The sequence below is a fragment of the Myotis yumanensis genome, unplaced genomic scaffold, assembly GCF_028538775.1.
Source record: "Myotis yumanensis isolate MYYU_CA2020_CCGP unplaced genomic scaffold, mMyoYum1.0.hap1 SCAF_6, whole genome shotgun sequence".
NCBI classification, from domain to species: domain Eukaryota; kingdom Metazoa; phylum Chordata; class Mammalia; order Chiroptera; family Vespertilionidae; genus Myotis; species Myotis yumanensis.
The window spans coordinates 40,697,273-40,841,451 of NW_027223757.1; the positions used below are offsets into that span (position 1 = coordinate 40,697,273).

The 144,179-nt window shown below is 39.0% G+C and overlaps 1 protein-coding gene across 4 annotated transcripts; it reads left to right on the forward strand.

Annotated features, from left to right (window-relative positions):
* Window positions 1-7,692: 7,692 nt before the first annotated feature.
* HACE1 (HECT domain and ankyrin repeat containing E3 ubiquitin protein ligase 1) lies at window positions 7,693-99,649 on the forward strand. Of its 4 annotated transcripts, none has more exons than XM_070418011.1 (24): window positions 7,693-7,918; window positions 10,421-10,475; window positions 11,858-11,947; window positions 12,600-12,704; window positions 19,608-19,683; window positions 27,543-27,674; window positions 44,337-44,419; window positions 48,550-48,646; window positions 49,469-49,570; window positions 50,276-50,382; window positions 55,114-55,360; window positions 60,663-60,997; window positions 62,088-62,156; window positions 62,395-62,482; window positions 67,866-67,977; window positions 68,072-68,169; window positions 68,351-68,438; window positions 72,872-73,021; window positions 73,516-73,712; window positions 84,003-84,134; window positions 90,909-91,007; window positions 91,285-91,355; window positions 98,018-98,131; window positions 98,915-99,649. In XM_070418011.1, exons 1-24 carry the CDS (start codon window positions 7,843-7,845, stop codon window positions 99,015-99,017), a joined length of 2,826 nt encoding a protein of 941 aa, XP_070274112.1. In that variant the 5' UTR covers window positions 7,693-7,842; the 3' UTR covers window positions 99,018-99,649. The 4 variants fall into 4 exon arrangements, with proteins under 4 accessions (XP_070274112.1, XP_070274113.1, XP_070274114.1 ...); XM_070418012.1 differs by having other exon boundaries at window positions 55,114-55,264; XM_070418013.1 differs by lacking the exon at window positions 27,543-27,674.
* Window positions 99,650-144,179: the final 44,530 nt, after the last annotated feature.

A 144,179-nucleotide genomic window follows, 5' to 3' on the forward strand; every position in this document is an offset into this window, starting at 1 on the left:
CTGTGCAGCTGCCCTCAGCCCAAGTGCCAGTCTAGTGGCACTTTTCTGAGCATCGTTGGCCATGTGGGTCTCTCAGAGAGAATCAAACTTCTTCCCACCCTCAATGCTCCTGGAAACAATTTCTTTCAGAAATGAGGTGATCCGGGCAATATAATCCTCTAACAGGAAGCTCTTTTAGGCATCAGTGGGTCTAAGCACAGGAGTGTAGATGGTCCCCTCCCACCCCCACTATTCCTCAGCAATCCAGTTTAGAATACCCACTTTCCCTTTTATCTGCTGTCTGCCCCCATTCCCACCAAACTCCTCTCAACAATGACCCAGGACGTGTAACTGGATCTACTATGTTGAAATTTAGAAAGAGAGAACAAAAAGCCTAAATTCTGTATAGATTATTTAGGAAGATGAAAAGAAATCACTCCTCTCCAACTGAGTTAGTGCTCAGCTAAGAAAGTACCATTAAGCATCAAAGGTTTTCTACATTCTACTTCTAAATCTGTATATAGTACTTGCATTCTCAGGTATCCATATTTTAGGTAATTGTAAATTTCTAAAAAATAGATCCAACCATCTTTATTGTTTTGTGTTTGTGGGTTTATTTGTTTGTTTGCCCAGATTGCCATACCAAGTCAAACCCTGCCTTTGTGAATGCTATAGGCATACTCAGTCACAGATTTAATTTGAAGAACCAGTGCCCAAAATGTTGAAATGTAGGGGTTAAACTGGAACTGTGGGATTAAGTAGGAAGCAGCTTGCAAGGGCACAGAAGTCAATGGTTAATTCAGTAGAACTGAAATTGAATAAGGACTTTGGAGCTGATATGTGTGCAGGTACAATAAAGCGATGAGGAAACTGCTCCTCCCTTGATAACATGAAAGCTACCACCTCCAAGGCTCAGAGTAGGGAGGCTGACCAAGTATTCTTGACCCTTCCCCAAATGGCCAATTTGGGTTAAGAGAGAGTGAGGAGGCACAGTCTTCCATGGTGGCTATTGTGGAGGGTAGAGAGAAAAGCATCTTCTGTTAGTTCAGGTTACCTTTTCCCTAAAAGCAACAAGTGCTAAGATATTCTATTAATAGAGAATTCCTGGGAGTATGGTAGTGCTAAAATGAGGAAGGATTCAAACAAAAGAAGCCAAAAATTTAACAGAACATTTTGGAAGGATAGACATAAAGGATGTGCCAAATAAGGATGTTATTTCCTAGGCAGACTTTAGGAGTTGAATAAGTCCACATTCTCTATATTGGCCAAATTACTTTGCATCTCTTGGCTCCTACATTTTGGGGAACTGTACCATAACCCATGCACATGGCTCCTAAGAGAGCAGCCTATTTAAATAGTTTGACCCTGCACCCTGGACTAAGAATGGGCCATCAAGATAAGCTGTAAAATATGAGACCATGTTTCCCACCATGAAATACAGAATGGAATAAGTGAAATAATACTTACTTGTTGATACTGTAATTATCCCCACTTTGAAAATGATGAAAAGGGAGGTTTCTAGGGGTTAAGGAAATTTTTTCTTTTCTTTTTAAATCTGCCTGCTTTTAAAAAAATATTTGTTTTTATTGATTTCAGAGAGGAAAAGAGAGAGAGAGAGAGAGAGAGAGAGACCTAAATGATGAGAGAGAATCATTAATTGGCTGCCTCCTGCACACCCCACACCTGGGATTGACTGGGATGTGCCCTGATTGGGAATCGAACCGACCCATGACCCTCTGGTTTATAGGTCGACCCTTAACCACTGAGCCACACCAGCTGGGCAAGGGAGTTTTTTCAAGGCACAAGGTTAGTAGGAATGGACCCAGGAATTCTAATGCTGGTTTGTTTCCCTCTAAGACAAATCCTGGGTGCAGTAAGGGCTTAATAAATATAGGCAATTATTAAAATAAGACTGAAAAGGTTGTTTGAGGACAGACTGTGTCAAGCTTTAAATAACATCCTTAGGAGTTTAGACTTTAAAGTATGAAGAATGCAGACAGCTGCATAGATTGTGAGGTGGGAAGCGAAATGTCTCAAGTTGTTTAGAACTTCAACAGAAACCATAGAGAGTTCTAATGGTGTCTGCCCCTCTTGGGGTCCATGAACCGTCCTGTTGTATTGATAAATTCTTTGTGTAACAGAAGCTAGCTGAAGTCAAATTTCCATTGGTTGCAACTGAAAAAGTCTTGATTAATAAACCTCAGTTTGCTGACAAAGAAACTTGAAATCAGACAGTTTGAATGAATCCCAGTTTTTTGGTGTCAGCATCAGAACTAGAATGCCCATGTCTTCAATCCCTAGTCCTAAACCACTCTATCCTGGGAAATTTGACCTTGTACTTTTTCACTACACTCATTGTCTTGAACAAAAGGTGAACAAATCAATTCACGGGTGGTTGAAGGTGATTTTATGTAAATCAAACCCACACTGTTTTGATGTGGGAAACCAGGACTCAGAGGACAGATGCATTTATTAAATGTATTTAGCATAAGATCATCCCATACTCCAGACTCAGCCTTTTTTTTTAAATTAAATCTTTATTGTTCAGATTACATTTGTTCCTCTTTTTTTCTCCCCCATAACTCCCCTCCTCCCAGTTCCCGCCCCACCCTCCGCCCTCACTCCCCACCCACTGTCCTCATCCATAGGTGCACGATTTTTGTCCAGTCTCTTCCCGAATCTCCCATTCCCCTTTCCCCCGCAAGAATAGTCTGTCCATTCCCTTTCTATGTCCCTGATTCATTATAATCACCAGTTCATTCTGTACATCAGATTATTTATTCACTTGATTCTTAGATTCACTTGTTGATAGATGCATGTTTGTTGTTCACAATTTGTATCTTTACCTTTTTCTTCTTCCTCTTCTTAAAGGATACCTTTCAGCATTTCGTATAATACTGGTTTAGTGGTGATGAACTCCTTTAGCTTTTCCTTATCTGTGAAGCTCTTTATCTGACCGTCAATTCTGAATGATAGCTTTGCTGGATAAAGTAATCTTGGTTGTAGGTTCTTGGTATTCATCACTTTGAATATTTCTTGCCATTCCCTTCTGGCCTGCAAAGTTTCTGTTGAGAAATCAGCTGACAGTCATATGGGTATTCCCTTGTAGGTAATTGAGTCTCTTTCTCTTGCTGCTTTTAAGATTCTCTCTTTGTCTTTTGCTCTTGGCATTTTAATTATGATGTGTCTTGGTGTGGTCCTCTTTGGATTCCTTTTGTTTGGGGTTCTCTGCGCTTCTTGGACCTGTAAGTCCATTTCTTTCACCAGGTGGGAGAAGTTTTCTGCCATTATTTCTTCAAATAGGTTTTCAATATCTTGCTGTCTCTCATCTTCTGGCACCCCAATAATTCTGATATTAGTGTGCTTGAAGCTGTCCCAGAGGCTCCTTACACTATCTTCGTATTTTCGGATTCTTTTTTCATTTTGCTTTTCCAGTTGGGTGTTTTTTGCTTCTTCGAATTTCAAATCTTTGGCTTGATTCTTGCGCTCCTCTGGTCTGCTATTGGGTATAATATTCTTTATTTCAGTCCGTGTATGCTTAATTTCTAGTTTCTTTATCATAGCATCGAGGGTCTCATTAGTTTTTGTGAGGCTCTCCTCAAGTTTCTTGCAAGCCCTCAAAATTGCGTTTTTTAGCTCTATATCCTCCATTTCTGTCATGTTTTTTTGTCTCCGCATTTTTTATGCTTTCTTGGTGCACCCCCTTGTGGTCTTTGTGCGCAGTCTTATTCTAGTTAAGCCTTGATTGTTGTAGTTAATACTAGAGGGATTTGACCACCAGGCTGACTGGCTGTGAGAATCAGCTGTGTGGAAAACTTCTGTCCTCTGGGGAGGTGCTAATCTAGCCTTTGCCTGAGGCAATCCGGCAAATGGCTCTGCTCAGGGCTTGGGCGGGGCGGGCTCAACAGGGCGGGCGGAGGGAGCAGTTATGGCTGCTCTCAGTCACGTTCCCAGAGGCTCTGCTTCTCAGAACCCCGGCAGCCGCTGCAAACCTCGGAGAGAAAGCTGCCCTCAGATTCCAACTGATGCCGGACAATCCTGCTTCTCCCGTCTGAGTCTGAGTCCCTAGAGACTCGCCCGGATCTGGAGCCCAGAGTCTGAGACTCCCTCCCGACTGAAAACGACAACCGCGCCCTCAGCCACCAGCCCGCTTTGCGCGCGCACCTCGGTACCTTTATATTTTCCACACTGCGCCTCCTCTGAGCCTCGGTTTGCTGTTCTCTTTCCTTCTAGTTGAAGAGTCTCTCCTCAGCCAGCTTTCCTGTGGTTCTGGGTGATATCTGTTCCGTCTTTTAGTTGTATTTTTGAAGTGGTTGTTTGCGGCAGCAGTCTCCGGTGTTTACCTATGCCGCCATCTTGGTTCTCTCCAGACTCAGCCTTGATAAGACTCTCCGGACTCTGTAATCTAATGATTGGGGCTAGAGACACAGCATGTGCACATATGTAGAGAAAAACAAAATAATATGTGTTCATCAGTAAGCCCACTGCACCAAAGTGGAGGAAAGACAGACTCAAATGTACACTGTGCTAAATTTGAGTGTCTCAAACCTAGCTTTATGAGCAATAGATGACTTAATTTAAAATTATTGTCTTCCTCCATGAAAATTTATTGAAAAGTTTTAACAATTTTTGAACAAGCTTTTCTCCTTTAAAAGAACTTACTCCTGACTACCATTACTTTTGGAGTCATTTTTAACTCTTACCCATCTAGAATCTAGATTCTGCATCCTGTCAATCCATAGTACTCACATCTATCATTTTTCTTCACTCCCACCACAATACTGTGTTTTGTTTCCACTTACATGGATAGTGACCTCGTCACTCATTTAGTTGTTGCCACTCTCTTGTTCTACCATTTCATTATGCTCCTCACTGCTTGTGGAACTGGCTTCAAGCTCCTAAGCAGGGATTCAAGGCTAACTGAAATCTGTCTAACACATGTTAGTTAGCCTTAATTATACAATCTATACTAATAATAGAGGAATATTATTATTATTGTCTGGGACTCCATCACAGTAATGACCGAACAGCAGGATGCATGGGGCAACAGGCTGGCAGGATGGTTAGTGAGGGATGACCAAACAACTGAACAGCAGGCTGCATTGGGCAACCAGGCCGGCAGGAGGAGGGGGCAGTTAAGGGCAACCAGGCCAGCAGGGGGGCAGTTGAGGGTGACCAGGCAGGCAGGGGGGGCAGTTGGGGGCAACCAGGCCAGTGGGGGGGCAGTTGGGGGCAACCAGGCCAGCAGGGAGGCAGTTGGGGGTGACCAGGCTGGCGGGGGGGGGGCAGTGAGAGGTAACCAGGCTAGCAGGAGAGGTTGTTGGGGGTGACCAGGCCAGCAGAGGGGGGTAGTTGGGGGCAACCAGGCCAGCAGGGGAGGCAGTTAGGGGCGACCAGGTTGGCAGGGGGACAGTAAGGGGAGACTAGGGTGGTGGTGGTGGGGCAGTTAGGGGCAACCAGGCCAGCAGGGGTGGGGGGCAGCTGGGGGCGACCAGGTCGGTGCGGGGGGGCAGTTGGGGGCGACCAGGCCAGCAGGCAGGTGAGCAGTTAGGAGCCAGTGGTCCTGGATTGTGAGAGGGATGTCCAAATGCCGGTTTAGGCCCGATCCTGGCAGTCGGACATCCCCTGAGGGGTCCCGGATTAGAGAGGGTGCAGGCTGGGCTGAGGGGGCCTCCTTGGCCCCCCCCCCCCCCATGCACGAATTTCATGTACTGGGCCTCTAGTTATTCATAAGCCTCAGCTAAATCAGCTATGAATGCGCAAGTATCTGTTATTATTTGCTTTTAATCAGTTGTCCTGCTTGTTTCTATTCACCATATATTAACTTGACCTCCTTTCATGCATGAAATTTTCCTTGATTCTATTCCCTCCCTACAATATAGTGATGATACTCTCCCTCGTATCCCCAGGGTTTTTGGCACAACTTGAAGGACTTTCCACACCTTTCTATGTATTGCTATCATATTGGTACATGTCTTCACTTTCTTTCCTAAAGTTGAACTGCTTTAGAGTAAAAAAAGTCTTCTTTATTGTCCTTCTACCCTGCACCTTTTACATAAATATTTGTTTGCATTGAATTTGGGACTAAGTCAATGATGATAGAATGAACTCACCATTATCTTTTATCTAACCCAAGTTGAATGTTTAAAAAAGGCAGAATTTTACTGAAATGGGGAAAAAACCCCTCCATTAATCCATGTGGGTGAATATGAACCTGGCTAACACCGCTTACAATTAAATGATAAGGGGGTATTTTCTTTTCTTGGATATAACCAGTGCCAAAATGTAAGAGAGAAACAAAGAGCTTGGACTTTCACAGCTTCTTCCTCAGAGAGGCAAAGTTTTTCCTGCAATGAATGGGCACAGGTATGTTGATAATGTATGTTGGCTGGTCCAGAGGAAGAAAGTTAGTCTTACTTGCCCATCCAGGCTATGTGGGGGCAGATGGTGGCTGGCACAGGTACACCTTGCTGTGCCATCCTAAATCAGTTCCAATCTGCAGCCACCAGTCACTCGTGCCAGTGGTGCAACAGGCTCAGTGTAGACTTCCTAACCAGTTGGTTCAGATGAGATCTAACCAACCAGTCTGGCAACAAGGTGGAGAGGTCACAACTTCCAAGGAATGCCAGATGGTATGGGACAGTCTGGGCCATGCCCAACCCATTACAATCTGGTTTCAACTAGAAATGCTCCAACCTTTCTTGGCCTTCCAGTACCACTCATAAAGTCAAGTTGCCCACTGCTGGACAGAAGCTAGCACCTCAGTCCCTGTTATCACCACCACTACCTAGGCCAGTGGTTCTCAACCTTCCTAATGCCGCGATCCTTTAATACAGTTCCTCATGTTGTGGTGACCCTCAATTTCATTGTTACAAATTGGACATAATTAAAGCATAGTGATTAATCACAAAACAATATGTAATTATATATGTTTTCCGATGGTCTTAGGCGACCCCTGTGAAAAGGTCGTTCGACCCCCAGGTTGAGAACCGCTGACCTAGGCTGTTGCTCTACATAAATCGTGCACACCAAGCCTAAAGTTTGTGTGCAGGGGCAGGAGTCCCCAATAGCCTCCAAGGTGGGCTTCACTCCCATCCTGGTCATTGTTCGCCGCAGGAGCAGAGGATGCTGGAAGAATGTTACAGAATGCTACTGCAGATAGTCATTTATAAATTCTGCCACATGATGCCTCTGAAATTGCTCTGCTCCAAGGTATATGAAGCTGCAGTACTACTATATTCTGCGTTTGCATTTCTTTGACATTATTATTCTTTAGACTCGACATAGGAAAATTGTATATTTCAACAGTTTATGTATTTGAAAAACAAATGTACCCAAACCGAGATGATGGTTTTTATTTTAAACAGGAAAGTGATAGAATTGAAGGTCAAGGCAGCGGCTCGCGTACAACTTTGGAGAAACAGAGCTGCGGGCGCGGTGACACCCCGAAAGTCTCTCCAGGAAGTTGGGGCACGCCCAGGCACGGCATTGCTTTCCGCACACACCGCCCGGGTTTCTGCGGGGCCAGAGTGAGGAGTCACTGGTGCACCCAGCGGGGCTCCGCCCGGGTCGAGTCGCCCGGCTCGGAACTACGGTTCCCAGAAGGCTGTGCGAGCCGAGGAGGGAAGGGCCGAGGCGGCCGGAAGAGCACCAGAGGCGACGGTGCTGGGTGTTCCCTCGGTGGTCTGTCCGGCTGCCCCCGCGGTCCGGACGGAGAACGCGGCCCCGCGCAGTCCTCTCAGTCCCGGGCGCTGGCCGGGGCAAGCCGGCGCCTCCGCCCGCAGGACGGGGCGGGGCGGGATGTAGGGCGCGGGGCACGGAGGCCGCCGGAGCGGCTGGAGGAGCGCGGAGGGTCCCCCGAGGATGGAGAGAGCGATGGAGCAACTCAACCGCCTGACTCGCTCGCTGCGCCGCGCTCGCACCGTGGAGCTGCCCGACGGTGAGCGGGGCCGCTCGGCTGGGAGCTGGGGGCGCCGGGGCGGGGGCGGGGGCGGGTGCGGAGCGCGGGCTGGAGGGGTCGGTGGGAAACTCACCGAAAGCTGACAAACGCCCACGTTTGCTTTCTGAGCTGGGAGGGGCCGGACTGGGACCCCCGAGCGCCCGGCGCCCGCCGCTCCCGCCGGGGCAGGTGGGGTTTGCGGGAAGCGCTGGGCTGTGCGGGTCCTACGGGTGGAGGAAGCAGAAGAGACCGGATCTCCAGGCGGGTGGCGGGGACCGGGTCCCAGAAACATCCCGCTGTGGTCATCTCACGGCCGCTGCTGGCTGGGGAGGCAGGGATGCTCCCCGGACAGTGCTGTTTACTTGAGGCTGCCGGGGGCGGTTCGGCAGCCTTTACTGTTTGAAAGCGTGGAGCACTGTTGTATTTTGACAAAAGATAAATAAGGTGGCACATGCCAAACTTCTACTCTTAAAATACTCTATGTACTAATAGACATATTTACACTTTTCTTTAATATGCCTTTCCGTTTTCATTCTTCTTTTTTCTTTTTAATTTTTGTTTTTAATATATTTTATTGATTTTTTACAGAGGGGAAAGGAGAGGGGTAGAGAGTTAGAAGCATCTATGAGAGAGAAACATCGATGAGAGAGAAACATCGATGAGAGAGAAACATCAATCAGCTGCCTCCTGCACACCTCCTACTGGGGATGTGCCCGCAACCAAGGTACATGCCCTTGACCGGAATCGAACCCGGGACTTTTCAGTCTGCAGGCCGATGCTCTATCCACTGAGCCAAACTGGTTAGGGCCGTTTTCATTCTTTATTTGTCACACATAGGTGGGGGCTGGGGAGCTTTTACAAAGAAATAAGGCGTGATCCCTGCAGTTTAGGAATTTTAGAGAGTAGAAGGGAGAGGGAGAACGGGGAGGAGGAGAGGAGGGAGAGGGATGGAGTGAGGAAGAGAGAGAGAGAGAGAGAGAGAGAGAGAGAGAGAGAGAGAGAGAGAGAGAAAGAAAGAAAAACAAACATGGATGTGAAAGAGACACATCCATTGGTTGCCTCCCGCATGCGGCCCGACCTGGGCCAGGGATTGAACCTGTAAACCAGATACGTGCCCTTGACCAGAATGGAACCCTGGACCCTTCATTCTGTGGACTGATGCTCTATTCACGAGCAAAACTGGCCAGGGTGATATTAACGTTTTAAGGGCTAAATGGAAGTTGTCAGAGTTACTTCTTTGTAAATAACTCGCTGAAACTTACATAAGTATAATATGGCATCATTGATGTTTTCTTTTGGATCATGTTTGTGAATTTTTTTCTATAAAAGATATAAATGAAGATGCGAATAATTAAAAGTAATAAGTAAAAATAAGATTTTAATACTGTTTCATAAAAGCTTCTAAAATATTTCCTTTTGTTATAATATTGGCAAGAAGCTAGCATGTATGTTTAATGTATTTAAACTTATTTAGCATATATAGCTTTAAAATCCATATATACTTACTAGAGGCCCGGTGCACGAAAATTCATGCACTAGCGGGGTGGGGGGCCTCAGCCTGGCCTGCGCCCTCTCACAGTCCTGGACATCTGAGGGGATGTCTGCTTGATTAGCCCTGCTCTCCAGGCCTAAGTCAGCAGTCAGACATCCCTCTCGCAGTCCAGGAGCCCTGGCTCCCTGCTTGCTGCTCCTTACCCTAGGCCCGTGGTCGGCAAACTGCGGCTCGCGAGCCACATGCGGCTCTTTGGCCCCTTGAGTGTGGCTCTTCCACAAAACACCACGTGCGGGCCCGTGTACAGTGCGATTGAAACTCCGTGGCCCATGCGCAGAAGTTGTTTTCCGCCTGGGCGAGTCTATTTTGAAGAAGTACTGTTGATATTTGGCTCTGTTGACTAATGAATTTGCTGACTACTGCCCTAGGCTGGCTGCTCCTTAGCACTGCCTGGGAGGGTGGAGAGGCTCCTGTCACCACACTGCGTTCACCCTGCTTCTGGCACTCTGCTTCTGGTTGAGCAGAGCTCCCCCTGACCACCAGGGGGCAGCTCCTGCATTGAGCATCCGCCCCCTGGTGGTCAGTGCATGCCATAGCGACCACTGTTCTGCAGTCCTGTCGATTTGCATATTACCCTTTTATTATAAGGATAAGTTTCCCCAAAGTACATGTAAGTATGATAAAACATGAAGTCAATAAACACCTCTTTGGAACTAAAAGAAATTTTAGTTGTTAAAGCTACAGAAATTGTTAGGGCTCTAATTTTTCCCTCAGATCTAGAAGCTAAGAAGTTTTGTGGTGATGTAGAGGGAATGAGCATTAGAGAGGATAAGAAAATATGCATTGCAAATTTTGCAATACCTGTGGTATTCTTCACTAACCTTAACTTTTTACCTCTTCTCACTTTTTATGTGGAGTTAAGAAAATTTTAAGATAATTTTAGGTATTACCCTTTGGATAAAGTCTGAGATAAATGAATTCTTTTCTGTTTTTTTTTTTGTTTTACTCAGATAATGAAACTGCTGTTTATACATTAATGCCAATGGTTATGGCTGATCAACACAGGTGAGTTCCTATTTTACAAATTTATACTTTTTGAGAGGTATAAATTTATCTAAATGTCGTGTACTAGTATACACACATGTACGCATGCACACGTGCATGCACACACAGTTTGTTCATAGATGTTGTCCTGGGGCAAGTTATTTAACCTGTTATAATTTTCTGTCTGTGAATTAAGAAAAAAGATTTTCTGAGATCTTATGGTAAGAGATTTTCTAAATGAATAGTCAGACATTAAGTCAGGTATTTGGTTGGTCATATAAGGTACAGTTATCTGACTGTGGGATGAGGTGTTTACACTTGCAGCAGACAGCTCTGCTATGGTTAGCCATTAGATAATTTGGTGTAGTGAGAAGAAAGTGAAGGAAAACTATATTTTGAAACAAGTTTTTTGCTTTAAACCTCCTATCTGATATTATTAAAATGTGTTTTTTTTGTCTTTGATTTTCTTATTTGGACAAAATTAATATAGATGGGCTCAGGTTTCTGCAAGGGAAGCAACCAGCCCTACTCTCCTTATTTCTCAGTATTCTAGGGGAGCCCGGCCGGTGTCATTCAGTGGTTCAGTGTTGACCTATAAACCAGGAGGTCACGGTTAGATTTAGTCATGCCCTGTCCAGATTGTGGACTCCATCCTCAGTAGGGGGAATGCAGGGGGCAGCTGTTAGATGATTCTCCATCATTGATGTTTCTATCTCTCTCCCTCTCCTTTCCTCTCTGAAATCAATAAAAACATTATATATATATTAGAAGCCCGCTGCACTAAGATTCGTGCAATAGGCCTTCCTTCCCCTGGCTTCCGGCACCCGTTTTCCTCCGGCAGCCGGGACCCAGACCTTTGGTCCGGCTGCAGCGGAAAAGCCAAGCTTCAAGGCTTGGCTTCTCCCCTGCGGCCGCTTCAGTCTTCAGTCTTCGCTCAGTGCCTGCGTATGCAAATTAACCACCATCTTTGCTGGGTTAATTTGCATACTCCTCTGATTGGCTGGTGGGCTTAGCGGAATGACACCAATTTGCATGTTTCTCTTCTATTAGTGTAGATAGAATATATATATATATATATATATATATATATATATATATCTCCTAAAAAGGAAGTTATGTTTCTTAAAAAACATTCTAAGGGGAGCGGAGGACTACTTGGATAGCCTCAGAGCAGATTACACAGAATGCAGACAAGGAAACATTCAGCAATAGTTCATATGTCAGAGCAGTTGGTTTTTGGATGCCATGCTACACTTAGAAAACAGTGCCCATTTTTTTGGTTTATGAGGAATAGAATTTTTAAAATATATTGATAAGAGTAACTAAAGAGCTATTAACTCTAGATCTTTGTTTTTTAAAACTTTAAAAAAATGTATCAACTCTTTTAATATTCTTTTGTGTAGATCTGTTTCCGAACTACTATCAAATTCAAAGTTTGATGTTAATTATGCATTTGGACGTGTGAAAAGAAGCTTGCTTCACATTGCAGCAAAGTAAGATTAAAGCTATTTTGAATTGAACTCTCGTCTAGAGTAATGATCAGTAGTAGTAGGATTTGAATCAGTGTTGGCCCAGGGTAGTTATGGAGAGAAATGAGAACAGACATCTGAATGGTTCTTTATATGTTAAGGGCATAGTGTGCTATGCTTACATTCTTTACCTAAATATATTGTTAACCTCGGGATTGGACTCTAGTCTCATATCCACTGTCTTAGCTTGTTCTAGATCAAAGCAGAATATGTTAGGCACTGGGTTGTCTTTTTTAGAAATACTTAGACTCTCATTCATCGAAATTTTTCTTTTATCCAACCAATATGAGATTTTATATGCTAACTAAACATGGTCATTGGCCCTATACAGGGGTGGGCAAAAATAGGTATTCAGTTATGAGTACATGAAACAGAGTTTATTCTTGTGTTATTATTTATTAGTTATTGTATTATTTTCCATAGGAACAACTGTAAACCTACTTTTGCCCCATCCTATATTTTAAAGTAGAGGATATTTATTATTTGTGACAGAAGTCATCTTTTAGGTTAATATGGACCTCAAAAATAATGTGTTTAATAAGCTTTTGTTTTTTAATTAAGCTATATCAATTTGGCTGTGTTGAATGTATCTGATCTATTTTTAATATTGTTTTAGTTGTGGATCTGTGGAATGCTTGGTTCTGCTGTTAAAGAAAGGAGCAAATCCTAACTATCAAGATATTTCAGGCTGTACACCACTTCATTTGGCAGCTAGAAATGGGTAAATATTTCGTTTTCTTAGGTAGATTAAGTTGTATTATTATTATTCAAGGCACTCTACATTGATTTGATTTTTTCCCCCCATATTGGTCTTGGTAAGAGGGTCTTGGGTCATTATATTCAATTGTTAAATAACTATCATATTTAATAATTTATGAAATTGTTTACCGATATTTTTCTTCTTGAAAATATATTTGTTGAAGTTAATTTTTACTTGGTTTATAGCAGTGGTTCTCAACCTTCCTAATGCTGCGACCCTTTAATACAGTTCCCCATGTTGTGGTGACCCCCAATTTCATGGTTACAAATTGAACATAATTAAAGCATAGTGATTAATCACAAAAACAATATGTAATTATATATGTGTTTTCTGATGGTCTTAGGTGACCCCTGTGAAAGGGTTGTTCGACCCCCAAAGGGGTCGCGACCTACAGGTTGAGAATCACTGGTTTATAGTGACATTTTATTTTCTGAAAGGAAAGGTTTTTGCCTTAAAAGGTATCCTTTTTCCTGCTAATCTCTTGTCACAGTTTATTCCATGTTGTATTTTCCAAATTGCTTATTTAGTTAATTTTATTTATGGAATTAAATGCAGATTAAATGTTGTGTTTTTGTTCCCATTGATTTTAGAGCGAGAGAGGAAGGGAGCGAGAGACAGAGACACAGAGGGAGAAACAACGATTTTTTGTTCCACTTATTTATGCATCTGTTGGTTGTTTCTTGTATGTACCCTGCCTGTAGATCAAACCTGCATCTTTGGCGTATCCAGTTGATGTTCTAACCAACTGAGCTAACTGGCCAGGGCCAGACTAAATATTATTATATCCAGTTTATTCATAGTAACTATTTGAGAATGAGCTATACTAGATAGAGTAAGCTTTGTTTTTTATTTTATTTTTAAGGATGAAAGTTTTTTTGTTTCTTCAAAATATTTTTATTGATTTTTAGAGAGAGAGGAAGGAAGAGGAAGAGAGAGAAAAACGTTAATGTAAGAGCCGCACATCGAACGTTTCCTCCTGCACGAGCCCAGTGCATGAGACAATACCCAACCAACTGAGCACACTGGTCAGGGCATGGAGTAAGCTTTCTTGATTACTCCTGTCAGTGCCAAAACTGCTTTTCATTTTAGTTACAACAAAATGTTTCCTTAATAAATAATGTGCTTGCTAGCCCTCTTTTAAATTTTTAATTAAATCAGCATTTTTCCATTATGAAAGTATTATTTCCAAAATGTGAATATAATTTTTTTTTTTTAAAATATATTTTATTGATTTTTCACAGAGAGGAAGGGAGAGAGATAGAGAGTTAGAAACATCGATGAGAGAGAAACATCGATCAGCTGCCTCCTGCACATCTCCCACTGGGGATATGCCCGCAACCAAGGTACATGCCCTTGACCGGAATCGAACCCGGGACCTTTCAGTCCGCAGGCCGACGCTCTATCCACTGAGCCAAACCGGTTTTGGCAAAATGTGAATATAATTTTTGCCTTTTCCTGGTAACTCTGTTCATAATGATGTTATTGTGTACTGTTTTTATTTATTTATTTATTTTTTAATATATTTTATTGATTTTTTACAGAGAGGAAGGGAGAGAGATAGAGAGTTAGAAACATTGATGAGAGAGAAACATTGACCAGCTGCCTCCTGCACATCTCCTACTGGGGATGTGCCAGCAACCCAGGTACATGCCCCCGACCGGAATCGAACCTGGGACCCTTGAGTCCGCAGGCCGACGCTCTATCCACTGAGCCAAACCGGTTTTGGCATGTGTACTGTTTTTAAATCCTACTATACTTTTTATGGGTTTCTCTCCTTTTTTGTAAAAAATTTTAGATGTCACATCTCTGTCTGCATCTACCACTATTTATTACTTCTTAAAATTCTGTTTGACTGAGAAACCAGGCAAAAATGATAGGAATTATGTTCAAAATGAAAATAAGTAGTTTTTGATTGTGAGTTTGAGGACCTTATAAACATTTTTCTAATGCTATAAAACTTCTTTATGAAAGTATATTTCCATGTGTCTCTTCTTTTGTTTACTCTTGAAAATATTTTTGTTTCCTGTTCTGAACTGGGATTCTAGATAGGGATATGGGGCTAAAATTGTCTACTGCATCAATCTGAGACAAATTTTCGCATACAAGGATTAAGGTGAAACCCAAAGAACAAGAACTTCAGGGATGTCTAGGTTGGAGTGGAAAAGGCATATAGTCCTTTGACCCTATCTGGTCTTCCCCATTTTCTGATTTGGCATATGAACTAGTTTAGGTAACAGCTTATTGTTTTTTTAATACTTGGCCACATTAGGTATGTTGTAGGAGGTCACCCCCTAAATCATAGAGTAGATTATTTATTTACTTGCTGAATTAATCTCAGGTCTAGATACCTTATCCCTAGTTCTAGTAGGATAATAATAAAGGTCTGTGAAAAAGTTACATATAGAAAATATCTCAGTACTCTGTTTCAACAATCCTATCTAATAATAGACAAAGATGGTAATTGACCGTACCTTCGCTATGCCTCCCATGGGCTAATCAGCGTGATATGCAAATTAGCCGCCAACAAAGATGGGAGCTAATTTGCATATTGCAGGCAGGGCGGGACAGTGCGAGCGGCCATCCGGGCCTTGTGTGCAGCCCCGCCCCCAGCTGGGACCCCCGTGTGCCACCTAATACCTGCGCTGCCTAAGCCCCGCCCCCAGCCGGGACCCCCGTGTGCCGCCTAAGCCCCGCCCCTAGCCCAGACACCATGGCAATTAGCAGGAAAGTGCCGCCCACAGGGAGCACCCAGCAGGGCCTGACCCCGGGTGCCCTGGCGATCCAGCGATCGGTGAGCAGGAAAGTGCGGCCTGTAGGTAGCACCCAGCAAGGCCTGCTCCTGGATCGCCGGCGGCCATCCCTGAGCAGGAAAGGGCGGCCTGCAGGCAGCCCCCGTGTGTGCCTGCTCCTGGGTCGCCATGGCGATCCGTGAGAAGGAAAGCGCGGCCTGCAGGCAGCACCCCACCCTGGCCACAGCTCAAGGGAGAGTACAACACGCAGTGGAGGCCGGGAGCCTGAGAGATCAACAGAGAGGGGCACCTGCTCCAAGCCTCCAGGGTGTGGCTGGGGGCAGGCCCCCAGCAGACACACACACATACACACACACACACACACACAGCCTACTCTGAGCCTCCATTGTGGCTGTGGGCAGACCCCCAGCGGGGACACACACACAAGGCAACTGCTCCGAGCCTATGTGGCGCAGCTGGGGGCAGGACACACACACACACACACACACACACACACACACACACACAAGGGACGCCTGCTCCGAGCCTCTGCTGCCAGACTGTGGCCGTTAGTAGGACATCCACTGAGGGCTTCCGGACTGAGGGGCAGGCTGGGCTGAGGGAACCCCACCCCCCAGTGCATGAATTTTGTGCACTGGGCCTCTAGTTGTAAATGAAAGGACATATTGGTGCACAGCAGGGCCAAAGTTGTAGTAGGAAGACTTAGTCATTTAGGAGACTATTACTCCCCCCCCCTCATCTTTGTTGAGGTATAATTGACAAAATAACAAGATATTTAAAGTATACATTGTAATGATTTGATATATCTGTACATTGTGAAATGATTCCTTCCATCTAGTTAACACATTCATTCACCATCATCTCACAACTCATATATTTATCTTTCTTTTTTGCGGAGGGGTGAGAACATTTAAGTTGGAGACCATTACATTTAAAAAAAAATGTTTTTTTTAATTTCAGAGAGGAAGGGAGATTGAGAGAGAGTGAGAGAGAGAGAGAGAAACATCAGTGATGAGAGAGAATCATCCATCGGCTTTCTCCTGCAAGCCCCCTACTAGGTGTCAAGCCCACAATCTGGGCATGTACCCTGACCGGGAATTGAACGGGTGACCTCTTGTTTAATGGCTGGCGAGACCATTGCATTTAAAAAAATATATATTTTTATTGATTTTAGAAAGGGAAGAGGGAGAGAGAGAAACATCAGTGATGAGAGAGAATCATTGATCGGCTGCCTCCTGCACGCCCCCTACTGGAGGTCAAGCCTGCAACCCGGGCATGTGTCCTTGACCAGAATCAAACCCTGGACCCTTCAATTCGCAGGCTGATACTCTATCCACTGAGCCAAACCAGCTAGGGAAAGACCATTACATTTTAAAGATGAAGAAATATGAGAGATACTGCATTACTCACATGGCAGGTCAGTGAAGAGAAAAGGAATAAGAAGAGTTCATAACCCTGACATAACATCAATTTGGATGCCTTTCGTACTTAACTTTTTTTTATTATTTATTAAAAATTCCCCTATGACCTATGCTTCAATCTATACAAATTTGAACTCATAAAGAAATTATAGCAAAAAGCTATGTCTGAAAACATAAGCAGCTGCAGGAATTAACAAGTACTCAAGTTGCTTAGCAAACATTCATTGAGCTCCTCTTAAGTTGTACAATCGAACTGTGTCTTCCTGGTTCATAGGTCGACACTCAGCTACTGAGTCAGGGCAGCTGGGTTGTTCTTTTCTTATAAAAGATTTGTTCAGCCAATAAAATTTGTAGCTGTTGATTTGTAAGATTAATAATAATCTATAAAGTTTTATTGAGAATGACTAGCTATGTTTAGTATTGAGTTGATTAAAGAAATATGATATAATACATGGCATGAAGAAATTTATGATCTAATTGAGTAGTGATATATACACATGTATATTGTATGTACTAAATACTCTGTATGCCATATACTATCTATGTGAAGACTGTACTCATTTATTAATACTATATATACATAGTATAGTATATATAATATAGTACACATACACTGTTATGTATTTTTATGCACATAATTATTCAACTAGATAATAAACTTTTATGCTATGGACTATATCATATTTCCTTAATCAAAGCATATATGTATATGTATATATATGTGTATACATACACACACACACACACATGAAATGGATATTATATACACACATATGTGTGTATCACTTTATTTCCAAAGCATGAATTTTCATTTTATTATTTAATGAAGGGGACATTGAGATGAATACTGAATAGTAACTAGTAATGGATCAGGCTAAGATGAATCATTGTGAGCAAAACAAAATGGGTAGGCAGTTCAAAAGGGGAAAAGGACTTGAATAGGCATTTCTCCAAAGATATACAGATGGCTACTCAGCACATGAAAAGGTACTCACTGTCACTAATCATTAGGGAAATGCAAAACAAAACTATAATGAGTTATCATCACACTTATTAGTATGACTATCCAAGAAAAACAACAAAACAAAGCAGAAAGTAACAAGTTTTGATGAGGATGTGGAGAAATTGGAACTCTGTCCACTGTTGGTGGAAATGTAAAATGGTACAGGTGCTCTAAAAAACATTTTGGTGGTTCCTCAAAAAATTAAAACTAGAAATACCATATAATCCAACAATCCCACTTCTGGATATATACCCAATAACATTGAAAGCAGGGTCTTGAAGAAATATTTCTGTACCCATGTTCATAGCTGTTCACAATAGCTAAATTGTAAACAACCTAAATATGTATCCATTGACAGGTGAACGGGTAAGCAAAATGTGGTATGTACATATTTTGGAATATTATTCAGTCTTAAAAAGGAAGGAAATTCTGACATATGCTAAAACGTGGATAAATCACATGGACATTATGCTAAGTGTCTTTGTGACTAACATTAGGCCAGTCACAAAGAGACAAACACCTGTCTGATTCTACTTTTATGAGGGACTTATATAAGCCCAAATTTTAGAGACAGAAAGTACCATGGTGGTTGTGAGGAGCTAAGGGTAGAAAAGATGGGGAGTTATTGTTTAATGGATTTCAGTTTTCAAGATGAAAAGAGTTCTCGAGATGGATGGTGATGGTTACACAATATGAATGTACTTAATACCACTGAACTATATACTTAAAAATGGTTAATATGCTATATTTTATGTTATGTGTATTTTACTACAATAAACATGAAAAACAATGAAGTAAGTAGGGGGATGCATATACATGTATTTTATTTTGTGCTTATGTTTTTATAATTCATCTTAGTATTAACTTTTAAATATTTTATAATCATGAATGTAGGATACAACATTGAGCCATGCTTTTGCTATATATATTCATTCCTCTTTCATTAGGCTTATGTTATACTAGAGGCCCAGTGCACGAAATTTGTGCATGGGGGGCGCTGTCCCTCAGCCCAACCTGCACCTTCTCCAATCTGGGACATCCCTCTCACAATCTGGGACTGCTGGCTCCCAACCGCTCGCCTGCCTGCCTGCCTGATTTCCTCTAACCTCTTCTGCTTGCCAGCCTGATCTCCCCTTAACCACTCCCCTGCCAGCCTGATTGATGCCTAACCACTCCCTTGCCGGCCCAGTTGCCCCCAACTGCCCTTCCCTGCCAGCCCGGTCACCCCCAAGGCCCTCCCCTGCCGGCCTGGTTGCCCCCAATGGCCCTCCTCTGCTGGCCATCTTGTGGCTGTGGGCGCCACCATATTTGAGGGTGGGGCAGTCAAATTAGCATATCCCCTCCTTATTGGCTGTGGGTGCCGCCATCTTTGTGATGGTGTGATGGTCAATTAGCATATTCCCTCTTTATTAGATAGGCTTGCTAATGAAAATTACTATTTCAGATATTCAGTCAACACTAGAAATTTCTCAGCATTTTGAATGATGACTGTCCCAATGACATGAAAATCTTATTGTGCCTTTTCTTTATCCTATTATCTTTGAGTCATAGAAACAATTTTGTATATTATTTCAAATGTTATAGTGTTTATTTAAATACTGAAGATATGGATTGATACTTTATATAGCATAGTAATTGTTATTTGTTTATATTTCTAGTATCAGTTATTGGTGACTTTCTTTCTTTTTAGGCAGAAGAAATGCATGAGTAAATTATTAGAATACAGTGCTGATGTCAACATTTGTAATAATGAAGGCCTTACAGCAGTAAGTGCTAAGAATTTCTTGAGATTTTTAAAATGCTTTTTAGAAATAACATTGAAGGTGATAGTAATGCAAAGTGCAGTACAAGTGTTTTTGCAAGTTACTTCTTTGTGATAATTAAGAAGATGCAGAATGATTTGAGATATAGTTCTCAGCTATATTTATTAAGAGAAGATATGGTCCACCATATTTCTTCTTTTTTCTCCAGTTTGAATGTATGCCTTTTCATTTGTTTTGAAGTCTTATTCCCCTAGCTTTTGTTATCGATTTTCAATGACTTTCAGTGGTCCCCTACTGGGGATTGAGCCTGAAACTTGGGCATGTGCCCTGACTAGGAATTGAACTATGACCTCCTGGTTCATAGGTTGATGCTCAACCATTGAGCCACATAGGCCAGGCAGTTGTTATACTTTGATCCACATAGATATTTTAGAGGGATGGTATAGGATATTTGAAGATATTGTTGAAATAAAAAATTTTAATCAAATTGTCATTATTTATTTTATAAGTAGAGCTAAAATAGAATTTTGTGATTATTGAGAAATTGTTTTGAAGTCATGACAGAAGATGTTAAGTTTTACTTATTAAATTTTACCTCCCTATTTGTGAGGTGATAGAGATATTAATTAACTGGAAGGTGGGAATCCTTTGACAATGTATATGAAATCATCACACTGTATACTTCAAATATTTTATAATTTTATTTGTTAATTATATTTCAATAAAGCTTAATGATGTGCTAGGTATCACAGAGGATTATAAAACTATGGAACTGTCAGCAGTCCGTCCTTAGAGCACTGTCTAATATAGGTGAGATAAAGTGTCCAATATTCGCATAATGTTTATCACATTAGTTTTTTTCTGCTAATTTCTTCCACTCCTAAACTTTAAAGGAAGTAGAATAGGACATTTTTAAACATCAAATTTTAACCTAAAAGCTACTCGTGTGCATATTTAAAGGGTCATTTGATTATACCAGGCTGTTATAGAAAAAGTCTCTATTCTTTTTCTGCCTGGGATCAACCTCAGTGTTCTCTCCTGTGGGCCTGATTGGTGTGGTGTGCCTCCTTTTCTTGGATACTATTCTGGCTGCCAAGCATGTTCCTGCCTTGTCCCAGACCACCATGGTGGAGTTAATTCAGCAGTTGGGTTCATTGACCTCATTGGCTGAAGGAAGCTGGGATGGTGGAGATGTGTTGCTACAGAATTGAGTACTAGTCACCAAACATGCAGGGGAGTAAAGCCAAGCACTGCTGAGATGACGTAACCTTCAGTAGGGAGCCAAGAGCCCCAGGATTGTTTTTACAAAAGGAGAGAATCGTTGACTACATGCTTTCTAGGTTGGTCAACCTCACAAAAGACTCCTCATGTTTCTTCATTTGTTCTTTCAAAGGACAGTACTTAACTATATGCTAGGTAGGCACTTTGCTGGTGTGGGGATAGAGTAGTGAATATTTCTGACCCAGACCTTGTCATCTCCAAACATGAAAGTCAGCAGGTGTTGGTGACACATTGAAATGTCAACATAGGAGATGGAGAGCTATGGAAGAAATGGAGGGGGATCCATCCTTACCTAGGAGCATGTGAACTGAGGCCAAGGGACAATTAAACATTGGAGTGTTAAAAGTGGTGGCTAAAAGAGTGTTAAAAGAGTTCTAGCTCTGTGGAATAGATTGTTGAAGGCTTAGAAATGAAAGAGAGTATGATACATTAGAACAATGAGCTTAATGTGGTATTCAGATACCCCTGGAGCTTCATGAGTACTTCCAAAGGCTGGTGGCATGTATATTTAAGGATATCACTTTACAGATCTTCAGTTTCTATGTTTCTATGTGCTCCTAAGATGATCTGCTCAAGAGCATCCCCTGGTAGAGAGCCAGCCCTTTCCACTTTTACCTTTAAAATCACTCTTCCACCACTTGTTTTGAGCAGAATACATTTTATACTCACCCATCCTGAATATTGCCAAGACACATTGTCAAGGATGGGGTGGGGCTAGGAGTAAACAAACAAACAAAAAAAACCCAACTCAAAATATTGGTGTCTGCAAAGGCTCTATCATTCATCACCCTTAGGCTTTTTCCTGTCTTACATGCATTGCTGTTACTGGTGAAGTATTTAGACTTGAGTTGCTTTATTCTGAATTCAGCACAATTACAAAAATGATGCAATAGGTGTGTTGGAATATTTGATTGGTTTGTTACCAATACCATCTCATAACTACTATCAAAGAATTCATTGCCTCTGAGGTAAAGTTCAGTGAGAAGCAAAAGAACATCAGTAGGAAATGCTGAAGTCAGTGGTGACTCTTTTCACCCAGCTGGCAGTCAGGGTGACTTTTAATCTATCTATTTTATTCATACTTATATCTACCTATATTTACCTATATTAGGAAATGGAGGAAATGGGCAGTGACTGCTAATGGGTACAGGTTTTCTTTTTGGGGAAATGAAAGTATTCTAAAATTGATGGTGGTGATCACACAACTCTGAATATACTAAAAGTCTATAGGTTGTATACTTAAATAGGTGAATTGTATGGCATTATGCTTCAAGTAAATACACATATACCTTATGACACCCTCATCCCCCCCAAAATAAAACATTCTCTTGATCTTCCTCCCAACCTACAAAATTCTCATTCCATAGTGAGCTCCTCTCAATTATTTTTAATGGATTTAAACATTTTGTTTTCCCTGTATCTGAATGACATGCTAATATTGCTACCTTTTGAATTTTTCAGTTTTAGGCTTCACCTATTGATTTTCTGAACAATAAGATTATTGCTGTCTTTTTCAGCCTCTCATCCCATATCCCTTCATGTACAAGCACATTCCCTCAGACCCTTACAATAGAGTCACAATTTTAGTTATTTCATTTTTCAATGTTTTAGTTTTTGATTGTGTAAAAACTATTCATAGTTAGGTTAAGTTGTTTTCTATTATTACTTTTCTGTTTTATAAAGCATTTTATTTTTCATGTAGTTAAAAATTGCATTTAAAAAATTGAGGTAGTTGTAGATTCATATGCAGTTGTAAGATACAGAAAAACCCCCTGTATATTTTGCCCAGTTTCTCATTGATCACATTTTACAGGACCATAGTATAATATAATATCCTGACCAGGGTATTGACATGGATACAGTCTTACTCATTTCCTGTTTTACTTGCTTACTTGTACCCAGTTTTACCTGTGTGTATGTATGTACATATATTAAGTTTTATACAGTTTTTTTTTTAATATATATTTCTTTATTGATTTCACAGAGGAAGAGAGAGGGAGAGAGAGAGAGAAACATCAACGATGAGAGAGAATCATTGATTGGCTGCCTCCTGCACACCCCCCACTGAGGATGGAGCCCGCAACCCAGGCATGTGCCCTTGGCCGGAATCGAACCTGGGACCCCTCAGTCCGCAGGCTGACGCTCTATCCACTGAGCCAAGCCAGCCAGGGCAAGTTTTATACAGTTTTATTACCTGTGTAGATCCATGGGTCCACTACCGTAGTCAACATCCTGAACATTTCCAATTCCACAAAGATGCCTTGTGTTGCTCTTCTTTTCTAATCACACCTTTCTCCCCCTTAACTCCAAGGCCTAACCCCTGGCAACCACTAATCTATTTTTCTTTTCTGAAATGTTGTTTCAAGAATATAGACATGGAATCATAATGTGTGGAATTTTTTGAGATTGGCTTTTGTATACTCATCATATTCCTTGGAGATTGATTTAGATTTTTGTGTGTATCAATAGTTTGTTCTTTTATATTACTGACTAGTATTCCTTGGTGTAGATATAGCACTGTTTGTTTAATCATTCACCTCTTGAAGGACAGCTGGGTTGTTTCCTGTTTGGAGCTATTGCAAGTAACGCTGCCATAAGCATAAACATTAATGTACAGGCTTTAGGGGTGAACATACATTTTCATTTCTCTGGAATAAATGCCCAGGAATGCAGTTGCTGGGTTGTATGGCATTTTCATGTTTAGTTTTCAAATGCACTGCCTAACTTTTCCAGAGTGACTGTATCACCCCACCAGGAATCTAGTTTTTCAGCATCCTCACTAGCATTTGATATTGTTAATGTTTTTTTTATTTTAGCAATTATGATAGGTACTAGAGGCCCAGTGCATGAATTCGTGCACCAGTGGGGTCCCTTGGCCTGGCCTGCGGGATCGGGCCGAAACCGGCTCTCCAATATCCCCCAAGGGGTCCCAGATGGTGAGGGGGCACAGGTCAGGTGGAGGGACCCCACCAGTGCACGATTGAGGTTGGGGAGGGATGCGGGAGGTTGGCCAGCAGGGAGGGACCCCAGGAGGGCTCCAGGGCATGTCCGGCCTGCCTCGCTCAGTCCTGATTGGCTGGACCCCAGCAGCAAGCTAACCTACTAGTGGGAGCATCTGCCCCCTGGTGGTCAGTGCACGTCATAGCAAGCAGTTGAGTTGCCTTAGCATATAATTAGCATATTACGCTTTGATTGGTTGAACGGCTGACCGAACGACCGGACACTTAACATATTAGGCTTTTATTATTTAGGACTAGAGGCCCCATGCACAAAAATTTGTGCACTCGGGGGTCCCTCAGCCCAGCCTGTGCCCTCTCGCAGTCTGGGACCCCTCCAGGGATGTCCACCTGCTGGCTTAGGCCTGCTCCCTGGGGGATTGTGCCTAAGCTGGCAGTGATACATCCCTTGGGGGATGTCCACTTGCCAGCGGGCCGAAGCTGCAGTTGAACATCCACAGAGCTGCTGAGGAGGCAGGAGAGGCTCCCACCATCGCCAATGTGATGCCTTCAGCCTGGCTTGTGGCTGAGCAGAGCTCCCCCTGTGGGAGTGCACTGACTACCAGGGGGCAGCTCCTGCATTGAGCATCTGCCCCCTGGTGGTCAGTGTGTGTCATAGTGACCAGTCATTCCCAGTCGTTCTGCTGTTAGGGTCAATTTGCACATTACCGCCCTAACGGGTTTGGCTCAGTGGATAGAGCATCGGCCTGCGGACTGAAGGGTCCCAGGTTCGATTCTCGTCAAGGGCATGTACTCTGGTTGCGTGCACATCCCCAGTAGGGGGTGTGCAGGAGGCAGCTGATCGAAGTTTCACTCTCATCGATGTTTCTAACTCTCTATCCCTCTCCCTTCCTCTCTGTAAAAAATCAATAAAATATATTTGGGGAAAAAAATTGCATGTGCACATTACCCTTTTATTATATAGGATAGAAGCCTGGTGCACGGGTGGGAGCCAGCTGGTTTGCCCTGAAGGGTGTCCCAGATCAGAGTGGGCAGGGGACCCCCAGCTCCCTACGATCGCCCACGCCGCCCCTGCTCGTGATCGCTGGCTCTGCCCATGCTCACGCCTAACACCTCTGGCCAAGGCATTAGGCCTGGGCAAGAGACCCCCAGCTCCCCACCATCGTCAACTTGGCCCCTGCTCCCTGCAATTGACCGCTCCGCCCTAATGCCTCTCGCCCAGGCATTAGGCCTGGGCAGGGGACCCACAGCTCTCCAAGGGACCTCCTGCTCCACCCCTTCCCAGGCCTAACGCCTGTGGCCAAGGCATTAGGCCTGGGCAGGGGACCCCAAGCTCCCACCATCAGCGACTGTGCCCCTGCTCCCCATGATCGCTGGCACTGCTCCTGCCCAGGCCTAATGCCTCTGGCCAAGGCATTAGGCCCGGGCAGGGGACCCCCGCAGCTGCAGCCTCCCAAGATCATGGGCTCCACCCCTGCCTGGGCCTTACACCTCTGGCGGAGGCGTTGGGCCCAGGCAGCGGGGACCCCCAGCTGCAGCTGCCCCTGCCCCGGCCTAACACCTCCTCTGGCCGAGGCGTTAGGCCTGGGCAGGGGACCCCCCCAGTTGCAGCCGCCTGCATTCGTGGGCTCCACCCCTGCCTGGGCCTTACTCCTCTGGCTGAGGCATGAGGCCCGGGCAGTGGGGACCCCCAGCTGCAGCTGCCCCTGCCCAGCCTAACGCCTCTGGCCGAGGCATTAGACGCAGGCAGGGGACCCCCCCAGCTGCAGCCGCCCCCGATCGTGAGCTCCGCCCCTTCCCGGGCCTAACGCCTTTGGCCGAGGCGTTAGGCCCTGGCAGCAGGGAGCCCAAGCTGCAGCTGCCCCCCTATCGTGGGCTCCGCCCCTGCCTGGGCCTTACGCCTCTGGCCAAGGCGTTAGGCTGGGCAGGGGACCCCCCCAGGTGCAGCCGCCCGCGATCGTGGGCTCTACGCCTGCCTGGGCCTAACGCCTCTGGCTGAGGCGTGAGGCCTGGGCAGTGGGGACCCCCAGCTGCAGCCACCCCTGCCCAGCCTAATGCCTCTGGCTGAGGCATTAGGTCCAGGCAGGGGACCCCCCCAGCTACAGCCGCCCCCCGATCGTGAACTCCGCCCCTTCCCGGGCCTAACGCCTTTGGCCAAGGCGTTAGGCCCGGGCAGGGGACCCCTCCAGCTGCAGCCGCCCCCCTATCATGGGCTCCGCCCCTGCCCGGGCCTTACACCTCTGGCCGAGGCGTTAGGCCGGGGCAGCGGGGACCCCAGCTGCAGCTGCCCCTCCTGGGCCTTTTGCCTCTGGTGGAGGCGTTAGGCCCGGGCAGAGGATCCCCCAAGCTGCAGCCGCCCCCCGATGGGCTCCACCCCTGCCCGTGCCTAATGCCTCTGGCCTAGGCGTTAGGGCAGCAGGGACCCCCAGCTGCAGCCGCCCCCCCACCTAGCTGCAACTGCTCCCTGATCGTGGGCTCCGGGCAGTGGCTGCAGCCACCCCGAGATCCCGGGCTCCACCCCTGCCCAGCTCCCATTGCTGGCTCCACCCCTACTTCCTGCTATCACTGGCCAGTGCGGCAAAGGCCAGGATTCTCTGATCATGGCCGGGGGGCAGGGCAAAGGCGGCCCTGGGGGCCGCCTTTGCCCTGCCCCCCGGCTCTTAGCTCCCCCCTGGGAGTGCCAGGGGGCTTCTTCTGTGCTTTCCATTTTGCCTCCCTGCATTGTGCCTACATATGCAAATTAACCGCCATCTTTGTTGACAGTTAACCGCCATCTTGGCTGGTGATTAATTTGCATATCTCGCTAATTAGCCAATGGGAAGGGTAGCGGTCGTACGCTAATTACCATGTTTCTCTTTTATTAGTGTAGATAATCATATCTCTTGTAGTTTTACTTTGCTTTTGCCAAATTGCTGATATTGTCGAACATCTTTTTATATGCGTTTTTTACCATTTGTGCATTTTTTACCATTTGTTCATCCTCTTATATGAAATGATAGTTCATGTCATTTGTCCATTTTCTAATTGGATTTTTAAAAAATTTTATTTATTGCTTTTTAGAGAAAGAGAGAGGGGAAAGAGAGAGAGAGAGGGAGAGAGAGAGAGAGAGAGGAAGAAGCAATGCTTTGTTGTTCTACTTATTTATGCATTCAGTGGTTGATTCTTGTATGTGCCCTCACCAGGGATAGGATACAAAACCTTGGAGTATGGAGTAGATGCTCTAACCAACTGAAGTAAAGAATATGGCACCCACTTTGTTAATTACTTTTTAATTTATGTTTGCTTCTGGGGAAGGAAAATTATTCAGTACCTTTTCTATAGAGGAAACCTATTTATAGAGTCCAGGATCATCTAAGAAGCAGACTATTTGGTGATCCTTAGTCTAAACTTAACTACTTTGAACCATGAAGTGCTTGATTTTGAAATACATGGTGGTGTAACCTACATCTTGATGCATATTTTTCCCCCTGTAAAAATATAGGAAAAAAATATATATATAGGCTTAAATTTTAATTTTAGTCTTTAGTGTGTATTATGCTCACAGTTGGGAAGTAATAGCATCTATCTGCTGTTTTTATGTGAAACACTCCTGCATAAATGCTAAGTAACTAACTGACTGCACAGATACACTGGCTGGCTGTGAATGGGCGGACAGAGCTACTCCATGACCTTGTACAGCACGTCAGTGACGTCGATGTTGAGGACGCAATGGGGCAGACAGCGCTGCATGTAGCCTGCCAGAATGGTCACAAGACGGTAAATTCAGCTGTGAAAACTTTAAGTTGCATGTGTTTATTTTTGAAAACTTTGAATCATGTAATGTTTCTCACTGTGCATACATAATTGGAAACATGAAGCATCATAGCAAAATCTTGTTATAACATTTTCTGCATCATACAGACTTCTGGTTAATATATTTTATGTGGAAAAAGGAATAGAAAATAGTGCTTTTAAATCTGTTTAAAATATTTGTAATTTGGATTTCAACTTCATTTTTGATTCATAGATTTTTAAATAGCTGAATATATTAAAAATTTAAGTGTAGTATGTTCAGATTTAGTTTTAACAATTATGTTTTGTTCTCAGTTTTACCAACTAAGTTTTTCATATTTTCTTTTATTTTTTATTACTAAGCCTCAATGATTGGGATTAGATATAAAGAAAGTGAATACTGACATTTCTTAAATCATTTAACTTGGGTTATCATATTTGTCTACTATCGCAGAATATGATGCAACCACTAGAAAGACAGTTGTTTTCTTTCAGATTTTAGGGTTCTAAAATCATGCATTTGTTTTATAGCAATAGTTTTCTGTTAATTCTATGTACAAACATTTGGCTTTTAAAATTCCTAATAGTTTTCTCTCATTAGGAGACTTTGCTGCCTTATATAAAGGTTGTTAGCTTATGATTATAAATGAATTTCTGCTTTGCTATAATTTCCTGGTCCGGTTGTTTCCTCCCCCACCCCCGCCCCGCCACACACACACACACACACACACACACACACGCATTTGCTGTTATTGATAATAGAATGTTGCTTATTTACTTGCTAACCGTAAAAATAACAACAAAGACCAACCCTATACAACAACTTTAAAGATACAAAATTTGCTTGTTTATATTTATTTTTTTGTATACTCTTTGGGTCTTACCTTTTTGTGGGAGAATTCTTAGTGGAGTCATTGGTTTCCTTCCCTGCAAACACTTTTTTCCTAACCTGGTTCAGGATATACGACCCTACGTGTTTAGATGCTTTATGTATTACTTCAGTTCACAGAATATTTCACTTCTTTAAGATTGTGAGGCCAAGGTTGACATTGTCTTATTTAAGAGTTAGATAAAAGGAGGGATGTAGGATTCTTTTGATTACATGGAATTTTTCTGATCATCATTGTTCTTTTTAAATTTTTTTGCCTTTTATTATCTGAAAAGTAATCCAGTATTTTCAAGGAATATTTCTTCTCATTGTCTCAGAGTCCACACTATTAAATTTAAAAAATATTTTGTATGATAAAAAATGATCTGAAATATTCTACTCTTGAGTGGCCCAGTGTTCGTTCGTTCTCTCTCTCTCTCTCTCTCTCTCTCTCTCTCTCTCTCTGTGTATTTTCTATACTGGACTGTACTTTATTTATTTTTTTGAAATTTATCTTTATAACAGGTAAGTGGAGTGTCATGTACTGAGATTGCAAACCCAACCTGTTGTTCAGGAACTTGTGTAGGAAAAAACTGGAATTCAGATTAGGAATGATCTACAAAATTGCATTTTAGCTGCCTTGAATCAGTGAAGAAGCAAGAATTACATAGAAAATCTTATTTCAAAACATGTGCATTACAGGCTGAATTAGAAATTTAGAATTGCCTTCTGAAGTTATTGAAAGGTAGGTAGTATAAGTATAATATATTCCATATGGTTTGCAACTTAAAGCAGGTGTGGTAAAGTAAGGGAGAATTCCTCATAGCCAAATGCCTTTGAAGAATTATATTCTCAGAAGATTTATAGGGAGCCTGACTTTACTGTGGTGATGAGTTTTACAGGGTGAGATTTTGCAGATATAGTAGAGGAGGAAGTGTACAAAAAACCATGTTGACTGGTGGTTGATTGTTATTAGTGAGTGAGATTCCATTCTGTCATAGTGGATCAGTTGAAGTTATCTGCAAGGATCATATACAGGTAATATTTAAAACTGTTTTTGGAGTCGTTGTATTCATCTTTAATCCTTCTTCAATTAGGGCAAGAAAGGATCTTGAAAAATTAGCGTACCTTCTAGCCTCCAGGCTGAATTGTATTTCTAAAAATGTGTGTTGACAGTTGTACTAATATTACCTGTGTCTCATAATTACTCATGTATTTCTGGTCTGTGTTCACAGTTCCATGGATAAGCATATCCTTTTATCTAGAGCTGAATATGATTTATTGGGTTATAAGATATAAGTTATTACTGGATAGGGATTATTGATTTTTTAAACTCTGTGTATCTTTCCATAAGTTGACTACTGAGTCTAAAATGCTTTGTCAGGTATCACAATTGGGACTTATTTTAGTGGCAATTGAAAATGGCCTTTTTATTGTCTCAAAGTGGCCAGTTCTTACATCAAATCATTAACAGGTATTCAACACTGGTGTCCATGTAGATACAGGTTCAAGATTTCAGTTTATGTTTAAGCTGAAAAGCTTGCATATTGATTATGTATTTTTTATAAAATGAAATAGGAAACTTTAGAGGGGGAAAGAAACTCTATTTTAAAACATTTTTAAAAGCATATAATTTCTTTCAAATTATAGAAACAGCTATGACAAAGAAGCCCTCTGAAGTTTCAATCTAATCTCATTTTAGAGTAAATCTCAAAGGGGCATGATAAGATTTAACTGGCTGAGAGCTCTAAAGCTTTGTAGAATTTGTAATTGAAGACTATATTTTTGCTCTCAGGCTAAGAATTACAGATTTACATTACTTTTTTAAAGTTAAAAGATTTGGTATATTCATTTTTGTCATAACTAAGAAATCGAGTAATCTTTGCTATGATTTCAAATAGATGCATAAATTTCATTAGCAGTAAAGGTCTCATCATCCTCTTGTTGGAAAGAAGTGGTTTCGGCAGTTGAAGAGTACCTTCCGATCTTTTATTTGTCCTCGCAACCTAACAGCACTATGATTTTAAACTACTTCTATTCCTATTTATAAGTGATCAGGTCAAAGAAATGATCATAACAATTTCTGAATAATGCAATTATCTATAACTTTCCGTAGGTCAATTGTTAATTAGCTATATGATACTAAAATTATGGTTTGTTTTTCGATACTGATTTTGACATATCATTTCAGAGTTTGATTATTCAGCTGGCTTATTATATATAGTCTTTGGCAACTCTTTGTTCCCACGCCTTATGTAGCTCCTAGGTATATTCTGTTTACTGATCACATAATTAAGAAAAGCATTGTGAACACGTTGGAAAACACTTAAGAGCACTAATAGTTTTGGTACTATTACTGTCATTATTAATATGGATGATGGGATTCTTTAAGCAAAGTATAGAGAGCACTATCTGGATCCTTAATTGACTTATCTTGTGCAAAAAGCTATTGTGTTTTTTGAGTTTTAATCTCATTTTTAGAAAGAGTAGTGAAGCCTCACATTATTCTACATGGTGTATAATTGACTCCAATTTATTTGGCCATAAGTTGAATGAATATTTTGGTAATTTTTTCTTTGTTATTAATTAAATTTATTAATGTGTTGAGTTGCCACAAATAGTTGCTTACTGATTTCTGGAATACTTTGGATTTAGAAACCCTAGAAGACTTTAAGATGGTTCATTCTCAATTTATATAAGTTAGAGTACACAGCAGGATTAGTTTAGAAACGAATTTCAATTTATTTGTACAATAAATTTTACTTTTATCAGAATAAATTTTATATTTCTAAATTTATATAGCTGAATATGAAGCTTCACAAACATAAAGCGGTAGCTGAATCCTGCTTAGATTTAAGCTCTTTTGACGCAACTTCCTTAGGTCAGTTGTTAATTAGCTGTATGATACTAATTATGATATTATAGACTATCTTTGATAGAACTGACTGCATTTTTTGCTGAAATTGTAGGCTTGTTAAGGAACAGTGCTCACCTATGTTCAGTCAGCTCTCTTGCTATCTTAAAACACATTGTATGCGGGCCGTTTTTGCTTAATTTTTTGCGCAAATGGCAACATTCAGTAAAATTACGATAACTTTAGTTTTACATATTTTTTTTTTCAATGGAACTTTTTGTGATTTACTATAAAATGTATACTGAATTATTTTTCTTAAATTTTAAACAGACAAATACTGGAAAACTCACTGGAAAATTGTGTTTACCAGTTGACGTAAAACGTATAAATACGTTTCCCGCATCCAATGTATTAAGCCAGCTCCCAAGCTTTTCATCCAGAGATTATAGACCACGCTTAATTGAAAGCTTTGCAAAAACATTAATTGGATCTGCCTTGAGGCACAAAGGTAGATACTCCAACATTTCTTTCTTCCTCTCTTCCCTTCCCTTCCCTTCCCTTCCCTCCCCTCCCCTCCCCTCCCCTCCCCTTCCCCTTCCTTCCTTCCTTCCTTCCTTCCTTCCTTCCTTCCTTCCTTCCTTCCTTCCTTCCTTCCTTCCTTCCTTCCTTTCTTTCTTTCTTTCTTTCTTTAGGTTTAGAGTAATTTTTTTTATTTTAATGTTAGAATTCTACTTTATCACTTCTAGGCAATGTGAGTAAATAATAAAAAGTTCTCTTTACTCTGGTTTTTCTCACAGAACTGGATAATATTGATTTTTTTCTAGATGTTACATAAGAGTTCAAAGTTTCTATAGTTTTATGTGGACAGATTTCTACAGAAGATTTATATAAACCAGCCACTGATTAGTGAGTTGGCCGTTTTTCTTAGTGCTTAACTTATTTGTGCATTGCTATTAAGTCATTTCATCAGAATTTTTTTCTAATGTTCAGAATTTTTAAAATGTAATTAAATTTATTGGAGTGACATTAGTTAATAATCACAATTCTTTTTAATAGAAGATAAAACAAAGATGCTTGCTTTTTTGTTGTTTGGTCTTTTAGCAAATGATAGTACCATAATGGATTTTACTTGTAGTTTTAATATTGAGTATCTATTCCTTTTTACTTTGATTAGTGTTGTTTAGAGTATTGACGTTGATAAATTAGAGCTGCCTTGGATTTCTTTGTAATTTATCAGTGTATTGGGCACAGGTGGTCTTTGTTAGTCACTGCCTTCAATTAAATGACTTTTGTGATTGACCCAAACATTAGCTTTGCACATTAGTTTTCTGCTCAGGATATTGTTTTATCACTTGAAAGGTCATGAATTCTGTTGAAAATGTGTTGTTTCTGCTTAAGAATTTCTTGAGGGCCATATGAAAATCCCCTTTCAATGCTTTCCCTCAGGTTTCCTTCCCAGCACTTTCTTATTCTGTGAGGAAAAAGACCCCTCCTAGGAATCAGAGAATAATTGTTTTTGTTTTTTAAGGGGAGGAGGGAATTTCAAGTTCTGAATTACTTTAAAAGCATATTTTGGTGATCTGAATTAGTCACATAAAATGATTTCATTTCACTGTAGAGCTTAAAGTGTGTTGTGATAGCCGAAACCGGTTTGGCTCAGTGGATAGAGCGTCGGCCTACGGACTGAAAGGTCCCAGGTTCGATTCCGGTCAAGGGCATGTACCTGGGTTGCGGGCACATCCCCAGTGGGAGATGTGCAGGAGGCAGCTGATCGATGTTTCTCTCTCATCGATGTTTCTGACTCTCTATCTCTCTCCCTTCCTCTCTGTAAAAAATCAATAAAATATATTAAAAAAATGTGTTGTGATAACTTGATAAATATAGGTATTCAGCTACAGTCACAAATATTTATGTTGGTATACTTTTACATGTTTATAGTTATTAAATTGTAAGCTGCTGAGCTTAATTTTTGCAAGTAAATGAGAAGCCATAAAATTTTGAAAACAGAACTTACGAACATTGTAAATCACAATTATTATTTTTTTAATTAATGGCTTATATTCTGTTAAGCAGACACAGTACAGTTTTTTACAGAAATATTTGTGTATAAGGGTTTAGGAGTGAGAAATTTGCTAAAACAAATTCAAATCTGTCATTCGAATTCTATTCATTTCTCTGGATAGGTTTTTATCACCATCTAGCACAGTACATATTTTGTTTATTTCATTTGTCTCTTGGTCTTCCTTTTCCACTAGAATGTAAGCTTTATAAGGCAGAGATTTTTGTCCCTTTTATTCATTGCTGTAACTCCAGCATCTAGAGTAGCCCCTAGTACATAATAGACATTGAAATTTTTGTTGAAAGATGGAATGGACTAGTCAAATGCAGTACCATTTTGACCATTTTTCCCTGCCTTTTCTTTCCATTTCCGAGTGTCACTTTTTTCTTTTGTACCTTTAAGTGCAATGAATATTTATAGCGCTGATTCTTATAAAAGATCATGTTTGATTTGTTTGTATTGCTGGTAATCTTTGCTTTTGAGAATCCCTAGGGGTTTTAGTAGTTGAATCTATAATTTATTCTCTTTGATTATGTTTTTGCCTTATACTTCTATATAGTTTAAAATTTTTAAGTACTATTGTTTCTTCAAATGCTTTTATGTATTTATTTAATAAATAGTTTCATCCACCTGAGTCTTACTAGTTACAAAGTTATTTTATCCTTTGTGTATATAGATTGGAAAATTTTTTTAAAACTGTGATTTAGGTCCTGGCCATGGGCATGGCTCAGTGGTTAGAACATTCGCCCATGCATCGAAGGGTCTGAGGTTCAATTCCTGGTGTCAAGAGCACGTACCCAGATTGCAGCTTTGCCAATTAATGTGTCTCTCTCACATCAATGTCTCTCTCTCTCTCTCTTCCCCCCATCTCCCTTTCACTCTCTTTAAAAAAACCAATAGAAAAAATATCCTCCTATGAGGATTAACAAAAAAACAGTGATTTAGGGTCTTTGTGACTTTCTTGCTCCTTGTCCCATTATGCCATTTAATCGATAATTGAATTCTGCATTAGACTTTCTTCTATTTCAGAGCTTTTACAAAAAGAAATCTGTAACTTTTTAATAACAAATATTGATGACTTTTCACTCATTTCAGTGCTGCAAGGTGATTTTTTTTATTCATTAAAGTTTCTTTTCTTTTTTTTTCTTTATTAAGGTATTACATATGTGTCCTTATGCCCCCATTGCTCTCGCCTTGCCCCCCCCCCCACCCCCCCCCCTCATGTCCTCACCCCCTGGTGTCTGTGTCCATTGGTTAGACTTATATGCATGCATACAGGTCCTTTGGTTGATCTCTTCCCATTACTCCTACCTTTCCTCTGAGGTTTGATGGTCTGATCAATGCTTCTCTGACTCTGGATCTGTTTTTGTTCATCAGATTATGTTGTTCATTATATTCCACAAATGAGTGAGATCATGTGATATTTATCTTTCTCTGACTGGCTTATTTCACTTAGCATAATGCTCTCCAGTTCCGTCCATGCTGTTGCAAATGGTAAGAATTCCTTTTTTTTTACTGCAGTGTAGTATTCCATTGTGTAGACGTACCACAGTTTTTAATCCACCCATCTGCTGATGGGCACTTAGGGTATTTCCAAATCTTAGCTATGGTAAGTTGTGCTGCTATGAACATAGGGGTGTATATATCCTTTCTGATTGGTGTTTTTAGTTTCTTGGGATATTCCTAGAAGTGGGATCACTGAGTCAAATGGGAGTTCCATTTTTAGTTTTTTGAGGAAACTCCATACTGTTCTCCACAGTGGCTGAACCAGTCTGCATTCCCACCAGCAGTGCATGAGGGTTCCTTTTTCTCCACATCCTCGCCAGCACTTGTCGTTTGTTGTTTTGTTGATGATAGCCATTCTGACAGGTGTGACATGGTACCACATTGTCGATTTGACTTGCATCTCTCTGATGATTAGTGACTTTGAGCATGTTTTCATATGTCTCTTGGCCTTCCATATGTCCTCTTTCGAAAAGTGTCTATTTAGGTCCGTTGCCCATTTTTTGATTGGGTTGTTTATCTTCCTTTTGTTAAGTTGTATGAATTCCCTGTAAATGTTGGGAGATTAAACCCTTACCGGTGATAACATTGCAAATATGTACTCCCATGCAGTGGGCTTTCTTGTTGTTTTGTTGATGGTTTCTTTTGCTGTACAGAAGCTTTTTATTTTTATGTAGTCCCATTTGTTTATTTTCTCTTTAGTTTCCCTTGCCCTAGGAGTTGTATCGGTGAAGAAATTGCTTCGGTATATGGTAATATCTGAGATTTTGCTGCCTGTGGATTTCTCTAATATTTTTATGGTTTCCCGTCGTATGTTTAAGTCCTTTATCCATTTTGAGTTTATTTTTGTGTATGGTTCAACATAGTACTGGAAGTGCTAGCCATAGCAATTAGACAAGAAGAAGAAATAAAAGGTATCCAAATTGGAAAGAAAGACGTAAAACTGTCATTATTCGCAGATGACATGATACTGTACATAGAAAACCCTAAGGACTCCATCAAAAATTACTAGACTTAATAAATGAATTCGGCAATGTTGCATGATACAAAATTAATGCCAAGAAATCTATGGCATTTTTACACACCAATAGTAAACTTACAGAAAGAGAGATTAAAAAAACAATCCCATTTACCACACACCAAAAGAATTAAGATACCTAAGAATAAACTTAACTAAGGAGGTAAAGACCTATACTTGGAAAACTACAGGACACTGACAAAAGAGATAGAGGAAGACATAAACAGATGGAAAAACATACCATGTTCATGGATTGGTAGAATCAACATCATTAAAATGTCCATACTACCCAAAGCAATCTATAGATTCAATGCACTCCCCATTAAAATACTTACGGCATGTTTCACAGACCTAGAACGTACTCTCTAAAAATTCATCTGGAATAAAAAAAGACCCGGAATAGCTGTACCAATCCTGAGAAAGAAGAACAAAGTAGGAGGGATCTCAATACCAGATATCAAGCTGTATTACAAAGCCACTGTTCTCAAAACTACCTGGTACTGGCACAAGAGCAGACATATAGATCAATGGAATAGAATAGAGAACCCAGAAATCGACCCAAACCACTATGCTCAATTAATATTTGACAAAGGAGGCAAGAACATACAATGGAGTGAAGACAGTCTCTTCAATAAATAGTGTTGGGAAAATTGGACAGATACAGGCAAAAAAAAAGAAACTAGACTACCAACTTACACCATGCAAGGTGATTTTTATTCTTCACATTCAAGTCTCCTTATGTATTTTTTAGCTTTACCCTGAGGGAAATGGTTTTTTCTTCCTGCTTGTCTTCAGGTAACATTTTATCTACAATCTACAAGTGAAGCTATTAAAAATGTTTTAAAATATATATATTTTTTAGTAGTTGAATATTTTGAGGATCTTAACACTACGGTGTCGGGTGAATTTCCCGCCAAAATATAAGATGGCGCGGGCAATTATTTAGGTTTCCCGCGCAAAATCAGAGTTAGTTTAAAATGCCTATATCTTTTGAAGTATGGGTTCGATTGAAATGAAATTTTCGGTTTCTTGTGTAAAAAATGAAAATTTATTCAATCACAGACATTTTTTTATCTATTCAGTACATAAATAATTCGATATATATAAACTAAATACGAAAAACCCAAAAAATACTTATTACCTAAAAATATACACATATTTTTAAAGTTTAAAATAAAATTTTCATAATAAATCAAAACAAATAGAAATTAATAGTTTTTTAGCGTATGATATTTTTCAAAACACGCCCCTTTATGTAGAGGTATATTGCAAAATTTGCACATGTAGCGTGTCTCACTGCGCAATTTATGAACGGAACATACGCGACACCTTCTCAAAATGTTTTTCTTTTTTCCACTTCCGACAATTGCCTGTAACGTATGCTTTCTCATGTCCATCAATAGCCTGCATGGTGGATCAGATGTAGGTGGTTTAGCCCGCATTCCAGAAGTAGACGGTACTGGTTGAAGGTCTGGAACAATGTCCATGTCCTCTGGAATATCATCCGTCAACCAGTGGATAGCTGTTTGTTTCAAAAACATTTTAAAACCCATTTTTCTTTGCCTCACTGATTTGTAAACTGCATAAGAATTAAATAATGCGGAATTTATCATATACATTGCCAACCTTTTTGTCCATTTGACCGTCCTCCGCAATATCGAATAATATGAAAGGTATTGGTCGGCCCGGTCAACACCTTTCATATGTTTATTGTAGTCAATGAGTGCATTCGGTTTGACAATTTTCTTTTTTGATGTTCTGTCAATATTCTGACTTTCTTCCATCTCCGCAGAATGAATCGAAGAAATCAGGTATACAGGCTTTTTTGATTGCCACACTTGTAACAATATATCATTTTTCCTTATAAATTTTGTTTCACCTTTTTTCAAAGAAATTGTTTGAAAATCTTTAGGTATACCTCGATTTTTCCGGATTGTTCCACATATTCTGAATTTGTTTTTCATAAGTGCTTCACAATTTGTGACGCTATTATAATAATTGTCCATATATATATGGTACCACGAATCAGTGTATGGAGACACTACTGTTTGTATCGTTTCCAATAATCGCTTTCCTTCGCCGCAATAAATTTCCATGTTACAGATATATCCTGTATCACTTTCGCACAACAAACGAACCAATATTCCATATTTAACGATCTTGCCAGCATTATATACCCTAAAGAATAATCTTCCCCTCCAAGGTACGATCCCTTCATCTAGTGATAATTGCTGATGAGGTTTGTAAATATTTATAAATTTAGGCACAAAATAATCTAGTACTGGTCTCACTTTGCAAAGTCTATCTGATTCATTTACGATATCCGCATTATTATTGAAGTGCCAAGCTTTCCATATCTGTCGGAACCTGTCTCTCGTCATCGTTTTACCAAAATATGGCGTCTCCGTCCATGGCTCCGTGGTCCAATAGTCATCTCTTCTATCTTTGCGCACCTGTCCCATGAGAACAATTAACCCTAAAAACTTCTTCATCTCTTGAGGGGTTATATCTTTCCACTTTAGGCTTTTTTTGGAAAGTTTGAAATTATTCCTATTTTGATTATAATACCTGTTTGACTCCTCTACAAGAAATTCAAAAAAATCATCTCCGATAAATAATTTCACGGCATCTTCTATATTATTTATAACAGCATCTGTGTTTAATCCTTGATGCCCTAAAAAATCTTCTAAGACCGGTGGATTATCAACATGCGACCATTCTTCTCTCCCGCCTTCTATATCTGACTCTGAGTCAGAGCTGGAGCTCGAAATTCTTCGTCACCTCAATGTCCTGGGACGCACCATTACTTCATCATCACTAGAATCTTCATCACTTGTACTCGCATTTTCAAGATCGCTATCACAAGAATAATTGGACAACTTGTCTGCACAAAACTCATCATCACTATAGTCTGAATGCTGCGACATTCTAGGTTAAAGCAAATAAAAATAATACTAACTGAAAATAGCGGTACTCCGATAGATATCTGATATAAAAAAATAATTATTATGCGAACACTTTGCAGAACGATTTTATTTTATTTGGTTAAAAAATTCTATATGAATGTCTTTATCACAATATATTTAAATATTTAAACACGTAATAATATTCACAAAACTCAAAACTAAAGACGTCCGGACACAAGAAGTATTTCTCAATAACTATTCTCTTTGCATGGTGAGATATCCAGGGATATCGGTTATAAAATGAGAAAACAATACATTGGTACCCTAACGGTATTGTACTCGACCAGCGCCATAAAGTGTTCTCTACTTACAAGGGATTTTTATGATACCTATTACCCCAATGGGTATGAAACGGTTCGCATACGCAGGTAGGTATCTTTGTGAACGGCAAACAAACAAATATTTGGTAATACGCAGTTACAATCGGCCCGAGTTTACACGTTTCCCGCACTCCACCGCAAATCTATATGAACCGAGTTAAGACGGCTCCCGCGGAGTACGCGCAATTCACACGAGCCGACTTAACTCGTTTCCCGCAATCCAAGTGTTAATTGGGATACTTTTGTTAAAATAGAAAAGCAGAAAGGAAAAGATAATGATGGAATGATCTTTTCCATTTTATTAAGTGTCTTTCTCTCATAAGAACAAAGAATTTCTACTGTCTTTGTAGAATCTTTCCTATATACAAGACTGTGATAGGAACATGTGACAGTTCATATTGTAAATCATGCTTTCTTACTATGGCTTGCCCCAAGTTTGTCTCACTACTTTGTTGAAGAGAACAGTAGAGGAATGCAGTGGAACCTCAGTTCTCAAACTTAAAATTCGTCTGACAGGTTGTCTGAGAAGCGATTTGTTTGAAAACTGAATTATTTTTTCCCATTAGAAATAATGTAAATGGAATTAATTCATTCCAGACCCCCAAATGATCCCCTGTTTTAACCTTAAATACAGTAGATATCCAATGTACTGTTGAATCTATAAAAAATACTTCCTTTCTTAAATTTGTCGAACCACCCCCTACTAACCTTAAATGAATCACTTTCAGCACTCCTTCCAGGGGTGTCTTTCAGGAGGTCAGTCCGTTGCAACTTCTCTTGCTGTTACTGGCTAACTCCTTTTCATTGATCTAAGTCAGCAACAGTTTTTTGTTTTTTAAATTCTTTATTGCTTAAAGTATTACATGAATCTCCTTTTCCCCCCCATTGACCTTTCCCCCATTACCCCCTCCTCCAAGCACAAGCCCTCTCCCCCTCTACTGTCTGTGTCCATTGGTGTTTGCTTATATGCATGCATTCAAGTCCTTTGGTTGATCTCTTATTCCCGCCCCCCTCCCCCCCCCCCCCCCCCCCCCGCGCCCTGCTTTCCCTCATAGGTTGTACAGTCTGTTTGATGCTTCTGTGTCTCTGGTTCTATTTTTGTTCATCAGTTTATGTTGTTCATTATATTCCACAAATGAGTGAGATCCTGTGATACTTATCTTTCTCTGACTGGCTTATTTTGCTTAGCATAATGTTCTCCAGTTCCATCCATGCTGTTGCAAATGGTAAGAATTCCTTCTTTTTTACAACAGCGTAGTATTCCATTGTGTAGATGTACGTACCACAGTTTTCTAATCCACTCATTTGCTGATGGGCACTTAGGCTGTTTCCAAATCTTAGCTATTGTAAATTGTGCTGCTATGAACATAATGGTACATATATCCTTTCTGATTGGTGTTTCTGTTTTCTTGGAATACAGTCCTAGAAGTGGGATTACTGGTTTTTCTACTTCTTCAATTGCCAGTGATCATTTCTTTCACACCATTAGCAATATTAGCACTCTTGATAGCCTCTTTATATTTTAAAATTGTGCTAATCACCCATTTCACTAGCAACAGAAGCAAATAAAACAACACAAAAAAACAAAACCCCAAAAACCAAAACCCACAAAAATATTCACAGCATTATTTCCTGAGATGTTAGTGCTAAACTGACTCATACTAGTGCATTCTTTCCTTTGTAGCCTGAGAGAAGCTTTTCAATAACCAAGACACCCCCATCTCTCTCCCCTTGACAACTTGGTTGAGAACCAAATTGTTTGAGATGGGAGCCACTCGAAAACCCAGGTTTGACTAATGTTAGTCTAATGGCTAAATTGTTAAGCTCTACAATATAAATAAAAATAGAGAACTGTTATAAAAAGAATATGGTTTTAGCATCATTTAAAAAGTAAACACCAATAGTTGGCTAGGCAGTTATCCAATAGAGAATTATTAGATCATCTATGATTAATGTAGCTTATGAAGATATGCCAAATTATTCATAATATATTTAGTAATCTGAATTCAGAAAAATTAGAACTTCTGTTTTTTGGTAAATAGCATAATGGTTATGAACCTGGGCTTAGGTTTTAATTCCTGCTTCCCTATTTATTTATGTGTTGGGTACACATTATTTGACCCCTTTGAGACTCAGTTTCCTGCTTGCAAAACTGGAGAGAATATTGACTTCCTCACAGGATGTATTAAATGAAATAACTTTAATCAATGAAGAAATTTAAAAAAACAAATAAATGAAATTATAAATGCTTATTAGTAGTGTCCAGGCACATGTTAAGGTGATTAATATTATTATATCAATTAGTTTTAACAACATAATTTTTATGGATGCATAATTTGTTTTAATAATTACTTTATTTCAGCTTCTCTTTGGATTGCTAGGTTTTAATTGCATATTATATATATGCAATTATATATATTTGATATATTTGCTTTCATCTCTTCTGAGCTTTTTGAGAGATAGTTTATTGTCTGTAACTTCTATCACAGTAAAATAGTATTACGGCTATCCATCACCCATTTTTGGGACTATACAGAGAACTTCTAGGTCAAAAATAAAAAAGGGATAAACCATGATCAAAAGGCTTAAATAGGCCTTATCTTATAAAATGACCCAAATGCTTATTTTTCTTCTCTTTGAGAGCGGTACTAAACCACTGTGCCCAGTTTAAAGGAATTCTATAGCTGATAATAAAGTTTTATGTAATATTTCTATTATATTACATAGATTATGTGGATTTTAGAATTTCTCTTGGGATAGAAGTAAATTCAAAGGGCAAGATGTGAATAGTATATTTTAAAATGTTTTTATCAAAACCTTTGTAATAATAATAGTCCATTAAATCATCAATCTTCTTTGTCAAGTTATGATCACCAGGCAACAATATTCAACTCTTCCACCTTATGATATTTATTTCCAAAGAACATGCTTCCTCTGCTCTTTCTCAATTCATGACTTTTAGATATCTCTGGATCAGTTCTTGTTATGGTGCATGAGGGTTTAGCTCATTTAAATCCTCTTCCCATGCCCTCTTTTCCCCAATTTCTAAAATTAATTATATCACAGATTTTGCTTAGACAATATTAGTTGTATATATAGTTGGGTAAATATTGTTTATTGCTGAGTCAAGTAGTGAACTGTAACAACATTTTCTACCTAGGGGACTATTTTTCTTAAAATTGACTTTGCTCAATTTTCTTTTTATTAATCAATGATTCTTCCTATATACTTCTACAAAAATATGAGCTGAGAGGTATCTCAGGACTGTTTTCTACAAAGACAGATTCATTAGATAATATCAGTTTTATTCTTCTTCTCTAAACCTGGAAATTGCTTATTCTCTCCTGTGTTTGATCTCCAGTACTCTGGATTCCACATCTTACTATATTTTAGCGTAGTCCCTTGTTTTGGAGAAGGATATGCTCCAGTAGCTTCTTGAGAAAGGTACATTGGAGGTAAATTTTTTTGAAATCTTACTAAGTATATAGGTGAACATATTTTGTGTGTGTGTGTTTTAATTTAAAATTGTGTATTTGAATGATAGTGTGGCTAGCTAAAGAATTCTATGTGGGAAGTCATTTAACTTGCAATTTTCAAGGCATTTAATCTTTTAGATTCCAGTGTTGCTGTTAATGCCAGTCTGATTTCTCATTATCTCTCGAATCAAATTTCCTCAGTATTATGAAATTTCACTTTGATGTAACTTGTTGAAAGCCTTTTAATTGATTAGACTGGGCACTTGGTGAGCCTTCTTTGTGTGTTTCTTTTCATTGATTTTAGAGAGAGAGGAAGGGAGAGGGAGAGAGAAACATTGATGTGAGATAGACACATTGATTTATTGCCTCCTGCATGCACCCCAACCGGGCAGGGATGGAACCTACAACTCAGGTACGTGTCCTTGTCCGGGAATTGAAGCCGAGACCCTTTGGTGTGCAGGCTCTAATGACTGAACACACCGGCCAGAGCTATAGTCTTATTATTTTACTACCACTGCACTAGGTTTTAGAGCAGCATGAAAGATGAACATGTGTGTTCAACCCAGAAGTAATATTATACAGTCTAATTCCAAAAACTTTCAAGTTTTTTGTGCATTTTTTTTTTTTTGCAGGAGAAATTCAAATGAGGATCATAGGAGTATAACCAGACTCTGTTTTTTAAGGTTTTCAGGCGAGCCTTGCCCAATTCCTAATCAAAAGATATGTATTCTTAAGATTTTATATTAGCTTACTTTTTGTTAATATTAGTCAGATGATTGCACAAGAAAAGCTTAGAGGACAGAGTACATTTGAATGGTGATCAGAAAAACTGAGTCAGTATTGGCTGCTGTTAACAACAAAAAACTTAGCTTTTTAACATTTTGTACTTTAACAGTTATGCTCTTTGACTTTGAGAGATTTATAGCTCTGGTACCTATTTTTTTAAATATGTTTTTATTGATTTTTAGAGAGAGAGGAAGAAAGAGGGAGAGGGAGATAGAAACATCAATGAGAGCGAAACATCTGTTGGCTGCCTCCTGCATGCCCCGACTGGGGATCAAGCCCGCAACCCAGGCATGTGCCCTGACCAGGAATCGAACTGGTGACCTCTTGGTGCGGGGGTCGATGCTCAACCACTGAGCCAAACCGGCTGGGCTGGTACCTATGTTTTTCTTTTTAGAGGCAAAAAAATATGTTTTTTAAATTCAAATATTTAGAGCAGCACTGTTCAATTCACTAGCCATATATGGCTGTTTAAAATAAAATTTAGTACCTCAGTTTTATTAGCCAAATTTAAAGTCCTTGGTAGCTACATGTGTCAGTTGTTTAGAGCTTTCCCAGGTTAGCACAGTTTATATTACAGTGACAATTCCACATATATTGTATAGTGCCTGAGAGACCCAGAGAGCTTAGCAAAAATTGAATTTGTTCAGCCATCGTAATTGTCATGTTCCTACTCATTCTTTAAAGCTTCAAGTTGTGGCAAGAACTTTTCTTATATGGATTGAAATTGTGGTAATTGTGTCTTTGTTCGACTTTTCTGGTCTACTTTTAATTGTTTGTTTTCTTTTTTCCCTCCCTAGACAGTGCAATGCTTGCTAGACAGTGGTGCTGATATTAACAGGCCAAACGTATCAGGAGCCACTCCATTGTACTTTGCTTGCAGGTATGAGATTTTATATTTCCAGATACTGTCATTAAAGAATGTCATGTATTTACTATATTTCCAAACACAAACATTTCTGTATATTTTCTAAGGCTCTCTTGTTTTTTCATTAATACTATGCTGTCTTTTAAGATGAAGTATATGGCATTATGGTTGTTACTTAACCGCATGAGGAAAAATATTTTCTATTATATTGCCAGTGTTTTTATATGGTGTAAGTGGAGCTTTTGATATCTTTGATTATTCAATTTTATATTAATTACTTATTAACTAATGAGAAAAGACATAATCCACTAATTTTCCTAGTTGTCTTTATTAAGTTCCAGGTCAATTCCAATGGGATAAGCTATTAAAGTATGTATTGGTCCACAGTTCTGTATCTGCTTTCTCTGGAATTGTAAATTAAAAAAAACTTTTTTGAATCATTATTGTTAGATATTAAATTCTGCACTAAATTATTTTTGTACTATGTCTTGGTTCATTTTCTTAAAGCACTTATTTTGTTCATTGATTCATTTATATAATTAGCAAACATTTAGTTAGCACTCGCTGTTTGCCATCCATTACTATAGCATTAGTGATACAGTAATAAATATCCCTCAGTCCTATGGAGGTAGCAATATAATAATTATACACATACACCTTTTCCCCCCATGCACACACACACACACAAACACATGCACACACACAATGTTATATAAATGTAGTTAGCAGTTAGGAACAGTTCACAATACACTAGTGATTCTTCCCTTTGGTTTAGATTATATGAATTATAATATTTATTTAAGCTCTTAAATTCAAATATAGAGCTCTCCAAAAAGCTCTTCTTTTCTTTATCCTTTTTTTTGTTTTATAACATTTTATTGGAGATTTATTTTAGACTGAAAGACCTGCTTTTCTTCTTGTTTAGCTTCTCTTTAAGATTTCTGATGTTACTTTGATCAGACTGATTCAAATCATCATCGAACAACTTTGAATTATAATACAAGGACTTTGGATCTCTAGACTAGATCTTATCTGAATTTAGTTATTTTCTAAAATTATACTAAAGAAAACCAATTACTTCCATAGTATCTTGAGTTTATAAATAATATCATTGTTTGATTCCCTGAAATCATATTCTATCTTGAGGGGTTGTTTCTAGATAAGACCTTTCTTTGAAGGTTCAGATTTGAAATGTCCACCTGCCTGATTTACACCACCATTTGAAAGTTTCAGCCGAGACCGGTTTGGCTCAGTGGATAGAGCGTCGGCCTGTGGACTGAAGGGTCCCAGGTTCGATTCCGGTCAAGGGCATGTACTTGGGTTGCGGGCACATCCCCAGTGGGAGATGTGCGGGAGGCAGCTGATCGATGTTTCTCTCTCATCGATGTTTCTGACTCTCTATCCCTCTCCCTTCCTCTCTGTGAAAAATCAATGAAATATATTAAAAAAAAAAAAAAAGAAAGTTTCATAGAATCTCAAATGTCTCCATGTCCAAAATACAGGTTTCTGATTTTCCTTTTCAAACCTCCTCCAGTTTTTCTAATCTCAGTCATCGGAACCCATATCCTTTCAGTTTAAACCAGAAACTAGGTCATTGTTTTTTATGTCTTTCTTTCTCTGACCCTCCACTTGGAATTAATTAGTCAGTTCTATAAATTCCACCTTCAGAATATATTCTAAATCTCTTTATTCCAACTCATTGAAACCACTTTGGTTAGAGTTGTTACCTCTTATCTAGAGTACTGCACTGGTCTCGTAAGTGGTTTTTCTGATTCCTCTTTCTCTTCCACTGTTCTTTCCTCAGTTGCCAAAGTGATCTTTAAAAAATGAATCAGTCTTGTCACTTTGTGTTTAAACCCTGTATTTAAAACTTTTCAGTGCCTCTTTGTTATATTTCAAATTAAATCCAATCTGCATTCACCTGTGAGACCTGTGTGGTCTGACCCCTACTTGGCTCACTGTGCTTCAGTTGCATTGGTTCTCTTTGAGTTCCCCAAACACAGCTGACTCTTTCCAGCAGGCTATTCTACATGCTATTTGTTTTGCCTGAAAAGGTCTTCTCTAGGCTTCTTTTTTTCTTTTTTAAATATATATTTATTGATTTCAGAGAGGAAGGAAGAGGGAGAGAGAGATAGAAACATCAATGATGAGTGAGACTCATTGATCGGCTGCCTCCTGCACGCCCCCCACTGGGGATCGAGCCCGCAACTGGGCATGTACCCTTGACCGGAATCGAATCTGGGACCCTTGAGTCCACAGGCTGACACTCTATCCACCGAGCCAAACCAGCTAGGGCTCCTAGGCTTCTTATATGGCTGACTCCTTCATGTCACTGCTTAACTGTTACTTTGTAGAAAGGCAATTCCTCACCAATCCAAGTAAGCCTCTCCCCAAATTTTCTATCATATATATGGTGTATTTGCTTGTTTACAGTGTGTCTCCCTTACTAGACCGAAAGCTCAGCGAAAGCAAGAATTTTGCTTATTTTATTCACAACTTTATAGTCAATGTGTAGTACAGTGCTTTCTGTTGAAATGCTTAGTAAATGTCTGGAATGAATCACTATAATTACATGTTTGAAAAATATTTTATATAGAACAATGCCATGTATAATAGTAAAATATAAGTATACTAGAGACCCGGTACATGGATTTGTGCAACGGTGGGTCCCTTCACCTGGCCTGTGGGGATTGGGCTGAAACCTACTCTCCAACATCCCCCGAGGGGGTTTCAGATTGCTAGAGGGCGGTTCTCGAGTGATGCACCCTGCAGCGCCCCATAATTGGGCTCCCTCCTTTTTGGTTCCAGGGTGTGTCACTGGAGAACCGCTGCTGCCAAGTCACTGCAGCTCAGCAGCTCCCATATTGAGTGTCTGCCCCCTGGGGATCAGTATGCATCATTGCTACCAGTCAGAGCGTCTGCCCCCTGGTGTTCATTGCGCATCATAGCTACCGGTCACACAGTTGGATGGTCACTTAGCCTTTTATATATATAGATAGATTAGTATTGTACAGAACTGGGATATTCATATAGTTAGTCTAAGCATAGGGATATGGTTAAAGAATTTTTTAGAAGTACTTTCTGCTAGTATTATATTCTCATCAAGTTTTATTTATTTATTTTTATTCATTGATTTGAGAGAGAGAGAGATTTGTTGTTCCACTTATTTATACATTGGTTGCTGACCAGAGAATGAACCTGCAACATTGGTGTATCAGGATGATGTTCTACCCAACTGAGCTACCCTGTCAGGGCCCCATCATTAAGTTGTTTTTGTTTTTTTAATCCTTACCCAAGGATGTATTTTTATTGATATTTTAGAGAGAGAGGAAGGTGGGGAGAGGAGAGAGAGAGAGAGAGAGAGAAACATCAATGTGAGAGAGAAATATCAATTGGTTGCCTCCCGTATGTGTCCCTACCAGAGATTGTGCCTTAGGTATGTGCCCTTACCAGGAATCGAACCCATGACCTTTTGGTGTATGGGGTGATGCTCCAACCACCTGGCGAAGGCATCACTAAGTTTTTTGTTGTTGTTGTTAATCCTTACCCGAGGATATTTTTTCCATTGATTTTTAGAGAGGGGTAGAGACAGAAAAACATCGATGTGAGAGAAACACATAGATTGGTTGTCTCCTGCATGTGCCCTGGTGCAGGGGATCAAGCCTGCAAACAAGCCTTGACCAGAATAGAACTTGAGACTCTTCAGTCTGCAGGCCAATGTTCTAACTACTGAGCAAACCAGCTAGGGTGGCATCACTAAGTTTTAACCTAGCAAACATTGGATCTCTTTGAACAAAGATTGTTAAGCAAAACTGGTTAGAGTTGAGAAGGAAGTGACTGGAAGAAAGAAACCAAAGCATAGTCTTCAGTAGCAGTTATTTATCCCAAAATATTATGATTTATTGTAGGTAATATGTCTCAAGTTCAATACTCATATTTAATAGGTTATTTTCTTACCTACATAGTGAAAGTATGACTTAACATTGAGAAATGTTTTCCTGATTGTTGACGATGTAGTTCAGATCTTCCTCTCAATTCTTAAAAATTCTTAATCCTCGTTGATTCATATTAACTGTCCATAATTCATAGAGAAAGACTTTAAATTAAAATAATTACATTTTTAACTTGTTTCTCTTTCTGTACAGTCATGGTCAGAGAGACACAGCACAGATTCTTCTATTACGAGGAGCCAAATACCTGCCAGATAAAAATGGAGTAACCCCTCTGGATTTATGTGTACAAGTATGTTGTTAATATATATTCTTAGCCCCTTATTTTATAATAGAAGGAGACTGATAAAATAACGTTTTTCCTCAAATGAGAGGGTGGGTACAACGATTTTTATTCTGTAAAGAATATGCTCTTTAAAAGGAATAGTGATATAAGAAATATATATTGGTCTTTATGACACATGAGCTTCTAAGACCCTTGGGTTCTCCAGAATGTAAGAATGTCTTTTTGTATATTAATGAGATGACTGGTGGCTGAAAGCTCTTAGATAGCTTCAGGATGTGAGCTGGTTGCCAGAGGGGCCAACCATGGGATTAGAGGGCAGCTTCTTCTCCTGTTCCTGGGGAACGGAGAGGAGCTGGAGCTTGAAATCGGTCACTGATGATCAATAATTTAATCAATCATGCCTATATAATGGAACTTTCCTAAACACCCTAAACAGTGGGGTTCTCAGAGAGTTTCTGGGTTGGTGAATATATTAAAGTGCTGGGAGGATGACATGCCCAGAGAGGGCATGGAAGCTCTGTGCTCCTTCCCACATACCTTGCCCTATGAATCTCTTCTATTCGGCTACTCCTGAGTTGTACCCTATACAATGAACAGGTGATAGTAAAGTGTTTCCCTGGATTCTGTGAGCTCTTCTAGCAAATTATCAAACTCAAAGAGGAGTTGAGGAACTTCTGACTTACAGCTGTTTAGTCAGAGTGTAGATGGTCTAGACTTGTGATTGACTGCCTTCTGAAGTGTGAACCAAGCTCCTTATCTGGGCTGTCTATACATTTTCCTTTAGGAACTTTGTTTTTAAAGCTAGATAATTTTAAATATATTTTTTAGGGTGGATATGGAGAGACCTGTGAAGTATTAATTCAATATCACCCTAGGCTTTTCCAGACAATTATTCAAATGACACAGAATGAAGATCTCCGAGAAAACATGGTAATGTAATTGTGCTAGTAGCCTGTAAATGAACAAGCTTTATGCATGCTTAACATATATGGCAGTTTACAAATGTGTTTCTTAATCATATTATTATAAATATTTATAATAATGTTATTTATACATAATGTATATTACAAATATATGAATAATGTAAATATATATTATAATATGAATATTTTAATATTTGTAATAAATTTGTTTATCTTCATTATAGGATAAGTATGAATTATATAATAATTAATAAACTTTGTGCTAATATTTGGCCCTATGAATCTTCTTTCCTCTGGGTCTTTGGTTTCTCCTAAAGATAACTAGACTATTCCCCACAGCTAGAGGAAAAAGATCTAAGGAATATCATGTTATGATTGGTAATCACTACTTTACTGAGCTCTGTATTTAGAATAGCTCTACTCTTTGAAAATTGCAGCATTTATATTGCTTTTAAATTTTAGAATTAAATTTCTATAAATAAACTTGGTGATTTCTGTTCTGTTTCTATTTTTTTATTGCTTTCTTGGTGATTTTGAGCAAAGATTTTAGGTCATCTTATCTCTATATTAGCTTTTGAATTTATGCAACACAAAATAACTGTAAAGGACTTGATTTCAGCTAATTAGCTTGGGGATACTTATTAAACTAATAGGTACTTAATTTCTTGATAAAGTTTATATAATCACATTTTTTTATTTGTAAAAAATTTAGTTACGGCAAGTTCTAGAACATTTGTCTCAGCAAAGTGAAAGCCAGTACCTAAGGATTTTAACAAGCCTTGCTGAGGTTGCCACAACAAATGGTCATAAACTGCTTAGGTAAGTGTTTCAAAATATAAACAGATCAATAGTAACAATATCTGTCAGCTTCATCTCCTTTTAGGCATTTCTGGGAATAGTTTATTTTGTTGGATGCCTTTTGTCAGTGGTAAGATGTTCTAAAAATTTGCTGACACATCCTTGTGTATTTTGTTTTAAAGGACCAGGGCAATCAACTTTTACTAAGGAGACTTTAGTTTCCATTTGGAGGTAAAACTAGGGACTTAAGTGGATTTGGACATATGTGTCTAGAATTTTACAACATAATTGCTTAGAACAGTCATGTAAGTAAAATGTGCAGTAAGAAGAATCAAGAAAGCAATCGAGGAATCTTGATAACTAATATGTAAAACTGGGTATACGCTAGTGTTCAACCTCTCAGTGCTCCCTAATGATTCCTTATAAAATTTTCTCCTTGAACTCTCCCCCTTTCCAGTTCTTTATTCCTTCCAAAAATTATGTGGTTCTCAGTCCATGGAGTTAATGCCTTTATAATATTTGCATTTATATATATTACATTTTCCTGCAACTACACTTCTTTGTATGTGGTTAGCTACTCCAATTAGGAATAAACAGCCATTTAGAAATGGTTAATGTGTTATTTTGTAGCTTACAAATTTAGTCCACTTCTAATTTGGATGATTTCCACTTTGTAATAATCTTTTCACTTCTATTCTTAATACATTAATAGTCTTAATAGGTCATGGTCTTCTCTGACCTTGGTTAGTTGCAACCAGACTTCTTCCTCCCAGCTACATTTTGCTTCTATAAGTGAGCTACATTTTGAAATCCATTATGTTACCCCTTTCTTCTGTCTTTCCTCACACTTTCCATATACTTCAGACCAGAATCACATTCTCTACTATTTACTCAAAAGGATCTTTGCTAGGTCACCTTCTTGTGTTCTTTCAGCCATTAAGTGTTTCTTCAGTACTTTCATTCAATATGCCAGTTGATAATTTTTAAAATCTATTTTTACCTCTGAGACTACTTTAGACTCTGTAAGGGTCATTGAATTCCAGCTTGACATAATGCTCTCTTTTTATTTAGTCATTTCCATTAATCCATTTATTGGATAAGGACTTCCTAAGATTCAGACATACTAAATAAAAGCATTTACACCAGACTCAGGTGTAAATCCAGACATCACCATCTACTGTGATCTCAGCAAGTAACTTTTCATAGTTTCCCTGTCATCTACCCATTCGTCTAATACTTAATTTTTTTCAAAATATGTTTTTATTGATTTTAGAGAGAGAGGAAGGGAGAGGGAGAGAGAGAAACATCAATGAAAGAAACATCAATCATGCCCTAACTGGTTTGGCTCAATGGATAGAGCGTCAGCCTGCGGACTGAAGGGTCCCGGGTTCGATTCCAGTCAAGGGCATGTACCTTGGTTGCGGGCACATCCCAAGTAGGGGCTGTGCAGGAGGCAGCTGATCGATGTTTCTCTCTCATTGATATTTCTAACTCTTTGTCCCTCTCCCTTCCTGTCTGTAAAACATCAATAAAATATATCTAAAAAAAAAGAAACATCAATCAGCTGCCTCCTGCACACCCCCGCACTGGGGATGGAGCCCAAAACCCAGGCATGTGCTCTGACCAGGAATTGAACCAGTGACCTCTAGTGCATGGATGATGCCCAATCAACTGAGCCACACTGGCCAGGGCCATCTAATACTTATTTTTCAGTGCCTACTATCCACCAGACCATCTGCTAGGTGCTCGTGAAAAATACAGACAAGATCTCTCCCTCTGTTTAATTTACAGTCCAATCAGGATTTTATTTCCTTTTTGGAAAATGGTAGTAAATGTCTTAATGAATTTTTGTAAGAATGAAATAATAAGGTGCTTTGAAGTGCCAGGCACATATAGAGGAGATGACGGTGATAATAGTCTTGATGATATAAATGGAAAATGCTAGAGATAATGATGATTGTTTTAAATACCCCCATAATACCTTTAACCTGTTTTCCTACATTAAAAAATTTACTTGTTTTTTCTATCTAAATCTTTGTCCCATTTTCAGCTCTTCTTCAGTAATCAGAAAACATTTATGTTTTTATGTATATATGTATGTTTTTATTTTAAGTTTATCTTTAAAACTTATTAAGTAGGTACTAAACTAAGGAACATTCACATGCATTGTTTTACTTAAACCTCATAGTAACCTTGTAATTTAGATACTGTTATCTCTGTGTTACCTATAAGAAAATTGTGAAGTTCAGTGATATGCCAAGCTAATACATAGAAGATCCAGGATTCATACCCTTGCTTATAAAAAGCAGATTCTAGATTTCAATCTAGCTCTTAAAGCAACAAGGTTAGTGGAACAGGAGAAGCAGGGTAGGAAAAAGCGATCTAATGCCGGTACAAGTTTTAAAGCTACTTTGCTAAACTGTACTGTCTGTACTTACAATACTACTCTTCAAATGCTTTATAGAATATGTTATGGCTTTTGTTGGGATTACTAGTGAATTGCTACTGTTTTGAGTACACTAGTCTTCCTTCAGTGTTTCTCCTTTACTCTCCTATCACTACTACACTCACAACACTTATTATCTACACCAAGCAGTTCTGCAATACCAGCTGGGTGTTCTACAATGGATTTATTATTATTTTTAAATATGTGTTTATTGATTTTTAGAGAAGAAGGGAGAGGGATGGAGAGATAGGAACATCGATGAGAGAGAAACATCATGTATTGGCTGCCTCCTGCATGCCCTCTACTGGGATTAAGCCTGCATGTGCCCTGACTGGGAATCAAACTGGTGACCTCTTGGTTCCTGGGTTGACACCCAACCACTAAGCCGCACTAACGGGGCTGGATGTCCTACAATTTAAATCAATTTTGACACTATCTACCTGGAGATAGCATCAGTTCCCACAGGTTAAGGGCTCAGTCCCACAAGGCTCCTCTCCCCCACTTAAGATGTTAATCCCAAGTAGTAGTTCCCCATAACTTCTGTTTGACTTGACTGCAAAGCTGAGTTCTGATGACCTTTACCCCCTTGGATTGGATTATTTCCTAGAACAGCTCACAAATTCAAGGAAACACATTTGCTAATTTATTAAAGGCTATGAGAAAGGATAGAGATGAATAGCTAGATAAAGAGATACTTAGGGCAAGGTCTGGGAGAGTCCTGAGCACAGGAGCTTCTGTCCCCATGGGGTTGGCTTACATCATCCTTCTGGTACATGGATGTGTTCACCAACCCGGATGCTTCTTAAACCCCGTATGTTTTGGCTTTTTATGGAGGCTTTGTCACATAGGCATGTGAAACATTAACACCACATCCAGCCCCTCTCTTCTTTCTGGAGAATGGGTTTAGGGTGAGGGGGGCTGAAAATTCCAAGCTTCTAATCATGGCTTGGCCTTTCTCGTGACCAGCTTCCATTCTATCCCACAGCCCACCAAGAGTCACCTCAGTAGAACAACAGACAGTGCTCTCACCCAGGAAATTCCAAGAGATTTAGGGTTTCTGTGTTAGGAATTGACATCAAAGACCAACTATTAGAACAAAAGATGCTCCTAGTGCCCCAACCACTTAGGGTTTTAGGAGTTCCCCAGGAACTGGGGGCAGAGACCAATAGATATATTTACTATTATCTCACAGCTACCAAGGTAGATTCTTAAGAGAATCTTAAATACAAATTATTTCCCCCTTCCAATTTATGTTTAATAATATTTAAAATTTAAAACATTTAAATTACAATTGATATTTAATATTATATTATGTTTAATGGTATTTTTGCAGTTTGCCTTTCATTTATTCATTTGTTTGTGAATCATTTTGTGTTTCTTAACCCCAAAGTGATGTAATTTTGGCCATTTACTTTAATAGAAATTTTAATTAAGAAAATAAATATATATTAATTAGTGATAATTGAGATGTCATTTAGCGCACTTTTGAAAAATGAATAGCCTTTTGTCTAACTGATTCTAGGAGTATTTGATAAAGATAATAAATATTTCCTGAGGGCCTTTTCACACATATTTTGTTTCATTAAATGAGTTATCTTCCTATATATTTGTGATTGAGGTAACGATAGTTAACAATGTGTAAATGAACAGAGAAATCACAACCTTTGCTAAGTAAGACACTGACTGGAGGTGTACTCTCATAAAAACCAAAGGTGGTAGGTAGTGCTTTAAATTAGGAAACTAATTTTGAAACTTTTATATTGAGACCTGGTGGCTTGAAAAGAAATTATTTTATGATGAACTGAGAAGGGTATGGTGAAGTTTGGGTTTTATAATTTTTTTGTATCATACAAAAGAGATATTTCACTGTTTGGAAAGTGAAAAATAACATTTTTTTAGACCAACCAATTAGTCTGGAAGAAGTTTAAACTAGGTAAAGTAATATAAAATTATTAGGCTATATTAATAGTTGATAATTTTAAGATTCCATTGTAAGAAAATACTTCTTACCTTAAGATAACTCCAGATTAGGTACTTAAAACAAATATTTATATATTTTATGCTTTGACCATTGGTTATATTCTGGTGACTTAAAAATTAATAATTTGTTCATATGCAATTGAAGTAATATATATTTGGTAACTTCCTGTTAAAACATTCTGTTCTCTGTTAAGACAGGAAAGGAATTTTACTGGTTAAATTATGAAACAGATGGCCAATTCATGAAAATGTTTTAAAATAGATATTTTAAAATGTAATTTGTTTTATTCTATCTAATCTGTTCATATTTTAATTTTTTTTTTTAGCCTGTCTAGTAATTATGATGCTCAAATGAAGAGCCTTTTAAGGATTGTGAGGATATTTTGTCATGTCTTTCGAATTGGTCCTTCCTCTCCCAGTAATGGAATCGATATGGGCTACAACGGGAATAAAACACCAAGAAGCCAGGTGTTCAAGGTCAGAAAAGTATATGACGTTGTTATGAAGATAGACGTAAAAGAGATGAATTTGACAAAGCATGCTTTCATTAATCAGAAACCTCATACACAGGACGTAAGTCTGGTTCATACCTGTATCACTTTTTAAGTTAGGATACACCTTCCTCCTTTCATCTCTGTTTAATCAACAGCAAGTCTTAATTGGTGAGCTTTTATATTTTTCTTACAAGTAAACTTTTAATTCCTTTAATGTTTTATTCTAAGGGTAAAGATATTTAATGTTAAACATGACCAAATCTAATTTTTAATCTTTTAAGGTAGCATATGCAGCCATTATGTTTTCTAAAAAATATTATTTATTCAGAAGGAAAGAAACTGTTGAGTTTTTATTTAGATTTTATTATTATGTGTGTATATGTTTTCAAAGTAAGTTTACTTTCAGTTACTGGGTACCAACAGTTAATTCCTGGGATCACTTCAAGGAAGAATCATTGAGATATGTATTTTGTTAAACATTTTGTGTTGCTTCAGTTGCTCCTGTTATATAAGCACATTTATGGATGGAATCCTTGGAAGAATGATTCCATATAAAACCCAAGGCAGTGTTGCTACTCGTGTTAAATGATAATTTTATGAAGTAAACAAAAGGAACATGGTTGCAATTGCTATTATTAATGCTTTTTTATGGTATTATATTTTCAGGTAACTCAGATTTTGGATAAATGTGTAATTTAATAACTTTCCATGTTATTTTTTTTTTTTTTAATATATTTTATTGATTTTTTACAGAGAGGAAGGGAGAGAGATAGAGAGTTAGAAACATCGATGAGAGAGAAACATCGATCAGCTGCCTCCTGCACATCTCCCACTGGGGATGTGCCCGCAACCCAGGTACATGCCCTTGACCGGAATCGAACCTGGGACCCTTCAGTCCGCAGGCTGACGCTCTATCCATTGAGCCAAACCGGTTTCGGCTCCATGTTATTTTTTTTTTAAAGGTATTTTATCTTGGGAAATTTTCATAGTATAAAATTTGCTTTTGAGTTCATAAAGACATATTTTTTTAGACAGTTTGTTGAGTGTAAATATAGGTTCTCTATCCAAAAACTGATATAACCGCTTTTATGTGCCATTTTCTCCAAAACGAGTTATGCTTGACAGCTTTACTGTCTGTAAAAATCTGAAGTTAAATTAATGAGTTATGCTAAATGATCCGTACATGGAAGATTTTGGCAGACACAAATAAATGGTTTGTAAGCATTTTGACACTAGTAGTTTCCTTAATACTTAGAATAGGTCTGACAGCCTTTAGGAAGGTATGTATAAGTATCTCTGCATCTATTTGTCTGCTTCAGGGGCTAGAGAGATCTATCTCTCTCTCTCTTCCTTGCCTCTCTTTTTTTAAATTAGTATTGGAAAGAGATCTCACTTTTTTTTCTCTTCTTTTTTCTTTCCCTATTGTGCCACCTCCTGGAAGAAGGAAGTTATGCATCTTATTGTAATTCAAATTTTGGCTTTTCACATACCACCCCTTCCTTGAATATTAGGAGTGATTATTTATTGTCTGTGTAAAAATCTAATCTAAATTATTGATTCATTGTTTTTCCAATGCTCCTTTAAGTGAGTTTTACTGCTGAAGCATTCACTTTAAATGGAGTTGTTCTTAATGTGCTCATGCTGTTAGTTACTGAATCTACCTACCCCTGATTTTATTTTCTACTCATTCTTGCTACACATTTACAATTATGAATAGAAAAATCAAATCATGTATAGATATGGTCACCATTATATTCACTATTGTCTGATTTTTTTGGTTAAAATTTGAATTTGCCATCTATTTGCTATCAGAAAATAAGTATGTGCTGAATATCCTCTCTGTAGGCATTAAATGCTTGTTAGTTTTTTACCTACCCAGTCAGTACATATATAACTGAGTAGAAAAAGATATCACTGTTTTTCTTTTAGTTTTTTTTTTCCCATGGAATCCAGACTCTGTATTTTTATTGTATATGTAATTAAATATATATTTATATTTATCTATTTTATTTTATTTGTTAGTATTTTTATTTCTTTTTTAAGTCATTATTTTCTGCATTATTGACAACTACTTTTGCCTCTGATCACTTATTTTCTCTTAAATTTTGATCTGCCACTTTGTTAAAACACTTTTATTGTAAAACTTAGCTCTCCACTTTAAGAATAAAAATAGAAGTTACATTGTCATTTATGTATATAAGCTCTCTTCATTGTGGGATGATTCAAGTTGTAAAAATCTTTAAACATTTGCTGAGTTGCTGTAATGTTAAGTTGGAAATATCATTTTAATTTTTACTACATTTTTCTAAGGTAGCAATTGACCCCCACTTTCTATTTCATTAACTAGGTAGCATGTCCCTCTATTAAAATTAACTAACAGGTTTTCCATTTAAATGAGTAGGTTTATAGGCCGCGTGTTTTTAGTAGGTGAAATTATTTAACATCCTGTTATTAGTTTTCTCATTTATCTTAGAAGTCCTTTAAATTTGTCTGAACACTTACCTAGTTTTTTAGTTTTAAGAGATTTTTGCCTAGCGCCATGGAACTCTCGGAGCATCTGTAGGAGGAGGCAGTTCTGGTTTAGAAGAAGGGTGAGCATGGGCCAGAGAGTTTAGGGTTCCTCAGTCTTGATATGCTATTGTGAATAGTAAGCTGCGACTATTAACAGTATCATAGAAGTATAATTGGGAAAAATTGGAAGCCAAGAAAGATTGAGAAACTTTTAACTATAAAAGCTTATTTTTTGAGTTGTGGCATTTGACATTATCAAGATGAGACTAGTCAGACTAACAAGAATCCAAGATACTATTAATGGACTTAGTAAAGTTAGCAATGCTTTCCTGTCAGATTTGTATCTCACTTTGGCATGTGGATCTTGAAAAATTTCTAATTTTTCTGCAAGTGGGGATTACATATACAAATGTTTTAAAAATTATATATGATTGTCATTATTACTATAGGGAGAATGTAATTCTGTGGTGAAGATCACTCAATAATTTGAAATGAAGCAATATTTCCACAGTGCCAAGAAGCCGGCTCATATTTTCCATAGTCATTGATCTGTACAGTGCTTTGTATTTTGTCTAATGTTTTTATCATTATTTATGAGTAGAGAAAGCATCACAGATATGGTTTACTTTTAATTTTTAAAATGTATTATAATCTTTTTGTCTGTGGCTGATACCACAGTTAGAAATTAAAATTATTTTCACTGTATTCTTTTGTGGTTGAGGAAGGAATTTTCTGCACAAATCTTTAAAGGGATAACTCCCTAAGTAAAACTACCTCAAGGTTGGGATGTTGTTTTGTTGCATGTGTGAATGAAAAATGAAAAGCTGGTAAAGAGAGAAAAGAAAGGCCTAAGATGATTTAACTACTTCTCTTTTTCCCCTCATTTTCTTTTAATTCTACGCTGTGTTCCTTTATTGAAAACTTTCTAGTTTTTTTAGTATTCTGGATTATTCAACTTTTGCCTTTCATTTTTGCACATTGTCAGTATTTGAAAATAAGATTGTGATAGGTTCAGGCTCAGTGCTCTCGTCTGCTTGAGCAGCAGGAATCATTTCCTGCCTTAGGCTCATCTCCATCCAATGGTTGATTTTCTAGGTTTTAGCCATTCTCATTTAGAGGCTTATTATTCCTTTTTCCTTTTGTTTCAAACAGTTTTACATCATTACCACCTGTTCTTTCTGTTTTAGAAGTTCATTTTCTTAGCCCTAACCGGTTTGGCTCAGTGGATAGAGCGTCGGCCTGCGGACTGAAGAAGTTCATTTTCTGATATAAAGCTAAATAGTTTTGTTGACATAAGTTCTTTTCATCTTTTATAGCAGGTTAAATGTTTTGCTCATGAACTGAAACTATTGACTCAAACTTGAATCATGATTAGAATTAAAGACATTTTCAGTGAAGCCCTGGCCGGGTGACTCAATTGGTTGGAGAATCATCCTGTACAACAAAAGGTTGTGAGTTTGATTCCTGATCAGGGCAAATGCCCAGATTGCAGGTTTGACCCCAGGTCAGGGCGAGTGTAGGAAACAACCCATCGATGTTTCTCTCTATTCCTCTCTTCTTCTCTCCCTCTCAAATCAAGAAACATATCTTCCGGTGAGGATTAAAAGAAAAAAAAAGACATTTCAGTGAGGGTATTATGTCAGTATTTGTGGCAGCCAGTTCTTTTGCCTCTTGTTTAAGCAGCTCAGGGACACTGAGTCTTCCAGCTGCAGTCTGTGCCTAATCATGGAAAAGTTCTTTGTGGGGAAGAGGGTGCTCATTTCAGCCCCAGAAAGGGTATAATTAGTTTCGCCTTTTGCTTACCTGTTTACCAAGTGCCTACTAATTAAATGCTTGCTGAATGAGTGAATTAGGTTTTTGTTGATGGTAGTGGGTGTTTTATTTTATTTTGTTTTCTGCTTTTTGGTTTAACATTTAAAGTGGAGACTTAGGGTGATTTAATTGTTTGTAAATTCAGTAAGTGAAATATTTTCAAAAAGAGAATGTTATGGAAACCTGGAGGAAGGCTAAAGATGTAGCAGAGGGATTTGTTAGATAATAACTGGAAATAATTTTCTGGCAGAACAGGTTATTTAAACATTTTCTAAGGTTCCAAATATGGTTGCATAATCTCTTCCCATAGTGGTCTTTAAAAGTAATATTATTTATTTTAGTTGAAGTATTGTAAGGGTGTGTCTTTCCAAAATACATGATTTGGTTTATAGCATTCTGTGGTCATATAAGAATTATAAAATAAAATTATGGTATACATTTTGCAATGTATACATGTATCAAATCATCACATTTTATACCTTAAAGTTATACAATATTTATGCCAATTATATCTCTATAAACTTTATAGTGGTTCTCAACCTTCCTAATGCCGTGACCCTTTAATACAGTTCCTCATGTTGTGGTGACCCCCAACCATAAAATTATTTTTGTTGCTACTTCATAACTGTAATTTTGCTACTGTTATGAATCGTAATGTAAATATCTGATATGCTATATGTGTTTTCCGATGGTCGCGACCCACAGGTTGAGAACCGCTGTGTAAAGGAATGAAAATAAGAACCCATTGGAATATGCATGTATGCTTTTAAAACTAAATAAAAATTTTTAAAAGAAGATTGCTTATATATTTTTTGTTAGGTTTTAGTTTTCCCTTTTTATTCCAAGGAATGCATAAATGCAAATTAACTTTTCATTATAAATGGAGAAATTGTCATTTATATGACATTCATAACTTTTTGTTACTTGCCTATAGGCATTGCTGTTACATTAACCAGGGAAAATAGTAGTATCTAGAGTAAATTTTCTCTTTGATAATATTTGTTTGGCTGGAGTTTCAGAATGATATATTTTTTAAAAAACTTTTCTTTTTCTCTTAGCCTCTCGAATTGCTTTGGCACTCATTAGATGAATGGCTAGTTTTAATAGCTACAGAACTGATGAAAAACAAAAAGGACTCAACGGATATCACTTCTATTTTACTAAAACAAAAAGGCCAAGATCAAGATGGTACTTCCATTCCTCCATTTGAACCTCCAGGACCTGGGAGCTATGAAAATCTATCCACTGGTACCAGGGAATCTAAACCAGATGCTCTAGGAGGGAAACAGGAAGCCGGTGCAGACTGTCAGGATGTTATTTCTATGACAGCTAACCGGCTAAGTGCTGTCATTCAAGCTTTTTACATGTGCTGTTCTTGTCAGATGCCTCCAGGGTAAGAGGGTTTCTGCTTTGTTTTTTGTGCAGGTCTCAGCCTATCAATAACCAATCTGGTGGCTGGTCTAGCCCTTGTGGTTCTTATTATGATTGCAAGGCGCCCTTCAGCAATAACCATCAGGAAACTTTGAAAAAAAAAAAAAGGTTTATTACTTACAAGGTCTGGAAATTACATGGCACACCTGGGGCCACACAGCGAGGTCACAGGGAGAGAGCGAGAGCAAGAGCGTGGCCCACTAGAGAGCTAGTGCACAAGCGGTATGGGTATGGGCCTGGTGTCCTGCTTTTTGGGGGGTCGAAGGTGGGGGTTTTCTGGTGCTCAGTCTTTATTGGTGAATTTAAAACATAAGAGTGGGAATTTAAAGTGTGGGAAGAGAAAAAAACAAGTGGCCTAAATGGTCAGTTATCCAAGTCAACCAAGATCTCTAAAACAAAGGAGCCTCAATGGGGGGAGGTGGCCTGGCTCTTATCTAGTTGGGTGGCTGGCAATGTGTTTATTAAAGATAGCCATCTTTGAAGTGTATGCCTCTTTGAAGCAGAAGCCTTGGCAACCAAAACTTAAGTCAGGCGCCTGCATTACAAAACGGGAAACCCAACTGTCAAGGCTTACATGGCATGCTTATTGCTTCTCTGATAGATGAAGAAAAGCTTTGATTTTTTATTTTATTTTATGTAATTTCAGTAAAAACAGCTGGTAGTTTGTTGATTTTAAGTTCTATTCTGATCTAGTTTTAGGATATTCATACCAATCTAGAATTATTTGATAGGCATTCTGTAAGTTATTAGCATGAGGAATGCTGAATGCCACTTTGTATAGGATCACTTTATTATGTATTTGAAATGTATAGACCAGAGATGCTTATTAACATTTCAAGGTTTTAAAAAAGTCACTTGTTTATATGCTAATGAAAATTTTATATTTTTTCATTTTATAGATTGGGTAGACATGCCTCAATTTCTTAATTTGTAAAGACGATCCAAACCCAATTTTTGTCTAGAAGCCAGTCCAGTTCAATACATAGTTTTCAAATTTGCTATATCATCAACTTTTGTCTGTGTGTTCTGATTTGTTTTTTTACTCCCCACAGAATGACTTCACCCCGTTTCATCGAATTTGTCTGCAAACACGATGAAGTCTTAAAATGCTTTGTTAACAGGTAAGGCTTTCTTGGACTCATGGACTGCACTTGTAGCCTTTTCTTTCTTTACTTATGTTTTCATCTCTACAGAAAAAAATGTTACTTCTGTTAAACTATTAAAATAATGTTCAGTGACAAGTGAAAGTATTGTAGGTGTGTTGCTCTTCTGTTTCAATATCCATAGATCTGAATCTGCATTTCACTTAATGCTAGTCATCATTTCTGTTCATTTAAACAAAATGTATTTTTCTTTCAGAAATCCCAAAATTATATTTGACCACTTTCACTTTCTCCTTGAATGTCCTGAGTTGATGTCAAGATTTATGCATATCATAAAAGCACAGGTATAAATTTCTCTTAATCTTATTTTTAATCTGTTTAATGAAAATTGACTTTCTAAATTTGAGTACTGTTTAGTGAAGTAATTATTATATGTGAGACCTCCTGCTATAAAGGAGTAAAATTACCTTATTCTTTAATATATTAAATTACATTAGTAGGTTTGTTTATTATGAGGAGTAATTTTTCTTCAAGAAATGTGTATTGAGGTCCTATGTGCAGTGGCTATTCAAAGACAACAGAACACGTTGCCACATTTCCTGAAATGAGCTTCATGGAACACTAGCCCTATAAAGCTCATGGTCCTTGAGAAAAAGATTTTATCCCCAAATACTTTGGGAAATGTGCCCTGTTGGAGATTTATGAAGTTTATCAGCATCATATTAAAGGCTTTGAGAAGCCCTCTACTAAAAAGAGTGATCTAACTTTGTTAATCCTCCAAATTTATTTGACCTGACAACCTTTCCCCTGCCAAGGTTCATTCCACATATCTCATGTTTCATGTAATGTGTTAGAAAAAGCTTGTTTTACTACTTAACAGCTCATGTGACTTTGGGTACAGCTCCAGCCTCCTTGAGTCTTGGTTTCTTCATCTGTAAAAAACAGATAAACCTCATAAAACTATTAAGAGTATTAAATAGTGACTGGCATATATGTTCAATTAATGGTAGTTGTTTTGGAGGTAGAAGACATGTATCCTTTCTCCTAGAGGATCTTAATTGAGTCTAGCAGAGGAGATAATAAATGTACCTATAAGATAGTAATTACAGTATCACCTGGTTCTTCAGGCGTTTAAGGGATGAAACACTTGCTTCTGGCTGCTATAATCCAGAGGAAGTTCAAAGAGGAGATGGTTTTTAAATTGGACCTTGAAAAACATGCAAAATTTGAAGAGAAGAAATGGGGAAGATGAACATTCTAGTTAAGATATGGATATGTAGGGGGTGAAGCAGAAATTTTGTGTAGGTGAGGAATGAGATACAATTCTGGAAAGGCAGATTTAGGTCATCCTTTGTTAAACCTTGACTGCTATATTAAAGAATCTTTGTTTGCTAGGGTGGCAGGAGCCAGTGATAGCTTTGCCTTAGGACAGTAATGGCGAACCTATGACACGCGTGTCAGAGGTGACACGTGAACTCATTTTTTTGGTTGATTTTTCTTTGTTAAATGGCATTTAAATATGTAAAATAAATATCAAAAATATAAATCTTTGTTTTACTATGGTTGCAAAGATAAAAAATTGTCTTTATGTGACACGGCACCAAAGTTAGGGTTTTTCAAAATGCTGACATGCCGAGCTTAAAACGTTCGCCATCACTGCCTTAGGAGAATGACATGACCCTGGCAAAATTTTAGGAAACACTTTGTCAGAAGTGTAGAGTGTAGGATAGACTGCAGGCTGTGGTTTGGTTAGTAGTCATAGGATAAATACTACAGGTGTGTTTAAATGTCTTTAGGGACACTGATTCTTTCAGAACTTAAAGAAAGCTAAGAACTAAATCTGACAAAATTATACAAATGTCTATTAGTATCCTTTGACATCTGTTTAATAATGAATGGTAATGTAAAAGAGAAGGTCGTAATAATAACTTATATTTATTGAATGCTAACTTCAGGCCAGGTACCATACATTTTTTTACGTGGGTTATTTTATTTTTATAACAATCATGTGAGATGGGTACTCTTAACTAAAGAGGTTAAGTACGTTAAGTTATTCAGCACCAAGTGGGAGAACTAGAATTTAAAAGTCTGTCTGGTTCTTAAGTTCATTTTCTTAACCTATATTGTGTGACTCCATTCTAGGGCAAATGAGATTATAGGTGAAAGAAACTTAGTTTTGAAAGAGGTAGTTTGCTATTTTTTAATATTGTCTTTGCTTTTCACTTCCTTTATCCCTTCCCTTTCTGAACAATTCAGTCAAAAAGCATCTGCATCAGCTATCCACCTTACCCACCTCTTTGACTCACAGAGTATTTTGTTGCCTGACCAGAGTGAGGAAGGTGCCCTCAAACATTGTGGTGTTCCTCTTATGGTGTTTGGAGCTTGGGCGTGGTAAGGAGGGTGTCTGTGTAGAAGAGGGCCTCAGCATGGAGTATGTGAATTGCAGTGGCGTATGGAGAATGTCCAGTGTGGAGGGTGGTGACAGTGGCTCGGTAGTTTGACAAAGCCCAAGTGGGGTACAGGGCATGCATGCAGTGAACAAACGGTTCATGTAATCTACATACAGGTTGTTCAAATAAGTAAGTATAGTGAATATAGTGGGAGCTTCGTTTCTCATTGTTGGAGAAAGGAGTTTCAAAATGGAGGACAATATAATGAACCATGTGCCTTTGGAGTGGAATTGGAGATGGCAGTGTGAGCTTATAATTTTTAATATAGATAGATAGATATAGCTAACCCAGCACCCAGTTCTTGGTCTCTGAATACCGTTCTTAATGAATCAGGACTCATTGGAGAAATGGCTAATTCCAGGGCTGGGTCAGTAAAAGTACAGATGAGCCTGGAACATCTTATGTGCAAGAAATTTTTTTAAAGAATTATGATTCAGAATTAATGACCCAGAACCAGCTTGAATGTACTCCACTGGCCAAATCTGGAACAATTTGGCCATCAAAATAAATACTGATGGCAAAATATTATAAATACAACCAACTCATGAGTCTGTATTGAAAAGTTAATGAACACATGGAAAGTTTGATGATGTGAGGGATATTTTTACTGTCTGAAAGTATGTCCCCATGGAATACTTACAAATTACAAAGATTTAAAAAAGGCCTTTATCACCCTGGCTGGGTGGCTCAGTTGATTGGAGTGTCATCCTGTACACCAAAAGGTTGTGGATTTAATTCCCGGTCAGGACACATACCTAGATTGCGGGTTTGATCCCTAGTTGGAGTGAATATGGGAGGCAGCCAATCGATGTCTCTCTCTGTCTCTGTCTCTCTCTCTCTGTATCTATCTCCCTAAAATTAATAAACATATCCTCAGATGAGGATTAAAATAAAAATAAACAAACAAAAAACTTTACAGTGGGCACATTTGGCAGTGACCAAAGCAGAACTATCAGTGTGCCAGCTGACTTGGCGCACAGAGAAGAACATGGCATCACTTCTTTAATATTCCTGCCAAAGATGCACACCCTGCATTTAATCATGAGAAAACATCAGACATACTAACAAAATAAGTGACCTGCAATCTTTAAAAGTATTGAGATCATGAAAATTAAGAAAACAATGAAAAACTACCAGAATGAAACAGGACAACTAAATAAAATTCTTGAGGTATTGCACTGTAAAGGACATTATTAGGAAAAGAACAAAACTTGAATTAGGTCTAAGGATTAGATACACTGTAGTAATGTGTCTGTTAATTTTCTGATTTTGACAGTTGTTTTCTGGTATGTAGAAGAATTCTCTTGTTTGTGAGAAATGCACACTGAAGTTTTTAGACTTGACTGGACATCATGTTGGCAGCTTACTCTCACAACAGGAAAAAGAAATACTTTGTATTCTACTGTACTTAGAAATTTTATGTAACTTGGAGGCTGTTCCAAAACACAGTGAAAAACAAAAAGGATCTCTGCTAAGGGATTGGCTTCTTGTTCTGTTGGTGGTTTTCAGGTGGCTTGTAGTTAAAGGGAGAAACATTTTGTATTGCTGTACAAATGCTAATAAGAGGAACCTCTGTAATCAGTCCTGTTTTGTGAATTATTTTATGGAAATGCAGGTACTGAGAAAGTTTACATACAAAAATCTGCCCTTTGGCTTTGTAGGTATGTCTATATGTATGTGGATGCTTTGATCTTACAGATATCTTATTAGCTTTTAAAGGTAGAACTTTATATTTTTTTATGTTCCATTTGAATTACTTTAAAAAATTGTCATTTGCTTTTATTTCTTGGTTCACATTTTATAGATAAAATATATAATTTAATATTTAATATCTTATAATGGCAAGGACAGTTATTGTAATTTTAAATCTTATTAACAATAATTTTAACATTATTATGAGTGATAATAAGAACAACACCTCTCATTGAGCATTTTGAGTGTTAAGTATTTCTACAAGTTAACCTCTGGATGCTGCTTTTTTTCTTCTGTGAAATGGGGACAGTAAGAGTCCCTTTGCCTCATAGTATTGTGAGGATTACATGTCAAAATACATCTAAAGTGCTTAAAACTTATAGGTGCTTTAATAAATGTTAGCTAATTTATGATTATAATTATTATTATGCCTTATATATGCGTTATTTCACTTAATCCTCACAATTATCACCTAAGGTATTATTTCCCCGATTTTACAGGTGGGAAAACTAAAGTTCTTAGAGGATTCTTAATTTCTTTACATTCTTAATGCACTCTAGTTTATTGTACTTCACTATTTAGAACTTATTATATATGTATTGTTCTAACGCTAGTTTCATTTCTTTAACTATATTAAAAAATTTTAGCTAAGAATTTGAGATTTTTATAGCTCTTATGTTACCTGCAGTGTTGGCACATGCTGGCTACTCAGCAATACTTTCTGAGTAATCATAAAAAAATTGCAAATCACATGCAGTTGCATATCTGGCAAATGAACAAAAGGTAGAGACTTTCTCTACTGTTTAAGAGGTTGTATTCTTTAATTTTTAGGGTGGAGGAAGGGAAGGAAGAAGGAAAGAACGGGGTTACAAATTCTTTTTTGGTTGCTGCATGTATTTAGAGGTTATAGTAGAAATAAGAATAAAGTTAGATGTAAAAGACTATTTTCATGAAAAATTAAATGGAACATGTGACATAATATTTCTGGATGTGAAAATTCATTTTGTATAAGCCTTGTTGTGTTTAAAAGAAAAGGAGAGTAAATATATTTAATTACATATATGACATTAAGTTCTTAGATATAACCTAATTTGTCAGGTCTTTTCTGTTGAAAAGGCAAGGCATTTTTAAAAATTTATTTTAAAATATATTTTTATTGATTTCAGGGAGGAAGGGAGAGGGAGAGAGAGAGAGATAGAAACATCAATAATGAGAGAGAATCATTGATTGGCTGCCTCCTGCACACCCCCTACTGGGGATGGAGCCCACAACCTCGAGCATGTGCCCTGACTGGGAATTGAACCATGATCTCTTGGTCCATAGGTCCATGCTCAACCACAGAGCCACACCAGCTGGGCAAAAATGCAAGGAATTTTAATACACTCTTTAGATAGTCAAAGTATTTCAGCCATGCTCTGCCTTTTTGTAAATAGTTGTTGAAATGTCAGGACATTATCTAGAACTGCTTGGTATAAATAAAGGTCTAAGGATGATTACTTGTAGCAAGGGTATTTAGCATACTAGTTAAGTAAATTTAATAGGTGACTGAAACACTAACATATTTTACTGTTATTTGTTGGGGCAGCCATTTAAAGATCGCTGTGAATGGTTTTATGAACATTTGCATTCAGGACAAGCAGATTCAGACATGGTGCATAGACCAGTGAGTGAGAATGACATCCTGCTGGTTCACAGAGGTATGCTTACAAAAGAAATGCTGTGCATGTGAGGCCCCAAACACTAGCTATTGTAAATTTTAATATGTACAATTAACCAGTGCTGCATATTTAGATTCCATTTTTAGGAGTAGCTGTGAAGTCGTGTCAAAAGCAAATTGTGCAAAGCTAAAGCAAGGAATTGCTGTACGGTTCCATGGGGAAGAAGGCATGGTGGGTATAAACATAAGTGATGAAGATCAATGTATATAAAAGATTAAAATACACTTGAATAAGATTTAATATTTAATTGGTAATTGAAGCAATTTAATATGCTTTTAATTTTATTGTTTACAAAAAACTTCCCCATCTTATATATTTCTGTTGATACTTAATTTTATTTTCTTGAACTTAGGGTCAAGGCGTTGTGCGTGAATGGTTTGATATTCTGTCTAATGAGATAGTCAATCCTGATTATGCATTGTTTACCCAGTCAGCTGATGGTAAGTTGTACAGCCTCCATGACTGTTTCTGTGACTTGTCACATTTCAAACTACTTCAGTGTATTTTATTCTTTGATTCCCATAGTAGCCCTATAATATAGGTTGGGTATTCCCATTTCATAGAAAAGAAAACTAAAATTCAGAGTTTTTGTCTATGTTGGCACAGTTAATGAATAGAAACTGACTCAGTCTAGCAGTCTTTCCTCCCAGCGGTTCTCAACCTGTGGGTCGTGAACAATGAAAATACATCCTGCATATCAGATATTTACATTATGATTCATAACAGTAGCAAAATTACAGTTATGAAGTAGCAACGAAAATAATTTTATGGTTGGGGGTCACCACAACATGAGGAACTGTATTAAAGGGTCGCGGCATTAGGAAGGTTGAGAACCACTGCAACAGTTGATTCTCCAATGCTTGTCTCAAGTACTAGTGCTGCCCCCAAGAAACTTCATTAGCTCTTTATAAACTAGAACCAAATTTATTCACTTTAAGGATTGTCCTTTAGTCTATTTTTCTTGAGTTAAAATTTCCTTTATTGAAATAGTGATAGTAGATGATGTGAAAATAATACAAGTACTTATTTGGAAAAATTAAAATTTGCTAATCCTATTTAAGTTTCCAAGCCTCAAAATTTATTGGTTATAACAAACAAAGTCTAGAAATCATGATATCAAATCTTAACTTACAGTTTACTTATGTATAGTAACTTAATTTTCAGTCTTTTTAAAATGTCAAGACCCGACAACTAAGAAGTTCTTATTTAACCATTTAATACAGATAAAAAACTCTGTTTGTTGAAATGGTACTTGTGACACAGAACTGAATTTGACATTGTAGGCTAAATGGAAATGATTAGTGTACTGCCTCATTTGTGTGAGGTATAATTAAGAGTTTTGTAACTTCATAGACACATATCCAAGTGAAGGTAGGATTTCAGTCTTTAAATGCTCTGTAAAGTTGCTTTTTTCCCCTAAAACCTTTTTCTTTCCCATTGTTTACATTTTTTTTATAAGGGTAGAATGCTTCATTACTTGTAGTTCCTGATTGCATCCAACCAAATGAGTAGCACATCTTCTTTGAATAAGAAGAATGACTCTAAGAGATGCCAGTGGAGGAGGGCTGCAGTGGTGCTAGGCAGCTGTAGATATCCAGCTGTGTGATGGGCTCCTCAGATATACTTGGTGTATTTAAAATTATTTAGAAACTAGAAGCCTGGTGCACGAAATTGGTGCATGGGTAAGGTCTCTAGGCCCGGCCGGCGATCAGGGCTGATCTGCGGGATGACCGGCAGGGAGATTGGGGCCCCCCTGTTTGCACCCACCTTGGCTGGCCTGGTGCTGCCCACTCGCCGGCCCCATCCCACACCGCCACTGCTGCCAGTTGCCTCCCTCTGTGGGGCAACCGGCGGGGTGATCAGTGGGCCCCCGCTTGTACCCGCCTTGGCTGGCCTGGGGCCTGTGGTCTGGGGGCAGCTCCTGCATTGAGCGTCTGCTCCCTGGTGGTCAGTGCGCATCATAGCGACTGGTCGTTCTGCTGTTCAGTCGATTTGCATATTAAGCTTTTATTATATAGGGTTATATAGGATATGTATGGAACTGCCTGCTTTAACTCTGTTTCCTTTGATTGTTTGCTATGAGATGAATTTGTTGAATTTGACAAGACTAATGTGGCATTAAATTTCATTATTTAGGCCTAATCTTTGATGTAAGATTTAGCATTAAAACATTGTATTTTATTTTTATTTTTTAAAATATATTTTTATTGATTTCAGAGAGGAAGGGAGAAGGGGAGAGAGAGTTAGAAACATCAGTGATGAGAGAGAATCATTGATTGGCTGCCTCCTGCATGCCCCACACTGGGAATTGAGCCAATAACCCTGGCATGTGCCCCGACTGGGAATTGAACCTTGACCTCCTGGTTCATAGGTTGATGCTCAACCACTGAGCCACACTGGCCAGGTTAAAACAGTGTATTTTAGATGAATTTCTTTTCTTTATAGCCTTTTATTCTGAGTCTGTTGTATACCGTTCCATACCTGAAAAACAAAATTGGTGTGAAATCATTAGTCGAGGTACTTCCTCGTACTACAAATTTATAGTAGAGCATATATTGAAGCACATAGACTATAAAAATTGTGATTTGTCCTTTTTGTAAGCCATATGAGTGTTCTTTTCGGGTTCATAGTATGAACAGATTAAAATCTAGATGAAATTGTTCTTATGTATAGTTGACAAGAAGGGAATTACATTTAAGAATTAAAATTTCCTAAATGTGGGAAATGTTTGAATAGACCTAATGTCTATAATAATGTCTTTAAAACTTGCTTTCTAATTAAATTAAGATACTTAACATTAGATAAGTAATATGCTATAGTGGCCAAGAGCTTGGCCTTTGGTGTTAGACTCTGCCCCTTTCTATGCTACTACAGGAATCAAAGGATAAATTGTACAATTCAATTTTTCTGAAGCAATGAAAATAACTGGGAGTATCACAGTTACTTTTATTTTGAACTTAAAACATAACAGAATTTTTATATTATGTTTTAACTAGCTTTCAAGTTAAAAACTATTATTTGTTTCCTGAATATTTCCCCCCATTTTTTTCTTTCGATTTCTCTTCTATTCTTTTTAATAACCCAGACTTCCCAGAAAGTACTTAGAGAAGGAATTGTACAGACCAAGGGGGGGGGGGGGGGAAGTCAGTTCATCAAAAATCTTTACTGGTTCATCAATAACCCTAAGCATTCACTCTTTTAATACATAAAAAACATTTGTGATTATTCTCAGAATATTGTATTTTTTGAAATTATGGCTATGTTTATCCTTAAAGTGTTTCTTCATCCCATAGAACTTTGTCTTGACTTTTAATACCCAGTCTTACATTATGATTCTCTAAAGGTATTTAACAGTGAATGATTAGCTTCATGTGGCTCTTTTAAATCATTCAGCGATAAGCTTCCAAATTTGTACCTTATATCTCAGTAAATTGGTCATGGCAATTTAGTCCAATGCCAACTCTGATAAATCAAAGACCAACGAAGCACAAAGGGAATTATTGCCAAAGTACTATGTATACTAAATGACCACACTTTTCACTCTCTAGTACTTTTTCATTGTTTCTTTATTTCCCTTTGATGCAGTGTCATTAATTTTATCAATTATTTATTTTAGGTAGCACAAGCTGAATAAATACTTGTTGAATGATAAGAGGATTTATAATCCAAGTTAGTGATTATCACAGAAAAACAGGGAAGAAGGGTTACTTAAAGTTGAGGTCTTGGTATTAGGTTTTTTCATTGCACTAGATATTTTTGAGGTGTTTTTTATTGTGACAAAATTTACCATTTTAATAATCTTGAAGTGTTATAATTCAGTGGCACTATGTGCATTCATAGTGTTGTGTATCTGTCACCACTGTCTTATTTCCAGATCTTTTTCATATAGTTGGAGTCATATTCTCCATTGCTCTAGATTTTGACAGTAATGGGTAACTATTGCCCTTGCCATTTTTACTTTTATACCTCAGAGGTACTTATTTAACCTTGATTATTTGCCATAAGGATGAATTGGTTGACTTGTGGATTTTTGGTGATTTTCTGAGAATTGTTAAAAGGCATCAAGTTCATTGATTAGTAGTTCTATTACTTAAGAATACAGTGGGGCCTTGACTTACGAGTGTCCCGACTAACGAGTTTTTCGAGATATGAGCCATCTCTCGGCCGATTTTTTGCTTTGAGTTGCGAGCTAAAATTCAGGTTATGAGCCAGCTTCAGATACCCCACCGCTAGTTGGCGCAGCGAATGTCACAGTGAACGCCACAACATCAGCTCAGCATCACGTGTCTCACTCGTTCACTTTTGATTTGACATACGAGTAATTTGAGTTACGAGCTCCGTCATGGAACGAATTAAACTTGTAAGTCAAGGCCCCACTGTAGTTATTTATTTTCTTATAGTGCTGCATTCCTTAAGGAGCAAAAAGTAGTAAATACCTACTGCACTGGGCCTGAATGAGACAATGTCTGCCTTAATTCACAGCCTAGCAGTTATTTATCCACACTGTCCAGGGAACCGTGTGTGTGTGTGTGTGTGTGTGTGTGTATGTGTATGTATGTGATCTTTTAATATATTATTTCCAGGATCTCTCTGACACATCTTCCAATTAAAATACTTAAAAGTGCAGTTTAAAAGTACTCTAAAATTTTCTCTCTGCACAAAGATGTACTGTGATATACATGTGTGAATTAATGTCTTTTGTACTTCTAGTTTCACTGCCTGTTATATATTTCACAAAGAACATTCCTGTGGAAATTAATACATAACTTTAACTTTGCTGAAGTTTTGTGTGAACAAATTTGTCTGCATTAAAATGATGTATCTTCTGCATATAGATTCTTTAAAATACATTATTTTGTATTTATTTTAATAGGAACAACTTTTCAGCCTAATAGCAACTCCTATGTAAATCCTGATCACCTGAACTATTTCCGTTTTGCTGGACAGATCTTGGGGTTAGCTTTGAACCATAGGCAGCTGGTCAACATTTACTTCACAAGATCATTCTATAAGCACATTCTTGGTATGGCTCTAATTTATTTATTTAAAGTGTTTTTCCTATAGTCTTTAAGTAAATATAATTTGATAAGTGATGCCATTTTGAATGAGAACATTTTTATTTTGCTTAGAGACTGTCTGTGTATGTAAGGCATTTAAATGAGGGCCTGAGGGAAAGAAAAAAACACCTCCAATTTTTTTTTTCATTTCAGTGTATGTATATTTATACTAAGAATGTATTTTGACATGAATATACTTAAGAGAATTGGCACTTTTTGAAGTTTATAATAATTTCCTGAATAGTGCTTTTAAAGAAAGATTACATTGTAAAAATGTGGAAGAAACTAAGCTTAAATTAAGCCTCAAATTCAAGAATTAGCATCCATTTAAATCATGCTGTGAATTTGATTATATTTTGCAGTTTTACATAGTATCTGTAGAGGGCAGTATTTTACCATTAAACAGATAAGGAAAGGCAGAAACATGTAGAATATAACTGCTGTATGTTTATATTTTTAGGTATTCCTGTAAATTACCAAGATGTGGCATCTATTGATCCAGAATATGCCAAGAATTTGCAGTGGATTTTAGATAATGATATTAGTGATCTGGGTCTAGAACTGACTTTTTCTGTTGAGACTGATGTGTTTGGAGCAATGGAAGAGGTACCTTTGAAACCTGGGGGTGGAAGTATTCTGGTGACACAAAATAACAAAGTAAGTATTTGAATTTTTACCTTAGCCACTGTTTGTAACTTGCTCCTGATATTCTAAAGTCTCCTGGCTAATTATTGTAAAGTCTCCTGGTATTAGCTAAAAATTTTTTTACTGTTAGAGTTAATAACATTTTATAAAAGAAAAATATTTTAATTAACCAAACTTATGGTTAAATAATACTAAAACCTTTTTCCTTTCCTGTAGTTGAGTTATAATTCTAAGACAGCTTTAGAATCACCTACCTACAAAAATAATGTTTATCAAACCATTTTTTAGACTAGCAATTTAGTAAAATATCAAAAAATTTTTTTTTTAAACCAAAAGACTTGGCCATGATTTAGCTAAACTCTGAGCCTCAGTTTTCCATTCTGTAAAATCGGGATAATACTACCTCCCATAGAGAATTGTTACTAACATTTTGTAAACCTAAAAGCACGTTACAAAAGTTAGTTGTTATTGGATAGTTTTCTATAAAAAATAGGCTTAAAAGTTTCATATAGACACAGGAAATTGGAGACTTATATTATGCTATATAATTTTCCTTTTTGAAACTTAGATACTGTTCATATAAAAAACATGAAGTTTAATTTTGGAAAATAAAATCAGGAGCTGAGTTTTCCATATTTATACTTAAATTTTTTTATTTACCCTCTCATTTTACACATGAGGATACTGAAGCCTAAAGCTGGGGCCAAAACCCAGGTCTCCTGTCTCCTAGTTTCAAGTCTAATATTCCTCATACTATTTGCAAAATTAATCATGTTAAGGAGGAGCTTCTTGACTTTTAATATAATGAGTCATATGAAGCTCTAGAAACTTAAAATAGTAAAGTGCTTAAATTAGTTTTTAAAATCTATATGAACTTGCTAGTGAATGAAATTTTTTTTTAATCCTTCTAATTATTAGATTGTCCACCTTGCAGTGAATTTGTTCCTTTATTTTACAATGGAGACATGCTCTCAATTACGGGAGATGAAGTCATAGAATCTTTATTATAACCAAGTGATTGCTTTTCATGAGAGAATCTCAAACATGATTCCGACCTGTGAATATCGTATCTGATGATGAGTGTATTTGTCTCTCCTCTCAGATATATTTTATATGACAAAGTAGAAAGATCCACTAACAATTGCATGATAGATAGCTGTATTTATACTTGTTTTTCCTAACAGCTTCCCTCCCACCATGACTGATTTTTGTTTAGATTCATATTTTATTAATTCTTTTACATTTGTGTTTTTTGTGGAAATCTAGAAAGAAGGGAGATATTTAAAAAATAATAGCAAATGAGAATATACTCACACTGAAGGTATACCCTTTATCTTGATTCTACTCTGAGGCTGGAATACTATTATAATATTAAAGAGCTTAAAACTTTTGTTTCTGAGTTTAGTACATTTTTACTTAACTATATTAACTAATTGGTTGATTACAGGCTAAACTTTTTCAATAATTAGTTCGGTAATAGAGCTAAAAGCAGGATCTCAATCATTAATATGTAAATTCTCAGCTTTCAATTTTGGGATATAAACATTTTTCACAATAAATTGAGCCTCTAATATTACCTACAATAAGAGTCAAGTATAATTTTATATCTAATTGTTGATGCTTAAACACTTAATGCTTATTCAATAAACAACCTGATTAATTTTTAAATATTAAAAATCTTTAGAAACATACTTATAGCTTAAATTGACCACTCACTTTAAAATTGTTAAAGTATTCAATTTACAAATAAAATTTTCAAACCATGTTTTTTACAGGTATTATTCTTTAACATACATTTCTGTCATGAACCTTTGTGTCACTTTAGGGTCAGCTTTTTATCTACTTACCTTTATAGGTAAAAAGTTATAATTGTCATGTTCATCTTCAAAATTTATAATCATATTGAAGCTAAATGACTTGCCAAGCTTGTTAGTAAGAGAAAGTCTATGTAAGCTGATCTCCACATGGGGGAGTCATTTATTCCTAAGTTTTATTGAAAGGCTTTGGTAACTATAAAGTGAAACCAAACAGATGAAAATACCCTTTTTTGAAAAGCAGTAAATTAAAAAATACTATTAATGTAAGGCAGAAGAATATATCCCAGTTCCACATTGGAACTATAATGCTCTTTGAAATTTATTTTGTATCTGTTTTGTTTTAAAATCTAGAGGGTAAAAACAAAGAACCTTGTTTTCCCGTTTGAAAATGGCTGAATAATTACATTTATATAGTATTTTTAGTTTTGCTTTTCCCTTTTTTACTTTCACTTTTAAATTCTTGATGAAAAGCTGAAATGTAGAACCATGTGAAATCTGGAATAAAAGTGACATTTTTGTCCCAAACCTTAACTTCTGGCTGTTAGAACTGAATATGACCAGTAAGGGTCAAGTATAATTTTATATCTAATTGATGATGCTTAATACTTATTCAATAAATAGCCTGATTAATTTTTAAATATTAAAAATCTTTACAAACATACCTGTAACTTAAATTGATCTAGCTGTTAGAACTGAAGAGTAAGCTACTTGGGTTTTAAAAGTTAAGAACACTTTTACAATACTAATCCTCAGGTTCATTCTGGCTAGAAGGGGAAAACATGGGGGTGGGATGGGATAGGATGTCAGGGGATGGAGGAGGTTCCGTGGGAGTTGGATTACAGAGGAGAACCATTAAGTGGTCAGAATGGGAGTAAGGAAGGGGAGAAGGAAGTGTTCTAGGCTTACAAGAAGGCACAGAGTGGACCTAGCATGTGTTTGGGGAACCACAGATAGGTGAGAGTTGTACATCTTAGCTTAGATTGCAAAGTAAGTGAGTGGAAAAAGATTAGCTGAGGGAGGTAGAAAGGGCCAAATTCTGAAAGACTTTAATTCACAATCAGAAATTTGAACATTATTCCAAAGGCTATGGGATGATTGAAGATGCTATAGTGGGGAGTCACATGATCGAATAAACTCAGCTTGGCATGTGAGGAATGGATTGAAATGGGCTAGTACAGATCAGCTGGTAGGTTGTTGTGGCAGTGGTCTGTGGAGCATGCATGGGGGATTTTATGCCAGTGCCAGTGAGGATGGAGAAAAAGATAGCTATCAAAGATATAGAATTTATGAAACTTAGTAATTGTTTGGGAAGGTGAAAAGAGAACAACTCAAAGATGACTATTGATTTTGTGGATTGGCCCCCGGAATGACTGTTGTTGCTATCCTCCTCTTCATCAATCTCATTACCATCAGTGTTGCTTTCTAGTGATAATAGGTACTGCTTATTGAGTACTTGGTATATATTTCATGTATTTAAGATGTGCTCTTTGTGCATTTGCATTTCTATTTACTGCTAGAGGCCCAGTGCACGAAAATCCGTGCACTCTGGGGGGGTCCCTCAGCCCTGCCTGTGCCCTCTCGCAGTCTGGGAGCCCTAAGGGCAGTGGTTCTCAACCTTCCTAATGCCACGACCCTTTAATACAGTTCCTCATGTTGTGGTGACTCCAACCATAAAATTATTTTTGTTGCTACTTCATAACTGTAATTTTGCTACTGTTATGAATTGTAATGTAAATATCTGATATGCAGGATGTATTTTCATTGTTACAAATTGAACATAATTAAAGCATAGTGATTAATCACAAAAACAATATGTAATTATATATGTGTTTTCCGATGGTCTTAGGTGACCCCTGTGAAAGGGTCGTTTGACCCCCAAAGGGGTCGAGACCCACAGGTTGGTGACCCACAGGTTGAGAACCGCTGCCTTAGGGGATGTAGCAGGCCTAAGCCACAGTCTGGCCTCCCTCTTCGGGAGGCGACCAGTGGGCCAATCGGGCCGGTGTTGGCTGGTGAGGGGCCAGCCCCGCCCCCCATTGCCCCACTGCCACTGGTCACCTCTACCCCATGATTGCTGTCCACTCCCTCTGCTCACTGGCACCCACCTTTGCTGGCCTGGCGCCGCCCACTTGCCAGCCCCGCCCCCTGCTGTCCAATCGTTCCACCATTCGGTTGATTTGCATATTAGGCTTTTATTATATAGGATAACAGCCTTTTGAGATAGTTATTTCTATTTATTGAATGTGGAAACAGTTTTAATATTAAAAGCATCTGACATTTATCAGGTGCTTATGTGTTAGGCACTGTTCAAAGTACTTCATGTGTATTAACTTAAATAGTCCTGTGAAGTGTAGATATCCTTTTTTACAGGTCAGGAGACTGAAGGGTAAAGGGCTTACGTAGCTTTCCTCCAGATCACATGGTTAATAAGTGTTGGAGCTAGGATTTGAACCCAGGCAGTCTATAAATTTCAAGCCTGAGCTTGTAACTATGACATTATTGTTAATGTAAGAAACATTCAAACTTGTGAAGAATTTTTGTGAGTTTATTTGAGCCAAGCTGTTGACAGACGCCAGGAAGCAGAATCTCAGCAGATTGAGATAATACTCTGGAGAATGGCAGTTTTGCACCTTGTTTTATACATTACAGTCAAAAGAGGGGATGTAAGTGGGTTACGTGAAATCTATTGGTGATAGATTAGGGAGGTGGGAGTCAGCAAAGCAGAAAGGTGTGGACCTCTGGGATTGGATAAAAAGTAAAATGATAGACACATACTTTTTTATTTAGGTGGGTGCAGATAGTTAACACTTGACAACGCAATAACAATGAGGGGACTTGTAGCCTCCAGAGCGGTGTCTGTACTTTGAGGGGTTCGGAAAAAGGAAAATTACTTTGACATTCCAATTATGTTATCCTAGATGCAAAAAGACAGTAGACAGGCTTAGTTAAGGTAAAGATTGGCCTTTGTCAGGGAAGATACCAGCCTAGTACATGAGCGCCCACCATAAATTGATTTTTAGTTAAAAAATTTTTAATTTCAGACCATCCTTTGTGGTTACTTTAAGTTTCTTGAGTTTGTAAGGCCACCACGCAGGCCTTCCCTGAGCTAGTCAGGTTAGCATGTGGCCCCTTTTTATCCATGGTTAGCATGTGGCCCCTTTTTATCCATACTATATATTTCTTTAGACGTTAAATAACTGTCTAAGGGCTCAAAATTAGTAAGTGGTGAGCCCTCAATTTAAATCAAGTTCTGTATGATTGTATAACTGCTAGCCTCTCCCTTACTAAGTTAGTGAATATGAACAAAGTTGCAAATACAAATTTAGTATGTTTTCCTCCACTTATTTTCATATGGTTAATACCTTGTATTTTATTGCCAGTTTCACTTGATTTATTTCACACACAGACACATTTGATGCACACATAAAATACAGGTGTGTGCATATAGATTATTGACTTAAAGTGGATTCCTTATTTTCATCTTCAGAAAAGTATACTATGAGAAATCATTTTACTATTCAAAACTTTTAAAATAGTTTGAGTCTGAAGTTCTCCATATTGAATATTTGTGTGTATTTGATTGGATTTTAAATTATCTTTAGTATTTTCCTGTTTACAAGAACAACATATGTTCCTTTGGTTTTTAGTTAGTATATTCTAAAATTTTACCAACTCTATGAAACGGTAACCTGAGGAATCACTATTTTCAATGACTAAACTTTTTTCAGGTAAACTGAAGTAATAGGATTTTTACCAGACTATCAATCTTTGTAACTAATATGTGACCTTAAAAATAAGAATATACTGGTAAAGAAAAAATGATTGAAAATATTACAGTGCCTCTCTTTTTCTTTTACCTACTTATTCTTACTGGTATTCTTTTGAGTTCTAGGTGGAGAAGTTTTCAGTGAGAACTCTTACATACCAGAGCAATACTAATCAATTGGAGAAGCCCAGGAAGGAAGCTTTTATTACCAAGGGATTTATATTCAAACAGTTATTTGAATTATGAGAATAATAATGGCATTGAAACTGTTAATTGCAAAAAGAAAATTATTATTCCAGACAGTTTTACAAATATGACCAAGTTTATCGGTCTACTTAGAAGGAACATCTTGGTTTCACTATTAAAATTAATTTTTATTTATATAAATATGGTTTATTTAAATATTTTCCTAGGAATAGTAGAAAAGATTTTCAAGAAGAAAAATAGCTTAAAAAATATTTTAAGTTTCAACATCACTATCGCCCCTAATAAGAAGACATGATTTAGGTCCAAAGCCTGAAAAGAAGTTAGATTTTTAAAAACATTTCTGAAAGGTGATATTATTCATTCCACACATTCAGAAGACTAGGAGATTATTAAAACAAAATGTTTCTGTAACTAGACCTACAACTTAACTGGAACTTAAGGTCAGATGTTGCATCTCCTTAATCTTAGTGGTATTTTTCCCTTTGCAGTTACTTTTTTCTTAGCTATGTTGTATCCGTTATCAGGCTCAGAGGTTAAGCTAGAAAAAAGTTGTTAGGGCTTTTTGTTGTTCTTATCTCCATGCTGAGGCTTTCTAAGTTGAAAACTTTCTATATGTTAACATAACTATTTAAGTACAGCACTAACTCAGATTCTTGTATATAGTTAATTTTTCAAGTTATATCTATGGCATCTGGCATTACTTTATGCCCTCGAAGAATTAGCAAAAAACTCACATGAGAGCAAATATGCCATCTGTTGGGGATAAAAGTTTACCCGCCCCTCCAAGTTATATCATCTCTTTTAATACTTTAGAAAAAATGAGATATCAGGTTTGGTATATATTTAATGTTTGATCATGCAACTCTTTTTTTCTTTTTAAAAATATTTTTATTGATTTCAGAGAGGAAGGGAGAGAGAGAGAGAGAAAGAGAAATAGAAACATCAATGATGAGAGAGAATCATTGATCGGCTGCCTCTTGCACACCCCCTTCTGGGGATCGAGCTCGCAACCAGGGCATGTGCCCTGATCGGGAATCGAACCGTGACCTCCTGGTTCATAGGTTGACGCTCAATCACTGAGCCATGCCGGCCGGGCTAATCATGCAACTCCTTTTGCCAGTATTTTGTAGGCTGATTATCATCTGTGTGTCCACTGTTTCTTTAAGGCATATGGATATTTGATGTAGTTATGAGGGGATTAAGTGTGGAGGTGCATCACTTGGCTGCCTTCATATGTAGTGGGAATGCAGCCAGTGTGTTTCTGTAGCACAGTATGAGCAGTCAAAATGTTAGTGCATAATAATAGTGGATGTTCATTGTAATAATTATGTCATCAAGAAAATGTTAATGGTGTTACTCTATTTGAAGATGTGCTGTTTAAGGAGGCAGAACAGCTATTTTAGAAGCAGTTGGATTTAGATTATTTTCTGTTTTCTGTAGATTTTAACTGTTAAACACAATTATCTTTCAACTACCTGGAAAATTTATTTTACTATACCCAGGAGGATTTGTGATGGCTAGGGTTTCATTATTTTATGGAGAAATAATTTAGATCAAGATCCATTTTTCAGACCAAGTTCACATTTTTTATTTATTTTTTAATCCTCACCCAAGGACATGTTTTTATTTATTTATTTATTTATTTATTTATTTATTTATTTAGAGAGGAAGTGAGAGAGAGAAACATTGATCAGTTGCCTTCAATATGTGCCTGACTGGATGGATGCTCCAGCCAACTGATCCACCTGGCCAGGATTTTTTTATTTGTTTGTTTGTTTTCACATTTAAAATACCTTAATATGGAGACTGGTATCTGAAGGAGCTGATGTTCACATATTGATATTTAATAACTATGAACCAGAGTTATAGAAATAAATGTATTGGGTGAAATGGAAGGTAACATGTGAGCAAAGATTACTATACTTCTGAAAACTAATTTCTAAAAATAAAATGTATGGGGAAATAATAAGAATAAATTTATAAATAAGAGATGTGTACTATTCTGATAAATATGGACTAAAATGGCAAATTAAAATAAGTTAAGTGTACTTGAGCAATTCACAAATCTTTTACTTTCAAGCTTCATAATTTAGTAAGGTCTTGAGCAATAACTATTGAGTAGTACTTTAAGATTGTAAAAACAAAACCTCTTGAATAAAAGCTATTCTTGCTAAGGGAAGATGAGATCTCATATAGCATCTTAAACATATAATTAATGAATGGACGGAGTAGAAAAATTGTAGTGTCCAATAAGCAGTTTTAGAGCATTCATAAATATTGAGATAATCTTGTGCTGATGCTGAATTCACTGCTGGTTATCACTTAGAAGTGTGTTATATATTATTTCTTGATTGGACCCTGAAATTTAGTCTGTGTTTCTATTTGATTGTTTGATACATGTTTCTGTCTTCCTCTAGTAACTGTCCGTATGTAACTTGTAGTAACTGATTAATTCCTATATAGTGGAAAAACCTTTGGGAGGTAGGGAGTGGGATTGGGGGTAAGAATGGATTAAATGGCAGCTTTGGCACCTTTCCCTGTGCCAGAAAGTAGAAGCCAGGTGGGGTTTGGAGAGAGCTGTGAGGAATTCACTGACACTTCTGTAGCTCTGAGATACACAGAGAATTCATAGCCAGTATATACTAGTAACTTGCTGACTCAGTGCCTGTGATTTTTTTGGGGGCTGGGGAGCAGAGCATCATGTTAGTGCCCCTCCAAAATAAATAAATAATAAAGGGTTGGTCCCAAAATAGGTTTTCTCCCCTTTGTGTTTAGAGTATTTGTTCCTGGGAAGTGAGGATTATATACAATATACCAGGGGCCCGGTGCACAAAATTCATGCATGGGGCAGGCGGGGGGTGGGGGTGGAGGGTCGTTCCCTCAGGCCGACCTGCACCCTCTCCAATCTGGGAGCCCTCAGGGGAGCCCTCTCCAATCCGGGAGTTTCTTTCTGTCCTTGCAATCATATGAGCGAATTGTCTGACCCCAACCCAGTTCGGTTTGGTGCTCACAGAATAATAAGTGTCTTTTTTTTTTCTTTGCTCCATTGGTGGAGATTTCCTAGAAGTTGCAGGATATCTTCCTTTTAATTTTTCCTTGACACTTTGACTTTATTTATGTCTCTCACTTTTGCTTTCCTTCCATCCCCCACTGCAACAGTAACTTGCTCCAGGCTCACTTTGCTCTAGTGCAGTGGTTCTCAACCTTCTGGCCCTTTAAATACAGTTCTTCATGTTGTGACCCAACCATAAAATTATTTTTGTTGCTACTTCATAACTGTAACGTTGCTACTGTTATGAATTATAATGTAAATATCTGATATGCAGGATGGTCTTAGGCGACCCCTGTGAAAGGGTCGTTTGACCCCCAAAGGGGTCGCGACCCACAGGTTGAGAACCGCTGCTCTAGTGTCCCAGGGGTGGGCAAACTTTTTGACTCGAGGGCCACAATGGGTTCTTAAACTGGACCGGAGGGCCGGAACAAAAGCATGGATGGAGTGTTTGTGTGAACTAATATAAATTCAAAGTAAACATCATTACATAAAAGGGTACGGTCTTTTTTTTTTTTTTTAGTTTTATTCATTTCAAACGGGCCGGATCCGGCCTGCGGGCCATAGTTTGCCCACGGCTGGTCTAGGAGATCCCACAATGCGTCTGCCACCAGAACTACAATTCCCAGCATTCCTGGTACTCCCCACGCTCTGGGCTTCCGCTTCTGTCCAGGGGCTGCCACCAGAACTACGATTCCCACGATTCCTGGTGCGCCCTGCACTCTTGGTTTCTGCTTCTGGCCCAGGGGCTGCAGAAACCAAAAGGACTGGGAACTCCAGCCCCCCCCAGGCCGGGCTGACAGGACTGGACACTCCAGTGGTGTCCCCAGGACCCCAGCCACTCGGTGCCGGCACGCATGCGTGCTGGCCATAGGCTTGGCGTGGGTGGGGTCCCGGAGACGCCTGCCGCGTCACCCCGGCTACACGGCGGGTGTCCCGCCCCAACCCCAGCGGCTCAGCGCAGGCCCGCCATCTTTGTCAGGTTAATTTGCATACTCCTGATTGGCTGTGGGTGTTGTGGAGGGATGGTCAATTTACATATTTGTCTATTATTAGTATAGATTCTCACAAGGCCACATTGTATTCCATTGTGTAAATGTGCCACAGCTTTTTTATCCACTTACCTACTGATGGGTACTTGGGCTATTTCTAGATTTTAGCTATTGTAAATAATGCTGCTATTAACATAGGGGTGCATATATTCTTTTTGCTTGGTGTTCAGGGATTCTTAGGATATACTCCCAGAAGTGGGACCACTGATCTTGATAGAATTGCTTTTTACAGACAGGGTGTGAGAAAACAGTTTAGTGAATGGTAGGGTGCTGGTTTACTGAGGTGTATGAATATTGGTGCCAACTTAATTCTAAATCTTTTCCTCTTAAATGAGAAGTGATTATATCAAAATTATCTTAAGTGTGTGGAATTAAAAAAACAGTCATCATGAAAACTATTTTTTTTAATAGGAGGAGTATGTCCAGCTTGTTACAGAACTTCGAATGACAAGAGCCATTCAACCTCAGATCAATGCTTTTCTCCAAGGCTTTCATATGTTCATTCCACCTTCCCTCATACAGCTGTTTGATGAATTTGAGTTGGTAAGGAAAAACATCAGCTCCTTTATCGCAACACAACAATACAGTCGATGTAACTCAAAATAATTTTGGAGTACTGAGGTGCATGGAATAATGTATAAGACATATGGTTTAATATTCATGTTTAGAGATTTGTTACAACATTTGTGATTGTGCTTCTCTTAAGCTTAATAACCATATTAGCAATTCCTTAGTGTGAAATGGAATGCAGTGGTGATAAAAATGGAATATTGTTTCCAAAGTACTGTACATGGAAGAAGCTGAGGGTCAGTCATCCCAAAAGCAAAATTCCATATTTCTGAATTTTTTTATTTGGCCATCTGTGGTAAAAAAAGAATACCAATATAAACTTTTCATACTTCCAAAGAGAAGACTTTTGATTAAGTTTTTTCTTGTTATATTTGGGTTTTCTTTTCAGCTTCTTATTTCATCATATATATAATTTTATAATTTTCCATTTCAAAACTCTGTGAAGGCCACTCTCTTTGCTAGCCCCCATTCTCTAATGAATGTTTTATTATATTTAATTTGTCTGCCTCTTACTGTGATCCAATGGGATTTCTGCTATTATATGATTTATGTCTGCATTTTCCCTTATTTCCTTTTTCTCTTTTATTTTTGGTACTAAATTGTTTCCAGACTCTCTAAGTTTCTAATTCCTTAATAAAACACAGTATTGTAAATAGAGTATCATTTTTAAAAAGTATAATTTGGAAAATTAAATTTTAGGTCAATAGAAAGTATTGTCATAAGTGTTTCCCTCCACGTCCTGTGTGGTTCAGGGTTCAGGTCTGGAAGAGGAGCCGCACACAAATGGAAGAGAAAAGACACGAGATAATTTGGAAATATTGGGGGACCAGGCGGGCAAGTCCAACTCAAGGAGAAGGACTTCCACTGTGCTCAGGCCTCACCAAGCTTTTTATAGTGAGAGGTAAACCAAGGTAGTGGTTATCATAGTTACACAGTTCTTGTGAGTTTCACTTGTTTGGACCATGGTTACACTTCCTGCACTTCCTCAGCCCATTAGCTTCCCAGATAAGATCTAGGGAGTGTTATAAGGTCAAGCCTAATTATGCTAAGAGGACTGTGCCCTCTAAGCTGGGACTTGTTTGTGACTTTGCCAACACGTGAGTCTGAGGCTTAACCCTATATCCGTTTCCCACAAAGTATCCTTTGGTTTTATTCTGTTTCATAAAATTAGTTTTACCCTATGCCCTTCATTTTAATACATGAATAAGTGCATTGGTGTATACCTTTAATTTTACACATATACCAGTATTCTCAATTTTTTTTCACTCATGGTATATCTTAGTAAAGTAGTGGACAGAATTTGCTAATTAATTTTAAAGTCCCTTGTGATTTAGTTTCATTAAATATCAGTTTTGAGGCCCAGGCCAGGTCGCTCAGTTGTTAGAGCATTGTCCTGATAACGCCAAGGTTGGATCCCCACAAATCGATTTCTCAAATCAAAAAAAAAGAGAAAAAACACAAAAAACCCAGTTTTGAGTTTTTTTTGGTTCTGTTTTTAGGTTTAGGATTAATGGTTTTGTTTAGCATAGACTTGTCTAGTTTTAGCATAACCATAAAAGTTACTTTTAGCATTTAAAAATGGAGGAGTACTTATGAACTGTTACAGAGAATTACATTATTTCTTGGACCTGTGGTTTTAAAAACCAATAGCAACAACATAAACCATTGACAAATCTTTGCCTCATAATTTACTGATACTTATAAATTCTGTGAAACTTATTGAATTACAGTATACATAGAGAAAAGTACATACGTTATAAATGTATAGTTTGATGCATTTTCATAAGCTGACTACACCCATGAAAACAGCACCCAGATTAAGAAATTGACAGATCCTAGTGCCCCAGATGCCCCTTTCATGTCCCCTTTCACTAACTATCCCCAGTCATGGGCAACCACTCTCCTAACTTATAATATCATAGGTTAGGTTGCCCGTTTTTTAATTTAATATAAATGAAATAATCACCTAGAATATATCTGACTTCTTTGGCTGGGCTTTTTGTTTGTGAGAGTTATACTGTCGTTGCATGCATTGTAAATTGTTCATTTTCATTGCTGGATGGTAAGTATTTCATTGTGTCAGGATACTGTTTTATCTTTTCTCCTCTTAAACATTTGGTAAGTACTTTTTAGTTTTAGACTATTTGAAATAGTGCTGCTACATACATTCTAGTACATGTCTTGAGGAGAAATATGCATGCAATCTCTGTGTTACATACCTTGGAGTAGAATTGCTGCCATATATGGTGGGTATTTATTACATTACAATAGATACTAGCAAATAGTTTTCCAAAGTGGTGTGTCAAGTTACACTCTCACCACCAGGTCTGGAAGTTCTGGGTGTTCCCATTCTTCACAGGCATTTGATAACTTGATTTTGCATTTTTACCATTTTGGTAGATTGGTAGTGGTATTTCATCATGATTTTAATTTGCATTTCCCTAATGATCAATGAAGTTGAGTGTGTTTGATATGTTTATTAGCTGTTTGTGTACTCTGGTTTTGAAGTATTAAAGTAATTTGTCCATTTTTTCTATTGTGTCTTCTATTTTCTTTGTTACTGATCCCTAGGATTCTTTATATATTTTTTATAGTAGTCTTTGTTAGATACATGTATTCCACTTTGGTGTCTTAGTTAATAAAGTTTTTAGTTTTAGCACAGTTCAGTTTATCTTTCTTATTTTTTTTAAATGAATGGAGCTTCTTGTGTCCTTTTAAGAAATTGTTTCTTATTCCAAGATCATGAAGGTATTTTCCTATAATTTCTTCTAAAAACTGTATTCCTTTGTCTTTCACATTTAGGTCTGCTACTGATAAATTTTCGATTGTGCTTATATTAGAAGTTAGGTTAGGATTCCTGGTGTGTTTTAGACTCTGGCCTTGAACTGATTTAGATGGTAAGATTATTTGGGAAGTACAGTGTTAAATAGGATAATAAAGATCTTTCATTCTCTTCATAAAAAGTTATAACATGATTTTCATGAAATAGCTCAAAATCTTAAGATAATAAAGCTTCAGTCATTTTTATTCATAATTATTGGCAATGAAAGCATACTTAATATTATTAAAAGCTTACTTTAGCTTAGAAGGAAAGAAGATTAAGCTCATATTTAAGACATGCGTAAAATTCATTCTCCCTCCCTTTGACAGGTCTGTTTCAAGGTCCTGCCACAAAACCCAATTTCCCCAGATGGTTTAAATAAAGGAGCATTAACAAAGGGACTATTATAGAGGTGCAGGCAGTGTTAAGAATAAATAAGATTTGGTGAGACATCCAGAGACTAGCTGCAGTGGAAAGTCTTTATCACCTCTGGAATTGAAGAGACAGGTGGGGGAGTTATTGTAAGAAGCCCTGTGATGAGGAGACATGGCTACTGGAAAGAGGTGCTAAAGCAGGGAGGGAGCGGAAAGTGCTCTCACCTCCAGTCCTCTGCCTGTTCTGTGGCGGAACCCAACCTGAAGCCAGCAGACAAGAGAGCTAGTGTGCCAGGATCAGCCTCCTAGGGCACAGAACAGTGCAAAGAAAAGTGGAGACTCTATTTGTGGCTCGTAAATGGATACTAACAGAACACCTTTATTTAGTCAAAGTATATATTTTTTAATATTTTTATTGATTTCAGAGAGGAAGGGAGAGGGAGAGAGATAGAAACATCCATGATGAGAGAGAATCATGCATTGGCTGCCTCCTACAGGCCCCCAATGGGGACCCAGCCCACAAACCTGGGCATGTGCCTTTGATCGGAATCAAACCCGGGACCCTTTGGTTTGCAGGCTGATGCTCTATCACTGAGCCGAACTGGCTAGGGCTAGTCAAATTATTTTATAACTAGAGGCCCGGTGCACAAAAATTTGTGCACTCAGCGGTGGGGGGCCGGGGGGGAGTCCTCCAGCCTGGCCTGTGCCCTCTCACAGTCTGAGACCCCTCGGGAGATAACGACCTGCTGGCTTAGGCCTGCTCCCGGGTGGCAGAGGGCAGGCCCAATCCCTAGGTGCAGCCCCTGGTCAGGCTCAGAGCAGGGCCGATTGGGGAGTTGGGGCGCCGCCCCGTCATGCACAGAGCAGGGTGGATCGGGAGGTTGCAATGCCACCCTCAGTCACGCTCAGGATAGACTGATTGGGGGGTTGGGGCACCGCCCCCTGTTACATTCAAGGCAGGGTCAATGGGGAGGTTGCGGCGCCACCCCCTGTCACTCACAGAGCAGGGCCGATCAGGGGGTTGGGGCGCTGCCCCCTGTCACTAACAGAGCAGGGTCCATCAGGGGGGTTGGGGCGCTGCCCCCTGTCACTCACAGAGCAGGGCCCATCAGGGGGTTGAGGAGCTCCCCGCTGTCACTCACAGAGTAGGGCTGATAGGGGAACTGGGACACCGCCCCCTGTCACACACAGAGCAGGGCGGATCAAGGGGTTGGGGCGCTGCACCCTGTCACACTCAGGGCAGGACCAATGGGGAGGTTATGGCTCTACCCTGTCACACACAGAGCAAGGCCCGTGGAGGGGGATTGGGGCACCACCCTCTATTACCCACAGAACAGGGCCGATCAGGGGGTTGGGGCACCACCACTGTCACAGTCAGGGCAGGGCCGATGGAGAGGTTATGGTTCTACCCTGTCACACACAGAGCAGGGCCGATCAGGGGGTTGGTGCGCTGCACCCTGTCACACACAGAGCCGCAGGGCAATCGGGGGATTGGGGAGCTCCCCCCTATCAGGCACAGAGCAGGGCTGATCAGGAGGTTTGGGCGCTGCCCCCTGTCACGCTGATTCCGGTGCCGGGAGCCTCGCTGCTCCGCTGATCCCAGTGCCGGGAGGCATATTACCCTTTTACTATATAGGATAGAGGCCTGGTGCATGGGTAGGGGCCGGCTGGTTTGCCCTGAAGGGTGTCCTGGATCAGGGTGGGGGGTCCCCACTGGGGTGCCTGGCCAGGCTGGCTGAGGGGCTGAGGGCTGTTTTCCCGCTGGCAGTTGACTAAAAGCTCCCAACTGCTCCTTGTTTTCTTTTTTTTTTATTTTATTCTGGGCCAGCTTTAGCTCTGAGGCCTCGCTGCTGAAAACATGGATACAATGTTGCGGTCCCGGGCTGACTGAAAGTCGGTTTTGTTCAGCTTCTTATTTGCAACATAGTAATAGTTGCTTAGAGTTGCAGTTGAGAGGCCGGCAAGTGAGGCGGGGAACGTTGGAGTCTGCAGTCCCTGGAGGAAGCAAGTCTCCCTGCTCGCTTCAGTGCATGGCTGCCGGCCGCCATCTTGGCTGACAGTTAATTTGCATAAGGATACGCTGATTAGCCAATGGGAAGGGTAGCGGTCATACGCCAATTACCATGTTTCTCTTTTATTAGTGTAGATGCCATCACAAGGAGAACGTAACTAGCAGTTCTCAAACAAAAGGTCTTAGGGCCTCCTTACAACAAAAGCCTTTTTGTTTGAGTTATATTAATTGATGTTTATTGTATTTGAAGTTAAAACAGAAGTGTAAAATAATTTATTAATTCATATAAAAATAATTTATTGCCTATTAACAAAAAATTTTAAAATTGAAAACTATTTTCCAGAATGAAACAAAAATAATGGGAAGAGAGGCATTATTTTATATTTTTGCAAGTTTAATGTCTGGCTTAATAGAAGACAATGGGTACTCATGAATCTGCATCTGCACATTATCTGCTGTGATATGTTGTTTGGTTGAACTGTATGGAGAAAATCCAGCCTTAGATAAGTTGGAAAAGAAAGAACCTTGCAGACTCCCTGAATAGATCTTAGAAACACCCAAGAGTTCTCAGACACCACCTTATACTAACTTTCATTAACCTTCAAAGTACACTCTGTACTAGTCTGGTATATATTACAAGTAGTTGCTGTAGGAAACGTGATTTTGAACCACATTGCATTGATGTCTCTGTAATAACACATCCTGCTATTCCAGCTTGTCCGTGGTTTAGTTAAGTGTAGGCTGGTTATTGCCTCACCTGTCTCTGTAAATAAGCCCAACTGTGATTCAGAGGTGTGGACAAGCTCTTTTTCATGTTTTCTTTTCTCTTGGAAAACATAATGGTAAATACTTTTGCCATTCTTTATTTCATTTTGTAGTTATTTGATTGCTATTTTGTTTATTTGATGATCTTTCTGGGAAAAAGGAGGCTACCAATGTCATTAGGAAATTGCATTTTTTTTCTCACCTTGGGGAAAGTTGACATTAAAGATCTGAATTATTCTAGAATAGTTCTGCAAAGGCCTGAATCTTTTTTTTTTAAATACATTTTTATTTTATTACTTTCCTTTTCCTAATGATTAGGATTTTTTGATGATGTTTTCCTTTGCTTAATCCAGGATTTATTCAGGTGTTTGTTGTTGTTACTTTCATATTGAGAAAATGGTTCTTTATATAATTTAACAAATTCATAAAATAAAAATAACCATAAAGATAATGTTCATAAAAGTATTGCACATATAAGCTGTTGCTGCATAAGTGTTTATGTTCTATAAACATAAAATATTGTCTCCTTATGTTTTAATTAAATTATATCAATGTAGAGACATCTGCACAGCCCACAGTATTTGAGATCATCGGTATCAAGGGTTCTCTCCCATGTAGTACTTGTTATTGATGACATGCAGACCCTGTCACAAAAATAAATCGCTTTTACATGGAATTAGTTTCTAATTAAGGCAAATTTACTCTTTAAATGTAATAGGTTTGTGTGTTTTTTCCCCCAAAGAAGAATAATGAAATATTTTTCTTCTTCCCCAAAGGAGCTACTGCTTTCTGGCATGCCAGAAATTGATGTGAGTGATTGGATAAAAAATACAGAATACACAAGTGGCTATGAAAGACAAGATCCAGTTATTCAGGTAAAATTTCTCTAGAGCTTAGAATGAAGTTAAGTTATACCATTTAATTTTGTAAGCTTTTCAGCACTATTGGATGAAAACCTACATTAATTAACGAAGTAAAGTTTTCCTCTAAATTCTTCTTATGGGAATTGCATATGAAAGCTTGGTATGAAATAATTTTTGATAAATGAGTTTCTTAGAATCAAATGTGCTTTATGAATGCTGCATACTTCTTGGTATTAAGTCTACGATTGCTCTGAAATGTGAGCTACGTTTTTTGTTCTCATTTTGTCAGTGGTTCTGGGAAGTTGTGGAAGATATTACTCCAGAGGAGAGAGTTCTTCTCCTGCAGTTTGTTACTGGCAGGTAGGAAGTGTTTTTATGATAATGGGAAAGTAATTTAATGTATTCCATTTCTAATGGCTTAGAGATAAACAACCAACATGAATTATTACTCTGAATTGTCAGTTTCTTATCTCCCTTTCCACTTTTATGATATTAAACAAAGATTTATTTAAGCATTTAAAATAAAACATATATAGTAGTGGTCAATAAATGTCTGTTTAAAATTCTGCAGATTGGTCAATAGTAGTAGCCAGATTTTTAATATTTGTGTGTGCTGGGCAACACACACACACACACGTGCGCACCACAACACATATAATACCCATACACAGCAGTTTTTCTCCAGTTCTTGTAAAACTTTACTTTAAATGTTAAGATCCATGTCCTAAGAATAATTATGATACCACACTTCTTTGAAAAGTCTTCTTTTGCAACCAATGAAATATCATAGATTAGAAAACTTCTTTTAAGTTATATTTCTGAAAGATGTAAAAAAAAAAGGTTCGATTTTCATTCTTTATAACATAGAATTTTATCTGTTTCCTTCTATTTATTAAAATGTAGTTCAGTTGTTCTATTACAAATGTGCATAGTTCTCCTGGGAAAATTAGCACACAGAAAATTAGAAGAATAAAAAAAAAAATCACACTCTGCCAGCAGTAACTATTATAAACAATGTGATGTATTTACCTTTTTTCTCTGCCTTATTATTTATTTACTAGTGGCCCGGTGCATGAAATTTGTGTGGGGGGTGGGGGGTGTTCTCAGCCCAGCCAGCACCCTCTCACAATCCGGGACTGCTGGCTCCTAACCACTTGCCTCTCTGCCTGCCTGATTGCCCCTGACCATTACTGCCTGCCAGCCTGATCGCCCCCTAACCGCTCCCCTGCTGGCCTAATTAACGCCTAACTGCTCCCCTGCCAGCCCAATCGCCTCCAACTGCCCTCCCCTGCCGGCCTGATCACCCCCAACTGCCCTCCCCTGCCAGCCCGATTGCCCCCAACTGCCCTCCCCTGCCAGCCTGATGGCCTCCAACTACCTTCCCCTGGCAGCCTGATTGCCCCCAACTGCCCTCCCTTGCAGGCCTGGTTGGCCCCAACTGTCCTCCCCTGCCGGCCTGGTCGCCCCCAACTGCCCTCCCCTGCCGGCCTGGTCACCCCCAACTGCCCTCACCTGCTGGCCTGGTTGCCCCCAACTGCCCTTCCCTGCTGGCCATCTTATGGTGGCCATCTTGTGACGACGTAGGGGGCAGCCATCTTTGTGGCAGTCATCTTGTGACGATGTGGGGGTGGCCATCTTGTGATGACGTGAGGGCGCAAGGGCCACCTAGGCTTTTATTAATACAGATTTTTTTAAAAATATATTTCTTTATTGATTTCAGAGAAGAAGGGAGAAGGAACAGAGACAGAGAAACATCAATGATGAGAGAGAATCATTGATTGGCTGCCTCCTGCACGCCCCCTACTGGGGATCGAGCCCACAACCCAGGCATGTGCCCTTGGCCGGAATCGAACCTGGGACCCTTCAGTTCACAGGCTGACGCTCTGTCCACTGAGCCAAGCCAACGAGGGCTAGTACAGATTTTTTAAGTGACTGGGAATCTAGCCCACAGTCTTGTTGTATGGGACGATGCCCCAACGAACTGTGCTACCCAGCCAGAGTTTTTTTTGCTTTTTTAAAAACATAATTTTGAGTGTGTATCTATATAAAATATATGTATGTAATTTAAGATTCACTGTTGTCTTATTTTTTAAAAATATGTTTTTATTGATTTCAGAGAGGGGGAGAGAGAGAGAAACATCAATGATGAGATAGAATGTTGGATTGACCACCTCACATATGCCCCCTACTGGGGATCAAGCCCACAACCCAGGCATGTGTCCTAACCGGAATCAAACCATGATCTCCTGCTTCTTGGGTCAGTGCTCAACCATTGAGCAACACTGGCCGGGTACACTATTGTCTTATTTTTAAACTAGTATATAAGCATTATAAAAGTTTAGAAAATGGAGAATATAGCTAGAACAAAATGAAAATCCTATTAAGTAATTCCACCACATAGATAATGCTATTAACATTTTACTTTATTTTCTTAGTCTTTTAACTATATGATTAGGAAAATAGTTGGAGTCCCACCATATGTTTAATTTTAAAGAATAAAATAAAACATAAATATTCAGATTGTAAACTACAGCTATGAAAGAAAACCTTGTTAAGTTTTTGGGGTTTTGCTTTTTTAGTGGCTTCTTCATGCCAAGAAATACCCTGTGATTGCGTAACTTAATGAAAATAATTTAATAAAAATTACATTTTCTGTGTAGGAAGGTTAGGCAATTCAAATTTTAAAAAGTCACTCTAAGCTCAATCACTGGAGATAATCACTGTTAACATTGTCGTTATTCTTCCAGAATGTTTCTCACATATATAAATTTTTGCTTTTTAAAGACATTGTCCCAGTTTTATAACTTGAATTTTGCAATATATCACTAAAAATTATTCCATTTATAGATATAATTTTTAAATGGCTGCCTAACTCTTCAATTTATGGACCTCCTTTAATAGATATTGTCCTTTATTGCCAAATTTCCTCATTTATGAATAAGGCTGCAGAAATAAGGAATTTTTGTGCTACATACTTGGTGGGCCAAAATCCTACATTATTTATATAGGATAAATTCTTAGAAGGGAAATTTTTATATAGAAGGTATATTCATTTTTATAACCTTGATACATATTGCTCATTTATCCTTCAGAAAGATTTCAGTTTTCAGATTAGCAGGGAATGAGAGAGGGCCTTTTATTCTATCAAAATTGTAAAATCTTTGGTTTTTTTAAAGCTTACTTTTCAAAATTTAGGTATATGAAGACATTAGCTTAATTACCCTGATAATGAAATACTGTTACAATTTGTGTAAGAATAAGTGTCAAGGCTCGTTTTCTCATCTTGTCCTGATACAGTGTTATACTTGTTTTTTAAATTCTGCCTCTATAGGAAATTGAGAACAGTTTGGTTTTTTTGATCCCTTTTCATTTTTGGTTGCCTTTGTTAATTTTTTTAGGCAAAGGTTAATATGCATAGATTAACTTAAGTTGAATTTTATTTCAGTTGACAGACATATTCATGTCTTCTTCAGATAGTCTTTTCCTAAGTAGGAATTGCTCATGCATTAGCATTTTATTAGTAAGACCCACACATACTTTTAATATTCACTTAGACCTCGAAGGTAAGCTCAGGCATTTCATCAGGAAAACATTTAATAGCAACCAAACTGCTTCCCAGCTAGAAAAGAAAATGGCTGTTTTCAGAGATTCATATATAGTGATTGCTAATTTTTTCCTCGGGAGTACATACATATCCATGATTTCAATTTGGTTCATTTTTTAACAGTTTTTATAGTGTGTGTGCTAAAAAATACATAACATTTACCAGTTTTAAATGTGTTTTTATTGATTTTTAGAGAGAGAGGAAAGGAGAGGGCTAAAGAGAGAAACATTGATGAGAGAGCAACATCATCCATTGGCTGCCTCCTACATGCCCCCTACTGGGGATCGAGCCTGCAGCCTGGGTATGTGCCCTGACTGGAATCCAACCAGTGACCTCTTGGTTCATGGGTTGATGCTCAACCACTGAGCAACACTGTCGGGCTTGCATTTTTAAGTGTATACTTCTGTGACATTAAGTACATTTACACTGTGCAACCATCACCACCATCCATCTCCCAAATTTTTATCTTCCTCAGTTAATACTTTACCCAATAAACACTTACTGTCTATTCCTACTCTCCTAGCCCCTGACAACCACTGTTCTCCTGTCAGTCTTTATGGATTTGAATCTTCTAGGTACCTCATCTAAGTGGAACTATACATTGTTTGTCTTTTTGTTACTGGCTTATTTCACTTACCATAATGTCCTCAAGGTTCATCTGTATTAGTAAATGTCAGAATTTCCTTTTGAAGACTAAATAATATTTCATTGTGTATATATACCACATTTTGCTTATCTTTTCAACCATGGAGGTCACTTGGGTTGCATCCACATTTTGGCTCTTGTGAGTGATACTGCTGTGAACATGGATGTTCAAATATCTCATTGATTCTCTGCTTTCAGTTCTTTTGGATATATACTGTAATTCTATGTTTCATTTTTTTAGAACCTGCCAGGCTGTTTTCCAGAGTGGCTGCACCATTTTACATTCTCACCAATAATGCCTAAGGGTTTTAATTTCTGCATGTCCTTTCCAATACTTGGTCTTTTCTTTTCTTTTTTCTTTTTTTTTGAGGTAGGGGTTGGTGGTTTTTGTTTTATTAAGTCATCCTAATGTGTATGAAGAAGTTACCCCATTGTGGTTTTGATTTCATTTCCCTAATGACAAATGATTTGGATTAAGCGTCTTTTTCATCTGCTTATAGGCCATTTATGTATCTTCTTTGGAGAACTGTCTATTCAAGTCCTTTCCTTATTTTTAACTGGTTTTTGTTGCTGTTGTTGAGTTGGAGTTTTTTATATTTTTTGGATGTTAATTCCTTATGACTTACGATTTGAAAATATTTTCACCTATTTTGTGTTACCTTTTTACTCTATTCCTGGTATCCTTTGGCATATAAGTTTTTAACTTTGATGAAGTCCAATTTATGTACTTGTCTTTTGTTGCCTGTGCTTTTGGTGTCACATCCAAGCAGTCATTAGCAAATCCAGTGTCATGAAGCTTTCTCCCTATATTTTCGTATAAATATTTTGTAATTTTAGCTCTGAAGTTTAGGTCTTTGATTCATTTTGAGTTAATTTTTGTAAGTGGTGTTAAATAAGGGTCCAACTTTATTTTTTTCTGTGGTAGATAACCAGTTTTCTCAGCACAGTTTATTGAAAAGACTGACTTTTTCCCATTGAATATTCTTAGCACACTTGTTGAAAATCATTTGGCCATATCCATATATGTGAAGTCTTATTTTGGGGTTCTCTATATTATTTCATTGGTTTATGTCATCTGTCTTTATGCCAGTTCCACACTGTTTTGATTATTGTAGCTTTGTAGTTTAAATTTTGAAATCAGAAAGTGTAAGCCCTCTGACTTGGTTCTTTTTTTTCAAGCTGTTTTGGTTATTCACGTTTCAACAGTGTTTTTAAATGAACTGAATTATGGTTTGTACTATGAATCATGTTAGAAAACATTTTTAATATTAGTCTACTGTCTTTGAGTATGCATTGACACCTATATGTTAAATGCTTACCATCATTCTAATTTATCCAAAAAGCACTAGAACATCTCATTTTAAAAACAACAAAGTTTATTCCAGGATCAGTTTGTTTAATCATGATATATGTGTGTGTATATGTATATATTTATATATATTTATATGTATAAAGGCTAATTTGAAATACTAATTTTCTTTCAAATGTAAACAATAGAATTTGAGAAGTTGTAAGTACATCCTCTACAGCCATGTACACAAGATTAAATTTTCTGGTGGTGTTTATACATATTGTGTTAGCCTTCCTGTGGTTTGACTATGTTAGGTGACATTAAAAAACAACATCTGATATTGTGACTCTTTGGAAAGAGAAATGTGAAGAATTTTATAGTATTTCCATTGTGAAAAACAAAACAAAATCCTTTTGACCCCAGATACTTTTCAAACGGGAAATTATTTGGATTATATGTTAAGATCCTCTGTTGCTTTAATTAATCAAGCAAACATTTATTTATTCAGCAGATACTTAGTGAATGTCTACTAGATACCAATCATTTTGCTAACCCCAGGGATACAAATACAAATATAACATACTTGGGCCCTCAAATCAGTCCCAGTTTAGTAGAGACACACATGAAATAAAATAATTGTACGTACAGTATTGTAACCAGACAACCAAGGGGTCCGGGCTGCCTGTCGCTACTTCAGCCAATTAAGCAGAGACAGGGTTGAATCACATATGAGCGTTCTTTACAATAATGCCGGCAGTATGGGAGAGCAACAGGTCATCCACAAAAATCTGTTCTGTACCCTATCATAAGCCAGCTGCTTATATTGGGTAGAAGGATAAGATTATGTGGGGAAGTAGGAATTACAGGTATGGGAAAGTGGGCATGGGATAATCAGTACAGGTTACAAGTCATGTGGGCTGGGGGGGAGTTACTGGGTGCCCTGGGACCAGATTACAGGTAATAGGGGCCGGGGGGTTGTAAAGAGCAAGTGCCTCTAGGACTAGGAGCCATGAGGTTGTAAATCTTTCCCTAATGATAGGCAGTTCTCACTAGGAGGACAGACTGCATTCCAATGGTATGTCCCAAGGTATACAACTCTCAGCCAGGTTAGAATGTGCTTTCTCTAATCAGAACAGAACCATCATGGTTAACAGAGCATGATTAATGTTTGTTATAATTGTAGCTGATCCCCAATATATTCTATTTCTGCCCCTAACAGTATGCTAAATGAATAGTAGAGCTATGTGCTGTGGCTAATTGAAAGCATAGTACAGCTTATAGAAATGTGGAGGGGTGTCTCCATGGAAGCTGGATAACTGGCCACATGGTGACTTTTAGTAATAAGTTGGAGTGCTGCAGATTCAAAAGGATTATTTTGTCAGTGACCTAGAGTTGAATACATTCTTACCCTAACTTAGGAAATATATCTATAACAAAGATTTTCCTTTAATGATTGCAACATATTAAGATATGAACTGTTAGTTCCAGGGTCCCACACGGTGGATTTGCTAATATCATGGGTGGAAGTGGATTGCAAAACTTTACAATCGCTGCTGTGCCATATACTCCAAATCTTCTACCGACTTCAAGCACATGGTATGTTAAATTTTTTTTATTTAAATGCATTTTGAAGTTTTGATTAATTTTGAGTGATCAAAAGTCTAACTACTGCATTGCTACAAGAAGAGAAAATAAATCTCAACAGTGATCTCTATCAGCATTTTGGAATCACTGACAAATAAATAGCTACATAGTTCAGTGATGGCGAACCTATGACACGCGTGTCAGAGGTGACACGCAAACTCATTTTTTTGGTTGATTTTTCTTTGTTAAATGGCATTTAAATATATAAAATAAATATCAAAAATATAAGTCTTTGTTTTATTATGGTTGCAAATATCAAAAAATTTCTATATGTGACATGGCACCAGAGTTAAGTTAGGGTATTTCAAAATGCTGACACGCCGAGCTCAAAAGGTTCGCCATCACTGACATAGTTCCTTGCTTTCCCCTTTTTTGGTAAGGAATATGTTTGAGGAAACTATAATTTAAGTGAATATTGTTCAACCAGCATTAAAGTTAAATTGTCATAGTATCACTAAATTACACCATCATTTCAAATTAAATCGTTCTTGCTTATTTTTGGCTGAAAGGAACTTATTTTCTTCCACTACATTTGCAGGCTAATGAAAACTACAATGCAGCAGGGGTTTTTTTGCTTTTGTTTTTATCTTTTAAATACTACTTCAGGGTTTTCCAATTTGAATGCAAATTTGAGAGGGTGGTTTTATGTTAATTTTCATAGTTTTCATTGCTAGACAAAACAATTCGAAATTTTACAGTTTTTCTATTTAATGGTGGTATATTTTACTTTTAAAGCATCAACATGCTCAAGTTACCTGAATACCCAAGTAAAGAAATACTCAAGGACAGACTTCTTGTGGCACTGCATTGTGGCAGCTATGGCTACACAATGGCATAGTGGAGTCTGGAAAGCACATCTGACTGCTGATGCACAGTCCGAGTGGCAGAAGTAATTTAGGAAATGTCAACAGAAAAGCAGCCTCAAGGCAGTTCATGGGCAGGGCTGTTTAAAATTCATCAAGAATCAGGTTTTCTCCCCTGCCCCTTTTCCCTTTTATGTTTTCTCAGTTTGTGATACACTTAGAAAATAGAAAATCACAGTAGCCTTCATTTTAAAGAATGCTAACTGAAAGTAGTAGAAATTGTCCTTATATTTCTTTAATCTTATTCAAGATTGTATTAAGGCAAAATCTTGTTCTACATTCCACCTCTGCTATGTAACTGTCTTGTTTAAAGGATGTTTTCTCTTTACTTTTCTGTATATTAAAATATAGTAGGACATCCAACCTGGTATGTCCTATCGCATGTAAAGTGCCATTTATATTTTGAAAAACTATTGTATAGAATGGATTAATTGAAATTGTGTATAAAGCAACAAATATGTATTTTCCCATATTGAATCTGTATTGCAATGATGTTTTCTAGCTTTTTAATATTTTACTATGTAATGTAAAGTTTAGACTGATGTGACTAACAAACAGCTGATGAAATGATATCTAATTTATATATTAAAGTTTATACTATATTGTATGAATTATTTGCATTTTTCAATGGTCAGTTTTCCATATATATTGTGGTCTCATAGCTTTTCTTATGCCTTAATTTATATTTTAGGTAAACCTAAAATATAATATTTTATCATTTTTTATTTTATCAGTGAATTCTGATGACACATTTAAATAATCTGATGTGCAGATTACGATTTAAATATGTAAGTTTTTCTTAAATTTGCTTTTTATTATTAAAATGTTGAGTTCCAGTGAATATGCCTAATGTAGAGTGTTAGTTTTTAAATTTTAGGGTGATCTAATCAGTTTTTATTTTGAAAAGACACACTTGAGTAGTTACAGCATACCTTTTAGGAGGAAGTAGGAACATGCACATAGTTAGAAGTGCTAATGGAGGGATTTGTAATGCTTAGGACTTTGCATCTGGAAACCAAAAGTAGACTCTCCAATAGCATATCCGTGGATATGCATACCTGTGCATATTTCCTCATGAGCAGCCGGTATATTTGTCACTGACAAATATTGACAATGTATGTGTCAATACAGACAAATATTTAATTTGTATATATGTATATAGACATATACATTGAAAGCTTTGCTAATTTATAAAGTTTCTCTAATATGCGTTTTTTGGTCCTTTTTTATTGTGGTTTTTTATATTAAAAATCTCAATAGATGACATTAAAAATTAGGAATTATTTAAAAATTATTAGCTCTAAAATTAAGAGTCATATACTTTATAATAAATGAAGCTAATAATTTTTAAATTTTGGTTTTCAAAATTTAATTGTAAAAGTGGTCATTGACTTCTATCTTTTCAAGTAACTGAGTTTAATATTACATTGCTAATTTTTCATGTTTACAAACATTAATTTGTTTTATTTTTTTGTATTATGCTACAAACATTGTTTTCTTTTTTATTGAATGTAATGGGATGACACTGGTTAACAAAATTACACAGGTTTCAGGTGCACAATTCTTCAGCACTGTAATGTGTGTTCACCACCCCAAGTCAAGTCTCCATCATCACCATTTACACCCCCCCATATCCTCCTCCACCTCCCCTCCCCCACAATCACCATACTGTTGTCCATGTCAATGAGTTTTTCCTTATTTTTTTCTATTTTGCTCAATCCCTCCACTATCCCCCAGCCGACAACCCCTTTCCCGACAGATGTCAGCCTGCTCTCTATCTATGAGTCTGTCTCTAAATTTCTGTTTATAATTATGCAATCCATTGGCTTTGTCTGATTGGTCCTTTTGCAACTATTTATGTACAAGAGATAACAAAACATTAAAAATGTCATGGTATTTTATCCATGAATATGAATATTTTTATGTAAACCTAGAAAATTTAGGGTTTATTCTTTCACATTGTCTTTATTTTTAAACTATAAGAATGTAGTTAATATGAAAATATTTTACATGGATTAAAAATATTATTTAAACTGGAGGCAGCAAGTCTTTACATTTATCCCACAATTTCTTCTGTGAGTAGTAGATGGATATGTTGAATGGAAGGTCGCATAGAAAAATGATTAGAAATTTCTATCCCTTTGGATAAAAGATTACATAATAGGAAAATGACTTTTTAAGTCTTAGAATATTTGGTAGTTCCATATAAGGAGGAAAACAGAAACACAGAATTCTAAAGTAAAACAAATGTAAGTCAAGGGAGCATATTATAGGAAACATTAATGAAAACTTAGTCATTCAAATAGTTTGAGTGGATAGTGCCCATGTAGTTAATAAAATCCATCCTCTAATTCATCAAAAAAGCCAAAATGTAATATAATCTAAGGAAATCCAGCTTTAAAACAGTATGTTGAATACAGCCTATTCCGTGTGGGAGTGAAAGTTTTAAAGTGTAGGTCACAAGTTGGAGGGCCAACCGATGATTCCCTGTTTGAGGAAGTAATGGAGATGACTTAACCACCAGGTGAGCTTAGAACTGGACCTGGGCAATCCTCACTTCCTCCCCTGTCCTTGGAATGTATGTTCTACCCACCATTCCTACAGTGGAGCCATTTTTAAGGACATAGCCTGAGAGAGAAATGTGTTGAGACCATCTGTAAGGTATATGTGACTGAGCCCAGTTAAGGCCTCTATATAAACTTAGAATTTGACAGGTGGGTGCAAGAATCTACTTGTCTTGGCCTGGCCAGGTAGCTCAGTTGGTTAGAGTGTCATCCCAATACACCAAGGTCGTAGGTTTGATCCCTAGTCAGGGCACATGTAAGAAGCAACCAATGAATGGGTAAATAAGTAGAACAACAAATTGATTCTCTCAAAATAATCTATACTAATAAAAGGAAAATATGCTAATTAGACTGGGTCGACCGGACATCTTCCGGATAGTTAGGGGACAACCGGGCTGGCAGGGGGCAGTTAGGGGGTGACCAGGCTGGCAGGGGGGCAGTTAGGGGGCAACCAGGCCAGCAGAGGAGTAGTTAGGGGGGGACCAGATCAGCAGGGGGGCCGTTTGGTGGCGGCCAGGCCGGTAGGGGGACAGCTATGGGGCGACCAGGCCGGCAGGGGTCAGTTTGGGGGTGCCAGGCCGGCAGGGGTCAGTTTGGGGGTGGCCAGGCCGGCAGGGGGGGCAGTTAGGGGGTGGCCAGGCTGGCAGGGGGCCAGTTAGGGGCAGCCAGGCCAGCAGGGGACCAGTTAGGGGGCGATTAGGCCAAGAAGCAGAGACGGGGGCGATCAGGCAGGCAGGCAGGCAAGCAGTTAGGAGCCAGCAGTCCTGGATTGCAAGAGGGTGTCCGACTGCTGGTTTAGTCAGGCCTAAACAGGCAGTCGGACATCCTGCGAGGGGTCCCAGATTGGAGAGGGTGCAGGCCAGGCTAAGGGATACCCCCTGCTGTGCACAAATTTCATGCACCAGGCCTCTAGAGTGTGTGTGTGTGTGTGTGTGTGTGTGTGTGTGTGTGTGTGTATATAAAAATAAATAAAGAGTCAGGGTCCGTCACATCCAAAATGACCGAAGGCTCGACCTAACGCCCAGGTAGCAGGCTCTGGTGGGTGGGGACTTGTGGCAGCTGGGACGGGGCCAGTGGAGGCGGGGCCGGCACTCACACTCACAACGGCACACACGCACAGACACACACAGCGCCCACCAGCTCACAGCTTTTTATCCCTTTATTTCCTCCCTCCCAGCTTGCTCTTGGAGCCTCTCTGAGAATGAGGCCCCAGGAGAGACTGGGATGGAGAGATGGAAACAAAACAGACTGGGCCTGAAGAGAGGGTGGGCAGAGGGTGGAGCTACCCCTGCTGGCCCCGCCCTCTCCCAGCCAGGTTAGAGGAAGAGAGAGAGAGGGAGGCAGGGAGGCCTGGAGGACTGCTGAGAAAAACAGAGAGAGAGACAGAGACTGGGAGAGACTGGGATAGAGAGATGGAAACAAAACAGACTGGGCCTGAAGAGGCCTGGATGGAAGGGAGGCCTGTGGGGGTCAGGAACTGAAATGTTTCACCAACCCCTCCCCAACTCACGTGTGGTGCTCAGAAGTGAGCAGGGGAGCCAAAGCCACAGGCAGGGATGGAGAAGGGTGCCCTCCCCTCTGGAGACTCCCAGTATCTTCAAACTGCCTTCCAAAGGTGTCCAAGTCCCTTTTCCTCTCCGCACCATGGCGGCAGTGACTCCTGGGTTGCCATGGTGCCCGTGGCACAGGCCTCTCTACGGGGGCACCAGGAGAGACAGTGCCTGGCACTCACACTCACAATTGCACACAGCGCTCATCAGCTCACACCCTTTTCTCCCTTTCTTTCCCTCCCTCCCAGCTTGCTCTCAGAGCCTCTCTCAGAATGAGGCCCTAGGGTAGGCAGAGGGTGGAGCTGCCCCCACTGGCCCCACCTCCTCCCAGCCGGGAAAGAGGAAGAGGGAGAGAGGGAGGCAGGGAGGCCTGGAGGACTGCTAAGAAAAACAGAGAGACAGAGACTGGGAGAGACTGGGATAGAGAGATGGAAACCAAATAGCAATATTAAAATATTTCCTCTAATTCCCTTTTAATGTGCATGGATTTCGTGCACTGGGCCACTAGTAAAATAATAATAGAAAAAGATCTACTCATCTTGCTGCTGTCCAAGACAAGCCTCAGAACTAGTAGGTGCTTGTTAAAACTGCCACCTACCACTTGAGTGATCTGCCTTTTTTTTTTTTTTCTCTATTCTTGCCCTCTGTGTATGTGGGCTGGTTTCAGATTTTACTGGGGAAGCTTCCAAGGTTGTGTACCAGCATTCCCACTCACATGTGTTTTATTAGTCATGCCAATTCTAAAACTTTAATGAGTTATCAACATTTAAAAAAATCTGGAGAGTTCATGCAGAAGTCCAGGGTTTTGGCCTTTGAGAAATCAGACAATCTAACAGCATTGAGCACAGACTCCTGGAAGGCATTGCTAGGAGACTGGGCTTCAGTGAAAGCTGCTGCTTTCAGTGACTGAATTTGCACTCCAGTTTGCTGTTTTTTTCATCCCAGCCTGCTTCACTAATAGATGTTACCTTTCTGGCCATTGACAGCATTGGAGTTTGCTTTTAAATATCAATGTTGACCAGCCCTACCAGTTTGGCTCAGTGGATAGAGCGTCGTCCTGCAGATTGAAGGGTCCCAGGTTCAATTCCAGTCAAAGGCACATTCCCAGGTTGTGGGCTCAGTCCCCATTGGGGGGCATGCAGGAGTCAGCCGATCAATGATTCTCTCTCATCATTGATTTTTCTATCTCTCTCCCTCTTCTTTACTCTCTGAATTCAATAAAAATAAATTTTAAAAAATCTATGTTGACCAAAAATGTTCCCCTGGAGTGTTAATTGGTACAAATACTTTGGAGGGCAATTTGGCAATATTGTATTTTGAAAATGTACACACACTCTTTGGCTCAACAATTCCACTTCTTTTTTTTTTTTTTTAATCTCTCTTTTTTTTAATCTATCAGCCACTAGGACAGGAACTTTATCATCTTATTTATTGTATCCCCATGATTTAGAACAGTGCCTGGCATATAGTAGATGCCCAATTATTATTTGTTGGATGTGTGAAGTGAGGAGCACTTAGCAAGGGTGCCTAACCCAGTCAGGGGGTATCAGGAAAATGGTACTGATGGCAGGGATACGAAGGCTGGGGCCTTAATGATTTTTTTTTAAATCTTTATTGTTCAGATTACATTTGTTCCTCTTTCCCCCCCACCCCCATAACTCCCCTCCTCCCAGTTCCCGCCCCACCCTCCGCCCTCACTCCCCACCCACTGTCCTCATCCATAGGTGTACGATTTTTGTCCAGTCTCTTCCCGCATCTCCCATTCCCCTTTCCCCCCCAAGAATAGTCAGTCCATTCCCTTTCTATGTCCCTGATTCATTATAATCATCAGTTCATTCTGTACATCAGATTATTTATTCACTTGATTCTTAGATTCACTTGTTGATAGATGCATGTTTGTTGTTCACAATTTGTATCTTTACCTTTTTCTTCTTCCTCTTCTTAAAGGATACCATTCAGCATTTCGTATAATACTGGTTTAGTGGTGATGAACTCCTTTAGCTTTTCCTTATCTGTGAAGCTCTTTATCTGACCTTCAATTCTGAATGATAGCTTTGCTGGATAAAGTACTCTTGGTTGTAGGTTCTTGGTATTCATCACTTTGAATATTTCTTGCCATTCCCTTCTGGCCTGCAAAGTTTCTGTTGAGAAATCAGCTGACAGTCGTATGGGTATTCCCTTGTAGGTAACTGACTTTTTTTCTCTTGCTGCTTTTAAGATTCTCTCTTTGTCTTTTACCCTTGGCATTTTAATTATGATGTGTCTTGGTGTGGTCCTCTTTGGATTCTTTTTGTTTGGGGTTCTCTGCGCTTCTTGGACCTGTAAGTCCATTTCTTTCACCAGGTGGGGGAAGTTTTCTGCCATTATTTCTTCAAATAGGTTTTCAATATCTTGCTGTCTCTCATCTTCTGGTACCCCTATAATTCTGATATTTGTACGCTTGAAGCTGTCCCAGAGGCTCCTTACACTATCTTCGTATTTTCGGATTCTTTTTTCATTTTGCTTTTCTGGTTGGGTGTTTTTTGCTTCTTCGCATTTCAAATCTTTGCCTTGATTCTTGCGCTCCTCTGGTCTGCTATTGGGTGTCTGTATAATATTCTTTATTTCAGTCTGTGTATGCTTAATTTCTAGTTGGTTCTTTATCATAGCATCGAGGGTCTCATTAGTTTTCGTGAGGCTCTCATCAAGTTTATTGGCAGCTTCTAGCACATTATTGCAAGCCCTCAAAATTGCGTTTTTTAGCTCTATATCCTCCATTTCTGTCATGTTTTTTTGTCTCCGCATTTTTTATGCTTTCTTGGTGCACCCCCTTGTGGTCTTTGTGCGCAGTCTTGTTCTAGTTAAGCCTTGATTGTTGTAGTTAATACTAGAGGGATTTGACCACCAGGCTGACTGGCTGTGAGAATCAGCTGTGGGAAAACTTCTGTCCTCTGGAGAGGTGCTAATCTAGCCTTTGCCTGAGGCAATCCGGCAAATGGCTCTGCGCAGGGCTTGGGCGGGGCGGGTTGCAGGGGATCAACAGGGCGGGCGGAGGGAGCAGTTATGGCTGCTCTCAGTCCCGTTCCCAGAGGCTCTGCTTCTCAGAACCCCAGCAATGGCTGCAAACCTCGGAGAGAAAGCTGCCCTCACATTCCAACTGATGCCAGACAATCCCGCTTCTCCCCTTTGAGTCTGGGTCCCTAGAGACTCGCCCGGATCTGTAGCCCAGAGTCTGAGACTCACTCCTGAGTGAAAACGACAACCGCGCCCTCAGCCACCAGCCCGCTCCACGCGCACCTCCGCACCTTTGTTTTTTCCACACTGCGCCTCCTCTGAGCCTCGGTATGCTGTTGTCTTTCCTTCTAGTTGAAGAGTCTCTCCTCAGCCAGCCTTCCTGTGGTTCTGGGTGATGTCCGTTCCGTCTTTTAGTTGTATTTTTGAAGTGGTTGTTTGCAGCAGCAATCTCAGGTGTTTACCGATGCCGCCATCTTGGTCTGCACATCAACAATTCCACTTCTAAGAATTTATTTTACAACATATTTGTTCATGTACATAAAGATATTTGTACAAGAATATCACTGAAGCCTTGTTGGTCAGGGAAAACTGTAAACAATTTAAATGTCTATCAGGAAGGGGTTGCCGATAAATTGTTACATCCATGCAATAGAATATTAATTAGTATTTATAAAAAATGACATGGAGCTATACATACTGACATGTCAATATTTCTAAGGTATGTTAAGTGAAATAAGGTGTGCAGAAGAGTGGTTAGTGTGTAAATACAATATATATAAGGTTAAACTCAAGAAAAAATTGGGGTCAAAGGACTGTTACTAAATCTGGGAAAGCATAAAGTGGGATAACCATTTTTCACTACATAATCATTTTTTCCCCTGTTTGTCTAAATCATAAGCCTGTATTATTTTGTATATAATATATATAAACATCCAATGTCTTTAATCAAGGGAAACAAGTATCAGTAATAGCTATTATTGAATCTATAAAATGCTGATAAGCAATATTTTCATAATTGCAGAACTTATTTTAGGGTGGTTAATTTAAAAGCAGTTCCTTAAACTCTTTTGCAAACAGTGAAAAAAGGAATGCTCCCTTGCCCACGAAGCTCTACTATATTTCCACATTGTGTGATAATTAGCACTGTTAATGTCTCCTAAAATTCTATGAATTAGAGATTTACTTGAATTTGCACTTTCTCTCCAATTCCCCCTCTCCCAGCCAACAACAAAAGTACTTTTTTAATATGGGAAAATTTGGTACTCATGGATTTAAGTACTAACTAGAAAAAAGCAATAAGTTATAAGTCTACTCCCTAGCCATTGTCTTTCCTTCTAGTCTTTCTCAATGCAATTTTTTCCATAGTTCAGTTCATAAAGAACATAGCATTTAGTATCTCCCTTATTTATTCAACATTATCTTTTAAACATTTCCTGTCATTATAGTTTATTTGTAAATATTTTTTAAAAAGTGGCATAGTCTATTTGTATGTATGTATGCATCATAATTTACTTGACCATGTTTCTAAAATTTTTAACACATACCTGGTATTCCCAATATGTTTGCTTTTATAAATAATAAGTGGTCTCTTAACACTAGTGATAGTCGAGGAGTGGTAACGTTTTCTGGGTTATTTGTTGAATTGTTCATAAGTTGCTCCATGGTTGTGGAATTACTGTTGTAGGAAGGCTCAAGGAAGAGCTCTTGGAACACAGAACCCTTTTTGGTAGATGGGACCGAGTAGGCTTGTTCAGCAGCACAATTAGGGATGTGTGCCCTATCAGAGTGTAAAAGAGTTAGAAAGTGTGGTAGAAGGGTGTTTAGATAATTGCTTATTTTCAGTCTTTATTCCAAGAACAGGGGAGAAAATTAATCTTTTATATGACATAGCCTCATTCTCAGAACCCAGAGCTCAAGCATTTATTACATTACTAGAGGCCCAGTGCATGAATTTGTGCATGGGGGGTGGGGGGACCGCAGGGGATTGGCCGGCAGGCCCTGATCTAGTTATGTAGATGTGCTGAGGTAGCGGCAAGCAAAGACCACAGACAGAGCACCCCAAAACAGCCTGAACACCAGCTACGCTCTGAGGTGGAAATACAGCTCCACTTTGCTGCCATGCTGTGGCTGCCTCACTCTCCCCAAGGTGGAGCTGCTGACAGACAGGTCGTCTCTCCTACCTCAACTGCACATTTTCTCGGGGCTCCGCCCCCAAGCATGATAGGTAGCTGAGTTCGGTACACCACCATAGGAGTGCTAGCCAATCAGCTCTTGGGAGCCCGGAAAGGCTGGGGGGGGGGGGGGGGACCAAGCTAGAAGTGGCTGGGGGAGGGGGGGTTAGAAGAGCGAGCCGTGTGGTGCGGTGGCAGAGATGGTGGTGGTGCTTACTTTAGTCTTTGCAGATAGGCTGCTGCCTTGCCCCTTCTGCCCCCTCTGAGCTGCTACTCTGTCTTGATCAGTATCAGGGTCGCTTTCCTTCTACAGGCTTCCCAGACCCAGATTCTCCGGTGAGCCTTAGCTGGGGGGAGGGACTGTGGGAGGTTGGCTGGCCACCAGGGGAAGGGACCATGGGAGGTTGGCTGTGGGAGTGCACTGACCACCAGGGGCCAGCTCCTGCATTGAGTGTCGCCTCCTGGTGGTCAGTGCGCTCATAGTGACCGGTTGTTCTGGTTGTTCAGTCATAAGGGTCGCTTAGGCTTTTATATGTATAGATATAGTTTAGCTACATCAAGGGTCATTTATGCTCTTATCAGTTAAACTAAAAACCCCTAGACTCCATTTATTGTTTCCCAAAAGTGGATTTATAAGCTTTGGAGTGCAACCTTTTAGCTCATTGGACAATGTAAATATAACAGCTGTCTTTGAATGGGTAGGTATTTAGCCAATATTACAATTTTGCTTGCTTTTACCACAATTTAGGCATATCAATATAAACCAGTCATGATTTTTTTTTTCATGTGAAACACGCTTCTTGTTCTTGTGCACTTCCACAGTTGTTAGTCAACAAAATTTTACTTTTAAGGTTAACAATAGTAACAGAAATCCCAATTTTACATTTTGGTTGAAGCTATTGTAATGTGGAAAAATTTCTGTTAAAATGTCCTTTGTGAAATTCTTAGGCCTTACTTCATGATTACCTGCTTATTGCTCCAATGCAATTTGGCACAAATTTGTTTAATTTATTATAATCAGTCCTTTCATCTCATAGGTCAGAAAATTGGAGTCCAGTGAGGTGGTATATGGCTTAAGGTTTCAGGGCTCCTTAACCAAACTGGAATTTAGAAAATAGATTGTCTAATTCTTAGTCCACAAGGGTTTTCTTGACTCCATGCTGTCTCTTTATGACATAACTGCATTATAAAAAGACTCTTTTAGGAAAACACCTGCAGCCTATTAACAGTCATGTATGATAAGCCTTTTGGGAAACTATAACTTAATAAGCTAATAGTTAAGAGTGATTAATAGGACTATATTTCTTCTTTCCCACTGTGCAACAATAAGCTAGGGTAGGTATTTTACCATTTCAAAATGAAAAAGAACAGATGTATTGTCAGATCATAGATCATGGACAATCATTAACTTTTATTATCTTTATAAAAATGTTAAATTTTAAGCATACTTGGTGCTTGCTTGGAAATATGTTGTGCATCTAATGTTGCAAAACCATTAAAACCATAAGCAATATAATGACTAGTGCCGTATACTTGTGTACCTACTCTTTCTATTGCCCTTGACTGAATTATGTTATTATTCTCTTAAATGTCTCGTTGAATGCAATGGAGGGGAAGTATTCCTGTGTGGTGCTGAATATACATTTAGTGGAGAAAACTTCAAATCAAGTCAACAAATTCCCTTAAATGCCTTGTATGTATTCAACACTGGTTTAGGGATTGTGACCCACACGCTACCCTCAAAGGAAATAAAATTCAGTTGGGCAGATGGAAGGTATATTTGAAACAGGTTTTAAAATTGTGCAGCACAGCATATGATTAAATATAAAAGCCAGCTACAGAAATGTGTTAGTGTGGGGGAAAGCAGATTTTAATAGAAACAGTATCCAAAACTTCCAATATTTGACCTAATTGAATCATTAAATTGCCCTCTGTATTTCAAGACTAATAAACTGATTAACCTGTTGATTGAACAAATAACTGAAAAGGTTAAAAATGATAAGTTCACTGTTAAATAAGGCTCATGTGTGTCAGTCATTGAGTGTTCAAATTTTTAATGAGTGAATTATTAGCTTGCTTAATTCTAGGTTCTGGTCATTCCTTGAGAATTCTGATCTGGGAATTTCTATTTGGAGACTGTTCATATACCAACCATATTTGAGGGAGGCTCTCCATTTCTCTCAGAATAGTGGCAATATCTGGTTCTTTTTGAAAAGCTTATAGTAGGAGTGGGTACGAGTGCTTAAGGTGGTGTTTGTACAGTGTTCTCATATGGTATATTTAGGAATAGATGACAAAAGCAAAATGGATTTTCTTATTCAAATTCCAAAATTCTACATGCAGTGGCCTGCTTGACATCTTCCCTTGGATGGTTATTAACAATCTCAACCCTTAAACGTGTCCAGAGAGGATATCTTGTTTCCTCATTGTCCCCCTGCCAACTGTTACCCTATCCCAATTTCTTGTCTCAGTAAATGGAGACCACCACCCACCTTCATGTTCTAAGATACAAACCAATAAGTCATTCTTTATTCTTCCCTTTCTCTCATGTTCTACATCCAGGCCATTTCCAACTCTTGCTGAGGTTATCTGTCGCATATATCTTAGTCAACTTCTGTTGTTCTGACCAAGCTGCCATCCTGAAATTGCAGTGGTTTAACACAAAAGAAGGCAATAGAGCATCATGGTTGGAATACAGACTTAGAGTTAGACTGCATGGATTTGAATTCCAGTGTTCCCACTATTAGCTGTTGTCAGGAGTAGGAAGTGAAATAAGGAAAGAGAGAAAGTCAATACAAGGGTGTCCTATGAATTGATCCATTGTGGGCAACTGGAACTCAAGTCCACCAGGAACTTTAGAAGAGCTGGCATCTCACAATTGTCCACCAAAAGAGTGAAAGACGAGAGCATTTATCCTTTATACCATCGATCAAAGCTTGCCCCAGGAATGGCAACTTCCCGGTACTTCTAGATATGCATGCTTGAGTGCCTAGCTAGTTTCTGAAGACATGACTGACATTAGAGAAGCCCAGGTCCAGAGAGCAAGAAATAAGAGATACAACTGAAGAAAACACTACCAGATTATACTGGTCACTCTCTATTGCATAATTGCACTATCCGGTGTATTTTGGGGCCTGATTCTTATGACTGTAGTTTCTACTGGCCCTAAATTCTACATTCAAGCACAAATAGTGATTTATGTGTTTTGTGATATTTTGCTCTGAGCTTTTATCCTTTGGTAGTTTATCTCTGGGTATTCTTTGAGAATTGATTTTAAGGTTATAACCCCTTTGGGATGGGGTTGCTTCTGATTCTGCCAGGCATCTAAGTGTACTACCAATCCAGAATCATTTACCATACTCTTAACCTAGTTTGTTACCACTCTAGTACTGTAAATTTATACCAGAAACCCAAATGAAGGTCTGTTTTTTGGTTTTGAATTCTTAGGAGAGATTTTCCCCCCACATCTACCAGCACTAGAAACTGAGAAAATAGTTTTTTCTTATTATTTCTAATGTACAAAGTGAACCTGTGAGTAGTGAGGTCTCCAATTAGACTTTCACCCCATGACCCTATGAAAATCAAAGATCTAGGTAATCAGGATCAGTGAACATCAGAGTAAAAACTGACTTCAGGGTTCAGCTCATCTTTCTGGGTACTTAAAGAAATTTTTAAAAATTGATTTCAGAGAAAGGATGAGAGAGAGGGAGAGGGAGGAAGGGAGAGGGAGGGAGAGAGAAAGAGAGAGAGAGAGAGAGAGAGAGAGAATCAGTTGCTTTCCATTTCCACTTGTGACCTGATGGGATATTGAACCCCCAACCTGAGTATGTGTCCTGACCGGGAATCAAACCTGCCATCTTTTGGTGCATAGGACTATGCTCCGACCAACTGAGCCACACCGGCCAGGGCTGTCTGGGTAATTTTTATGTAATTATAGGTACATCAGCTTTCTTTCCTGACTTTGCAGCTTATTAACATGTTTAAAGAAGTCTCCCCACCCCACCCCCCTTAATTTTATACAGCAATTTTAGGTATTTTCAATGGGAAGGTCAGTCAGACTATCTAGGCTATAATACTGCCTGAAATGGAAATATTCATTACTACTTTTAAGTCAGAAAAAATAGTAAAATTTCTAACAATTCTGGAAGTCTCCAAATTTATCATTATTGCTACACAATAATCAGAGCACATGTTGGAGAATCAGTTTACCTAGGTTGGAATTTTGGTTCTAACATTTACTAGCTGTGTGGACACAGGTAAGTTTATGAACCTCCTGTTGCCTCAGTTCTCTCATCAGAAAAACAGTACCTGTTTCATAGGGTTGTGATGAAAATTTAATAAATTAATATACATAAAGCACTTAGAATGGTGGAAAATATTAAGTGCTTAATACACATTAGCTATTATTATTGCTGTTATTATTCTTTCAAACTTAACTTCTAGCCAACTTACTCTTTCTATTGCCCTTGACTGAATTATGTTATTATTCTCTTAAAGCTCTCCTCTGTTAATAAGAGGAAGTCTTTCTCAAAGAATACTTGTTCCATCACTTAGGGAGAATTTTCAGCGCTGCTGTCCACCATACTCTGCTCATTGTTGCTGCCCCCCCTATCTGCTCTGTTTTCTTATCTAAAGTGTGGTAGGGTTCATTGCGGGGTGGTGGTGGGGCTCCTCTGACAGTGCTACTCAACTCAGGAGCAGGACATTCAACACTGCTGTCCCTCCCTACTCCACCAACCCTTGTAATCCTGACACTAGAGCAATAACAAGCTTCAATAATGAGACTTACAGCAGTGGGAAGAACTTAAAAATCTGAAACCATCAAATCTAGGTTTGAGTCTCAGTTCTGCAAGTTATAAATGATGTGAATGATGCTTCCATCTCTACTGACCTCTCAGTGTTGTGATAATTAAACAACATTAAGTATTTAAAGATCTTGCTAACTGTAAAGCCCCACATTGGTATGGGCATTATTAAGAGTTTGGGAACCCTTGTTTAAAAGGTAATAGGTGAGCCCTGGCCGGTGTTGCTCAGTGGTAGAGCGTGGGTCCACCCACGGAAGGGTGGTGGGTTGATTTCCAGTCAAGGGAACTTACCTGGGTTGCAGTTCATTCCCAGGCTCTCTCAAACCGTGCTGCGGCCCAGTAGATATGTCTCTCTCACATTGATGTTTCTCTCTTCCACTCCCTCTAAAAAGCAATGGAAAAAATATCCTTAGGATTAACAACAAAAACAGATGGGAGGTGATTAAAAAGAACAACGAACTTTTATTTACAATTGGAGGAATCAAGCACATTGTTGATAAATGCTTGTGAGGATAGTGGGTTACGTAACATGAAGCCCAGTTGATGTAACATCATTGAACATGAATTGACATCACCACACACAACAGTGTGCTTCCCCCACCAGACCAAATGCAGTGATCATCAACTTACGCACGAGAGGCAGAGTGTGTGGGTCGGCACAGAGTTCAGCTGAATGTACTTATTCCTCTAAGTACTTGTGACATGCTGTGTCAAGGTTCAGCGGCTGAGTTTCATATAGGGCAGTGTGATTCATTGGGATTATTAGGATCCTCCTGGAGTGACTTCCCTGAGTTGATTGCCTTTGACAGATCAGTTTGCTTAGATTAAAAAGCAATTGCTGCTGTCTAGTCAAATTTAAACACTTTGGCTAGAAGAAGTTGAACTCTAACTCTGTCCCGTCTATAGAAACACCTTGATGTGAAAATTACATTGAATGTAGTGAAGGAAAAACTGAGTTAGCAATACTCCGGGGTATGGTTTTGTAATAACGTGAAGGAGCGTAGGTGCCAAACAAAAGTGACCGCAGGCACATGTGAGGGAGGGAAGAATATATTGCTTTTAAAAGCAACTTTATCTGTGCCCAGTGCACTGCTAAGTCACTAACAATGTTTGAAGTCCCACTTAGTTCCATATTCATACAACACTGACCACCATTGGAACTGGAGTACGTAGGATTTGTTTTCTGAGCTGGACAATGGCAAGTGTTTTGGAATGTACTAGTAGGTATCCCCTTCCCCATTTCAGAATGGGCCCAGGAATTTAATAGAAGAAACAACAGCATCAAGGGTACTGAAATATAAGTATGCTAAATTTTAAATAATCTTAAAAAAAGGGAATATCTGACTTAAGTGAAATTTAAGCCTAATGCCTGAAATTACATTCCCAGCCTGCATGAATGAGCTGTAGATAAAATGGAGGTTGAGGTGACATTAAGCTGACATGCAATCTATCTCTGGTGGATCAGCAAATAGAGTATTGAAACTAGTTTGAGTAAGAGGAAAGTCTAATACATACCCTCCCTTTCATTATAGCTTCCTTTTATATTTAGGCTCCTAGGTCTTTTTGAACCTGGAAGTTGACTGGGTTGTTTAAAGTGGAGATGAGAAGCCTGCCTTCATGGGCTCCTCCCTTCTTTCTTAGGATATAAGCCCTCTGAAGGTATAATCCTTACATGGACATAAGCTATAGAAGGCAGTGGTTATACAGTTTTAATTTTAATGAATTTATAGTGAATGTCTTCTCAAAAAGCATTGTTACCATGTCCATCTATTAGTGTATTTGTTAAGTTGTACAATTATCATGATGCTCTAAGTTTAGACCATTTTCATCACCCAAATGAAACCCAGACGTGTATTAGTAGTCTGTCCAGCAGAACACTGAGTAATCAATGCCAGGGGAAGATTCCAAATACATGGAGGACAGCAAAGGTCATCACAGTGCCAGCCGTCAGGAAGAGGAGTCCAAACACTTCTGCCCACTGCCTCTTCACATCAGAGCCACCAAGGAAAACACAACACAGTCAAGCACTGGATGGGCAACGCTTTCACGCACATAGAGAATCAACAGAGCAAGGTCAGCTCTGATAGTCACTCCTGGCCGGTGGGTGCCCCAGGCAACCAGCGGGCAACTGGCCTGCACACATCCCTCTGGCGAACTGGACCCCTCCCCTGAGGCGTCTGAACTGCCGAAGGCTGGGGGTGCACCTGAAGGCCACTGCCATGCACTTAAGCAGAACAAAGGAGCACTTGTTGAGTTTGAAACAGGAAAAGGTACCCCCACAGAAGGCCGTAAGCCAGCACGGCTGTGTGGGCTCGCTCCCTCTTGGAAAGGATGTGTTCCAGGAGGTTGAGAGACGACATGAGCCTGCCTTTCCCAAACTAAATTTTTATTTTTTTTGTCCGTTTGCAGAAATAAAAACTTTTTAAATTGGAAAAGTGCTGTACACATGGGCAAGGGAGGGAGGGGCTCCCCCTCTTGGTGAGGATGCGGGGGGCGGGGGGGGTAGGGGAAGTGGACCTGGTGGGCCGACAGGTAGATGTACTTGGCCAAGGGCCCGAGGTGGGAAGCAGGGCCTGTTCTCCTGATGCTGCGGCACCACGTGGCTGGCCCAGGGAAGAAGCCGAACCAGAACAGGTCCTCGGTGACTACCGCGAGCTCAGGGACGATGACCATCCTGCGCTGCGCCGCACCGGGAAGGCAGCCAAGGCGGGGACCACGTGGCTGAGGACACTGATGACGAAGAAGCAGAAGCGTGCCTAGGGGGTGGCCACACCCGTACGCAGCCTGCCGGGAGCCGCTCTGGGCGCTAAGTCGGGGTGCAGGTGGAGGAGGGAGGGCTCCAGCCACGCGCATCGCATCGCGCCGCTCCGGACCCCTCCTCGCTGCTGCTGCTGCTGCTGCGGCTGCTGCTGCTGCGGCTGCTGCTGCTGCGGCTGCTGCTGCTGCGGCTGCTGCTGCTGCGGCTGCTGCTGCTGCGGCTGCTGCTGAGGGTGCTGTAAGCGGGGGCTCCCTGCCTGCAGTGGCCCCTGGGTCCCGCCGGCTGCACGCTGGGCCTCAGGCCTCGGCTGGGCCTGGCCACCCTGCCTCGCTGCACTCTGGGGCTCAGGGTCCGGCATTCTCTGCGCGGGGACCCCTCCCCCCACGCCTGGAGAAGATCTCGCGGGAGCGCCTGGCCCCACGGGAACTGCACGTGCTCAGCGCTCGCTGTGTCAGGGATGTGGTCAGCACCTCGGCCTCCGGGCCCCCTGTTCCGCCTCCTGGTCCGGGCCGGCCCCATGGACAACTCCCTGGCCGGTTCCCGCCTCCGCGGCGGCCTCAGCATCGTCTGGGCGCTGCCCACCATGCCATTCGGGATGCCGCGCTGTCCCCAAGGCTCTGTGTGTGGGCGTCCTGGGGTCCTCAGGCTGGACCCCCCCCCCCCCCAGTCCCCCCCCCCCCTCCCCGCAGAGTGTGGTGTGGTCCAGCCGGCGCCACCACGGGCTCCGTGGTGGGAATCCCGTGGACTGCCTGGCACGAATGGGCTCTGTCTGTCTCCAGCTGGGCCAGGGACATCTCTGTTTTTGTGGGGCGGTCGATGCTTTGGAGGTTGACCGGGTTGTAGAGGGTGAGGCGCCTGGAGGCCTGCAGGGCGGAGGCTGGGAGTTCGGCCTGATGTGCAGGATGTCGTGGCCAGGGAGACACACGCTGCAGCCCGCGGCAGGGAGCAGATGCTGTCCGGGAGGATGCCGCCTCCTCACCCGCAGCAGGTGGGCCCGGTCCTTGCGCAGGGACTCCTTGAGGCCATAGGAGCCTTTGACTATGGCAGGAGGCTGAAAAGCTGGATGACCATAGAAGTTGCTTGCGTTTGCTCCATGAAGATGCAGGACAGGAGCAGGAGCATGTTGTTGGAGACGATGAAGGTGACGATGTAGAGAATGCAGCAGCCCCACAGCATGAGGTGCGTGGCCGTGGCCGTCTGCAGCGAGGTTGTGCCAAAGAGCAGCAGGGAGATGCAGGCCAGCAGGTAGCCCAGCCTGAAGATGCTGATGTGAGTGGCTTCTTTGACGAATACCACCACTGCAACCTTTCAGAAGAGGTAGTGGATGATACCCACCTTCAGCACGTCAAGGTAGGAATCAAGTTGGGCACAGGGTTGGGCTTCCCCAGCCCCCTCCCCCGGGCTCCAGGTGGTCACACAGAGTCACTCTTCGGTGCACTTGGCAGAGAACACCTGTCACTGCTGAAAGCCTCAGAGCAGCAGCACAAGTTACTGATGAAGCTGGTGGAGTTGAAGGTGCTGAAGAGGTCAGGTAGGTACAATCACTTGTTGAGTGTGGAGTTCCTGAGGATGGTCTGACCGGACCTGGGGCCACTCCTCGTCACTCCTAGCCACCTCTTTCCTAAGTTCCATGGGGTGGTGTGTGTGTGGAGTTTTAGGAATGAGGTTCTGGAGCTCAACTGTAAGACCTGTGAGGTCCTGACAGAGGTCTTCCAGAGGCTGCAGTTCAAGGTCACGTATTTGGAGCAGAGGAATCTGACAGAAGTTGGTGTCTCAGTTCTCTTTGACATGATGGAGTACTATGAGTCCACCCCTTCTCCCCCACATCTCCTTCAACGGGCACTTCAGCACTGTGGGCCAGTAGGTCGCTGCCCAGGTCTAGGCAGGAACACCTGTCAAATGATAGTGCAGGTGTCCTAAAGCCAGCTCAAGGAGGACAGAAACCTCAATGAATTCAAAACTCATGAAGCAGAAGGGCTTGCTTGATCTTCATTTTCAGTCTATGAATACAGACAGTGGAAACAGGGCCTCAGATCCTTGTGACCTTTTGGGTTTTAAACAGGAGGTATCAGAAAAGTTACCACAGGGATAGCTGGCTGGTGGCAGCCAGGTGTTCATAGTGAGGTTGCTTTGTGATCTTTCCATGTTCATTGTGAAGCAGAATTCACCAAGCATTGGATTATTCACCCACTAATAGGGAATGTGGGTTTGAATTAGATTATGGTGGGACAGGTTAGTTTTACCCTACTGATGATGTGCTGTTGCCATGGTAATCCTGCTCAGTACAAGAGCAAATATCCTGTCACTTTAAATAATCACAATTCTGGAATTCACTTTAACTTCAGAGAAGTGTTCTGAGCTTCACACTTATGAATTCTATTTTGTCAATGCTATTGGAATGAAAAGTTTAGCAAACTTAACTACTGTCATCTTTAGATATTCAGAATTTTGTTCCTAGAAGGATTTTGGAGATTATCTGGCCTGGGGATTAAACAGCAGCTACTCAGTGCCAATCAATTATTGCCAGAATGGAAGGAGAGCTCAGTGATGCTGGATCTTCCAACTTAAAAATAAGCCAGAAATTTGGATACTTATGGAAAATCTTCAAAAATTTAAATGGCAGCAGTGAATTAAAAACTCTTAAAACTCTGTTAAGGTCCGGGTCCCTGCTCTTTTAGTTTATTTGCATTCTGCTTTGTCCTCAGCATTCTGTGGATTAGCGATGTTGAAGAATTTAGTTAAAAAAATTCTAGGAGTTTGTAGGTCTTGCTAGATCTTAAGACTGACACAGACAAGAAAAATGTTATTAGCTTCAGTCTTTTCATAATAAATATTGGCTGTTTGGAACCAGATGGGTATTAAGAAGTCATGTCAGTGAACCTTCTTCCCTCCTCAAGCTTTCATGCTTAATTAACTGGTCATTTATAAAGTTGGATTTTTAAAGACACTTTGTGTTAGCCCTGGGAGTTGTCCCTTCTGCTCAGATAGAACTTGATGAAATGTTTTAAAATCAAGCATCTATTCTCCTATTCAGCTCAAGTTTTAAGGATTGGTATCTTTTGGAAGTGAGGCTCTCATAAAGAAGCATCCTGGGAAATTTGACAGTCAAGGTGAAGGCCTGGGAAAGCTGCCCAGGGAGAATCCAGCACCATCACTCAAAGCAATGCTCTCAGTATATTCAAATCTATAGTTGGAAGGTACTAAAGATACATTTTTTTTTTATAAATCGTATATCTCATTAACCTTTTTTATTTTTTTATATATATACTAGAGGCCCGGTGCACAAAAATTTGTGCACTCGGCGGGGGCGGAGGGGGCGGGGGGAAGGGGAGTACCTCAGCCTGGCCTGTGCCCTCTCACAGTCTGGGACCCCTAGGGAGATAACGACCTGCTGGCTTAGGCCTGCTCCTGGGTGGCAGAGGGCAGGCCCAATCCCTAGGTGCAGCCCCTGGTCGGGCTCAGAGCAGGGCTGATTGGGGAGTTGGGGCGCCGCCCCCTGTCATGCACAGAGCAGGTCCCATCAGGGGGGTTGGGGAGCTCCCCCTGTCATGCACAGAGCAGGGCCGATCAGGGGGTTGAGGAGCTCCCCCCTGTCACTCACAGAGTAGGGCCGATAGGGGAGTTAGGGCACCGCCCCCTGTCACACACAGAGCAGGGCTGATCAGGGGGTTGGGGCGCCGCCACTGTCACACTCAGGGCAGGGCCGATGGGGAGGTTATGGCTCTACCCCATCACACACAGAGCAGGGCCCGTGGCGGGGGGGCGGGGGCGGTTGGGGCGCCGCACCCTGTCACACAGAGCAGGGCCAATCGGGGTTGGGACGCCGCACTCTGTCACACACATAGCTGCAGGGCGATCAGGGGGTTGGGGTGCCTTCCCCTGTCACGAACAGAGCAGGGCAGATAGGGAGGTTGTGGCCCCGCCCCCTGTCACACACAGAGCCGCAGGGTGATCAGGGGGTTTGGGTGCTGTCCCCTGTCATGCTGATCTGGTGCCAGGAGGCCTCGTGGCTCCGCTGATCCGGTGCCGGGAGGCATATTACCCTTTTACTATATAGGATAGAGGCCTGGGGGCCAGCTGGTTTGCCCTGAAGGGTGTCCTGGATCAGGGTGGGGGTCCCCACTGGGGTGCCTGGCCAGTCTGGGTTAGGGGCTGAGGGCTGCTTTCAGGCTGGCGGTTGACTGAAGCTCCCAACCGCTCCTTTTTTTCTTTTTTTTTTTTATTCTGGGCCAGCTTTAGCTCTGGCTCTAGCTCTGAGGCTTCCGCTGCTGAAAGCAGGTATCTGGTTTGTTTGCGTTCTATAATCGAAACAATGTGTAACTCCAGCTCTGAGATCCCGGCCGGCTGAAAGCTGGTTTCTGGGGTTTTGTTTAGCTTCTATATTTGTTACAATGTTTCAAACTGCCAGCTCAGAGACCGGCAGCAGCAGGCGGGGAACGTTGGAGTCCTCCTTCACTGAAGCAAGCAAGCCTCTTGTTCGCTTCCAGCTGCCTGGCTGCTGGCCGCCATCTTGGCTGGCAGTTAATTTGCATATCACCCTGATTAGCCAATGGGAAGGGTAGCGGTCGTACGCTAATTACCATGTTTCCCTTTTATTAGATTAGATTTTATTAATTTTTTACAGAGAGGAAGGGAGAGGGATAGAGAGTTAGAAACATCGATGAGAGAGAAACATCGATCAGTTGCCTCCTAAACACCTCCCACTGCGAATGTGCCTGCAATCAAGGTACATGCCCTTGACCAGGATCGAACCTGGGACCTTTCAGTCCACAGGCCGACGCTCTATCCGCTGAGCCAAACCGATTAGGGCCTAAAGATACATTTTAAAAAAATTGAGAATGGGTGCCATTTTGGGGGAGCTAGAGATAGGATATTTCTTGTGATCTTTTTCTCCTTGGCTGACTTGGAGATTTTATTTTTCTGTTCACAAAAAGAGCTAATTAAACATTCCGCTCCCTGAAATACGGTACTTATAGCTCTTTCCAGATGACTGCCACAGTCCTTAGTTTCCTGATACCTTTCTGATGATTTCCTTCCTGAGAAACTATCTCATGGCAGAAGAATGAAGCCTCTGATTATTTCCTGATTTTCTGCTGTGTGGTTGGTCAGTCTTTTTTAGATATCAGGAAGAGGCAAGGTGAAGTAGGCTCCTGACACTTCTCTTTTCTACCTATAAACCAGCGGTTCTCAACCTGTGGTTCGCGACCCCTTTCGCGGTTGAACGACCCTTTCACAGGGGTCGCCTAAGACCATCCTGCATATCAGATATTTCCATTACGATTCATAACAGTAGCAACATTACAGTTATGAAGTAGCAACGAAAATAATTTTATGGTTGGGTCACAACATGAGGAACTGTATTTAAAGGGCCAGAAGGTTGAGGGCCAGAAGCTTTTGGACCAATAGAACTGGATGTTTAAATATGTTTTGACAAATAAGGCAATTCTCTTAAAATGGGACTAAATGATAAAAATGAGAATCTTGAACATTCAGCCCAAGAGAATGTCTGATGCTGGAGAACGGTAATAAATGCAATATAAGAGTCTCTCTTCTGAAAGATGGAAGAACTTTTGTGTGACTTCTGTGTTTTTACTCCATTTAGGCAATATAGATTTTTTCCCCTTTCATGAATAGCAATTGAAGTGTACTTTTTATATATGAATAGGTGGCTATGAGATGCTTCTGAAAATTAGTCACTAGAAAGTACATTTCATGTGTGAAGCAACATTTTGGCAGATGGATTTAGTTTAAAATGGAGACTGTCCTTAACTGGCTTTCAGGATCACAAATTAATTCCACGTGGAACCCCACCAAATGGCATTAAATGGAGCATGGTGTAAATGCTTGAAATGTACATCACACTTGCTGAGATGGCTGGCCTTTCTGATAAAAAGTGAGTCCAGAGGCTAGACATATGGTGGTGGTGTTTATGTAAAATTCATTGTTAAATTGCAGCGTATAGAAAAATAATGACCTCTTTTGCTGCCATTCTTCCCAGGAGCATATTATTGTCTGCTCTCCTGTCAAAATTATGTTATATAATGATAATAATTTTAAAAAGAAGCTTCATAGTTTTTTCAAACGTCCCATTCCCAGTTGGTTGCTCTTAAAGAATGTGACTTATGACCCCTACTTTGGGATGCTGCCGTTTCTTTCTCACGCATATAGGTAATATCGGGTCAAAGGGTAAAGGAGGAGGATGTATGTTTTTCAGATGCTGATTTCCCATTTACCACTTGCTTTTATTTATAAAAAAGAGCAGGCTGTATTTATTTCTCTCCTGGAAGTAATTTATTCAATTTCGGCTGGCTTTCTAGTTTTGAACAATATTTATGTATTATTTTAAAGGTATTCTAAGATAGTATATATAACAGTGACTTAAGTCTATCACGATCATTCTGTTTGAAATATTCTGAATGTGAAGTTGAAGAGGGAATAGTGATTTGATCCACATATCTTATCTATTCAGGCCAAGATGCATAGGTTAGTGGGAAAGAGATGCTGGTATCCATTCATCTCCCTGCTCTCTGCAAAACTTTCCCCCCGATTCCTTTGTACATTTATCAGATCCTGCTTATCCTTCAAGCATCTTGGTACAGGTAGAATTAATTATGTGTCCTACAAACTCTTTACATTGATGCAGGATGAAAAGCTTCTTTCATGTAATGTTTCTTTAAATATGGGAAGTTTTAAGTGGACCACCTTGGGACCACGCTTTCAATAACATGTTGAAAACATTTTCCCCAAATTGCTACTGTCAGAGAACCTACGCCTGCATTAAAGGCGGCAGTACAAAGCATTTATGTCAATGGAAAATAAACTGAACTTTATTGAAATTACTGTATTGTTCACTGACAAAAAAGGAGACTATAATTTTGAAGGCCTCTCCTAGTCACTGAACTGCCGTTTGGCTGAATTGTCCTGGTTGACTGTGAGAGGATCTCTGCCCATAAAATGAAATCTCTTTGTTGCTCATAGTTATAAGTTTTTGTTCTTTCATAATAAATCCAGCTCAAAGACATTTCTTTCCTGTAAATTTGTCTCCACTGAAGTGCTCGTAAACAGTCTCTGCTCCCATTACCGGTGGTGGACCATGTTCAGGCATCTTGTAGAGTAAGCATATGCACTAAGAATCAATATGTGTTTTATTAGCACAAAGAGACTCATTGGATTGATTTTTTTTTTCTTTTTACCTTTATGGGCACTTGCTATAAAAAGGTAAATTAAAAAGTTAACCGTCTGCTACCTTACTTTTCATTTAAAATCTTTTATTTGATTACTCTTTTCAGGTAATCAGTGCTTTCTATTTTGCTATTATGCTGGTTCGAGAATGAAGGTGGTTTTAATTTATAGTTTTTATTTATCTAACAGTATTGTCAGAGTCACAGTCTTTATGCATCCTATTAGTAGTCTGGAAAATATTTCTTACTACATCGAACCAGAACAAAATTCAATTTAGAAATATAATTTCCTGCCATGGAGACACTTGATAACAGGGGGGAGATTAATGGAGCCCAGTGACAGAAACTTGATTTAAAGCAGGAGATTAATACTGCTTTATCAGCCTACACTGCAAGTGAATTGGCTCCGAGAGGAAAAAAATCTGTTTGAAGTTGCTGAGTTGTCGGCTTGTTGGGTGAAAAAAGGTCTCTGGACATTTATTTTGTTATTGCTGAGTATTTGCTGCATGCTTGTCTACTTGACAACATAGGAACAAACGTGCATACAACACCAGACTTGCTTATTTTACAGTAGTAACATGTTTCTTATTATTCCTTTTGATCCCACAGGAAGCTTGAATGCTGTTGAGGTCAGCTTCTGACTTAAGGGGATTACACTCAGTAAATCATGTCAAAATTAACGAATAGAATTGCGCTGACACTCCAGTTTGGTTGGATTTAAGTAGAATGTTTAAATGGTATTTTTAATTGCAAAGCTCCTGCCCCTAAATCCTTTTATAAATACGTTTTTCTATCCTTTACAGAAGTTATTAATTTCCTTTCCCACCTATAGAAGTATGAATCTTCTAGAAGAATTTAAAGCAAATCTGAAGATTTGTGGGTTGAAATGCCCACTAGATTTGTTCTGAAACAAAATATGGAGCTTATTGAATGGTTAGAATGAATACCAAAGGAAGTGGGCCTCAATTTTGATATTTAAAAATTTTTTATTCTGACTAAATTAAAGTATTCAAATTGATAGAATTAAATTTTTTGAACTGGTGCTTAAGCTATATTAATTTTTAAACTTGTATTTGCCTACTAAATCTCTCCTGGGGGATAAAAAGAAATAGGATAAATTCCTCGCCCAGTAGCTTCACAAAAATAACTATGTTTTATAAAAGCTTGAATTTTTAAATTAATAGCGTTCAGACAAATTACCTTATAATCAAGGGAAATGCTTAAGAACTTTCATTTGTTTTTACTAACTTTGAAGTCTTGGAGAAGTAAACTGAAAAAATTTGCATTATTTTTATTAAGTTCTCTGATAGATTATTTTGCTAGAGGTCAGAATATCTAGGTTGTAGGTTAAGGTCTTTTAGCAACTTTGTGTTTCTGTGGATATTTTTAAACCACTATTTGTTTTCAAGAGATCTGAATAGTAATAATAATAATGTCTGCCATACTATATCACCGGGTTATTGAGAATATCAAATGGGGTAATTTATGCAAAATGCTTGGGCATATAAAGGGCTGTAGGAGTATAAGCAATTTTACTTAAAACAAGATTAGTATGTATAGTCTACTTTAAATATGTTGTACTTATCATTTTATTGTAGGAAGATGTACCATTTAACATCTACCTTTATTTTATGTTGATATAACTGAAACCATCAATATTTCTTAGACTAAAGATTGTTTAAATGTTTTTAAATATATAGAGAGTAATGGTATCTAGTGCACTTCTCTTTAGAACTAAACACATGGACTAAAGAAGTATAAGAAATTTAGGGCCAAATTTGTTTGCACATGGTGGGCTCTCAATACATTAAAAAGTAAGAATGATAATGAATGATAGTGAAAATGGTCAGCCTAGTGGATGTGAGTTCCAAGGGCTCTGAGCCAGGGTCTTTGCATGGCTTTTGGTCACCTATGTGGTCTCTTTTGCCTTCATTAGCTTGTGGACTGTTTGGTGCTTGAAAATGTTACATATGCCTGCAAGGGATATTAGACCCTGTTACAACTCTTTTCCTGGCTGAAAACACACAAATAACTCCCAGGTAAAAGCATCTAAACATTCACTCAGAGAAGAAAGAGTTGCTTTCAGGAATTTAAAATCATTTTCAAGCCATAAGAAGTTAGCAGAGAGAACAACCTAAAAAAGTTTTTAATTTCAATGAACATGCATTCGCTTTTATTCCTTCTTGTTTCACCTATCCAGTGGGACCTTCAGTGAATATGCCCCTTTGACCTTCCCCTAGTCATCAAATTACCTTCATCCTGCTTTTTCTCCTTTGCACTTCCTTTCCCAAATGGCCTTTCTTTGGTGTTGCAGTTTAAATTGTGCAGTGCCTACTTCAGACATTGTCACTTGGATTGGTTTTAATCCCTTCCATTCTGATTTTGATGGGACAATAGTGCTGACCTCTTGGGAGCCGGTTTGGGTTTTGTCTGGGTTTCATGACATCCCAAATTTACAAACAATTTATTTTCCATCCTTGGGAACAAAGTATTGGAGATCTTTCTTCTCTCTCTTTCTCTCTCCCTCCCTCACCCTTCTTTTAACTTCTCTTCTCTGTACTGAGAATGACATTTGGGAGCAGGAAAGCCAGGTATGAAGACTACTGACTGAGACAGTTTAGCTGCTATTATGAGTCTGAGTTGGCAATCAGGAGACACAGATAGGCTTTAATCTAATATTACCCTTACTTTTTTAAAAATAGATTTTTATTGAGTTCAGAGAGGAAGAGAGAGGTAGAGATAGAAACATCAATGATGAGAATCATTGATTGGCCACCTCCACCTCACCCTTTACTGGGAATTGAGCCCACAACTGGGGCATATGCCCCCGACTTAGCGGAATCAAACCCAGGACCCCCTCAGTCCGCTGGTTGAGGCTCTATCCACTAAGCCAAAGCAGCCAAACCTTACTGAGCTTTCTGGAAGGAAACCTGGTAGGAGACAACAAGGTGATACAGTATCATCAACTCTTGAGGAGGCCCAGCAGCTATCCTAGTTCAGCATTTTTTGCCCCCTCAACCATGCAGGGTCAAGGTGTGAAAGCCAAGGTGTGTGGGGTCACCTTGTCACAGAGAGGCCACAGTCCCCTTCCCCACAAATCTCATATATGGTTTTCATCAAGCCTGAAATCTGCATGTCAACTCGCAGATCCCCCAAAGCAGGTTTTTGTTTCACACAATACAGAAGGAGAGACAACTGTTCTCCATTTATCTTAATTCTACTGTTTCCAAGGAAACAGGGCAGTGGTAGCTGAGGTCATTCTCAGGCAGGCCTGCCTTAGCCAGATCTGATATTAACTCTTTATTCATGCTCACACATGCTGCTGTAGAAATGGCAGCATCACTCTGCAACACAAATGCTAAGCTTCATTCTGCTACTTGTGTTTAATTTCAACATTTACCTAGTGTATATTTTCGAGGGCAATAATTAGAAAGAAAAAACCTTTAGATATTCATCAGTCCATCCACCCATCCACCCATCCATCCATCCATCCATCCATCCAATGTCCACATTTATTGAATGTACACTCATGTACCTGAGGCATTTTAGGTACCGAGGATGCAAAAATGGACAGGACGCAGATCTGCCCACTGAACACTTTAGAAGCAGGGGTGGGGACAGTCTGTATTTGGGCTACTACAGTACAAATCTCCAAGTTCCATATAGAACAGAGTGCTATGGGAGCACAGAGAAGAGAACAAGTCCCTTTTGCCAGTATTTTGTGTCTTTTAGACCTTGTTTAGCCTTTCCTTATAAGCAGGTCCATATAGAATTGTAACTGATGTTCATAATGATTACTCTGAAATGTAAGATCTTTTTTTTTTTTTTAATTTTATTTATGAGTAATTTATTCTGTAATCGTTTTTCATTATGATCTCACAGGGTGCCTTGAGATTTGGGGTTACTTTTTTTTTAATTTTTTTTTATTTTTCGCTTAAAGTATTACAAAGGGTATTACATAAGTGTCCTTTTTTCCCCCCCGCCCTTTGAAATGTAAGATCTTAAAGTGCCCTCTGAATCACTGAAAAAAGACTTTGGAGTAATCTGTATTTTATTATAGTCTAGACCACAAATATTAAGATTATGTTAGTATTCCTCCCAGCACATTAACACAGTATTGTGTGTCTTTGAAGTGAATGATAAAGGTTTGTTGAATTAAGTTTAAATAATATCTCTTAGGGGCATTTCACGATATTAAAAACATTAAGTAATGGGAAAATAAATAAGAGCGCTTCAAATTGGAGCTTATGCTTCCCAAGAGTCCATCCATGAGAGAAAGAGAGAGAGAGAGAGAGAGAGAAAGAGAATGAATGAGAATGAGAATGAATTACCCAAAACACATTAGATACTCCATTAACTATAATTTTGTAATAGGGATGTTACATCCCTACCCTTGAAACAGATGTCAAGGGGCATGAATGCCACCTTCAGATATAATTCTAAGCGGAGGAAGCCATGGATTTGATTCAGCCATTCTGATTTTACCTAAGGTATTTGTTTGTAATATTTACATATTTTTTCCTTATTATCTGAGCAGAAAACTAATTCATGAGTCCTTTGCCTATTTGAGGGAGAATACAATTTGAATAGCTGAGAATGTATTCAACATTCAGATTTACTTTCAACAAACAATTTCTGTGTACCTACTGTATGCCAGATACTTCTATATAAATTATCTAATTTGATTCTCACTATAAGCTTTTTATAATTTTTTACTCTTCAACAGAGAAAATTAAGTTCTGAGAAGTTAAATAACTTGGCTGAGTCACATAGCTGGAAAATGGCAGAGTTGGAATTTGAGCCCTTGTCTTTTGAGTCAAAGGGTAATGTTCTATTCATTATAACACTACCAACTATAAGTTGGGAAGGAAAAACAAGAAAAATTTTATGGGAAACTATTTAGAAATCAGAAGGCAAGAAGATGTAAAGATAAGCCGTAAAGTCGCAGTAGTGTCTTTTTAGTTCCTCAAACAAGGCAAGTTTAGCATATATGCCTTGCATTTACCTCTTTATTTTCTGTTCCAGTGTAATGTTTGTTTCCTTTGTTTCCTGTTTCTTAAGTGTTATTTCATGTTTACCTCTTAGTCTTGATTATCTATTTCTGCCTTTGGGCTATGAGGTTGATAAAGCCATTCTCTCTCCAGTGATTACCATATAACAAACAAACAATAAATGCTTATAGAATGAAGAAATGAATAAGTGGAAAATGACCAATGAAAGACCAAAACCAGATGCCTATCACTTTTAATCCCTATTAAAAGTCACAATTGGTGAAATTGGAATTGTTTAAAACTGGCCAAGCACACACATTTAATCATCACTCTCTCCAAAAATCCCTACTCATTAAAATAAGAGTGAAAGGTTTCTTTAATAAGGAATAAATCTTCAAGGAAAAGGAGATAAGGAGAAGAAAAACAACAGCCGTGAAACTCTGGAGGCTGGAGAGCAGATCCATTAGTTGCAAATGGCAAAGCAGATTGGAGGAATCTGAACCCTGACCCAGAGTTGGGAAAGTTAAAAAAGTGATTTGATTAGCACTGTAAAACCCCAAGAAAGCCACAGAATCAGTGTCACAGGTTCTTCTATAAGGGGAAGTGGTGGTGGGGCCAAGAACAGGATGACTGCTTGAAAATCTGTTTGAGAGACTGGCAGAGAAAGCTCTATCTCCAAACCCAATCACCCTTTCCTCCTTTGGAATAGAACCCCCTCATCACCCAATTTTAGCTGAGCACATGCCCAGCTAGCAGTTACATGTCTCAGTCTTTCTTGCAGGGAGACATGGCTACATGAATAAATTCCAGCTAATGGCTATGATAGTTTGGGTCCTTAGAAAAGTAGCTAATTGCCCTTCAATTTCTCTCTCCTCTCCTCATGTCAGCTGGAATGTAGATATCATATGATGAGTTAATTTTGACCATGTAGATGAAGAGGACCTTGTAGGAGAAGGGGGGCAATAAATAGAATACATTTGGATCTTTGGATTATCTCATTGAGCAAGCATACACACCCAGGACCATTTGCCTACTTCTGAACTATATTATTTTGAGAGAGAAAGAAACTTTTCCTAATTAACATAGAAACTTATCTTAAAAAACTTCTCTCCCACTCTGTACAACCTTGGCAGGAAACTGGAGATTTATTTATGCAGGTTTATTTATACTAACAACAGGGAGAAAGTGAATACTTACATACTGACAGTTGTGACTCCACTCTCCCTCCACTTCTCCCCCTGGTCCCAGCATGCAGAGTCATGCTGCACCTATGTGCAGGAGACTGAAAGAGTCTTCTCTGAAAAGTTTGACCAGTCCAGGAGAAAAGATCTTTATCTATTGACATTGAGTGTTTGCCAATGAAATAGCCTAGACCAGTGGTCGGCAAACTCATTAGTCAACAGAGCCAAATATCAACAGTATAACAATTGAAATTTCTTTTGAGAGCCAAATTTTTTAAACTTAAACTATATAGGTAGGTACATTGTTATTAACTTAATTAGGCTACTCCTCAGGCTTAGGAAGAGCCACACTCAAGGGGCCAAAGAGCCCCATGTGGCTCGCGAGCCGCAGTTTGCCGACCACGGGCCTAGACTGATGACTACACAAAAGAACCATGTTGCTAAGCTTCGCCCATGCACATCTGTCTTCTAATAAACTTGTTAGAGGCAGATAACCTGGGATATTCACACACTTTAGAAAAACATTTGATAAGGTAAACAGAGACTGAAACAACCTAAAAATAGCACCTGGGGTGGGGTTGGGATGGGGTTGGTGTGGGGATAGGCACTGGGAAGGCAATAGGAAGAAGAAAATATGACCAAAGAAAGTCATTAATATAGTTAGGGGGAAGAAGAAAGATATTGCAGCCATAGACAAAACTAGTGTTTATGAAAAAGTAACATTCAGAAAACCAGAAGAGATCTAGAAAAATAAGAAAACAGAAGAAATAAAAATTCAGTGGACAGTTGGGAATATAAAGTTAAGAAATCAGCCAGAATGTAGACCAAAAAGTAATTAAAACAATTTTCCAGTATTGAAGGACAAGAGTTTTCAGAATCAAAGAGACCATGAACTTGTCAGATTGTAGACAGATCCAACCAATTTGGGAAACAGTTTGGTGTTGCCTGTTCAGTAGAAACAAAATTGAAACAGACTCATAGACAGAGTGGACTGGTGGTTGCCAGAGGGGAGCGGGGTTGGTGGACTGGGAGAAAGAGGTGAAGGAATTAACAAATACATAGTGGTAATTGCAAAATAGTCTTGGGGATGTAAAGTACAGCATAGGGAATAGAGTAAATAATAATATAGTAAGTATGTGTGGTGCCAGTTGGGTACTGGAAATATGGGGGGGCCACTTTTTAAAGTCTATATTTTAACCACTATACTGTACACCCAAAACTAATACAAAATAAGAGTAAACTGTAATTGAAAAATAAAAAATGAAATACATTTCATTTAAAAATAGTAGGCATACATTAGGGGTAGTGTTTTTATAACAAGACTGATAGCCCCATCTAACCATTAAAAATGTGCACTGTGAAAAGGGGACATATGTAATATACTTTCAGCAATAAAGAATTATAAAAAAAAGTGCACGTGTAACTTTGTTAAAAATAAGACTAACATTTTAAAGAAAGGTGTCCATTCTTTTTAAATTTTTATTTATTGATTTTTAGGGAGAGAGGGGAACATCGATTTGTTGTTCCACTTATTTAGGCATTCATTGGTTAATTTTTGCATGTGTCCTGACTGGGGATCTAACCTGCAACCGTGGTGTATGGGGAAGATGCTACCCAGCCAGAACTATACCAGTTTCTTTTCATAACAATAACAGCAACTGTTTACTGTGGACTTCTATCTGCTAAGCATGAAAATAAGTTTTTTTTCAGACATTATATTTAATTTTATTATTTTTATTTATTTCTTTTATTTCTAATTTTAACATGAACCCTGCCAGTAAGCTATTATCATCACCATTTACAGAGAAGAAAACTACCCTTCAAGAGCAATTAAATGACTTAGCCAGCACCATGTCTCCATCTGCAAAGTCCACCATCTGTGCTGTAGACCTGCGTTTACTTCTCTGAGGTAGTCAGTTCCCCAGGACCTGTCTGGGGGTAAGCATATTCCTGACTTTATTCCTGGGAATACAGCACACATGGCTTTGCTCTGTGACATACATTCATGATGGTGGCAGCAATAACAGGAAGTTCTGAATTTGATCACAAGAAGTGACAACTTTGTTCTCTTCTAACAACTGGAGGCATTTAGAGGGCTTGTCTGCTGCCATTGAAAGAGAGAGAGCCCTCGGATGCCAGGGGCCTTTCCACTAGAAACATGCTGAGCAGAATTGGGAAGGTGGATGGCAAATGTCAACATGTGGATGAAATATGGCTCTTAATTCTCTCTTTTTTTGTGAGCTAGTTGTAGACAGGTAGGTTCTGTAGAGGAAACTTCTAAGTAAACTAGAACTGACAGATAATAAACAATCCCTAGGGCTGTAGCAACAGAAATCGATGCATTTCAGGTCCCACATAAGAGAAAATAGTCAAGATGTTTCACGTCTTTTTAGAGTGATAAATGCAATTTACACAATAAGCAAGAAGACATGATTGGGAATAGATAGTGTAAGATCCCATCTAGGACATGGACAAGAGGTGTTTATGGGGTGGTGTTGCCTACCTTAGGAACTGACAGCATAATCAGCTCTGAAAGTTATAAAAAAAACTTGTGACTAAGCTAAAGAGACAGGAAGGGCTTAAGTTCTGTGTTTGAGCCACATTATCTTGTAATAGTGATAGGGCTCAGCCTGGACAGTGTAGCTGATTGCATTTGTTTTAAGAGGTGCTGCCTCACTCCTCTGAGAGAAGTGGAACCAAACAATGGTCAGGTTTACAGATATACAAAGACATTTCATGCAAGTAGAAGCAAGATGAGCCTGTATGTTTCCAGAGAGCTTTCCCAAGGCCACTGCCAGGTCTTGCACGATTTGCTACAGTTAGTCTGAATGGCACACTCCATTGATGAGCCCTTGTGGGGCACAGAATGAACTCATTGAGTTTTGTGATATCTGCTATCAAATAGCCTTCGTGCATCTCCCAACCTGCAATGTTTAAACATAACAGGGCCAAGGGATTTGAGGGAGATATTTCCCCCTTCTCCCTCCTAAGACCATACTTTATTTTTATTTTTTAAATTTCATTTTATTGTTTAAAGTATTACAGATAGTAGTACATATGTCTCCTTTTTTTCCCCATTGACCTTCCCCCGGCCTCTCCTACCCCCTGGCACATGCCCTCACCCGCCCACCCCCCCAACCAGTGTCTTGTGTCCATTGGTTATGCTTATATGCATGCATACAAGTCCTTTGGTTGCTTGATGTCAAGGGCACAGTTTCCCTCTCCTGAAGAGGGAGCTTTACAAAGAGGCAACAAGGTCTTGTTCTGTGGGCTGAGCCTGGCCTTTGGCGTTGCCAAAGTAGGAAGGTTCTGAGGTGGGTGTTGACCCAGCGTCTCTGCTCTCTCAATGGCTACTCTGTGACACTTGGCAAGTTACCAAACTCCTCTGAAAGTAGGTACATCTGTTGCAAAACAAGGATGACGTTATTCCCTGCTTTAGAGTGAAGCTATGAGCATTTAGTGGGGTAATGCATATGGAGCACGCAGCAGAGCCTACACATAATCAGCACTCAATGGACGTCGGCTTTATAAAGTTGCTTCATTACTCTTAGCTTCCTTTCCTAACTCCTAGAATGGAGGCAATAAAACCTCCCCATGGAGTTGTTTGTGGAATTAGAACTAGTGTCGGTTGAGAGTCTGGCTCAGGATGAGTCCTTGATGAACAGTGGCCTCTTTCTCTTAGACCTGCAGACCCCAGCAGAGGATGGAGTTGCAGAAGGTTCTGCTGTGTGAGGGCTGATCTCAGGAGACATGGAAACCGAATGGAGATTAGTTAGGTTAATAAGATATGGTCTCTTTTTACTCTCTTTACCTCATTCAATTAGGCTGTTGGAGTTGATGCACCCCCTGGCTCACCAGGTGCCAGGTAGAGGCTTCATCCCTGGTAGTGACTTATCAGGCAGGCTGTGGCTTGTTTCCTGGGTTCCAGGCCCATGCACTCCCCTCATATATCTCCCTTTCCTGTTTAATGGTTACTAGCTAGAGAAAGAGTTCTAAAAAAAAGTCTAAAGGAAGTGTCTCTTCTCTCTTTTACCCACTCATTTCTCTTTTATAGCTCCCCAAAGATTAAGAATTTATGACATAATCCAGTGATCCAGGTAACACGCGCGCGTGTGTGTGTCTCTGTGTGTGTTAAAGTCAGCCTAAAATGTAAAGACATAGCACATCGGCAGCCATTTTATTATCTTTCTGTTTCTGATCAGCACCCATGATCATCTTGGTGGGATCGTTGGTTTCATCTCAGCCTGGTGGCTTTTGGCTTCAGTGCACCTGAGGCTTATAGCTCTCCCACAAGTGTTCCAGTGAACCAAGCAGAAGCTGCATTGCCTCCCAATACCCAGGCTCAGGAGCAGGACTAGGTTCATAATGTGTGGGGCCCAGTGCGAAATGAAAATGTGGGTCTTTTGTTAAAAAATTCTTAGGAATTTCAGGATTGAACAGAAGAGCATGGAATCTTTCTAATTATAGGCCCTCTATGGCTTCATAGGTCCCTCGACCGTGAAAGCCACATAGTGCTACTCTCACCATATGCTATTAGTGAACCAGTCACTATGGTCGACCAGGCTCAAGCAGAGGGAACACAGAATGCACCTTTTAAGGACAGGAGTATCAGACACTTTGCAGATGTGTGTTAAAATCCTCACATCCAGATTCCTCTGATTCCTTCTTTGACTTTTCTGTGCTCTGCTGATTGTTCTCTTCATTCTTGCTGCATGTATATTACCTTTTCCTTATATTAAGATCCTTAGAACTATTTGCAGATATTTTTCTAGTTTTTATTTGTGGTTAGTCAAATTTAGATTTTAAATAAAATGTCTTTAACAATTCTATGGAAATATGACTTGTATATTTACTTGACAAAATGCTTCTGGCCCACCTGAATGGCATGTCTGTTTTCTGCCTTTCATTGAGCTCTCTGCTCTGTAGCCAGCTGCCTCTGGGTTGTATTTCTTTGTATTCAGCATCTGCCAGGGCAGATGCATTCCTTGACAAGGAAGAATAACTTCTTGGTTGGGGTTCAAGTTAAAAAGAAAAAATATATATGTTTCATCACCATCCCAAAACACACACACACTACCCTCCTCCCCCTTCTCACCCCTTTTTGCACATAGGTATGAATAGCGCCCTCTGATTGGGTACATTGAACATCTACTTGATCCTCATTGTTATGTGGTCTCATCAAGATTTTCCGGTGATTGTCTTCTTCTCAATTAAGTTTCTTAATTCCTAAAAATTAATTATATATTAACTAGCTTGTTTATGTCACTTTAAGTTTATATGGCACTACTCAGATATTATTTATTATCCAGTTTTACTGAAAAATAATTGACATATAGCACTGTATAAGTTTAAGGCATACAACATAATAGTTTGATCCTATATAATAAAAGCCTAATATGCTAAGTGTCCGGTCATCCAGTCGGCTGTTCAATCAATCAAAGCGTAATATGCTAATGATATGCTAAGCATATCAACCACTAACTATGATGTGCCCTGACCACCAGGGGGCAGTCGACCGGTCGGCCAGTTGCTGTGAAGACGCTCTGACTGGTAGGTTAGCTTGCTGCTGGGGTCTTGCCGATCGGGACTGAGCGAGATGGGCTGGGTATGCCCTGGAGCTCTCCTGTGGTCCCTCCCTGGCTGGCCAATCTTCCGCATCCCTCCTCAGCCCTGATCGTGCACCGGTGGGGTCCCTCGGCCTGGCTTGCGCCCTCTCGCAATGCGGGCTGAGGGACCCCCCCCTCCTGAGTGCACGAATTTCATGCACTGGACCTCTAGTTCATACATATTGTGAAATGATTACCATAATAGGTTCAGCTAACATCCATCTTGTCATATAGATACAATAAAATGAAAAGAAAGTAAAAAAAGGAAAAATTTAACATACTTATTAGATATTAACTAGCTTGTTTATGTCACATTAAGTTTGCACATCACTTTTAGTTTTATCATCCCCAATTGGAACCTCACAAGAGACACCCATAGTATTTGTCTCTATTGATAGTTGAGAAAATGTGGTTCAAAATATAAGTGCCTTTTTCCAGGTCACTTAGCTCTTAAGACATGGAGTTGGAAACTAGACACAGGTCTTCTAACTCCAAATGCTTACTATGCATTTGCATCACATTACACTATCTCCTATTGAATTTCAGACTCCACTGAGTTGAGTGCTCAGTGAACAATAAAAAATTATATCTAGTCAGTTTTCATTATTTATGTCAACAACAAAGCTTAGTGGTGCCAGCAATGGTAAATCGCAGATAATTGCCCAAATGTTTCAAGGCCTTGCTTGAACATTTTTTCCTTAATTTCTTGAATAGATAATATATGAACATGATTAAAAATTCAAGTTTTCACCCATCACTGATCATATAATGTACACATGTAACTATACTTTATCCCTTAAAACACTCACAAATGGTAGTATACCATATCCCACTCCTATTAATGACTACAGAATATTTCATTGTACTGGTATCACTTATTTAACCAGTCCTCAACGGAAGGGTATTTGATTTTTATCTCATTGTTTTCTATTACAAAAAAGCTACATTTTCATTTCCCTTTATATACTTATTTGTATACAAATGAGAGTATTTTATAGGATGTATTAGGATTAGAATTATGTACATGTAAATATTCATAGATATTAAATTTTAATATAAGTGTAATCTATATTAAATATAAGTGTCAAAATTTTGTATGTTTATATTTTTGGTAGATATTTCCAAATTTCTCTATAAAGAGGTGGTTCTACTTACATTTCCACCAGTATTGTATGAAAGTGATTGCTTCACTTATCCAATATAATACACAATAAAATTTCTGTTTTTCTCTAATCTGACAGTTAAAAGCTGGAATCAGAGTATTATTAGAGACTCACTTGCTCTAAGGTTCAATATCTTCTAAAATGTTGGAAAGTCATTTGTATTTCATTTTCTGTGACTTACTCTTTTTGCCCCCTTTTTTTTCTTTTGAGTTGTTGATATTTTCTTACTGATTTGTTGGAATCTTTATATGCATTGTAAATATTTTCTCCTGTTTGTTGTTTGCAAGCAGGAGAAAGCATTTTCAGAGCAAGTGAAGTATTCTGAGGTATGCAAGAAGAATAGAAAGAACAGTGGGCTTTTTTCTCCACTATGTTAGTTCTTTTCAAGCAGAAATTAAAAGTTGTTAAATTTCCTTATTTTTTATGCTAAAATATTAAAGTAGTGTTAAGACCATCCTAATCTAAGATTGTGAAAATTTCTCCCATTTTCTTTGAGCAATTATAATGGTTTCATTTTGTATGTTGAAATCCCTTATCCATCCCTACTTTATTTTGTGAAAGATATGAAGTAGATGTATATTTTTCCCCAGATGGCTACTCAGTTGTTCTGACATCATCATTGGACAATTCATCTTTTACCTACTGATTTAGAAGTATAGTTATATAATATCTTAAATTCCTGTTAGTATTTGAGTCCATTTCAGGACTCTCTTCTACTCTACTGTTCTGTCTTTTCAGGTGTAATACTTTACTGCTTAATCAGTATATCTTTATAATATTGCCTCTTCTCTGTTGGGCTTACCTTCTCATTACTCTCCTTCCTCAGAATATTCTTGACTATTATTGCAAGTTTATTATCCATATTAACTTTAGAATTAACTTTTTTCATTCCAAAAATTCCTGTTGATGTCTTTTTTTTGGATAGTATGAAATGGATATCTTTAATTTAATATTGAGTTTTACTATTCATCTGAATTTTAAGGTGCATTTCTTGAAATCAACAAATGTATGAGGACAAGTATTTATATTCTCATTTTATAGAGGAAGCAGAGATCTGAGAGATTCCAAACATCCTTATTTCTCAATGTCACAAAAATGACAAGACTTGAAAAGGGTCTATACTGGGTATTCTCCCTTAGACTCTTGATCTCTGTTTAGAACACTCAGTCTATCTATCCCTTTATGGCAGGGAGAGGCAGGTTCTGGAGAACAAGGGTGCACCTGTGGTGGCATGCAATTATGCTACTAGGTATACCGGTTAATAATGCAGATTTTGTAATAAAAGAAAACACGATAATTTCAAGAGAAACATCAAAAGTGCTTTATTAAAAGTAATGTCCATTGCTAGCTACACATTTCCCCCATCTGTCAGGTAATTTGTGGATACCGTCCCAATAGAACATTTCTTGTTTTGAGGCAAACCATTCAGAGACCCAATTTTCCACTTCTTCGTACGTTTTGAAGCGCTGCTCAGAAAGTGTGTGTGCCATCGATCAGAACAAGTAATCTGAAGGAGCAAGGTCTGGTGAATAGGGCCGGTGGGTTAATACTTCCCAGGCAAGATCTTTTAACGTGTCTTTAACTAGTTTTGAAGTGTGTGATGGTGCATTATCATGAAGCAAAATTACTTTGCCGTGTCTTATGGCACATTCTGGTCATGTTACGATTAAAGTGTGGTTCAAATTGATTATTTGTTGTCAGTAGCGATCAGTATTAATGGTTTCACCTGGTATTAGAAGCTCATAATACACCACACCAGCGGTTCTCAACCTGTGGGTCGCAACCCCTTTGGCGGTCAAACGACCCTTTCACAGGGGTCGCCTAAGACCATCCTGCATATCAGATATTTACATTACGATCCATAACAGTAGCAACATTACAGTTATGAAGTAGCAATGAAAATAATTTTATGGTTGGGTCACAACATGAGGTACTGTATTTAAAGGGCCAGAAGGTTGAGAACTACTGCACCACACCTTCCTGATCCCACCAAATGCAGAGCATTATCTTCTTTCCAAAGCAGTTTGGCCTTGCAGTTGATGTGGATGGTTGAACTGGATCAACCCATGATTTTGGGCGTTTGGGATTCTCTAAATAAAGCCACTTTTCATCACCAGTCACAATTTTATGCAAAAAAGACTTTCTTTAGTGCTATTGAAGCAACATTTTACTGATGACTTTTCGGTTTTCCATTTGTCTTTTGTTCAGTTGATGTGACACCCATTTTCCTCCCTTTAAAATCTTTCCCATTGCTTGTAAATGATTAGAAATTGTTTGCTGAGCAATGTTTAATCTTTCTGCAAGTTGTTTTTGAGTTTGACATGCATCTTCATCCAATAATGCTTGTAATCGTTGGTCTTCAAACTTTTTTGGATGTCCTGGACGTTCTTTGCCTTTCACATCAAAATCATCACTTTTAAAGTGTTTAAATCAGCTTCACAAGTATCTCGAGATGGAGAATGTTCACCATAAACTTCCCGAAGTATATGATAACGTTTTCTTCAAAATGAAGTAATGAATTAAAACTTCCTGCAAATGCTCTTTTTTTTTTTTTTTTGGCACGAAATTGACATTTTTAAGTGTAAAAATATCTATGATGTTAACACCTTCAGCAAATTTGACATATCAAGTTTTGAAGCTTGTTATCAATACAACAAAATAGCATACGTATCAAATCTCATATATATCAACATATGTGTAACTCCATCGATTGAGAAAAATCCTCATTATTAACTGGTAAACCTAGTAAAGCATGGTGTAGTAAAGATAGCTTTAGGGTGGGGAAGACTCCAGTTCTCTCCTGACTCTGCTATTTCCTATCTATTAGATTTCTGGAAAATTATTCAAAAGAAACTCAGCTTCTTCAATAAATGGAGGGTGGTACTTAATTTGAAGAGGATTATTGAGAATGTACCCTATCCTATTTGGCACTTTGGAGGCACTCAATAAATGGTGGTTCTTCTTTTTGTTAGTTTTGTTTTGTTTTGTTTCCCCCTCCTTCAGAAATGTGAAATATTTTCCCATGTGACATTCTGATTTTTGGGATCACTTTGTAGTGTGATGTTTACCAGACTAATGAAATTTTCCCCCCACAGCTAAAATTACAGGCTGTAATAAGGGGAAAAATATTTGGCTCAGATAGGGGAAGGGCTCTGTGTAAGGTGGCACAGGGCCCTGCTCTCCCAGCTTTCCCTGTGCAGCTGCTGTATGGCTTTGGGCCTCTTGCATGCACTTTGGAGCACGTTCTGTCTTCATGGGAGGTTTCTCTCCACCCCTGCTTTTATTTCCAAGGCTAATTTTTACTAGCAAATAGCTATTTAAAATGGATCTGCTTAGAATAGGGACCAAAACTTTATAATAAAGAGTGAAAAAAGGTTTAAATTGCTTATTTTTCTTGAAAAATGAAACTAAAAATTATAAAAATAATTCTTATTAAAATCAAATTAACATAATAATTATAATTATAAAAGATTGAACAAGAAAGTAATCAGGACACTATTGATTCATTTTGTAGAAAAATTTTCCAAGACAATTCTACATTATATATTATATTTATTTCCCATTTTTTCATCACAGCAAAAATTTGAGGGTTTCATCAGTTTTCCTAATATTCTCTCTTAATCAGGTGGTATTTCAATAACTCTTTTCTTTGCTGTAGCCAGCTGTTATCATCCTGCTGATTTTCTGTTTTTTCAATTGCAAGGGCTTCTGTCTCTGCTGAATCACCATTTGTCAATGGCTTTGCTCATAATTCTAGCAGTTCTCACCCATAAGTTTTGTTGACTTTATGAATTCATTCATCTTTTGCAAGCCTGGCAATTTCACGTTGCAGTTGTTGTACATTGAATTTGTACTGATTTTTATAAAGTTTGTGACATCTGATATTGTGAATAATTCCCTCACCTTACCTCATGACGTTCATATCCTAATCTGTGGAATTTGTTGAATGTTACCTCATATGACAAAAGGGACTTTGTTGATACAATTAAGTTAAGGCTCATGAGATCTTACCCTGGATTATTAGGGTAGGAATGATGTAATCACAAAGGTCTTTATAAGAAGGAGGCAGGAGATCAGCGTGAGTGGTAAATATGATGATGGAAGTAAATATTGGAGTGATGCAGCCACCAACCAAGGAAAGCCTGCTGCCTCTGGAAGTAAGAAAAGACAAGGAATGGATTCTGTTTTGGAACCTGCAGAAGGCACAAGCCCTGCAAAGACCTTAATATTGGCCTCTCAAGACTCATTTCAAATTCTGACCACCAGAACTGTAACGGTAAATTTGTGGTGTTTTAAGGCACTTAGGGTGTAGTAATATGAAATGAATACAGCCAGATGCTAACCAAAATGCCTACCTCAGAGAGCACAGGATTGGATAGATGAGTTTGTGAAGAGTGTGGAATAAACGAAATCAGTTCATTAGTGAATATTCAATGACTTTAGCTTCTCCATATAGCCTATAACTGTGGTATATAAGTGTCTGTGCCAGTGTGTGTTTGTACAAGAAAGAAAGAAATATTCAAAAGGCAATTTATATAAACCCTTTTCTTCTTCCATCTTACCAGGAGCTAGAATTCTTCCCTGCAGAGCCACTGGATTCAGTTGGGGACATGGTTGGAGTTTAAAACTGAAGAAGCCCCGGAGGATTGATGACTGATCATAAGAAAGGGCCGGGAACTCTCTGAGGAAAGATGCCCACAGGTTGCTGAGAAGTAGAGCTTTCTGATGCTCGAGTATTTTAAGAGACAGAAAATGGGAACAGGGGCCACTGTGCCAAGAAGTAGGACTTGGGGGACAGAGGTGAATAGAGAGGGTTTATAGAAAGTGTTACTGTGTGTTGTGTATTGTAATTTATACCTCTTGCTCCCCAACTAGCCCCCTTGATGAAAATCTTCAGTAGCCATCCAGAGTTAGGCTTTTGCTTGTCTGTTTTTAAAAAATAGATCTGTAGTGAGGCTTGTTCTAAAGCAGGAGGAGGCACTTTATTTGGACTGCATGTTCTCAAAATAAATGATTAACATTTCTTCCCAGAGGCTTCTAATCCAGGTCTCTCTGACCTATGGTGTGCTAGGCTGGGATCAAAACGTCGACAGCTTTCTGACCTTTAGCATTTGGGGAAAGCCCTCTAACTGATTATCTTTTTAGAGGTGCCTTATGGCAACTGGTGCCTTCTGAGCAGCTGCTGTTGTGGTTGAGGCCTCCAGGAAAGAAGCCTCTCTAACCTTGGCTTCATGCTTCTGTTTCTCATTTTCTCTGCTTTTTCTGAACTTTTAACAGCCAAACATCTGTCATGTTGGAATTCCTTTCTCTGGCTGCAGTCTCCTCAGCCTATCTTGTAACTGACAGTTTTGGATGGATATTCATCTCGGGGGCAGCTCCCATACCGTTTTGATGATTGCAGTGTGGGAATTTGAGAGTAAAGTCAATGAACTGTGTACATTTGCACACAAGAGCCCACATCCTCATGCCACTTCATACATCATCAACCAAAGTCCGGTTCTGATCATTAACAATCATGATTACAACCAGATTCCTAGGACGTGGCCCAGAGGAAATGCAGACTACTCTGCCAGTCCCCTAATCATGCTCTGTGACCCTCAGCCTGAAGCACTTGGAGGCTTCTGGGCAGTTTCAATTAGATATCTAGTCGTCTTTTCTGTGCCCTCTGTCCTAGCCCCAGAGAGAAGCAAGGGCAGTTTTCAATGTTGAAATAGCTACCTACGTTATTTGGCTTATGGGTGCTGCATGAAACTCCCCTAAATGGTGCTATGAGATTGAAGTCTTTTAGTTTAAGTTTAGCTGAATGATTAACAGTTGGGCAGAGAGGTCATTTGGGGGCACAGCTTACTGAGAATGCCACTGCAGAGCTGCATGTGTTCATGCTTACCATTCTCAGCAGCGACTCCCTCATGGGAAAGAGGGGCTCTGTCCACGTATTTATAACCTGTACTGATGAATTCGGAGAGAACATAATAGGATTTATTTTCCTTTAGGCTCTGAAAACCCTGCATTTCAGTGACCATATGGTCTATCTTGTCTTGCCAGTGCTTCATGAAACATGGCTGAGTCCAAAGAGTCAGGGCCTCCAACTAGCTGGTGTAATTGACATGGCTGTGGCTAGTAGATGTGTCTTCTGGCTCTGGGGGTACAATTAAGTGATTATTGAGGAGAATCAGTGGCCCTGGAAGTGCAAAATAAGGAAAAGAGTTCTTAGTACAAATGAGAAGCAAACACTGTGACTTTTGACTAAGGTGAAACAAATGGACAAGCCTGTTATCTGTTCTTTTTTTCTTTCTGTAGATTTGGTGAGCAGAAAGAACCTATTACAGACAGAATCATTTACTAAACAAAATTGAAAATTCTTACATAAAAAATCTATGTTTTGCTTGGTGGCTTGGCAAGCTAGGATTATTTTGACAGAAAATAAATAGCAAGGTGATATGTAAGATGTGAGAGCAAAAAATTTAGATCAACCTATGTGTTATTCCATGAAAAGATCCAATAAGTTTTACTCCCTTTGCCAGAGGAAGAAGGTATTGGCCGTATTGGATAAGGCTCACATGTTGCTCTCCAATCAAGAAGTAAATAGTATCAAAGCCTACAAATTGAATTTTTATTAAGAAATTCATCTCCAGTTACCCTGGGGTTTATGAAATCTTTTAGCACTTGTGGAGGAAGGCAATATATCTCAATGTACAAAACCAGATTGATTGGACTGAGAAATTTTAATTTTTAGGGTCAGGAATATACCTCACCTTTTAAAACAGGCTTAATGAGAAGGGAGCAGACAGATGTTGCTTTAAAAGCCATTCTAATTCTTCTTGTGTCATACTTTATCTGTTACTATTTTGCTGCTAGTTTCATGTACTTTACAAATTGGGATTAATGGCTTTTTTTGCATAAGCGTTTCAAGGTCACAATTTCATAAATTGAGTAAATAAATAAATCCTTCTCTATCATGACTTTCTGTGTACTTAACATCTATATATTCATTATTTTGTGCATTCAGAAGATGTCAGTACTAAATTTATATTTCCTGTACAGGGCTTGTTTAATTAGAAAATATAAGTGGCAGTGCTTAACATAACATTTTTCAAAGATGAATAGTGGAATTGTTTATTCTACCCTTGTACTGTCCATCTTGTACTGATTCTTTTCTATAAGAACAAGTGATAATAATAGCAGCTATTATTAATCTGTATTGAAAATTTGCTGTGAGAGGTATTTTGCATGTAGGTTCTCATTTAAGAAAGGTATTCTCATTTTATGACAAAGGAAACTGAAGCCCAGAGAATTTGAGAACTTGCCAGTATAATGAAGGATTGTAAGTATCAGATTCAAATTTTGAACCTGGACTGTCTCTATTTTGAAAGCCTAGTTTCCTATCTTTTTTTTTTTTTTTTGAGAACAAAACCCCTCTGCGATCTTGCCTGGTGACTCCTTCTCTGATTTCTGCCAGGTACAGAGGCCTGTGGCCTGGTGCATTGTTGAGGTAAAATTTTCTGATATGGATCAGGATAAGCTGGATTTTTCTGTGATAGAAATGATCTCCAAAACTCAGTGGCTTAAAACAGCAAAGATTTATTTTCCATCAATACTTGGCCCCCTGTGTCCATCTTTGGCTCATTTGATTCATGATTTCTTCACTCAGAGCCCAGGCTACATAGAGGGACACTGTGATTGGACAAGGGAAATGGCCAGACAGTTGCTCTTAGATAGCCTTCTGACAGGAAGTGAGGTGTGCATTTCATTGGCCCAAGCGATTCACTTGGCCCCACCTAATTTCACAGGGAAGGGGAAGTGGGTTCTTAACCATGTTATTGGAAGGTGGGCAGCAGACAGTGTCGATAAATATCACAATATCACATGTGTTCAAAAGAAAACTATTGATTTTAAATACAAGTTAGTTTTAAAAAGTTCCAATACTTATTCGCTACAATTTTAAAAGTTCCTAGTTTGTTCTAGGGTTCCGAAAAAAATGCCTGTTCTAGAGATTGTTCTAACTCAGTCACGTACATTAGTGACTTCCTTTTAGAAGAATTTAGTGGTGATCTATTTTGTCTTCCTAAAAAGGCACTATTTATAATGATATGTTTGTTAGCTGGATTTTAAGGAAGAGATAGAAGGATATTTAAAAGTAACCAGTATGGATATGTTGAGAAAATAATTTACA

What these genes read in the sequence shown, in the direction of transcription:
- HACE1 (XM_070418011.1), top strand. Translation starts at nt 7,843, where the DNA reads ATGGAGAGAGCGATGGAGCAACTCAACCGCCTGACTCGCTCGCTGCGC. An exon ending in TTGCTTCACATTGCAGCAAA is followed by an intron (nt 11,948 to 12,599) that starts GTAAGATTAAAG and finishes ATATTGTTTTAG; the next exon opens with TTGTGGATCTGTGGAATGCT. An exon ending in AGAAACCTCATACACAGGAC is followed by an intron (nt 55,361 to 60,662) that starts GTAAGTCTGGTT and finishes TTTTTCTCTTAG; the next exon opens with CCTCTCGAATTGCTTTGGCA.